The sequence below is a fragment of the Pleurodeles waltl genome, chromosome 9 (assembly GCF_031143425.1).
Source record: "Pleurodeles waltl isolate 20211129_DDA chromosome 9, aPleWal1.hap1.20221129, whole genome shotgun sequence".
In the NCBI taxonomy this organism is placed as follows: Eukaryota; Metazoa; Chordata; class Amphibia; order Caudata; family Salamandridae; genus Pleurodeles; species Pleurodeles waltl.
Genome location: NC_090448.1, coordinates 630930899 through 631075077, shown reverse-complemented (window position 1 = coordinate 631075077; position 144179 = coordinate 630930899).

Below are 144179 nucleotides of genomic sequence, written 5' to 3'. Positions count from 1 at the left end.
AATTCGGGAACTTGGAGGAGCTGCAGCGGCAGGGGGAGCGACCTACCTAGGGTAGGTAAAATAAGACCAGAGTGACAACATTCCAATGTGTATAACTTGAGATATGAGTGAATAAAAAAATAAATGCAAAAAAGCACCTAGAGGTAAACAGCACTTTAGGCTTTACTTTAGGTTGCGCTGGACCAGGGCAAAGTCAAAGTTCAGGCTAACTGCAATGGAGCACAGGCTGGCTATAGGACCCACGCAGCCCCTGTGGAGCAAAGTGCCATTCCTGGTTGCAACAGCGAGATGCGTGTTGAGATTTGTCAATTGGGTCCTCGCTGGGATATCGATGCGTTGCTCTGTCCCACTCAGTGATGCAGATGTGTTCATTTTGGAGACAAGAGCTGGAGCTGAGATGCATTAGTTTCTAAGTGTGAAGCAACACGTTTCTACATGGATTCAAGGGACGGGTCGATCTCCATAGGCTGGAGAGGTGGCGAAGAGCAGTTCCGATGTGTCAAGCTTTCGAGACAATGCGTTGGTTCTCAGAGCAATGTGCTGATTCTCCTCCGGCAACCGGGTCAATTTGCCAGTTTTTCTACATGCAGACAGCATATGCGTTGATTTCCGTGATGCAAATATTTGGGTCCACTTCCAGTGAATCAGGCACAAGGTTACAGACTTTGATATCCCTGTGCCCCCCAACAGCAGGCGGCAAGCCAACAATCCCTTGGAGATCACCTATGGTGCAAGGCCAAACCCCCCAGCAAGGAGCTGCAAGCAGCAGGGCAGTATAGCGAAAAAGCAGTAAATCCAGGTCAGCATTCCAGCAGAGTAACAGTCATTGTTGCAGCACAGCAGTCCTTCTGACAGAGTCCAATTGTAGGTCCAGAAGTGTCTGATTTGGTGGGGACTGCAAACCAGTATTTATACCGAGCTGTGCCTTTGAAGTGGGGGAGACTTCAAAGAAAGGTCAGTGCTCAGAGGCCCTTTCTTACCAGCCCAGACTTCCAATAGGGGATAGTCAATTTTTTGTGGGAGGGCAGGCACTAACTATTCAGGTGTAAGTATAAGCTTCCTCTCTCACTTTCTGCCCACGAAGAGCTATCAAAATGCAGATGAGATTTCTGTCACACCCACCCCTCCTGTGTTTGTAGCTGTCTAGAGCGAATGCACAAAGTATAGTTGTCACCCACCCCAGACGTGTGTTGGAGGTAGGTTGCATGGCACACAGAATAGTAAGAGCAGATAAATGTCCACTTTCTAAAAGTAGCATTTTTAAAATAGTAATGCTAAATCCAACTTTTCCAGTAAAGAGGATTTAATATTACGATTCTAATAATATGCTGGCCTAAGAGAGGAGGCCTCACGGTTGTGAAAATAACTTTGGGAGTTTTTCACTACCAGGACTTGTAAAACTTAAAAGTACATTACCTACCTTCATTTTACGTGGCACCCTGCCCTATGGGCTACCTAGGGCCTATCTTAGGGGTGACATATGTAATAAACGGGAAGTTTAAAGCTTAGCAAGGGGTGCTTAAATGGCAGGTAAAAGTGGCAGAGAACAGCGCCCACAGGCCTTGCAAAGACAGGCCTCAGACAGGTTTGAAAGGCTACTTGTGTGGGTGGGACAATCAGCGATGCAAGCCCACAAGTAGCATTTAATTTTCAGGTCCTGGGTAACAAGTAAATTAAATTTGTCTGTTGGTTATGAGCCCTTATTACCATGTTTAGGATAGAGTGCACTAGCACTGTAGCACTGGTCAGCAATGGTGAAGTGCACAGAGTCCTAAAACCAGCACAAACAAGGTCAGAAAATTGAGGGGGGCAGGCAGTAAGTAGGCGGAAGACCACTCTAAGGCTGTCAGGTTGAACATGTATCATGAAATTAAAAAATATGCTAGAAAATGTTGGATTAAAGAGGAAGATATGGTAAGAGTGAAGTTACCCTTTAAGGTCTAAGAGCATTGGTGGCTGGATGAGTTATGGATGACTGTTAGTTGAGTTGAGTGAAGTAGCAGACAAACTGAGGGTTATCACCATGGTGAGACTGACAATCGAAATGATGAGTTGAGTGGGAATGAGAATACTACTCTGAGGGAAGCCGTACATCATGAGGATGATGCTGGTGGTGATGTTGTAGAAGGTAATGCTCACAATGCTCTAGTAGACTAGCATGTCGGGAAGAGGAATCCGACAACCTTCATACTTGCAAGATTATATCACTTGAAATGTTTCTGCATACTTACAAGATTATGGGGGCCATTATGACCCCTTCGGTAGGTGGTAATGTGGCGGTGGTACATACTGCCACATTATGACATTGGCGGGTTGGCTGAAGCCAACACATCAATGAACCACTCCGACCACCATGGTGGTAGCAACTGCCGGGCTGGAGATAAGAATCACCAGCCCGGCGGATGCTATTGTACCACCTCAGGCATTTTAATCCTGCCTAGTGTCATGGTTTTCGTGGCGTACGTAATGCCATGAAAACCATGGCGGCAGGCCCTATCAGTGACAGGGAATTCCTGTCATTGATAGGAGGACCCCTCCCGGCCAACAACTCCCCTGACCCACCCTCCATCCACGCTCCCCCCTCATCTCCCCCACACCCCTACACACATGCAGACACTTACCACGCATACACACACTCACACAGGCATACACGCCTGCACCTATTCATTCATGCACACATGCACACCACATTCACGCAGACACGCATTCACATATCCATACTTACGCGCAGTCTCACACATGGATGCATGCACGCAAACAACACTACACATACATTTGCATTCATGCACACACTCACACACTCATGTACACACACCCCCACAACACCCGCCACCCCCTCCTCTGTTGGAAACCCGACTTACCTGGATCCAGGGGGTCTTCCAGCAGGGGACGGGACAGGGCACTGCTATCACCAGCAGCCCGCGCCAGCAGAACACCGTCAGGCCATATTATTTTTCATAATATGGCTGTCAGCGGTCTACTGGCATGGCGCTGCTGGTGGTAGAAGCGCCACCTTAACGCCATCTGCCAGCATGGCCATATCTGGATTTCCGCCCCTTTTGTCGTGGAAATCCAGCTGTGGTCATTATTAGGCGGATGGCTGTTAGCCGCGGCGACGGTCTTTTAGCGGCCGTCGCCGTGGCGGTAGGCAGTACCTACCGCCAATGTCATAATGTTGCCCTATATCTCTTGAAATATATTGTAATTATATTTTGTTCATTTCCTTATGTATTATTTTATGGGTGGTCTTGTGTTCTATATATATTTTGCATTTAGAGTTTTTAATTGTGTCTAAGAGGGAAGATATGATTGTTGTTTATTCTTAAATTTCTAAGCTGTGGTAATGGAATGTCATTAAAGTAGAGTAAAAGCTAGAATGTCATTCATGTAATAATTACAGTGAGAACCTGCATGTTCTACAGGATTTCAGTTGTTTCCTGGAAACTGTGGAGATTGGACATCTTGGCCCTTCCTTCTGGATGTACTTAAATAAAGATATAGGGTACTATGTATGAATGGATTTTGCATTTCCTAACAGTGCAAATCGCAATTTGGGGTCCCTAGAAAATGCAAAATGCCATTTTGCTATGTACGAAGTGTGTTTGCAGTGGTGCAAAATGTGATTCCTACCTTGTAGAAATCTAATTTTGGGAATGGCAAAATAGGAAATCACAAATAGGGATTTTCCAAATTGTGAATTGCTTACCTCATGTACAACACATTTTCGAATTTCGACTAGCCACAAAATGGGCATTTAGGAAATGTAAGTACCAGTGAATCAGATCAAGTGGTAACCAGGTGCAAAATATAAAAAGGCACCCAAAATGCATCAGACAACTTTGTTTGTCCTGGCGAGGAGACTGAGGAGATAGAAGAGATAAGAGGATTTTTAGAGGGAAGGACACCCTGTCTGAACAGACTGAAGAGGAAACTTATGAGACGTATAGACTCAGTGGTCAGGTAATTACTGATTTTATTGCTGAGGTACAACCTCAGCTACGGGCCCCAAAACTCAGAAGCAACGCAATCGCACCACATGTAAAGGTATTGTGTTGTGTTACTTACACCTCTTAGCTTCTTGAACGCCTGTATCTCTATATCTTCTAAATGGTTGAGCCACTGAGGCAAGACCCTTCTTCGCTGTCAGGTTGGGGCAGGACGTTGGGGATACAGATGTTGTTGCTCTGTATATTCTCCAGGGTTGTGGTGACCTGCACTAGCCCACATATAATATCCTGACAGCAGTGCTCCATGTCAGTTTGTCTGTTCACAGTCCGCCTTGCTAATGTGTTGGTGGCTAGTGCCAACTGGTTGATGGACTGTGAAGTACTCAAACCTTGCCAGGTACTGCCTGTGCCTCTGTTGCTCTACAGAGTGCTCCTTCTCCATTGCAGCTAGTCACTATTGCTGCTCTGCCACATCCTGGGTGTGATCTGTGGGAACGCATGTATATAGTTAGTGTAAATAAATGGTTTAGTTTTGTACACAATATTGTTGTAACCATGCCTCATGTGTTTGTGACATGTTTATGATGTACATATATTTTGGTCTAGTCTTCAGCACACAGTACAGCAAGGAACACATGTGTTCTGCAATTCCTATGCTGCATTGCCAGGTTAGGGCAAACATTTCAATTGAGCTATTTCTGCTGTGATGTTTTTGGGGGATTTGCTAACTTGTTATGTTAAGTACACAAAGGGAAGATGACTTCCCCTGGCTGGTGCCTGCTTTATTGGAGCTGTCAATATCAGATACTCCTCCCGCACTCTCTGGTTCCAGGGACTCCGTGATAAGTGTTTCCGTAGGAGTGGGAGGGGGATGTTTTGAGGGTCCACCACCTCTTCCACATCCCTCAGCCAGCCTTTTGGCCACCTACTGCTTCATGGGGGTCCTCAGGTCGTACCACCGTTGCCTGATCTCAGGTATGGTCCTCTGAGTCACCCCAAGGAAGTTAACCTTATCCAGAATGCTGTTCTATATCTTCGTCTTCTGTGATTCTGGAACAATCAATGATTCTTTTCCAAAAAGGTGGTCCATGTGTGCCACAAATTCCTCAATGAGAAGCTCCAACTACTTTTCAGAGAATTTGGCCGTATTCTTCCTGCTACCAGCATCTTTGTCCCCATCTTCCTTGGACATTGTGTTGTTGATGACTTACAAAAAACACTTTATTCTGTGAGCCAGGAGCACTCCTTCCTTCAGCCACTCTGCTAGGCTTCAGGGTAGTGGTCACACCCTATGTTTGTGAACTTCCTGGTCTGACATCAACATTTTGCATGCAAATGCAACTATTCCTAATTTGAAATTTCACGTTAGGAAATTGCTATTTTGTGATTTCCAAAACTGGGATTTCCTTATTGTGAATGCGGCTCCAATGAAATCACTATTAGGGGAATTGGCAGGTATGTCCTTACCATTTTGCGATTTCCAAATAGCGACTTCTATGAATTTGCAGTTTGGAAATTGCAAAACAGGAATTTTGTAAATGTGGCCCATACTTACCTGCCTGAACTCCAGTCTGGATTACTCAACAGGCATTTATGTGTGTTTATGTGGCATGTTTAAAAGCTATCTTGTTTTTATATACAGGACTTTAGTTATTCACTGACCATGTGTAAGAACGTTCACTTCAGTAAGATTGTTTAACTATATATTATTTGTAGCTACGGCTATCTAGGTCTTATTGCCCTGGTTACTTAACAGTAATCCTCATTACCCAGAGTTCATCTCATCCTCTTCATAGTCATTACTAATCAGGTGGCTGTCGCCTTACCACAGGGACAGAACAAAAGGATCCTGCAATACTAGTGTAGGAAACGTGTCTTTACTGTATAGTCCCTCAGGATTTTCATGTTCTGCCGGACCCTATTTTTTGGCTGGCTTTAAGACTCTGTGCACTTTACTCATGGTAACCAGTGGTAAACTACCTGTGCTTCCCCTTTCATCAGAACGGAACTGGCATATTACTAATTGGTACATTTACCTTATCTATAAGCCCATAGTTTATGGTACAGAAAGCACAAGGAGCCTGGAAGTGCATACACAGGGCCCGGTAGTTAAATGTCACTAGTGGACTATTGTGCATCCAATACAGTGGTTGTGTAAACGTGGCTTCAGACATACCCTATGTAGCCTGAGTATAGCAGTGTGAAATGCAGTTCATCTAGTCAAAATAAATGCTCCTGAGAGGTCAAAAGTTCACTTTAAGCTGTTAATAAGTCTCCTCCCTGGAGGCCTTGTCGCCCAAAAGCCAGGGTGCACAGTGATTAATAGTAGGACATATAGAAATTTAATATTAACGTGTCCTTACATTGACTAGCACCCAAAAGTAATTTTTTATTGTTGTAGGACTCACTGTTGGTATGTAGAAAAACAGAATACCGATTAAAATCCTAATAAAATCCTAATACTATATCTCTGGAATGGGAATAGCTAGAAAAATAATTAAACAACTATTATTGACACTTATTGAAAATCCAATTCAGTGGTGGTCTGTTTTTTTAATAAATATTAAGGAAAAGTAACTTTTAGAAAGCTACATTATCCCTGCCTAAAGTTTCTGGAGGCTAATTTGCATTTGTTCTCAAACTTCTTCCCGCCACTGATTAGCATTTGGGTAGGTGTGAAATGCCTCCCAAAAGCAAATAATAGGCTGAATAAATGGGCAGAGACGACACCTCTGAACCTTCCAGAATATGCAGAGTGGGGGCAGTGAGTATCATTTTTTACTTTAAAGTGTCAAATCCTACTGGAGTGTCAGAGCCGGATTGACAAGTCTGTGGGCTTACATATAACACTTTGGGGCGCCATGAAAGGACGGGAAACATAATTCTTGTATATCCACTATCTGGTTCCTGAAGGGTCTGTTTTTTCTGTCCCTGGGTTTTACATTTGATACTGGGGACGCACTTGAAAGGAAGAGAAATTGGATGCCAAAACAATTCTTGTGCATTCATTGTCTGGTCGCTAGACCCTGCTTTTGTTCTACCATAATTCTGTCTGTGGGTTTATTGTGATTGCAGTAGCTGCCCCAAAATGAGATTTTAGTGTTACATGTGGGAAGACACTAGAACTACCAGTGTAGACAACCCCCACACACCCTATGAGCCCAAGTTTAGTGTGGCCAAAGACTTTCACCATCATGAGAATGGCCAAGTGGGTAGGTGTGGTCCTAGGAACTTTACTGTATCAAGGTATGTTGAGGAGTCATTCTCACCATTTGCTGGTGTCAGGCATACATTTTGCATCTCCAGGCTCCCACTTGAACACACTTCTGTACCTGAGGAAAATCAGACGAGGACTGAACCAGTTATCTGCCACTGAGAAAAACCATGAAGGGCTGGCCTCATGTTTGAGCTACAGAGATAGTGCAAGCTACAAGAGGCCTTTCCTGCAACTGGCTCACTAACCAGTGGCTACTGGACCTTGACTGGGACCTCCTGTTGGCCTCTGCCTGACACCCTGTTAGTCTCTAAATGTGTTCCCTGAGACACTGGAGGGGAGGCTTAAGAAGTGTACTTGTGTGCGTGCGTGTGTGTGGGGGGGGTGATTGTGTGTTAAAGGACTAATGTCAGAAGGTAAAATCTTTGACCAGGACAAATCTGGTTCATGAATCTGACCCACTTCATCGTGGTCAGTGTCAAATTGTGCCTAGGTTTCGGTCTGCCATGAACACTATCATTGGCACTTTATGCTTCTTGGCACTATTCCTTCTTAAAACTTTCAAAATTCCTGTCATGTTGGTGTTATTTTGATTATTACATTTCAATCTATTTTTGAATTCCCTTTTCCATTTTTATTGTTCTGCAAGTCAGGTTTCACTGCAAAATCCCAGGTTCTTCAAACTCCTCAAGGAAAATCCACTATCATTACAGACAGGACAAAGGACGAATCAGGGACTACAGGGAGAGTTGGAGGGGTCCTGCAGCAAAGGGAGGTGGTCTTTAGTGTGCACCCATCCTCTGCCACCAAAATTTGTGGTAGCAAAACAGTACCCCAGACCTCAGACACCCCAACATTTTCCTTAATTAAACCTCCCACATTTACTGAACCGCAGATGGTGTTACCTCAGTTTCATGAGGCAATGTGTCCCCAAGTTAAAGCACCTTCTCAAACATCAAATAAGCAGATTCATAGAATTTATTAAGTAATGGGGTTCACTCTATAACTGAGTTCTAGATCAATGAAAAATCAAGGGGTTTTATTACAAAAATTCAAAATTTGGCCAATGCCATAAAGGCTTTCATATGCAAAGTCAGAAAATATTCTTTGGGTTACCACTCAAACATTACAGGGTACGGGGGGAGTGTGCCCCTGTAGTCACACAGTCATCAAGGGTAGTATGCCACAAAACCACTTAGTGATGTCCTGCTCGCACCCTGCTTGTGCCCACAGTGGGTACCACAGGCCAGCATTTTATCAGAGAAAGTGAGTTGATATACTCCTTACCTGCCAATTTTTAGAAGTGCATGTTCCATGTTTTCAACTTGACTGATTACACGTTGACATCGGGGCAACTTCAAACATAGATTCTCTGATGAAAGCCCGAAACCTTTTGAGGGCAAAGACAGGGGGGGGAAACATCCAGACAGCTTAAGTGAGGGTCTTCGGACCATAAAATCCTAGCAGTGCCCACAGAGTGATTTTAATTTGTACTGCGTTGTCCATGATTAAAGGGACACCTTTGGTCGACGTTTCTTTTTATCTTTCTAGTCCCCCTATAGGATCTATATCAGAGTGGTCCCTGGAATATAGTTAAGCCCACCCTTGCTTTTAGGGGCTTGGGTGCACCCTATGATGAAGCATGCCACTGCTATAGTGGATAAGGGTCATATAGAAAGTAAATAATTATTTTCTTTAGTTCCGTGTAATATGAAGGTATTGAGAGGCCAGAGGACGGCTGCTGTGATGCTGGACCTGGGCTCCACAATGCTACTCCTTTGGCAGTGAGCTGGGAGGCACAGAGCGACGCCTTTGGGAGTGAGGATGCCCACGAGGGGAAGAAGCAGGAAGAGGATGGAGAAGCAACTCCCGACCACCTCCCCCTCCCCTGGCTGGACCAGATCCTTGTGGGGTCCATGAATGCTGAATGGAGCCTGAGAGGATTCTGGAGCGGAAGTGCGGCTCCCCACCCCCATGATGAGGGTTTTGTGGCTGGACTGGGGAGTGTTAGTTGTCAGTGAGGGCCATACTGGGTTGCAGGTGAGGTGGTCGAAGGTGGAAATGCCCAATAAGGTACTGAGGGCCATGAACGGCGCTGCACAGTGGGAATAAAGTGCATGGCAGCAGTTACAGAGAGGCCGGCCTGGGGATGAGGTGCTAACCCAAGGAGGCGGGGTGGTTTCAGGCCAGGGAGTGACATGGGGGGCCCGACTGTGTGGTGTGTGACCCACTGACAGCGCCGCTAGCCGGAGCCCCCAGAGGAGGCATCTGACTGATACTTACAAGTGCAACGGTCCCCTGCGCCACCCTCCTGATGTTGGCATGTGGGGTGGATCTTTGGCCCCTCTTAATCTCAGATAGAAACTGCCTGTGTCGCTGTTGTGTAACTGTGGGATAGGAGTGAGACACAGGGAAATGGCTGGATGGCAAGCACACTTTGCCTTCCCTGCAAATAAGACACCCAAGAGACTCGGTTGTGTCCTGAAGATGGGCAAAGACAGGGTGACACGGGTCGTCCAACAAATAAAAATGGATCCGTTGGGGGAGGCCATCCAGTGGAACAGAAGGAGGGAATCCATGAGCCACAGGACCCCAGGGGGATGAAGATTCTGGTGGCGAATGAGGCCTCCATTGCTGATGTGCAAGCTAAGATAAGCTCTGTCTCTATGGATGTGAATTTGTTCTGGGTTGATCTTTGAAAGTGGCTGAGCGGTCCTTGGTGACTGAACAATAAGGGAATAAACTCTAGGAGAAGGTGGCTGTCCTCAAGACCTCTCTTGCAACTGTCATGGGACAAACGCAGAAACTAGAAGTGCGTGCTGAGGACGCAGTGTGCAGCTCCCAATGCTGCAATATTCACTTTGTTGGATTCCTGGAGACGATCCAGGGGGTCACTTCACAACTTTTCCTCGAGCAATGGGACTGAAAGAAAACATAGGAGGCCAGCTTATACATTGTTTTTGAGGTTGAACATGCTGATAGTGCACTGATGCCTCCTCTGCCGGTGACAGGGCCTTTGAGAACAGTATTTGCCAGATCCTTAACTATAGGGATAGGGACACTATCCTGCAGGCCATCCACCAGTAGGGTGATCCTGCTTTTGATGACCTAAGTATATTAATTTTTCCGAATCAATCGCAAGGAGTGCAGTAGCTGAGACAAACATTTGGCGGCATCAAACAGAAACTGAAGGCCATGGGCCCAAAAAACATGCTGCTTTACCCTGCAAAGCTAAACGTCCTACATGGAAGCGGTCCCATTTTTTCACAGGACCCGAGGATGTCTGGGACTGGCTGTAGATTCAGGAGGACTGCTGGCTTCCGGTGCTCATGTCTGAGGAGCCCCGAGCTTGGCCTCGTGGAAATGCTGCAATAGACCAGCAGAGAAACGGTGCAGCAAAGGTAGGAAGGCATTGCACTCAGCACGCCGAGTGGTGGTACATCACAATGGCACAATGGAGTCAGAGGTTGGAGCGAGAGGCGGCCAGTGCCCTGATGGAGGTGGGCCCATCCTCAAACTCCAGTGAGAGGTGGTCAGAGATAGCAGAGGACACACCAGAGTTAGCTGAGACTTAAACATTGCAGAGAGAAATGTATACTTGATGACAATGCCGGTCTGGTGGAACAGTGTGGACGTGCTGACACAGTAATGACCAACAAGGCTGCATCTGTAAGCATACGGAGAGTGATGTAGATGCTATGACCCCAGGAGGGTAATGTTAGGGGATGTATTAATATTAATGAAATGCCTCATTCCAATAATTTGCTATGGAATGCTGTGGAATGTGCATAGTGGTACACTGTAGTGGGATGGGTGTCCCCCACCCGGCCCTCACAGCCCCGGTCTTAGTTATTTTTGTGTGTAAGATGGCTATTGGGCTGTAGGAGGCACTAGTTCTAGGTGGTGTGAGGTGCACTGAGCATAGTTTAGGGTGTGGGAGCTTACTGCAGAGGGCAGTTAGGGGTCAGAGTGCACTTTGGACCCACCACTTGCTGATTGTCCCCAGGGCCCGGCTCACCCCTGTAACACAGTTTACATTAATCAAGGGACAAAGGAAGTGGCTCACTCTCATGCTGTGTGTTAGGCACACTATTAGGGGCATTTGCTAAGGAAAGGGAAGGTAATTTGTCATGTTTGGGGAGACACAGTTTTTGTTTGTGAGTGTTTACCCGGACGGAGGTGGGAGGAATGAGGACAGTTTTTGTTTTAATGCAGCATGATATTGGACAAAGCCCGAACTGGATGTATAGTGGCTGCACGACTCACTTGGGCTTCTGGGGTGTGAGATGGAGGGGGCACAGCCTGAGCTCAATGGAGGGAGGGGATCACAGTTAAAAGATTATGGTGGTCATTATGCTTTTGGCGGTGACCTGACCGCCATGGTGATGATGGTGGTCGGTCCGTCTCCAGGCCGGCGGTGATGATCGCCATATTACGAATTTGGTGGTTTGGCCGAAGCCAGACTGGCAAAATGCTGCCTGTACCGCCAGGACGGTCGGATGGTGGCACCTCCGGCCAGGTGGTAGCCACAGTACCGCCATTGGTATTACAACTCTGTAGACTGCCAGCATTTTCGCGGCAATCGACCCTGGGGTCATGCACCCGGTGACAGGAATCTCCATTCCTTTCGCCTGCGGACACACTCCCACAGGACCACACACCTACATACATGCACCCCCACTCACCCACTTACCGACACTCACTCGCTCCCAAATACTCGCTCAGATACACCCATTCATTCGCATGCACGCACTTAGACATACACATTCACTTGCATGCACGCACTCAGGCATACACCGCCTTCCCCCAGCATTCACACAAACATACACGCACTCACACACAGGCACCCCTTCCCCCCACATTCATACACACACGCAGATACCACTCACATTCACACAACAACGCCCCCTCCCTCCTTTCGGATGATCAACTTACCTTTTCCGGTGAGCTGGTCGTCCAGGAGTAGATGGGTCCTGGTGTTTTCCATCGCCAGTACTGCACCGCCAACAGGACTCCGCCACACCGTATCACGTATTGTAATACGGCAGGCGGAGTCTTATTGGCGTGGCAATGCTGGTGGTGGAACTGGCTCTCTTCCTCCATCAGCCAGGCCGGCGGGGTCGGATTTCCACCCATAAACAGTGGGAAGTCCTAAATAAGTCAAAATATGGCGGTCTTCGGACTGCCAGTACTGGTGGTCTGTTGGCAGCAGCGGCTTTGGCGGTCTTGAAAAAAGACCACCAAAGTCATAATGACCTCTATGTATGATCACGTGGAATGTGTGAGGCCTGAACAATTTTGTCAAGTACTGCAGAGTGAATGCCTACTTCGTATAATGTGTGTGCACATCGCAATTCTACAAAAAAAACACCTATTGGAGGAGGAAGCACAGAAACTGCAGAGGAAATAGAGGAGACAAATCTTCACCTCTACTCACTTGAGCTACGCAAGAGGGGTCTTTATTTGGATGGCACTGCAAATCCCCATTCAATTTCATAGTTTCAAGGCAAACATTGAGGGGCCCTTTGTTTTGATGTACAGTTCCCTGGATGGGATGGAACTATGTTTTCTTAATGTGTATGCACCTAATGTCTATGATCAGGCTTTTTTGGCACAGTGGATGGGGAGCTACTCCTGTACGTTGTGATGCCACTCATCTGGACAGCGGATTTCAAATGTGTATTAAATGGGCTGTTGGATAGACCCCCTAACTAAACTTACTATGACAGCGAAAGGAATAGATACAATGGAGCGTGTGAACTGCAGGGATATTTCGACGGAGCTCCACCTGGGCATTAGGGAGTTTCCCTGTTTCACCCAGCCCTGAGAGCATACACCAGACTAGACAGATTCCTGGTGGCAGAGGAAAGTGCGCCTTATGTACAGGATCTCTGTTATCAGGTGAAGTTCTTTCCTGATCATGCATCTTTGATACTGGAGTATGGGCTGAGGGGACAACGTCCTAGGGTTCCACTGTGGTCTGGCGCTGCAGGACCACATTTTTATGGAGGTGATCCATGGGGTGATGTCAGGGCACTTTGAGTCCAACTGAAGCTCAACAACATTCCTGAGTAGGGAGTGGAGTGCCCTGAAGGTGGTGGTAAGGGGCGAGTGCCTGTCAAGGGTGGGTGGCACTAGGCAACGATTAGAACAGGACCACCTGGAAGCACACTGACTCATACTGTCCTTATTTCGCCCGGACGGAACCCTTGTGGTGGGCCAATCTGGGGTAAACGCCTTGTTGAGGTAACACATGGCGGGAATGTATGGGGAGCCCACTGCCAACTCGCTAGGTGCAACTAGGGCCTTCCTGGACCGAGTTGCAGTTCCAAGGTTTACAGTTACCCAAAGGGAGTAATTGGAGGGGAAGGTAAGAGTTGAGGAAGTGTCGGATGGCATTCAGGATATGGCCCGCGGCAAATGCCCTGGCCGGGACGGACTCCTGGTTGAGTATTATCAGACCTACCCAGCTCTACTGGCCCCGCACCTGCTGGATTATACCTTGAGTGCTAAATGCTTTATTTGCATGATTTAATGCTTTGTTTAATTCATTCGCATTAGCCTAAAGGAGGTCTGTTAGGCCCTGTACTCGTGACTGTGCAGAAATTGTCACAGCATTAAATCATGCAAATAAAACATTTACCACTCAAGCTATAATCTCAACATGAATACATTTCTATTATCATTCATGTTACAGTAACTTTAAATGAAAAATAACTCTGTTACACTCTAAACTAAATTGAACTTTTCTTTCAGACTTCGTTCTCATGAGTATTCTAGCTTGGTAATAGATGTCGATTGTTTTACACATAGAGAGTTTGTGAATTTGTCCTTGAGAAAGGAACATTTAGGGCTGTGGATTGTCAAATTATACATTTGTTGCAATCCTGCATAAAAGAGTGCAGATGGAATCCGTTCTCATGGAAAACCTGAGAACCTTAGACCATGTTTCAAGTTTGAGTAGCAGGATCAATTTTTATTGGATGTTACACCCTCAACATCAAGGTGAACCAATGGGCTAACAAATCAACTTGCCCTATGAACTTTAAATTATTGATCCCCAGCTGGCCTTTGGTCAGAACCGAGAGAAAGAAACTACATTCCCCTGTGAGCACCCCTATGCTGAACCCCTTGGACTCTGAGAGGTATAATTCTCTTTTTCATTGCCTTTTGAAATGCTTTGCTGAGAATTAGAGATTTTTCCCCTGTCCCAAAGAAGAAGACTCTTGACCAAGCTTCTGAAATGCTGACACCTTCCCTTTTTAATGATTTCTTGCCCACTTTAGTTCGTGACCTGTTGTCCAAGATTTCCTTTTTCCTACTTCTTTTCACCCTTTTTGTGCTTTTTGTCTTTTGTCCACATGTGTTCCACCCAGCACATATTAATCCTTGATTGGCAAATCAATAGGGTTTCCCACTCCCAAGATATTTGGATTTAGATGATTTAAACAACAACTATTTTCTGTACAGCAAGTACTTGTGTCGATGTTCTATATGATATTTGTAGAGTGCTTAGTTCTCCGAATGTTAGTTTGCCTAAATCTTTTTCGTCATCTTGGTTACCCCTTGGTGAGTCTATATCTTTATTGCTTAGTCTTGCGAATTGTCTACATGACTTTGAGCTTGAGTTTGTAATAAACCCCCTTAAATTTATTCCCAACTCGAGGTTTCTTTGTGTGGCCATATTGGTCATACTGTGTAATTGAACTGGCATGTATTGAATTGTTATGTTGTGTTCTCTGCGCCCGTATGCTGGGTCCAAAGATTCATTGACCTGGTCAAACCTTGATTTCTGTGAAGGAAGAAATGTGTCAACAGATCCCTTTGCTTTATTTGTGGGAGCAGCTCAAGTACAGTGATCAGTGGAAAGGTTGATTGGCGACCTCAATTAAAGCACTAATATGCATTGGCAAAAAGCATTGATTAGCAAAATTACAAAGCAATATGCTAGAGCCTATCAAATTTAAACTTTTAAAATGCTACAACCTTCCTATTAAAATTGTGATTTTTGTATGCCATTTGTGTATTAAAATATTTAATAATTCATATATGTGTTTAATGTTTAATGTATACAGTTTATTTAATTTTGTGTATTATTTTGTGGCTCAAATCATATAGGTGGCGATCACCTTTGTTCAGTCGTTATACATCAGTGGTCCCCAGAAGTCAAAAGGTTAGGAATCTCTGCACTAGAGTATCTCTAGCGTCCCACAGCAACTGTCCTATCACCGACTGCCTTACACAAAATGGCATCCATGCCAAGAAGGACAGAAGCCTTGCACATTCAGAAAATTGTCATACAAAGCCAGCCCTTCTTCGCTCATGAAGATCCCTTCCAGATACAATAGTAGACAAAGTGCACCATGGAAAAACCAATGTAAATCCATGGGAATGCTGTCAACCACCAAGAAGTTAACAGTTAAAGTGAAACTGTTCTGGTTAAAGTTCTAAAACTGTTAAGTAACATCGCACCTATCACATCACCGTCCTGGATGTGTCTCAGCAAACTGATCCAGCCAAGACCGAGTAACAAAGGATCTAGACAGCCAAGTCACAAGCATAACTAAATTGGTGACACCATCTTGCCAGTTCAATTGTACATCACCGTCACCATTTGTAGAGCAGCTAAAACCTGAGTGGAGTAAGATCTTCAGTGCCATGTGGAAAATTAATGAAGCAACTTTGGCTCTCCCAATCAATAGCTGACCAGCGACGTCCTGTGTGCTCATCCCTTCGGTATCCTGGTGCAGTCTTCAGCACACCTCAGGCATGACACCCCTCTCTCAAAATATTCCTCAGTAGACATAACAGTACCTCATTGGAGGTTTTCAACAGTACACACACGCAGTCCCAACACTGCCTAAACACAGTCCCTTAACTATATGTCCAGGTTGTCTTGCCACCTGAGAGATGAACTCTGCGCACCTCCACTCAATGATACCTGATTCAGCGGTGGTGCTTTGGAAGTTTGTATTCTAAGTAACACTTCCTCTGTGATGTGTTGCTTAATCTGTTGAACCGTGACCTTACAGTAGCGAGAACTTCAGCGAGATGGATCAATAGTGAACCCTTGAGGCAACATCCTTGAGGCAACATCCTGTCACATAAGTCCTCAAACATTATGGACCTATCTATTCTGCATTATTGTTTGTGGGATGACTCACCAGCACGTTAAACTATGGTTGTGAGTAACAACATTATTTGCAGTTAACATCTTTTGTCCAGTTTCCCTCCACTGCCATGCTGAAAGACAGAAAGACTGATAGACTTACTGTTGTATCCTGTTTTATTCGTTTTGTTTCTGTTAGCAATTGAGTCTCTAGTTGGCAGAGGTGTGCACCCTGTCCAAGTAGGGACCACAATCCTAGTCAGGACGAGTCAATAACCTGACATAAATTAGCCTGTGCTCACCATCTGGTAGTTTGGCACAGATCAGGCAGGCTTAACTTAGGAGGCAAGTTTGTAAAGTACTCGTGCAACACACACACAATAACCTCAGGAGATATACTACAGAAAAATACTTCACACAGATGTAGAAAAATAAAGCTTTTTTTGATCTGCTTAATTAGCAAATATTATTATTCTGGTTAATTTGCGAAGTATTGGCTTTGCAGACTCAAACATAAAGCAAGTAGTTCTAGTCTCGGCGTTGGCCCAACATCCAGTAATTCCAGGCAAAACACCTAGGGGGTGATTCTGACCGCGGCGGACGGCAGTCGCCGCCCGCCACGCGGTTCCCGCCGAAAGACCGCGGCGGTCATTCTGGCTTTCCCACTGGGCTGGCGGGCGACCGCCGAAAGTCCGCCCGCCAGCCCAGCGGGAAACACCCTTCCTCACGAGGACGCCGGCTCAGAATTGAGCCGGCGGTGTGGGAAGGTGCGACGGGTGCAGTTGCACCCGTCGCGAATTTCAGTGTCTGCTAGGCAGACACTGAAATTCTTTTTGGGGCCCTCTTACGGGGGCCCCTGCAGTGCCCATGCCATTGGCATGGGCACTGCAGGGGCCCCCAAGGGCCCCGCGGCACCCCCTACCGCCATCCTGTTCCCGGCGGGAGAACCGCCAGGAACTGGATGGCGGTAGGGGGTGTCAGAATCCCCATGGCGGCGGAGGATTCTCAAGGGCAGCGGAAAGTCGGCGGGACACCGCCGACTTTCCGTTTCTGGCCGCGGCTGAACCGCCGCGGTCAGAATGCCCAGCGGTGCACCGCCAGCCTGTTGGTGGTGCTACCGCCGACCTCCGCCATGGCGGTAATTACCGCCAGGGTCAGAATGACCCCCCTAATCTCTAAAAAAAAAAAAGTGTCCAGTTACATTACACTGGTGCTCACGTAAAGCTCTCAAATACCTTGGGGTCGAGTTTGCGCTATGTAAAACTGCGGAAAAAAAGTGGTGGTGCGGAGAAGAGGGCAAAGGGCACAAGGAAGACCACAGGAAAAGCTACTCAGGACTCCTAATGAACACCACATCATGCAACCACTGGAATTCTGAATGTTGCAGGCACTGCTCTATCAAAGCACTCTTAACTGATTACTACTCTCATGGCAAGGTTTTTTTAATGCACCATTATATTCCATGAGACCGGAATAGCTCTTGCTTTTTGACTAGGGTAAAGTATCAGTTAAAGTCTGATTGAAAAGAGATGCAATTTGTAGACATTGCCTGCCAAAGTAATTCCCAATTTCTCGTTAGTATCAGGACAAAGAGCCCACTGGACCGAAGAAGAGCAGTGGACTTCTTTTTAACGGTGGACCTTTAACCGAGACCTTTATTAAAAACCTTCCCGTTTACTATACTATATAGGACACAGACACCCCCTGTTGATTTGCATACTTTTGACAGTCTAGTACTTTTTAATTATGCATATACTGTATACTCGATAACTTGAAATCTGTTTTAAAACACACCAAACTGTTCATAACTGAAGTAAATATATTCCAAAATGCTAACTTGTCGGTTCACACAGTGTCATAGTGCTATTAAACGTGAACGCTGACATATTACTGGAGTCAGAAGGAAATAAAATTATTAATAATACGGAGAGCACCCCAAAAGGCAGATCATATTCATAACATGGAAGAGCCTTTCAAGCACCAATTCAGTAATGAACTGAAGAGACCCCAAGACGTTGAATGTGGTGTGTGGTTGCTTGTGCTCCAGTTATAATGGGATCTATCCTGGAAGCTTGGGTTGGAATGTTTCCCTTGGAGCAGGACCAAGCCTGTGTTACATATGGCCCCATACTCTCATTAGGGGCTCAGATGTAAAAAAAAGAAATGCACTGGCCCACGTGTTTGCTGGTGTCTGAGACTATTTCAAGCATTCCACTAATCACCTTGTATTGTTTTAATATGATGGCCTAAGTGTGAGCAGTATGCCCTGACCAGGGATCATGTATTTGCTGTGCCATGGGATCCAAGCTGCCTCTCTCTCATATAGGCCAGTAAGGGTAACATTGGTGTTTGGTTTCATGTATTTCCATTCAGACGTCCAGTTGTGGCTTGGCAGTTTACCTGGACTAGACACGTTGGAGAAGGACAAAACGTTTGACGATATATCTTGATGATCTTCACCCACGAACTGTTTATTCTTCAGTGAAGCGGATATTAAATACTATGAGAGTGAATTCCATATACATTGACATATGTGCCTGTAAAGATTGATACTTAACTGGACTTTGATGAGCCAGATTGATGAGTTAGTGTATTCTTTGTTGTGTACCCCTTGGTAATGTGTACAGAAAGTAGATCTGTTTTCATAATTTAATCATTGCATACTCCTGGAGCAAAGGTCAGCCTGACAGACACTCATCATTTTCAGATCAGGCAGCCAGGAGTGAGACATGCGCATTTTGCGCAGACTCCCAGCTGCCTGAGCTGAACATTGCGGGCTGAAGAGGTCACAGCTCCTATGGGCGTGACCTCCTCAGCTCAGCAAAGGTGCCTCCAGGCCCTTCCCCTCGGTGGCGAGGGGAAGCGTCACCCATTGACTTCGACCTGGTAGATTCAGGTTTATGCCCTGAAGCACCCAGGGCGAGTGTCAATCAGTGTGTCACTGACCCCATGCCACTCTGTGGCGAAGTTGGGACTGCTGCCTTCACTCATTGGCTGACCTAAGGTCAGCCAGAGAGGGAAGGTAGCAGTCCCAACCCTCCTGGGACCTCCGAACTGAAGCTAAGTGTGTGTGTGTTTTTTAAATGAATGTTTGGTGCTTGCGTGTATGTTTGAATGTTGTGAATGGATATGCATGCGTGTGTGAATGAATGAGTGTGAGCGTGCTTCCCGCCCGCCCCCTCATAAAATTACTTGCCGCAACAGGTGCCAAACTATGCATTTTACCCGACTTTCCCTGAGAAGTTACCTATTAAAAGATTGATTTTGCAGGTAGTTTCGGAAGTGTACTCATGAAATATTCCAATAATTCATGACGTCTGAGGAGCTGTGCGTTTCCAAGGGTTGTTTTGAAGGAGTGATTAAACTTCCCACAAAATATGTGGAAAATAGATTATTTATATCATCATAGACAGGCATAGTGTTTGTTGTCACCTGCCAGTCATCATAGATTGACTTCACATGGAATGTAAAATATGGGTTTTTCTGAAAATAGATTTCCTCATACAGACAATTACGTTTTATTTGACTTACACATTTTATTGCAAACATGTGTCCATATATGTCGATAAAGAACAAAATATGAATTGCAGTGTATGGTTCCCAGCTGTCCTATATTTCTGAAAAATCCACAGGCTTTGTCTTTTTTTGTGATCTGTGCCACCGTGCAGCAATGGCCTAGACCAACTGGTTCCTAACCTTTTGACTTCTGTGGACCCCCATCTAATCATTACTGGCATCCCGAATGAATCATTATTGGTATCTGGGAACCCCCACTGAGTCCTTACTGGAAGCCTGGCCCCCGGTCTAAAAATTTCCGAACATTTGAACCACAAAACAATACACAAAAAACTATAGAAACAAGCATTCATCAAACTAGTACACAATGAAATGTTTTATTTATTTCACACGCACGTTTTAGAAAAATCTACATTTTTATTTTAATGGGAAGTTTAGCTTTTCTAAATTCAATTGAGGTCACTCATTGCTCATACTATTGTCTGTTTGATGCATTCACACTGCTCCCAAAAGTCTATCTGAGGATACAAACTTAATGTTTAGCCTCCAATTTCAAATTCCTTAACATTTACGGAATTTCTTAAAATTTACAGTTTTACATTTTGCTACTTTATTTATAAACACTTTATTCATCTGTTAATATTATATTTTCTAAGCCGTAGTGGATCCCCTGAGTAGGCTTTGTGGACCCCTAGGAGTCCCTGAGCCACAGGTTAAGAACCACTGGCCTAACTATTCAACATTTATGATTGGGTTACTGAGAACCAAAACCAGCAAAAAACCATTGAGTTGGCAGCAGTGCCTGCAGTTGTACGTGCAGTGACCTCCTCAACGGACAGCAACACCAGAGGCTGGCCTTCTGTTTCCTTCTCATTTCTGCTGCAGATCTTCTTGCTCCTTCTCACTTCTCTGTTCCTATCACTTCATTCTTGCACTTCAACTCATTCTACTGCCTCTGACTATTCCTCAGACAGAGGTTTGGAGCAAAAGGATGAGTTCAGAAGGACTTTGGATAAAGCACAAAACATGTCTTGCTGTCACTGGAATCCACCTGGGTCATGGGGACTGCGCCTTGAAACCTGTCTTCACTCTTTATAACGCTCTGTGAACCCCTGATTAATGCTTGTCTACTGCTTATTCCTGTCTAGTTCACGGGCCTGCCCAAATGACAGTAAATATGTTGCAACAGTTACACAGCTGCTGGACGCACCCAGCCTAAGCCGTCTGCCAGCTGGAGTCGAAATAACAGTTACCTGGCACAAGAGATTTAATACATGCAAACAAACTTTCACAGAGGAAGACACCATGCCAAATCTGGGTCAGGAGTGAGGGTGCACAGGCCTCAGTGGCACTAATTCAGGGGAGAGCAAGATCAGAGATTGGCCGAAACATGCCGCTAGAACAAAGTTCACATCCACATCCACATCTCGGTATATATTCGACCTGGCACTTCTGCAGGTCAGTGTACAAACTAGGGGGCATATTTACAAGGCTCAGATGCGCCAGTTTCCTTGTGTCACCCTGCTCCAATCTAATGACACCTTGGAAGCTTTAGCCCCTCCTAACGACACCATGCTTGCACCTTGGCACACATTAGGAAAATAGCGTCAGAATTTTTGATGCTATTATTGTGCTTTGTTGGACTAGCGCTAAAAATGTTGGCGTTACTTCAGCAAAGCACAGGGAGGCCCATAGGCTAATACACTAGTGTCACTTTAACCCCTTCCCTGTTTCTTTTTCACGAACCCGGAATGAAATAGCAAGCAAACTAGTAATTATTTTGCAAGTTTAGAGTGCTACTTCCTTCTAACCTGGTGTATGACACTGCAATTCATTTCAATAGGCGGCCCTTTTATTTTGGTTACACTTTCATTTTGATTACATATGATGCTGTTCATTTTTCTTTTCTCGTACATGAGAGGGGTTTCTCTCCTTAGACTGTTGATGTGAGCCCTTACAAATAAAGTGAACTGCATGCAGGAAGTTTTTGAGGAGTCCCATGTCAGAGAGGGGTTAATGAACTCAGACTGTGACACTTTGGGGCATATTTAAGAAAAGTGTCACTGCTCACAGTGCTGTGCCACTTTTCTTTCACCCATTAGCGTTCCCCTAACACCACCATGTGTGCATATGGCACACCATGGCAGTAGTTAGGAGAATTATCATCAGCGTATTCGCAAAAAAAAAATGATGCAAAGAAATCTCTGAGATTTTTTTGCGCCATTCTTTCGGTCCCAATAATGGGAAACATCCCCTTTGCAGGCTATCCAGAGTCACATAGTGGACCTTTTGAGATGTATATTAGGTGGTGGCTTTGTGCCTTTAAGTAATGCTAGGATTCTTTATTTTGAAAGCTCTTAGGAGAAGGTTATACCTAAACATCAGAGTCAGTTAAGAGACTGATGTATTAGAATAGGTGCAAAAAAGCTTCAATCTCACCTGTGTGGCATCTTTTGTTTTTGGAGGCCTGGACTTCACTACATTGGCGATGCACAGGCAAATCAGAAGAGTTAGGTACAGCATGACAAAATCTCTATATTGAATGAGGTAATCATATGTGAAAGATTGCTTAGACTGCAAGAGTCTGATAAGGGGTTGAAGGAAGGACAAATGCTGTAAGTGAGAAGAAAATTGCCAAATTATCTATGAGAGGAAGTGACACTAGCTCTAGTTGGTCCAATAAGAGAGGAACATTCCAACCTTATGCCTTACTGTATAGTTGGTTTTGTATTTAAGGTGGGTTAAATCCTCTTGTGTAAACGTTAATTTTATGCTGGTTATAATTAAATCTTTAGAGAACATATTCAATGAGAGATCTATCCACAAAGCATTTGATTGGACAATGGTGTTCAGTTTTGTTTGGATGTTATGGAGAAGGATTTGAAGGAGTGTGACATCATTGAAAAATGGAGTTTTGTGTATCATCTGAAGACTAATGGTACAGTTGAACCCATAAACAAGACCCTAATGGAAAATATTCAGTTGGCACAAATTGTCTAGACTGGAGGAAAGAATTGCAAAGTCGTATAATGGTGTATCACATGCCCTCACATGGTTCTATGGGCAAATGGTGTTTTGAACTGTTCAAGGAATGTGCACAATTTACTAGGATCAGTGATGTGGAATAAAATGTTGCATGATGATGGGTTGGCGTAAAAAGGAAGGTAACCCAGCAGGCCATGAATAAAGCAAATTATGATCTGAGAAGCAAATCGAGGTCTCTAAGGCTGCGATCGATGACTGTCTGTAGAATATAGTGACTAGGGTGTCTGGACATTACGTTTCTTAATTTTGGCAGGGGTAGTTTGCTGAGACACATACTGGGCAGGGATTTGATGGGTGAGATAGGTTGCAAAACTTAACCGGAACAGTTTTAAGTTCCGCTTGTAACTTCTTGGCTGTTAATGGCATTTCCATGTTTTTCAGGTGGTTCTTCCATGGTGATAATGGATTATGTGTCATGGATTATGACATCATGTATTATAGAGATGTGTTAATTTCAGATGAAGCTCATATTCAACAGAACAGGTACAAATAGTTTCTGTGTGCAAAAATTTGAATATTTTGCTACCCGCTCTTATGGTGTGATCAATGTGTTATAACTGTTGATTGGGACATTTATGCTCAAGCATGGGACCTGTACACACCGTGTCACTGGAACCAAGCTATACCTGGCTGATGAGCTCTAAGTAGGGCAAAACCTTCCTGGGTTGCTTGTATTCAAGTTCAGGGAGGACCTGACAGGGCAGTTCGGGCTGAACTGTTCCTACTGGAGCCGGGTCAAGACTAATTTGCATATAGCCGGGTCTACACTGAGGTGGCATGGTGTGCAAACTGGCAATGATTGGGATGTGGCCTGGGCAATTACCAGTGGCTGAGATTATTTAAAGTATTCCACCCTTTACTTTTTGTATACTTTTTGGAGCTAAAATTAGATCACTTTTACTATGATTTCAAGATATCTTCCTCAGCCATATGAGACAAAAGCCTGATGTTCTGAGTAAAACGGTTTTCCAACAGCAGCAGCAGTCTGTCAGCTGATTCCCTGGTTTTCCACTGCAGCTTCCCACTGTGAACAACTAGAGCACTAACATTCGTTAGAAATGTTAACAACTTTATACTTTCGTTTTGGAATGAGATAGGAACTAATGTTAATGTTAAAAAGCCTAAAAAGCACAGAAATATGCTAGTTATATTGTAGTGAGCTAACTATAACTTGCACCCCCATCATGCACTACTTATGATCTCACATATTACATCATTCATGGCATGTTAAATGAAATAAATTATATCATTTTTCATGACATCTTAGTCATAGCTTCCATCCAGACCCTGCATCCAATCCGTATCAGGACATTGAACCAGTGTCTAGGCTCTGTCAAGGCCTTGCACCCAACCCTCTGCAAACATCAAACCTTCACTACACATAATCTTCATCCATACAAGAGAGAAGTTTGATACAGCCTGTGGCCAGTGTATGTATTCACCCCTTCACATGCGGCTACCCGTCACTATGCACGGATTTTGGACTTACACAGTGGAGGTTGTCTGTAAGGCCTGGTGTCAGACCAGACCCTGCATCCAACATACAATAGAGGTTGATCAATAGGTTTACCCTGTGCCCATCTATCCATGACCACCTAACACCATACTTGCTCAGCTTTCACCCGTTCATAGCAATGGTTGACCAAAGGGTCTGTTTTTTAATGATGTTCAGCAGACTGCTCTTGGCAAGTGACCTACGCCACCGCGCACCCATCCTTTGTGTGAATAAATGTAAAAAGAAAATGACATTCATTAAAAGTGCTTCACTTTTCAAATATCCAATTGCTTTTGCATCTCTTAAAGACTTATAGACAAACTTAGAAATCAAACTATTGATTTAGGTTGTTGAGTTACTCCTTGTTAACAAGGTCTGCAGCATACTGTCCGAATCATTAGTTGGTATTTAAATATAATCACTGATGCCACCAATGATGTAATTTGACGTGTCATGAGTGATGTAATTTGTGAAGTCATACCAGTGCATAAAGAGACCGCAAGTTACAGTTTGTTAATTTTTAACTGGTGTATTTTAGTGGTTTCTGAGTTTTTTATGTTTGTGTCTCATTCCAGCACCTAACTATACCTTCGCTAGGTGACTGGTAATTCCGGTACTGTTTACTCCCCATTAATTCCTAATTTTGCCTAATATTTTACACAGAGAAGCCACCTGTGTGTTTTTTTTTTCAGGCGGCCTCTCCGTGTTATACACCATATAACCGTGGTATTACTGTGGATCTCGTAATTAAGATTCGTCAATGGAACTAACTCACAGGCCTAATAAAAAAAAAATACTTTAGTGGTCAAATTGGGATTTCGTGGAACCGCCTAATAAGGCCCAGAGAATTTTCCTACAGCTGTTGTCCCAGTTGCTGTGCTCTGTCCACCTGCACCCTGTAATACATAAAATATATTTTTAAAAGCTGGTTTCCATTATATAGGAAACTGCAATTAGATATCATAGCCCAGCATAGCTGATGTAACATACCCTGGGAGTGAACGCAGGTTGGAAAGACGGAATGGAAACGTGGCCTGCGTGTTACACGGAGGGCGGGGCCCAGATTAGCAAACTATTGGATTAAGAGTTGCCAAACAGGTGTGACGCCTTCTGGCTGCTGGTCTCCTCCTGTTTAAAAGGTCAGCTCAGACCTCTTCAAGACACCTGACTCGGGTGGGTTTCTGTCAAACCGTACAGGTACCAGAGAGGTCTGAAAAACAAGGACACTTCAAAGGCTGTCACCAAAAAACATAGGGGCCTTTTCTGATAAAATTAAATATACAAGAGTAAAACACGCAAAGAGTAATTTACAGCTACGTGTTTGTGTTTAGTTTGTGGGTATACATGTATGTTAATTTGTAACTCGGGTAAATAACCACATCATTCTATTTAAGTACAATGATGATTTACGAAAATTTCCCTGAGCCTAGATGTATGTGATTGAACGCATCGCATGCAGTTTGTAAACCGTGGGTTTGGAGTTTTGTAGTAATATGTTTTACTTTGGCAGTGTTTTCCTACGTTGCAAATATGCATCTTTTCCCAGCCTTTCATTGGAAAGATGTAATGATTAGTGCACTTTGCAACACTTTGCCTCTTAATACGCCACTTTCGCGTTATCAATGTTGAGATGAATTTGTGACTATACAAGTGTTGTGAATATATTTCAAAACGTTTATGAATGTCCATAGTATACTACTTCTGGGTGATGACCGAGTTAGCATTGAATTCATTTTCAGAAAAAAAGAAGCAAAGGGGTTACTATGGTTCGTTTGAAAAGTTGTACATTTGTAAAAGCCTCTTCACAATTTTCCAAAACAAGAACCATTCAAGGAAAGAAATTCAAAACTGGGGTTTGCGAGTCCACCCGCACACAAATCATTCGAATCATACAGGTAAGTAAGGCATTTCACAATACCGAAACGTGATAAATTCAAACGGTTTGGATCAAAGTGCGAACTGGTTTCGAGATTCTTCCCTGCTCACACTTCACACATCATAATGTTCATTGGTAATTCCACACAAATCGAAATCGAGGTGTTTATTATTTTTCCGAGCGTGCATGGAAGAAGTTAAAAATGGAAGAAGTTAAAAACCTGAAACCGAACTGCCCAGGTCTGCATGGGATAACGTTTGTTTTCAATTGTGCACCGTCTTTAGATGGAGGTCAGGCACTGCAGGACTTGGTGTACATGCTATTTATAGCTGAAGCTCATTCTCCACTGCAAATATATTGCATAGGTTCTACCACCATGTTTTACCAGATTGACGCTGTCATGAGCACAGCAACAACATCAGTTAAATCAATTTCCTAAAATTGTCTTAATGAAAATTCGATCTGGGGCCTGTTTACCCCAGCAAGACAACCAAGAGATTCAATGGAACCACAGGTCCTCTCACCTTTTTATTTAACTCTGGGATCTCCATACTAGGGCTGGGTGAATTCTCCTTCTTCGCAAAAATATGAAAGTGAAAAAAAATGGAAATAACCATATTTTTTGCAATTTCTACCTTGACAAAAATCATCTTGATTTGTTCATTCTCATGAATTGTGGCACTGATGCAAATTATGTGAATACTGTAAAATTTGCCAAATTCCACTCGGTGAATAAAGCTTGGGAAAATTCTAACAGTGATACAGGCCAACTCACACCACGCCCTACATAGGATCACTTCATATTATCCAACCCTGAATCAACTGATTAGCCTCTTCCATACCAAACCTGGCTGATAGTTGCAAATTGAAAGAGCCCTGTGCATTTGGACCCACTGTTACAAAACAAGCGGGAGCATCTTCCAAGACAATAAGAGAGTAATACATGCAAAATGTGAGAACATGTTTTACAAACTTCTAGAATATGCATTTGGGGAAACAGTCGTGAATGGTGGCCTACCTGGGAACCATCATAAGATTAGAATGAAAAATAGCATATGGTAGTTTAGATCAGTTACAAAATGGATCATTTTATGACAAGACTGGAGGCTCCTATCGTGCGTTTCTTCTCTTGCTTTATTAATACAGCAGCAGTCAAGAAGAAATACAAATCACATAAGGCTAACACAGACAGCCAATGGGATAGAAAAAGTAGTATAAGAATATCACAACCAATAGAAATGACCCCATGCCATTGTGATGTCACTTGACTGCAAGCAGTCCTCTTTTCTTGCTGCTGCAGTCAAGATAAGTTAAAAAAAAAATTCCTCTCATGACGCTACTTTATTTCAAACTGTTTATTTATAACTATTAATTTAAATGTGTTCCGCTTTCATATTTTGTTGTCGGCATGCTGCCGCATTGATTTGACAGCGCGCCTCTCTCGCGTTCCCGTCTCGGAAGCCAGGTAGCAACGGCGGTTGCTCCTGGGCGAGACTCTGAACAGTTTGGTGCACGCCTCGCGCGCAGCATTCTAAACGCGCTTCCTCGCGTCTGGGAAATAACCGCTATTCGTTTTTTTTCCTGATGCGAGGAATCAACTCCTCATTGCAGCTCCTACCTTTACTCTCCAGTTTTATCTGACGACCGCTTCAACTATTCCCCAGCTTCTGTCGGTCCCGAGTGGCTCGTTCCTCGGCCCCGCCCAAGGGGAGGAGGAGTTTTTTCTGCTCCAACGTTGGTTTATTCCCCTATTAACCCTCGGTTGCCTGGGTTTTAACCCTATTTGTTATTTAGGCATATTTCCTACCTATTGCTTGAGATTTTTCCATATATTTAAATAATATATATTTTTTCTTTATAATGGAGCCTAATACCTCTCCAATGGAACAGAGTGCTCCCACTGTATAGGAAATAAGGAACGAACTTCGTAATTTTATTAAAAGTTCTGTTCAGCAGGCAATGGCGTCATCGATTCAAAAACTTTCAAAAAACTTGGAATAAAATTTTTCTAACTTATTAGCTAAATCTCCGGCCCAGACTGCGGGGGAAAGCAGTCAACGCCTGCCAGTCAACCCCTCGGGTTTGACTCAAAAGGAGAGTGAGTTTAACTCACACATGACAGAGGACGCGGTTCCTCCTACGGCTCCTGCCAAGGAGTATAATAATATGGCTTCCAGACCCTCTCTAAAAAGAAAATCCAAACAGCATAATATACCCCCTTCTATTCCCACGGCCTCTGCTCCAGATACGGACGAGGACATGCCAGACGCTGATTCAGACTACTACGTTTCTGATAAAGACGATGATGATTCTTTTAAGGCTCCCCCTCCAAAGAAACCTAAAGTTCCCTCTGCCTCCCCCCTCTTGGATGCAGAAGGTTTTCTTATGTTCGATCCCTCCCACATTCTACATCCCAACTCTACAGAATGGTTCCCAGCTGAACCTGTTGGCTGTTATGTGGCTCAAAAGTTATTCTCCCCCCTTGATAAACAAACCAGAGCCAAACTAAAATCAGAATGTCCACGTCCAGTGCTTCCGCATAAGGCTACTACTACTCCAGCCATTGACCAGCAGATGTTAACCTTTTTTACTAAGCAAGGCAAGGACCCTCACAAAGGGGTAGATAAATGTGGTCGTCCTGCCAGGACAAGTTTCTCGATGTAATTGGCTCATTAACAAGAATCTTTGACATGGTGGAGGCGGCCAGACTGGATGGTACCTTTATAGACCCAAAGGAGCTTTCCTTGTGGGTCCAACGTTGTTTTTGCCTTATAGGGAATGCTAATTCCGCTTTCATTCACGAGAGACGTAAAGGCCTCCTGATCAAATTAGACCCAAGATTAATTAATTTGGCGACTGTACATCCTCAGATCCATACTGAGGGACAACTGTTCGGGGATTCCTTCATAAAGGACCTCAGCAAGTATGTAGCCACTTTTACCTCCTTGGATAAAGCACAACAATCCATGAGGAAGATGTTCAACCAACGGGTATTTGTCAGGGCCGGTAGAGGCAGGGGCCGCTTTACCGGCCGTGGTTTTTCCAATCAAGGCTCCAGAGCATACTATAATTCCTACCAACAAGACTTCAGACCTCAATTCTACCCCCAGCGTGGCAGAGGTTATCGTGCCAGGTCCTTCAGACACCCTAGAGCCTCCATCCCTACAGATAAGCCCTCAAGTTGGTCTCCTTCCAACAGGGGGTCGTTTTTTTCATTTTCTTTCAAATTGGTTAACAATTACAACAGATGTGTGGGTTCTAAACACGGTACAGGGTTACAACATAGAGCTTTACTCTACTCCGGTGCAAAAATTTTTTCCCCCCTTCCCCATTTTTCTGCAGAAATGAATGAGTTGATATCTGCCGAGGTAAGCTCTCTCTTGCAAAAACAAGCGATTTCAATCACTCGTCCTCATCCCTTGGGTTTTACCAGCCCAATTTTCCTAGTTCAAAAGAAAAACAAAAAGATGCGTCCGGTCATCAACCTAAAACATTTCAATCGGTTTGTGGTATACCGACATTTCAAAATGGAGACAATTCTTCATCTCAGAGATATACTTCTCAAAAACGACTGGATGGTCAAACTGGATCTTCAGGACGCTTACTTAGTGGTTCCTGTACATCCGGATTCCAGAAAATTTCTTCAGTTCCTATGGTTAGATCAAATGTATCACTTTACCTCTCTACCCTTCGGTCTATCGTCTGCCCCTTGGTGTTTCACCCAGCTTCTCAAGCCCGTAGTTGCTTATCTAAGGGCTCAGGGGATAAGGCTCCTAATCTACTTAGACGACATCCTCATTTTGAATCAGTCTCCTCAAACTCTGCTACTCCATTTGCAGACGGCTTGCTCTCTCTTATAGGACCTAGGTTTCATAATAAACAGAGAAAAATCTCTCCTAACTCCCTCCCAAGTCCTAGAATTCTTGGGTTTCCAGATCAATTCCATTTTGGCTACTCTTCTTCTTTCCACAACAAAAATAAAATCCATAAAGTCGGAAATTCTACAGATTCTTCGCACCTCTCTCATCTCGCTCAGAACGTTAGATCGAATAGTAGGTGTGCTTTCCTCTTCCATCCAAGCAATTTTCCCAGGTCTCCTTCATTACCGCTCACTTCAAAGGCTAAAGATCCAACACTTGAGGAAAGGTCTGTCTTATTCCGATCTCGTTCCCTTAGATCTCGAATCTCGCACGGAGCTTCAGTGGTGGATAGACCATTTAGACGCTTGGAACGGGAAGAGTATATTTCCGTCAGCCCCAGATCTTGTGTTAGAATCCGATGCAAGTCATCTAGGCTGGGGGGCCCGGTGTGGTCCCATCTCGACTGGGGATACATGGTCTATCGAGGAGTCCAAATTGCACATCAATTGTTTAGAGATGCTTGCCGGCTCCTTTGCAATCAGAAGCCTGGCAAAACACAAGGTACATTGTGCAATTCTTCTCAGAATGGACAATATATCCGCAGTCAGGTACATAAATCATCTCGGAGGTACAAGGTCCAAACCTCTGGCAGATTTGGCCAAGAGTTTTTGGGAATTTTGCCTTTCAAACCATCTTTCGGTTCATGCAGAATACCTTCCAGGGGTCCTCAATTCAGTGGCAGACTGGCATTCTCGTCATCTTCGAAATTCCAGCGATTGGAAACTTCATCCTTCAATTTTCCACAGGATACAATCATTATGGGGTCCGCTCTCCATGGACCTATTTGCTTCCCGACTCAACACACAGCTTCCTCGATTTTACAGCGGGCGTCCAGATCCATTAGCCTTAGCATCGGATGCTTTCTTACAAGATTGGTCTCATTCGCTCAATTACGCCTTCCCCCCTTTTATCATGATCAACAGAGTCTTAGCACAAGCCAGACGTCAACAGGCATCTCTTATTCTCATAGTTCCGTTTTGGCAATCCCAGGTATGGTTCCCTATCTTACTGGAACTCTCAGTGGATTTTCCCCTGCTAATTCAGCCCTTCCCAGACTTACTTCTAGACCCTCTTCATCGTCCTCACCCCCTCATTACGGACAATATCCTCATTCTATCCGCCTGGAAGATTTCAGGAATTCCCAACCTGCCCCTCTCATTTCGTCAGAAGCTTCTCAATACATCGCAAATTCCTGGGCCCCTGGCACCAAGAAAGCCTACAAGGCAGCCTGGTCTTTATGGGACGGCTGGTGTTTGGGAAGGCACATTAATCCCTTTTCAACAGATATCATATTTATAGTCAATTTCTTGGCCGCAGAAGCCAGCAAAGGCAAAGCTTTCCGTACTATCAACCTTTACAGGTCAGCTATTTCCTCTAACCATACACATGTCAATGGGAAACCGGTCAGCGGACACCCGCTGATATGCCGATTACTAAAGGGAGTAAAATTTTCCAAACCTCCTCTACCGAAGTACAATAAATTGTGGGATGTTAATGTTGTTCTAAAATATTTGAACTCTTTGCCAGACAACTCAATTTTATCACTGAAAATGTTATCTGCCAAACTAACAATATTATTATGTTTAATTTCTATTAAACGTCTATCGGATGTTAAAGCATTGGACGTCTCCAACTGCCAATTCACTCCTTTGGGGGTGTTGTTCTCGGTTGTTCGACGTACCAAGACCAACTTATCGTCAGTTTTTTATCCTTACTTCCCTCAACATCCGAAATTATGTGTAGGTCAATGTCTCAAAGTTTATGAACAAAAAACTGCAGAGTTGAGAACATCCTCTTCCCAACTTCTTATTTCTTTCAGGAAACCTCATAACCCAGTGTCATCTGCTACTTTAGCGCGTTGGGTTAGATGGATCATGTCTTTAGCGGGCTTAGATATTTCCAGATTTGGAGCTCAGTCTGCCAGAGGGGCTATGGCTTCCAAGGCCTTCTGGGCAGGCTCTCGTTTGGAGGATATTCTCAAATCTGCAGACTGGTCCAATGATAATACCTTTCGAGTTTTTTATTGCAAACCTGTTGATAATGTTTCTTTGAATGTAATTAATATGCTTTAAACTCGCATAATAGGAGCCTCCGGTCTTGTCATAAAATGTAGATTTTCCTAGTTTATGACGGAAAGTCTTAATTTGATTAAAGACACGGGGGCGAGTATTATCCCACCTCTGGATTAAACCTTGTTTTTGTCTCCCTCCCATTCTTCCAGCACCAGTTTCGGCTACGCAACCAACATCCTAATTGGACCTCCTGGCTTCATGTGGAGTTCCCACTCACTTCAAGTTTGGAATCGAATCCCTCGGATTTAATTAAACATCCCTTCCTTTTCAGGATACTTGACTTTTGTTCTGACGTTTTTGCTTTTCTTATGGCATTGTTTATCCTTTGTTCTCTATTCCCGTTATTCTTCAATGATTGACTCTATTCGCAAGAAAAGAGGGCTGCTTGCAGTCAAGTGACATCACAATGGCATGGGGTCATTTCTATTGGTTGTGATATTCTTATACTACTTTTTCTATCCCATTGGCTGTCTGTGTTAGCCTTATGGGATTTGTAGTTCTTCTTGACTGCTGCTGTATTAATAAAGCAAGAGAAGAAACGCATAATACTCGCCTCCGTGTCTTTAATAAAATTAAGACTTTCCATCATAAACTAGGAAAATCTACATTACGTGCCAAAGAACTGCGTTTTAGAAATGACTAGTTTGAAAAATATCACAATAGTTTCCCCCTTCATTTACATGTCACCTTTGAAAAATATCACAATAGTTTCCCCCTTCATTTACATGTCACCTTTCTTCTAAGCTGGGAAGCAGGAATTAACAAAGTACAAAGTGGTGTGTTAACAATGAAAGCTTTCCTTCGTACTCCATCCATAATTTAGCAGGGACAGCATGGCGTATTTCAGTTGATACTATCAAATGCGCCTCTCAGTGACTAAAAAGTATCTTTATGCCATCTCTACAGCAGCAGTAAAGTCTGAGAAAATGGAGAGGTTGGCACCTTAATGCTCTGATTACTTTTCACTGGCCGGGCACAGCATCACAAGACTACCTCTAGAATTAAGAAGACTGCTCGGTATAAGAGGAGGCTACTCATGACCAGACCTTGGGGCCAGTGATGGTTGGGCCGTTTCTACGACAAATAGATTTGAAAAGGCCTCCCTGCTGAATAATGCCACTGGCGGAGTTTCATGAACTGCTCCATGCTGGCAGGAGCGTAGTCTTTGGAGGTCCCAAAATGTGCACTTTCTTTTATCTTGACCTCCCTTGCAGATCCCTTTTCTTTTCCAATGTCAGTTCAAACACCCTTTACACCTTTCAAAAGTTGTCATTGCTACCTGGCTGAGATATGCTGAAACTGGTCCTAGAATGCTTGTTTCTGGTCCAGGGAAGACCTAGCCTTCAGGGTGAAGACTGATTTGCATATGGCTGGGTCCAAACTGGGGTGACGTGGTGAGCAAAAAAACGATGCATTAAACCCAGATCTTTGTGACTGGGGGTGAATGTTTACATTGTTCAGAATTCCATCCATTATCTGTTCTTTTTGCATTTGTCGCCCCAAATGGGAAGGGTATGCCCAGACGTGGGTCCCATGCTCACTGCACCACTGGATTCAAGCTAACCTAGCTGATGAAGCGTAATACCCTGAAACTGGTCCTAGGATGCTTGTTTCAGGTCCAGAGAGGACCTGGCCTGGCAGTTTTGGCTGAACTGTTCCCAAGGGGAACAGGGTCAAGACTGATTTACATATGGCCTGGTACAAAGCGGGTAGTGTGGTGAGCAAAAAAACGATGGATTAAACCCAGATCTTTGTGACTGGGGGTGAATGTTTGCATTGTTCAGCATTCCGTCCATCATCTGTTCTTTTTTAATTTGGCAGTAATGTCTTAGCCTGGTGCCTACCTCTTCAGGGGTATACTGAGTCAGCATCAATTTTTAATCAGATCTTGAAACAGAATTTTGATTCCCTGAAGATGCCCTATCACTCAGTCCTAGTCCAATACTTAGATGATTTATTGGTCGCACCAAAGAAGCGAGAAGAATGTAGGAGAGATATAATTGCACTCCTGAATCATTTGGGAAAAAATTTACATAAGATTTCCCCAACCAAATTGCAGTATTGCAAGAGAGAAGTTTTGTATCTAGGTCAGCACATTACAACGGGTGCGACAAAAGGGTCCCAAGAAGGAATCTCAGTAATCATGAAAATGAATCTCCCTACAACTCAAAAATAAATCTGAATGTTCTTGGGAATGGACGGTTACTGTTGTCAGAGGGTATCAAACAAGGATGTGTCCAATCCTGTACCACTGGATAATGATTGTATACATGCTTTCACTGAGCTGAGAGAAGGCTTATGCCAAGTCCCAGCTCTGGGAATACCTGATTATGACAAATGTTTTTTCATTATTTTGCTGCAAAAGGGATGGAAGTGCACTTTCAGTTTTGACACAAATGCATGTAAATGCATTCAAGCCTGTGACTTATTTTTCTGCCACTCTCGATCCTTTGGCTTCAGTGCTGCCTGGTTGTTTGAAGGCAGTCACATCTCTGAGCATCAACATAGAGCAGTATGAAGGCATTATTATGGGTCATCCATTGAATGTTTATGTCCCTCATTCCATCAAAATTTTATTGACCTGCACCAAAACTCAGTTCCGGATGAGTGCCCGACTGACCCAATATGAGCAGGTCATTTTGGCATCTCCAAATATCACGCTCAAGAGATGTACCATTTTAAACCCAGCCACTCTTTTGCGTAACCCTGTTGAAAGTGATAGAATCCACGAGGATGAGGTTGAACATGACTACCTTGATGTGAATGAGTTGTGCACCAAACCCAGAACTGACATCCTAGATGTTCCCCTTGATACAAATTATTATGTTATGTTTGTTGATGGCTACTGTCTAAAAGATAATGATGGTACCCTGAGAGGAGGTTATGCACAGCCTCAGGTGTGATAGAAGCTTCCTGGCTTTGAGGAGTCTTTTCTGCCCAAGTAGCTGAACTGGTAGCTTTTACCAGAACACGCTGTGTCTATGACCAGCTCAAAATTACCATATTTACTGACTGCCTATATGGGTTTGGTGTTGTTCATGATTTCGGACAGTTATGGTCCCAGTGAGGCTTTATGACCTCTTCTGGTACTACAATCTGGAATAGTGACAGAGTTTACTAATTGTTGAATAGATTATAAAAACCTGCTGAGATTGCTGTGTCCAAATGTAACGCCCATTCGGAAGTCTCCTGACTACATTAGCTTAGGTAATGAGTATGCCAATGAAGTGGCGAGGTACTGTGTCATGAGTCGTACATCTTTTAATGGAGAATGGATTGGTGATACAGATGATGAGACAAGTCAAAAGTTCTTGTTGAATGCTGTTGATAGATGGGAGGAAGTTATTAGATTGCAAGATGAAGTGTCTTAAGAAGAACAACAAAGTTGGGTTAGAGGAGGATGTGTTTAAAAGGTTGAAGACAATGTTTGGGTCTCAAATGATGGGAGAGCAGTATTGCCAATTTGTCTTTTGTCACCCATGGTCAGGTTTTATCATGGACAATCACACATAGACAGAGATGCAATCATGAGAACATTTGAACAGACATGGTTCATTCCCAGATTTAGATTAGTTTCAGAAGCCGTGTGTCACAGATGTGTCACAAGCCAGCAGATGAACTTAGGGAAACACACAGTTGTCACACCATGTCACATTGTCAGATAAGGAGTCTATTCAACAAAATGCAGGTAGATGTTATAGAATTGCTAGCATGCAATGGGTTGAAGTATATTTTGCTCATTGTTTGCATTTTTTCTTATTTGGTGGAAACCTACCCAACCAGGAGAAACGATAGTCTCAAAGTAGTAAAGCTGTTAATTAGAGAGTTGATCCTGAGGTTTGGGGTCCTAACTTTTCTAGAATCGGCCTGAGGAACTAATTTCAATAGTGAGGTCCTGAAAATGTTATGTGTGGGATTACAAGTTGAGGCACTGCAGTTACAGACCAGAAGCTTCAGGACTTATAAAACCGATTAATGAAACCCTGAAGCCTTGATTGAAAAGGTTTATGCATCCATAACTCTGAAACGGCCAGATGCATTGCAGCTTGTTTTGATGAGTATGCCCAGCACACCAGACAGAAAAACTGAGTTGTCCTCTCATGAGATTCTCATGGGGTGGGTCATGAGATTGCTAGCAGTGCCTGCAGATGCGCTTGTGAACATTACAGATGACTTTGTACTGGATTATTGCAACAGACTGGCTGATGTGGTTCGTTCTTTGTCTCATCAGGTTGGAAAAGCTACAGCCCAGGCTCAGCATGAGTTTTGCCATGACCTACGTCCCAGGGACTGGGTAATAGTTAAAAAGCACATGAGGAAAAATGTTTGGAATCACATTTGAGAGGGCCATTTCAAGTGGTACTTGTAACCACTACCGCAGTAAAGTGTGCAGGTCTCCCGAATTGGGTTGGGTTAATACGAGCCACACTCGCAAAGTTCTCGGTTCCCTGAATGATATGCACTCGCTTACGAAGGATCGATTACAGTGAACAAGAGGAATCAGGTCAGCCAAACTGTGGAGACTGGACAAGTGGCACTTACAGTACATGCTCAGCCTGAAGGATTTCTGTTTGAGTCAATACCAGTGGTTGGTACAGAAGGATCGAGCCAGAAGCAATTTGCTCATGCCATGAAATACGAGCTGCAGTAAATAAAATTGCAGTGCCCGGAGACAGTTGGCCCAAACGGCATTCAGTACCAGATATTCAAGTGCCTCCGACTATTTTTGAGGAAACTGAAAAGTCGAATCAGAGTGATGATGTTGCTAAGAGCTGAGTGAGCAGGAGGTCAAAGAGAATAAGAGTGCCAAGTTGAAAATACTAATCTCCTGAATGACCATACTTTGCAGTAAATGACTGGAGGAGAGAATTTGCAACCTTTTGCGTTAAGTATCCAGATTCAATTCAACATTCTGGAGTTTGAAATCGCTTTTATGTTGAACTTTATGGTTTTGTTGCCAATCGATGAAGAAAGGCATTATATCTTGGAAGTGATTATAAGTAACTATGAGATGCTCCTTTATTAAAGACATTTGAACTGCTGTAAATTTCTGCTTTTAGTACAATTATGGTTCATGAACTTTCTAAAAGATCAAGAAACTTTGTAAATCCATTTGACATTTTTAAAAGACTATTTTTGATTATTGCTTTGCTCACAAATAAAAAGGACTGAAAAGAGACAGTGATATAATAAAAGCCGCTTTACATGTTTGATTTTTGTATTTTAAAATTTTTGAGTTTCGACTTTTTGGTCTGGAGTTAGAGAACTCATGGAGTCCAATCAGAACAAAGGAAGTAAGTGTAATTATGTATGTATAGGTTTAGCAATAGTGACAGTTATTAAGATTACTGTAATGTTTATTCGCCTAAGTTTGCCAATAGCCAGTGATTCAGACTGCACCAATTTTATTACAGCAGGACACATTATTTCAGGATGAGAGACATTTACGCACCAACAGTTCAAAAGGTGATTTGACATCAAAGTTCTATTATTGTTTACTCTATGTATATGTAGAAACTATGGATGCTAAAAATTGCTATGTTTGTACAAAATTGCCTCCTTCACTGAGTGAGGAATTACCTATCACAGCTTGCTCCTAAACTATGGAATTTCTTGCAGTCTATTATTAACCCAGTTGTATATTCAGGAATATTATCAATACGTCTAATGAAATTATGATTTAGTCCTTTCTTTTGTTCTTATCATAAAGCTCATGGGTAGCAAAAGCTAAAATCACTGACACAGTGGGAGGGTTCTTTGGACCAACCTTGTCATCTGGTACCATTTATGCACATAAAAACAATCAGACTTGCATACTTAGTCCCGTAGAAAAGGATTTTTTTGGACAAGTTGAGGAACGAAGGAGGGCAATGAAAGCCAACATTAAAAAGGGAGTAGTTTTGCAAAGTTGGGAAACAGATGCATCACACACAGTTACAAGGAATCACGGACACTTTGCTATAGATTGAAAACATGTAGGGAACCTGTGTATATAGGCCAAAATCAAAGACTGATACATATTTTGTAGGAAACTAGTGAATGCAGACATATTTTTCTTGAAAGGTGTTTGACTTTCATGCTGAATGGACAGGATCCCACCACACCAGGTGTTTATTTAATGTGTGGAAAGAATGTCTATTACAAGCTGCTGAAAGGCTGGTATTGTACATGCTATTTAAGAGTAGTTTTCCTGAAAATCTACCATGTAGACCATTTCAATGATCCAGTGTGGATAGACAAATCACATGAGAGAGGAGCTAGTACATCAGAGATTACAATAGACATTTGTGGTGCCATAATTCCACCAGTAGGTGTCACTATCAATATTAGAAAGCTGTCAACAATTGTAGAGAAATCATGTACAGACACTGACAGTGCCATTTTATTAATGGACACGGAAATGGTTGCTATGAGATCAATGGTTTTGCAAAATCATCTTGCATTAGACATCCTATTCGCAAAGGAAGGTGGAGTTTGCAAAACATTACATGCGCAACATTGTTGCAATTACATATTTGACAATAGTAAAGGAATAAGGAAGTACATTGCAAACATGACAAACCTGAAACAGGGCCTGAAAGACCTGACAGTGACATGTGCATGCAAAATCTGTAGGACATGGATTTTTTTTTGGATCAGATCTGTTTATTATTTCAAGTTATAAACGTTACAATTACAGCTCTTCGAAATAAGACAATCACAATGCAGTAGTACTTGTCTGGAGGTGTGGAGGTAGGCCATAACAGTCCACTCCTGGACCACCATGTCCCAATGGGCCACCCTCCACCTTCCTCTACTTGCTCACCCCCTCAAGAGGGTCGCCCTCTATCATATGCTGCAATGTGAAGCGTACTTCATGTGTAATAATATAAAACATGAAAATACAAAATAAAACATTAACATTGTTTCCCCGGCACTGGCTCGCCATACAGCAATCTCTCAATTCCCGGCCATACACCTACATGATCCTGGATTTCCAGAAAGTCTCCTCCGCTTACACACTCCCACTAGCTCAAGTCAACCCCAGCACTCTCAAATAAGCCGGACATGTCTGTTCCGTGAACTCTGTGGATAAGATCTGTAAAAATGGTTGCGAAAGGTCCCTGAAATCGTCGCTGCGCTGCTGTGAGGTCAAAGTAAGCTTCTCCATAGCGAGAATTAACCAAAGCTTATGAAGCTATGATATAAACGTCGGGATCTTGTTCGTACCCCACATCGCTAATATCAGCTGCAGTGCCGCATTGAGGGCCAAGGCCATCTGCCGCCCTTTCAGTGATCTCAGGGGGAAGGTGAGCGGATTGGGCAGGCCCAACAAAGTATACGCAGGGAATCTGGGGATCTGAGTGTCAAACGCCGCATCAATAGTATCTATAATATTCTCCCAATATCGATGAAGCTTTGGGCAATGCCATAGTAAGTGCACAAGCGAACCCCCACCCCCACGCCCCCTCCAAAAGAGGCTAGACTTAGTGGGATCCCAAGCATGAATCCTTGCTGGGGTAAAGTACCAATAGGAGGCCACCTTATAGGCTGTCTATGTGCCTGCCGCGTTGTATGCCGTATGGTGTGACCTGTAAAAGATGCTATCCCACTCTTCTTCAGACATTTCCCTTTCCAGTTCCCTCTCCCACCGCTACTGACCCTTAGTCTTAGGCGGGCGACCCTCCACTCGTAACAGGCCGTAAAGCTCTGAGATCACCCGCTTATCATCCTTTTTCACTAGGATCCATTTTTCAAACGGGGTTAACGGCCTATCAATTAATGCTCTATTAGCTGGCTGCAAGGCCCAATGCCGTATTTGATAGTACATCATCCTGTCTGCCTCTGTTAAGCCGTATGTCTCCCTCATCTGGTCAAAGGAGATCACCCCCTGTTCGTCAAAGAAATATCCCACCTTTTACAGCCCCCTTCATACCATCGGCAAAGCGCTTCCAGTTGCAGACCCGGACCAAAGTCAGGGTTCGCACCCAGGGGAGTCATTGGGGATGGGAACGTCGTCAGCCCCAGTCTACTAGCCACCACATCCCATACACGCATCATTACTTCCGTGATCGGAGATGCATACAGACCACTCGCTCTATGACAGCATCTAAGCCAGGGCTCCTTCCATATATGGGAGCCCGCCACCGCTTGGTCCATAAAGCACCAATGCTTCTCGGTAGACGGGCGACTCCATTCTAGTAAAAAACACAACTGCGCTGCCTGAAAGTATCGTAAGAGGCAGGGAACCGCTAATCCTCCCATCCCCTTGGGGCGGTACAAGACCCGACGTGGAAGACGCGTCGCTCTGCCCTCCCAAATGAATCTCAGAACCGACGTCTGTAGGGTTGCAATCATTCGGGGCAGGGGCGTCACGGGAAGTGCCTGGGATACAAACAGAACACGTGGCAAAATGGTCATCTTCACCGCCGCCACCCTGCCCAACTAAGACAGCTTAAGTCTCCCCCAGGTCTCTAGATCACGCTGCACCTCCCGAGTCAACTTTGTGTAGTTCAGCGCCGCTGTTCGAGCGACAGAAGGCGCTAAATCCATCCCCAAGTAAGGAAGCTTCGAGGAGACCATATAAAATGGAATCGGGCCTTCAGATCCCTCTCATGCTCGGCGATAATAAACCTGCTCATGGCCTGCGACTTTAGCATGTTCATCCGGAATCCCGAGACCCGGCCAAATTCATCTAGTATCCCCATTAGTGCGGGCAGTGAGGTCGCGGGCTCCGCCAGAGTAAGAATCACGTCATCCGCATACAGAGAAATGATATGCTCCTCGCCCCCGAACTTCACACCTGCAATCTGAGGGTTATCCCGTAGCCGCTGCGCCATGAGCTCCATATAGAGCGCAAACAAGAGAGGTGAAAGTGGGCACCCCTGCCTGGTCCCACGTTGGATTGAGAAGGGCAACGAAAGCATCCCATTGACCCGTAGGCGCCTGGTAGATACACCGGATCAATGCCAAAAAACCTGGGCTCAACCCAAAGCTCTCTAGCACCCTAAACAGGTATAGCTAGTGTACTCTATCGAACGCCTTTTCGGCATCAATAGAAAGGAAAAGCGCCTCCCTGCGTGAACGCTTTATTTTATCCAGTAGATGAAGCTATCGCTTGGTATTATCACTACACTGCCTGTGCGGTATAAAGCCTGCTTGATCGGGATCCACAAGGCCTGGCATGCAATAATTAATACGGTGTGCCAATATTCCAGTAAATAATTTGGCATCAATATTCAAGAGGGAGATCGGCCTATAGGAGGCGCATTCCTCAGGATCTTTCCCCGGCTTAGGAATAACCACAATAGTGGCATCCAACATACTGGCCGTTAGAACTCCCGACGCTCGAAAGGAATTAAAGAGCTGCACTAATATCGGTACAAGTTCCACACAGAAGGTCTTATAAAAAAGTGCAGTGAAGCCGTCCGGACCAGGGGACTTCCCCACCTGCAAAAGTGAGTTTGCTGATATGACCTCTTCTGCCCTTATAGGTTGATCTAATGAAGCCGCCTCTCTCTCGCCCAAAGAAGTAATTGCTATACCCTCTAGGAAGGCCTCAGGAGCTGCACTACCAGGATCCTCCACCCCATACAGTCCCTGATAGAACTCCGCAAACTCCGCCGCAATCTGATCGCTCATGCGCGCTTCCGCTCCCGAGGGAGAACGAACCAGTTTTATCGCTGACGCCGCGCGCTGCGCACGTAACCGGTGTGCCAAAAGCTTCCCACATCTATTACTTCCAATATAATACTTGTGCTTAAGGCGAGCCACTGCTTACTCTGCCCTGTCCCAATCTAGCCGTTTCAGCTGCTTCCTTACCTTCTCAAGCTGTCGCCATACTCTAGGAGCACCCGTATGTTTATGGGAGCGCTCCTGTACCGCCACCCTCTGTTCTAGATCCTCTCTCATCAATCTCCTTGCTTTATTATCCCTGGCGGACAGCGACATCACCTCACCTCTCACCACTGCCTTCAATGCCTCCCACAGCGTCGCCAAACAGGTGCTCCCGTTGTCATTCAAACTAAGGTAGTCTACTATTGCTCTACGGATCGCCTCCACTGTTGCACCATTCTGAAGCATTGAGTCCCTGAATCGCCACCCCGACGCCCCCACCCGCTCCATACTCATAACAACCTCCACGGTAACAGGAGAATGATCCGAGGCTCGATCGCTGACTCCCTGATTCGGGAAAGAAACTCTTGCGAGGCCAAGAAAAGGTCAAGCCTAGCGTATGTCTTGGTCGCTGCTGAGTAAAAGGAATAATCCCTTAGCGTGGGGTGTGCCCTCCTCCACACATCCTCCAGGCCACACTCACCCAGCCACTGAGCCACTGACGGCCAGCCGCTGTCAAGGACCCTTTCTGCCCATGACGGTGACCGGAGCGGTCAAAATCACCATCCATCACCAGGTTAAAATCGCCCCCCACCAAGATGGTACCATCCGGCGTGTGCAGCAGCGGGGTCAGAGCCTGCTTTAGGAAGACTTCTTGCTGGGTATTAGGCATGTATAAAGAAGCAATAGTAAAAGAGAAGGCCCCCAACCTCATCCTCATGGCTAAAAGCCTACCTTGCACCTCATGCAGTTTTGTCACCACTTCCCCAGGAAATGAGCGCGCTAATAGTATCGCAACCCCTGCATGCTTCGATGAAGCCAAAGACCAAAACTGCCTAGGGAACCACTTAGAACGCATGAAATAGATGTCCTTCTGCACTAGGTGTGTCTCCTGCAACAGGCAAATGTGACTCCCTGTCCTCTCTAGGGCGAACTGGATGGCTAACCTCTTTGTTGGATTATTAAGCCCACGGACATTCAAGCTTATGCATTTATTGGTCATACCCTAAAATGAAAGCGGTGATCAAGAAGGGAGAGGCCTCACGGGAAGACCACCCTCCAGGCCACAGCATCAGCCACCTCAAACACCCGGGCCCGGGAACATCTCCACACGAAGGCCAGCATCGCAGGGAAACACACCAACATTCAACCAATACGCACAACAGGTGCTCACAACCAAGAAATCCTCGCACATCCATCTCCATGAGGGAAAAGTCTCCACAGGGCTGTAGAACTATTCATGTTCAACGAACCAGGTCCATCGCCCCCGCCGCCCCGGCCCTCTTCAGCGGCCACGAGCATTGCGACCATCCGCAATTCAGTTCTCTCCGGTCACCTCTCGCCTAGGCATTAGTTCCAGTGGCCACGCTGCTCAAGACGCATTCCCGCTCCGACCTCAGCTCTGAAGCCGTAGGGCACTGTAGTTTCCTCCTTTTCTCCTTCCACCGCCAACGCGGGCGATCCCCGCCAGCTGAGCTCGCTTTGTCGCTCGCATCCTGGCTATGCTCCTCCAAGCCCAGGATCCGATTCGCTTCCAATATAGACCTCACCTGCCAGAGCTGATCCTCCCACCGGAAGACAAGGCGGAATGGGTGGCCCCAGGAGTAAGACACCTCATGTGCCCGCAGGTGCTCCGTAATGGGTTTAAATTCTCTCCGCCTCTGCAAGGTCCGGACAGAGAGCTCCTGGAATAATTGGAGCTCGTGTCCTCTAAAAAGAACCTGCGGAAGATTGCAGGCTCGCTGTAAAATATTCTCTTTAAGCCCAAAGTTGTGAACACAAGCTAGAATGTCCGGAGGACGGTCTCCAGGGCCACCCGCCCGGCCCACACGGTGAACTCTATCCAAGATCACCTCCTGGGTCACATCCGGGCCAAGCAATGAGCGAAACAGGCCCACCACGAAGCCCCCAATGTCCTCCTTCTCAGCCCCCATCGGGGCCCCTCTGATGCGAATATTATGTCTCCTCTACCGATTTTCCAAATCCTCAACTGCTATCTGGAGGAGGTCCTGCTGCTCCCGGAGACAGACGACCTCCTGTTGCAGGCCCGCCACCTCCTCACCACTAGAAATCTCGCCGTCTTCCATCTGCGCTACTCGCTCGCCCAGGGACGCAACCTCTCCTCGCAGCTCTTTCGCCTCTTGAGAAATGTCCCTACAAAGATCCTGGATATCACTCCAGAGCGAGTCAAACAAGGAGGTTAAAAAGGACCTTCGTAACCGGGGAACACTCATCCGGCTCCACCTCCGTCCGCCTCTCTAGGGGTTTCGACGTCAGTGGGTCCTCAGCCACACCACCCGTTGCCAGGCGGGCCCCAGTCAACATTTCTCTAACTCATCGCTCCCGTTTGGATTTGGACGCCGCCATGGAACGTGCGTGTATTCCCGGTCCGATAGGTCGTCCTCCTGGGCCCCTCTGCCGGCTCCGTCTCTGGCCAACCACCAGAAGCCCCCTATGTTTAAGATTGCACGCTTTTGAGCCTCCTCTTGCCAATCGTCGCAGCTCTGTCTTGGGGACCTCAGGGCATCCCCCTGCTGGGCCGCGCAACGATATTCTGGGCCAGGGTGGCGGAGCTCGGACGGACACGTCCTCTCACGCCGCCATCTTAGCCACGCCCCTAGGACATGGATTTTATGCCATTGGTAAATGGTTTGAAAGCATAGGTAGTGGTATCGTGGGAAGCATTTTGAGAACTCTGTTAGGTATATTCTTGTGTGCCCTGATAACGTTTGGTCTTTACAGACTTTACAAGAAACTGAAGGACAAAAGAGCTAGAAATAAACATAGACGAGAGGAGTTTGAAATGAAAATGGAAGGAGCATTCACTACAGTAATGTAAAGTTAGACAGCCCCATCAAAACAGATGACTGAACTTTTGAATGATCTCATTTTTAGGGTCGAGCCTGCGTTGCACGCGCTCACGCATGCGTATCGCTGCAAGACGCTTTAGGGTTTAGAAAAGGGCTCGCAGCCTTGTCGACATCACGTCAGTGTTTTTCATTGGTTAGTGGACTTGCCTATTAACATCTGTTTGCTTTCATTAGTCAAAGGCATGCATACGTCATGCCTTTTCCAGTGACTAGCCATTCTCAAGCGCATCGACCAAGTACAGAAAACATGCAAGGCTCGCTGTTTTCTGTCCGGCTCGTGGACTTCTTTTTCCCTAATTTACTAGTGCGATTTCGCATGGCAGAAGTCGAGCGCTTTACATAGTTAAATGCACTTTTTTGGCTTACGTACATAAATGCAGTTTTGCCGATAGGTGAAAAGTCGGGTTAGGAGTTTACAACGCTATCAGCTCGAACATGAGCAAACGCGAGACCCGTTGCTTTGCAAATGCTTGTTATGATTGCATACTAGCCATCAAGGGAGCGAATGATAAAGCTGAAACGTTGGAGTGTCCCTCATACTATAGTATTCATTTAACATGTTAGAAAATGCATCAAGTTAACAAAGAATTTTCCAATGTGCTTCTCACAGAGGCGGAAGGCAAAGTCCACCTGGCTTCCTGCTAATGTGCTCTTCTGACTCATCCTCCTCGTATCCCTTGCCGGCATTGGTGTAGCCGGGCTGCTCGAGTGGCGGCGGCTTAATGGTGGACTGGTGGCTTGGAGGTGTGTCGGAGGTTCGAGCTTTCAAGAGGCTTTCTTTCACACAGATGTTGCGGGTGACTGATTGTTAGACGATTTGAAAGTTCTGGTTGGTGCGGATTGTTCGAAGGGCTGCGTGAGTAATAAAGAAGTATGAGAAGAGCCACTGCACGCATTGCATGCACTAACGAGAGCTGGCTGTATAGGGCTGCTAAACTGACCATTCTGGGTCTACTTTCGGTGTCCCCAAGGTAAGCGGACAATAGCTCTGAGGAGTCGCGGCGTGGAGCTCCTTGCTAGGGGGCCTGCGGTAGGCCCTTTCTGGTGCGCTAGGTGCAGGGAAAGAAAATAGACCTGATGAGGCACATGCACTCTAAGGTTTCAGGCCCAGGAGCAGCGGCCGGGACCTTTCATAGGGGTCCAGTGAACCAGTGGCTCAAGCGACATATGGCACAGGGTCAGGGACAGCTAAACACGACGACCCGCAAAAGTGCTACCACCTGGACAATGTCTAAGAGAGACATCTCATCCAGTACAGAGGGCCAGATAATTTATACAGTCGGTGTGAACACCCCATCCGAGGTCCCTGTTGTTAGTCCCTTGGCAATTCAGCCTACACAGCAACAGCAAGGCACTGTTAATGGTGGTCTCTCAATACAATCACTGACAAGCGGGACTGGAAGGCTATGTGCTAACACCGCCACCGGTGCCAATGCTAATACTGCTGTCAAATCTAAGGAGTAGCCTATCTTCCATAAATCAGTGGCTAATCGATCTGATAACCAGGCAAAACCAATTCAGAAGTGATGGGTCAGGAAGACAACATAACTATCACAAAGCTACAAGATATGAGTACATCTATGAGGGAAACTCTAGCGCATGTTCTGGTGGATTATACTTCGTCGACTCAAATAGGTATCTTAGAGCTATACCAGAGTATTGAGGGGTTCATAAATCTGGTAAACTCCCCCCCACCCCAGATCCAAACTTAGTTGTTGGTAGCAAAGAAAGTGACAATTGGGTCTCTTCAATCCAGTCTGGGACTTAAAAATACATATTTGAGACAATCTTGTTGGAAATTAGCGATCTGAAGCAACAGTAAAAATGAAATACAGTTATTAGAACAAGAACTGTCTAAAATTGAAGAGAGCTTGCTTCAATTACTGTAGAGCTTGTTCGATGCAGAACAAAGAGTCTCTGATTTGGAGGACAGGTTGTCATCTATGTATAAGCAAGCTATAACTAATTAAAAAAAGGACACAGCAACTAGAAAATAAAGTAGATGAAATGGAGAATATGCAAGACATTCCAGTCTTAGATTCACTGGCATTCCGGAAGGGTGTGAGGGTCAGGGGGCGCTCAGAATGTAGTACTCTTTGGTACGTGAGCATATTTTTCCTGACGCTCCAGCTGATTTGGCGATTATGAGGGCAGATAGAATCCTGGGACATTGCCCTCCACATATGCAAAATCCTTAGACAATTATTGTCAATTTTTCTGACTACAGACTGAAAGAACGAGTATTGACTGCAACAATTAAAAAAACGTTTAGGCTCTCAGGCAACAACCAGATGCAAGTCTTTTCAGTTATGTCTATTGCAGCGCCTCATGGGCGCAAAACTTTCAGAGGGATGATCCAGGAATTCAAAATGATAGGGGCGCATGCCTCTCTGGTTCAGCAATCAAGGCTTAAGGTCCTCACCAACGGCCATGTATATACGATTAAGACAGTGGAGAAGGAGCAGGCCCTCTTTGCACAAATTACTAAAGAAAAAGCATCAGGCATCAACATGTGATACTTGTGTAACAAATGTTGTTTATTCAATTCTTCTTCCTTTTGAATTTCTCTTCTTCATCACAGGGAGTGTTCAAGAGGGACCTACATGAGAGACACAGGGGTGAAAAGAGATGGCACCCTGTGATGGTGGGGCTACCTTGGGGGAATGATAGGCAATCCAAGAACCAAGGTTTGAGGGGGAGGATTCAGGTTAGGCAGGTGAGGGAGGGAGATTTGGGAAGGGTTGAGGGACCAGGATCAAGGGGAAAGAGGTGCAGCAAAAAGAAGATGAATGTAGGATTGCCTGTGTCGTTGAGATTCCATGGTCACAACAAGTTTAAAGGTATAGATTATATGAAGTCTGGTTTAGATTAAAAGGGAGAGGATTGTCTTAACATGGGAATTAATAGATAACAGTGCAATTGCAGGCAGTTCCTGTAACGATTTCTGGCTAAGCAATAAGTCAACATATCCAAATAATAACATGCAATGTCAATGGGTTGTCAACTATGTCTAAGGCCAGCGGATTACTGAACTGGCTTTCTTCATTTAATTCAGAGGTAATTTAATTTGAAGAAAGAAATCTTCAAGGTAATGCCCCTAAACTTCCTATTCCTGACAGATTCACATTGGCTTTTTGCCCTTCAGCTGGTACAGCGGTGCTCAGGGTAGCTATTTTCTTCTCTAGTTCTTTTGACAGGGAAATAAAGGCTGCCTCACGAGATTATAAGGGCAGGCGGTTATTGGTGAAGGTGAGTGTGCAGGGCAAAGTGATACATTTTTTAAATTATTATGGCCCTACTGTTAATGATACTGAGACATTAGAGAAAATGTACAACTTGGCATTACAGACTGATGGGTCTTTGGTACTTGGAGGGGGAGTAATTTTAAACTGAATTTTTCTTATGACACCTCCAATTGGGATAGGAGACAAATAAAGACCAAAACTGCTAAAATTATGGACATCAATAAACAGGATCTAGTTTGGAAGATCCAAGGCAGGAGGCCTATCCCTAAAAATAAAATTTTTACACAGAACTATGCGCTTGAAATGTAGAATTGAAAATACGTAGTCATTTTAAATTGTGCACATGTTTAACCCAATATTAGAAAGCTTGGTGGTATTTGAGTTTTATTGAATGTCAATCGAACTAAAGTGACGTAATCATTTAATTTACACTCTGCATTAACAGAATATATGAATTGATATTGAATTTCTAATGATTTATATTTTATTTTAAATATGTATGCAAAATTATAAAAATCTAGTAGCGCACCACACTTATTGAAATGTGTCAGCAAAACTAATACGTTTTGAATTAATGTAACAGGAACACTAATGAACTGCATTTATGTTGAAAACTCTAATTTGCATAATTAAATAAATGCTTTATTTGAAGATAAACATGCAGTTTTTTTCTTGTGTTAGCTTAATAGAGGCCCAGTTTACTTTCATTACTGTGCAGAAATTGCAGTGTCATTCTGTTCAACGTGAACTTACTTTCAGATTTCTTTCCCACAAAAAAGCTACTTGGTAATGGAATAATGCATTGTTTAGGACATAATGACTTGTGCTGACTCATCCTTGAAAAGAGGAACATCCTGGACTACGACCTAAAAGTTTGACCATTGGTTGCAACCTTGTGTGGGATTGGATGGAGATGTGATGTTCTCATGACATACATGGGAAAAGATGACAGTGTAAATTTTGGAGCCGTGTGATTGATTTATTTTGGGTGGCAACCCTATCAACGTAACGTGGACTGATTGCTTTGATGAATCAGATTAATGTGGCCCTTTTGATATACTGATGAACATTCTGATTTAGAAGAGTTTTGAGTCAGTTCTGAGACAGTCCAGAAGTAGTCTTGAGCATGCCCTGACAGAAGCAGATAGAGAACCCCATAAGTTGAGCCCCTTGAAGAGGTACATTCCTCTCTACCGTTTCCCCTCTGAGATGTCCCACTAGTGCTTAGAGATTTCCCCTTGTGCCCTATCAGAAGACTATTGACCGAGCTTCTGACATGCTGATCCTCTCACTTTTTCTCTACCTTTTGCCCACCTTAGTTAGTTATTTTATGACTAAGCTCAATCTTTTCCAATTTTTTTGTGCCTTTTTTTTGCTTTTTATCTTTTGCCCGCATGTGTTCGGCCCCACACATGTATTTCCCTAATTTGGTTAGTAGTAGCTTTACCCTTTATTGCTCAGCTCTTTGACTCTGTAACTTGAACTGAACTAATGCTATTTAGAAATGGGAAACATTGTCTTTTTAACTTGTAGATTCTGTTGCTTATGGTGTGAATGATCTTAATTGAGAGCTTTGTAATTCTGATGGTGTTTTGTTTGCATTCATTTCGGTGCCTAGGTCAACCCTTGGTGATTCTTTATTTTTATAATCTTGCCCTTAGAATTCTCTACATGACTTTGAGATTGAGTTTGTAATAAATCCCGTAACCCGATTCCCAACCGGAGTTTCCCTTGTATGGCTACATTGGTCATACTGTGAAATGTATTCAGTTTGTATCTGAAATTGTGTAATGATTCCACCACACACTTTACTAGGCCCAAAGACCCATAGATCTCAGTGAGCATTTGATTCCTCCGAAGAATGGAAAGTACTCCACCACAAGTACCACCTGATAGCTTACCTGCAAGGCTTGTGACTACCTAGATCCCCACAGGATATAGTTCCTGCAAACTAGTACAGATGCCAAATGGAAGCTCCAGCTTCCAGATCCAAGAAATCTCTGCAACAAGCAGAATGACTACACACCAGGGTATTAAGGAAGGCCTCTGTCACTCACTGCTAGCATTCAAACATGCAGTCCAGAGCTCAAGGTGCGAAATATTGAAACAGACACTGGAGCTGTGCCGTTATGTATCCATTTTGCTGCACACCACACAAGCAACCCATTCAAAGTCACAGCCATAACTAATGGGAATCCTCAGTTGTTATGCAAAGCAGGTGCAGTCTCAGAAGCTGCAACAGGTTCTTGGATCTTCAACTTCCCCATCATGGCTGATCTCTTTAGTACGTTCTTGTCAGTTTCAGTTTCTGGTTGTTTACCATCTCGATTGACCTCAGTTATGTTTTAAATGTGATTCAGTTGATTTGTTTCAAATGTGATGAGCTGCAAAGCACCATGTGTGGAAATCTTGACAGAAAATTACTCTTTGCACTATTTGTTCTGACAACCAGGCGATCTCGAACCAATACCATGTTCTAGAACTACATGTAGGAAACATGATTCATTAGGTATATTGGGGTCATGCAACAAAATGACGATCTTGTGAGATTCATTTTGAACACTTTATTCTCCCATCTCCTCAGTCAAAATCGTATTGTTGTGTGAGTGCATGTATGATATTTGAAGTTTCAGTGATGTTTATTAAACTAGATTTCAGACTTTCCAATTTAAGTAAACATTTCACCGTGTGAGGAGGGGACATAATGGAAAAAAGTATCAGGCCTGGTGCCAAGAACTGGTTTTGTGAGAGGTACTTCTACCTCTTCCACCCTCGATTGTCCACTACTAACAACAAAAGTACAAAATCTTGCCAAGGCTGCAGCCCTGGGGTGTTTTCACACTTCTTAATTGACATTGGTTTCTTAGACCCTCCAAACTCAGCTGAAAAGACACTTTTGTGCAGCCATCTTCACCACGGACCTAACAAAGGCTCCCGGAGCTCTCATGGTGCTGCAGGTGGACCTGAGCGCCAGAGGGGCCCCCTCAGCACAGTACCTTGGCCTGAGAGCTCCTGAGTGAGTCTGGAGGAGCCCCACCATGTGCTTTGAAGGGGGCCCCCATCACGTTTTGTTGAGCCACTTGTTTTCCCTTTCACCCTGTCATATCGGGTCCTCACCGGGTGACCGTGTGAGGAGAGCCAATATCTTGTGAGACACGGTGTCACCGTGTGAGTTGTCAGGTATGAGCCCTATTCATTGTAATACCAGCAACATTTTGAAACAACTTCGGCTCACCCAGCCTTGTGAAGAGTGTCTTCCGTATTATTAAAACGCAGATTATTATCAACAATACAAAATATAAGAAATACACAAAATACAACCTTGTGCTCCATACCATTTACATGGAGCTCTCATTAATAGTGTTTATGTGGCATTTTGTGTGATAAAGTTCCCATAAACTGGGCATATACGGGGAAAAGTGTAGCACTCCTGACCTAAGCGTTCTTTTAAGAAACGTTTACTAAGAACATCCTGTTAATCTTGGAGTAATTAGCCCTTTTCCATTTAGAGCCCTAGTTGTAAGTAACATTTTCTGCAGCGCCAAGATCTTGAGGTTCTTGTGGTTTTTGTATCATGTGTCTATGACTTGCTCCCTTCCTTGTCCTGATGTCACGTCTTGTCCTGGTGTTGTGTATGATGTTTTGTGGTTCCTCAGGATTCTGTATGTGTCCGTTAAACCAAGAGAAGCCACTCAGAGCCTGTACCAATAACATCACGCTCCTTGTGGAGTACTGACTCGTATACCGGACTACCTAACGTTTGTACTGATTTACACAGTAATGCATATTTCATACTATGCACCTGCGTGCCTCCATTGATCTGCACCTACACCCACCAGGTGTTTAAAAGTGAGTGGATAGAAGTCAGGCTACAGAAGTTACTCTCAAGAGGCATAATGCCGAGGATGCTTTGTTATCTGTTCCTGACATCATGCATTGCCATGCTGCAGTTTTCAAGAAAATTAGAGCAGCAGTTATGCTGTGATCACTGGGAAAAGCCCTAGAAATGTATCTGTGTTATGTTCCTCTCCGACATAGGGCGCAGTTTTGCTGCCGGTTAGAGTAATCGTGGGAGAGCGGAGCAATTGGGAGAATTAACATACAGGGGAGTGCATACCACGAGATAACGCGCAGATATGTGTTCCTCAGTCTAAAAATGCAGGAGATGGGAGGCCTTTTTAACCCTATCTGCTGGGGAGCAGCAATGACTCACATTTATGTGTGCGATTCTTTTTTAATGGAATCTACATTTTTTGATCTAGTCCTCTTCTGGGTTAGTGATCTTTTGTCATCTTAATGGGAAGATTTTACAGTTTATGATTAATGATTGCAATATTTTATTAATGTTACTGACAAAGTATTCCAGGTGGTGCACACTCCTAAAGAGCAAATGTGGCGATTGATCCAGTTCCTGTTTATGTAGCAAGTGTCTGCAGCTGCCCTCATTGTTTGGCATGTGGGGAGTCTTATGCACATTCTCCCTCATGTGCAAGGTGGCGCTCGGAGAGTGGCCTGGAGATGGTAGTTTTTTCACAATTGCATGCGTGCCTGCTGGGCATTATGTACTACCTTATAAACCATAAGAGCAACCCATTATGCCACCGGGAAGCTGGGTTAATGCGAACATAAAAAACAGCGGTTCACAAGAGACCAGCGGTCCCATATAAATTTGTTGGTCAATGTCATTTCAGTGAAGCTATGGACAAGACTACTGTTTGTCCCCTTTAAGACCACTGCAGATTTTTGCATTATCTGCCTTCTTTGTGCTGGCTTGTCTGAATATGAATTGCTATGAGATTGCTTTCCTCCAATATACTCCATTGTGAGTCCACACAATAGTCAATAGATTTGTTCCTTGATTATTTCATAATGTTCCTTTGGCAGGAGGTGGTCCACATTATTTTAGTCCTGATGCAACCTCCCAAATGATTCCAGAGGTCAAAGTGTCCTCGACACTATCACACTCAGACTATGGCCCTCATTATGACGCCAAGCCGGTGATGGAGGTAACTCCGTCGCCAGGCTGGGGGTGAAGACTGCCAAAATATGACCATGGCACTGATCCCTCCCATTTACAGTCAATGTACCACCCAAACCGCCAGTGTCGTCTGTCCACTGACCACAGCGGTTGCCATCTTCAGGCTGGTGGAAGACAACACCCCGCCCCCCATATTTTGACATAGCAGATTGCCAGGATTTCTGGGCTAGGACCAGAAACCTGGCAGAAACGAATCATATAAAAGGAGACACCCAACTCCAGGGACACAGAGGAGTCAGCGGCCGCAATGGAACCCAAACTGGAAACCCTGCCAATGCTGTACCATGCAATGGCAGTCCAGGAGCAGCAACGCCGATGAAGACGATGACAGTGAGTACAGCCGCCTAGCACACAATGGAGGGATGGGCGCGTGACACACCCACATGCACAACACACATCATACACACATACCACACACCGAGAACTATCTGCAGAGAAATCCAGCAACATAAGCCAGGAGCAAAGAAAGCCAGGACACTTACCTTTGGCCAACCACTGTAGTTCGGTGGGAACAGCAACCTCAATAAAAAAATAACATGTACAGAAAGGGCCATTAGCCTGTCCAATGTCTACAGAAACCCACAGGGCAATGTCCAATGCCCAGCTTGACTCCTGACAGCCCAAGTCACTCCACTGGGAAGGGGCATCATGGTGATGGTAGCCAGGCACCTCCGGAAGGCAGAGGGAGGTGGGAGGGGTGAGGTGGGATTTTTCTTGGGATGGGTGGTCCTTGGACTTGGGTTTGGGAGGGGACGTGTCCTTGCTCCGTTGCTTAGGGGGCCGAAGTGTCTGTTTGGCATGGGGGACCAGAGTGCCACCCTTGTGCCCGTTAGTGACAGTTTTATCTGCAGGGGGAGGGTCATGAATAGGCTGGAAGCTGGAGGTACTGGGCTGGGGGAGAGGGAGCTTCCTCTTAGGGCCAGGACGAGGGGGAGGAGGAGGGAATAGGTCAAGGCGGGAAAGGAAACATTTCTTAGGTCCAATGGGGCCGGTTGTGACAGGAGGTTTGGGATTGGAGGTAGAGGTAGTGGTTGTAGGTGGAGTGGATGTGCGGCCTGGATTGCAGGTCCATGGACTGTGTGCGTGTGTGAGGTGGATGGCTGTTGAGTGTCTGAGTGGGAGCGTTTATGTGTTTTTGGTGTGGGGCAGACAGGGTGGGAGAGGACAAACAGGACTTGTGTATGTATGTTGTGGTGGTATCTGTAAAGTGAGGTGGGTGTTCTGCATGAGGTTGTGATGGTGGTGGTGACTGCATGTGGTGAATGGGGTGCTAGTCTGCATGTCTACTGTTGTGGTGACTGTGGGCAAGGCTGTACAGGTGGCAGGATCTGGGACTGAAGATGTAGTGTTTGCAGGTGTGTGTTGATGTGACTGTGCTTCTGGATGTTGGCTGTGTGTGTGCTTGTGGAGTGAGGTACGTTGCCTGTGCTTGTCAGTGCGAGTCCTGTCTGTTGTCTTGGGTGCATGCTGCTCTGATTGTGAGCGTGGGATGGGTGGGGAGAGAGGGCTTTGGGACTGGGAACAGGTAGTTGGAGAGGGGACGGAAGAACCAGGGACACTGGTTGCCGTCAAAGCGGAGGCCAGAGCCTAAAATGATCTCTGTAGGGCAGCCAAGCCACCGTGAGTGCCCTCCAGGTAGGCATTGCATTGCTGCATCTGGGATGTCAGACCCTGGATGGCATTCACTATGGTTGACTGTACTACAGAGATGGATCTCAGGAGGTCAATAGCCTCCTCAGTGAGGGCAGCAGGGCTGACTGGGGCAGGGCCTGAGATGCCTGGGGCGAAGGAGACACCCACCCTCATGGGTGAGCAGGCACGGGCAACTGGGTGGGAGCTACTGGGAGGGCAGTACTCGTACAGTGGCATAAGACGATGTAGCTGGAGTGGTCCCAGAGGGGTCCGCCACCACCAGGAAGCTTCCATTGGAGGAGAAATCTGAGGCAGATGTCGTAGCTCCTGTCTCCCCCGTGGTGCCCTCCAACCCACTGGTCCCTTTGGTGTTGGTAGACTCTGCCTCCTGGGTCCCGTGGGCTGCAGCATCCCCACTCGCCGGTGCTCCTCCTCCTTCACCAGATGATGCTAATGCACACAAGGACAGGATGAGAAAAGGAGAGAGGGTGGGGGACAAAGAAAGGGAGCACAGGGTCAATTACAGCAACTAAAACACATATGGCATACACATCACAACACTCACTGGGACTAACACTGTGCAGGATGAACCACAATGACAAACCATTACCTGGGAATAACAGCAGAAATGAACCCAAACACTAACACCTGCACACCGACTGGGACTCACTAAGCCATGTCTTCCATGGTATGCCAGCTACTTGACAATACCAAATTAACATACCACCATACATAGCTAAGCAGGATTCCACAAGAGTAGCTATACCGGCATGTTGGGGCATCCACTGATTAGAACCTTGCACCCAAACACCAAGGCAGGCAACAAAAAAGAATACCACACAGGTTGTACTCACCTACTTGTGGCTGCTGTACTGCCTTCAAGTGGCCATCCAACTCAGGATTGGGCACCGCCAGTATGCAGTCCATTAGGGGGGTCAGGGCCTGACAGGCACCCCTCCCTCGTTTGAAGGCCGTCCCCAGATGGGCCTCCATGTTTTTTTGGGTCAAGCGTCTCAGGTCCTCCCACTGTTTCCTGCAGTGGGTGCTCCGCCAGCTATGGACCCCCAGTGTCAGCACGTCCTTGGCGATGGCACGCCACAGCCCTTTCTTATGATGGGCGCTGACCTGCATAGGGAACACAGACAGAACGAAACCATGAACTCAACACTCCATTCTGTAACAGAAATGGCTTACATACTGCATAGATCCCACATAAAGCCCACACAGGACCCGTACTTCTGCATACACATTGCACACAGCAAAAATACACTTTCCAAATGATACACTGCCAGCACACACATACATCTTCATAGAGCCAGGTCGCATCCAATGTACCCATAAGGTACTCACCTGTTGGACTGGAGGCCCATAAAGCTGCCCATACAAGGGTAGGACCTCATCCACAAGCTTCTCCAACTCCTCCGATATGAAGGCTGGGACCCTTTCCCCTGTAGCATGGGTCATCACGGGTTCCAGACACAGGACACAGCAGCACACGCAGTGGAGGTGTTGATCTCTAGAGGGTCAGGAATCAAGTGAAGTGGGACAGAGAAAATGGTGGTCACGTCCGCGGCGGTGAACACCGTCACCACCAGCGTTGATCATCATTGGTTTCTGTGCTCCATAGACCTCCATGTTAAATAATGAGGAGGTGCATGGTGGTGCAGACCGCATACGGGCATGACGCTATATGCTGGCGGAGTGAGGTCACTTTCACCTGTCGGTTGTCAATTCCCAATGGTGGTACTCATGGCAGACAATTTAATGTGCGTCATAGGTACAGATGGTACACACCACGACAATCCCAGTGTGCTACATACATACATACTCAGTGTACTGCTTTATTGTGTGTCCATCCTTCCTGTAGTCACACACATCTCATGGTTGGTTAACGTAGATCCCTACCACTACGGAGGAAGAGGCAAGCACCCGTGTACCGACCCCTAGTGGGCTTGGGTACACTGGAGGAACGGGATCATTATTACCTATCGTCTGGACAGGGCCACAATTACTGATTTGTGTCAACAATTGGACCCAGATCTGATTCCTGCTAGCCGTAGCACTACAACAATACCACCTGCACTACAGGTACTGTCAGTGCTCCACTTCTTGGCAAGTGGTTCCTTCCAGGTGACTGTGGGCTTGGCTGCAGGAATGTCACAGCCAATGTTTTCGATTGCACATGGAAGAGCTTTGGCTGCCTTGCTAATACTCATGGGCAGCTACATCCCATTCCCCCAGAGTGGAGATTTGCCCACGTCGAAGGCTGGATTTTACGCCATGGAACACATACCACATGTGATTGGGGCCATTAACGTGGCTCATATTGCCTTGATCCCTCCCAGGACAAATGAGCAGGTCTACAGGAGTAGGAAGAGTTACCATTCTATAAATGTCCAGATGGTGTGCCTAGCTGATCAATACATCAATCACTGCCAAGTTTCCTGGATCTGTGCATGATGCCTATGTGTTGAGGAATAGCAGCATCCCACAGGTGATGGCACAACTGCAGAGGAAGAGAGTGTGGCTCATAGGTGAGCTTGAGTCTTCACCCAATGTATGTTAATGTATGCCACCTGAAGTTGCACTCTGTGCCATTGTACATCTGTAATGTGTGCCCCTCACTACTTCCAGGTAACTCTGGCTACCCAAACCTGTCCTGGCTGTTGACACCAGTCAGGAATCCGAGGACAGGGGCAGAAATTCGTTACAATGAGGCACATGGGCGTACCAGGAGGGTTATTGAATGTACATTTGGGCTACTGAAAGCCAGTTTCCGCTGCCTTCATGTAACTGGTGGATCCCTAGACTACACCCCTAAGAAAGTCTGCCAGATAGTAGTGACTTATGCATGCTGCAGAATTTGACTCTCAGACGCCATGCACCCTACCTGCAGGGGGAGGGGGAAGACAATGTACCTGTGGCAGCAGAGGACACTGAAGACAGTGAGGAGGAGGAGGAGGAGTAGGAGGAGGAGGAGGAAGAGGAGGATATGGACAAGACACATATGATACAGCAGTACTTCCACTGACACTCAGGTAAGATTGTACTACTGTTCATTCCTCCATTTTAATTAAGTGCTGTGTGGCTGCTGTGTTGTGCCAAGCACTACCTTTACTCCTCAATTAACGGTCAGTTATGCTTTTCCTTTTTGCAGATATTGGTTTGGTCACAACTGTGTACTGATGTGATGACTACAGACTGATTACACACATTTGTTGGATGAATTGCACAGGATAATACAGTTTGAAACATTGCATATTGCATGATAAAGCACAGAAACTTCAGTTGTGTTAAAGGGTGTTTATTGTAGTGACAAAAAGGATGGGATAGTGCAATAGGGTGGGGTGATGGTGGATGAAAACGTCTGTGTAGTGGCCCAGTTGGTTTGTTGCACAGGTCCAATATCCATGGGTCCATAGGAAAAGGAGCAATGGCATTCCAAAGTGACCAAGGTGTCTCAGTGGAACACAAGTGAGCCATTCAGGAGGGGCTCACTTCCTGCTGGTGGTTTGGGTCTTTGCAACAGTCTCTGGTGGCTGTCTGGGTCGCAGGGAACGTTTGTGGGGTGGTTCTTTTACTGCAGAGGGAGGGGTGCTGGTGGCCTGTGAGTCCTGTGGCGTGTCTTCCTGTTCACTAGCTGCAGCAGAGGTGGAGGGCTGGCCAGTATACTGGCTAGTGGAAGGGGTCCGCTGTTGTGTTGTGTACTCATGCATGATGGTAGCCCTGTCACCCAGCACCCCTGCAATGGTAGCCATGTTGGCATTTAAGGCCTACAACTGCTGCATGACCTTCTGGTGGTGTACCCCCTGCAGCTGCTGGTTCTCCTGCAAGATGGTAAGTATCTGGCCCATCCTGTCCTGGGATTGTTGGTAGGCCCCCAGGACATGTGAGTGCCTCCTGGGCAGTTGGTTCCCTGGGCTGGGCCTCCCCTGGCGCATAGCTAACCTTCCACTGGCCCTGGCCCCCTGAATGGTGTTCCCTGAATGGTGTGCCCACTCCCACTTACACCAGGACTTTCATCATGTTGCCTGTGTGGTGTTGACTCGGGTCCCTATACAGGTGGGCACACAAGTGACCGACGTGTCTTGGGGACAGAGGTTTGAGGACCTTGGGTGGCTGCTGTGGTGTTGGAGTCGGATGGGGGGGCTGTGGTGTACTGACTGTGTGATGTGGAAGCCGACTGACCAGTGGTGCCGGATGGGCCAGGGAGATCATCAGGGTTGGGACATCCGGAGTTGCTGTCATCACTAAGGGCATCTTCTAGTGGGGGAATGGGTTGCCGTGGCCATGCTCACCTCTGACATTGGCTGGGGTACCTGTGGACATGTGAAAGATTTGTTACAGTCATTGTCTCACATATTCAGCATCTCTTGCTTTCCCTGTGAGTTGGGTGTTGTCCTCCCACCTTTAGTTGGTATTTGCAGCTGGATTGTGGGATTGGTAGTACTACATGCTGGTCATGCATTACTGTTATGTGTGCATGCTGAGTTGGGAGGGGTGTGCTTGCAGAGGGTAGCGCATGCAGGGGTACACAATTGAGGGTGGTTATGGGGGTTGGTCACTGTATGGGATGGAGTGGGGTGAAGGGAGTCAGGGTGAGGGGGTGACATGCCATGCAGGTATCGGTGGTGGTAGGGTAGTAATGGTGACTTACCAGTGTCCAGCCCTCCAGTGATTTCAGTGAGGCTTTCAGGATGCAGGATTACCAATTCTTTCTCCTCTCATACTCTGAACTGTGGGGGATGAGGTGGGGATCAACCACCAGTCTTCATTATGGTAATTTGGTGCCAGGAGGCCACAGCACGCACCTTCCCCTGTAGGTCGTTCCACCTCTTGTGAATGTCCCCACTTGTGCTTGGATATGTTCCCACAGGGTTCACCCTTTCCACGATCCTCTTCCACAGAACCTTCTTCCTGGCAATGGATATCTGCTGGACCTGTGAATCGAACAGCTACTGCTCTACCCTGACAATTTCCTCCCCATCACCCGCAACTCCTCATCTGTAAACGAGGATTCTTCTGTGGGGACATGCCGATTGTGTGGTGGGTATAGTGTGTGTGTGTTGTGCAGAGTGTGATAGGTGTTGGGGTATAGTGTGTGGTGTGTGATGCGTGAAAGGTAAATAGGTGGCTGTGGTTTGTGTGTGCAGTTCTTGTATGATCTCTTGCTGGCAAGGTGTAGCTAGATTTTCATGTTTGCAAAGGCTTGTGGGTTGTGTGGGAGTGTGTTTTATAGTGCTGTTGGTGGGTGTGTACTGTGTGTGCATATGAGTCAAGTGTGGGTTTTTCAAACTGGCCAATGTTGGCTTCTTTTGGTGCTGGGTGCCCAATTCTACCGCAGCGGTGTGCACCGCCAATGGCTGACTGCCGTTGAGTGTCCGCTGTGGTGATTCGTGATCCATAATTTAGAGGGCAGTGTATTGATGGCGTAGCGGGGAGGGTGGTGGGTCTGACAGTTTTTCCTTCCGTTGGGTCTGGTGGAATTGTTGTTGTGGCTGGTTTCTGTCAGTTTTGTGTTTGTGTGCCATAATCTGGCGGGCGGATTGCTGCCACCGCTGCGGTCTGTTGATGGCCGTCACCAAGGTGGTCTTCGAAAAAGACCGCCAATGTCAGTTAGGCAGTGCTGAGAAACTGTGATAATTGCTTTATCCAGTTCCTTTATATGGACTGGTATTGTCTGTCTTTTGTAACTACACATATGTATTTATGGTCACAATGTGTTTCTGTTTGGTGTGATCACTAGGGACACAGAACTTTCTTTACGTCTTTTACCTATGTTTTTATGTTAGTTTTCTATGATTTTAAACAATTAAATAGGACTTTCTCCAAATGGAAAGGCTAGTTATTGAATGTCCTCTAAACATTGATAGTTTAAAGTAATTGTATTGATAACTGTAGTCACTTAAAAAAAAAGGTTAAAGTGACATAATTTGGTACAGTAATATCTTACTTTGCATTAGAAAAAAACTAAGAAATTCACTGAAATAACAAATATTAAAGGAATGTTTAGGTAGCTGAAAATGTCAGTTGAGCCATACTGTTTTAAATGAACAAATCCAATGAAATTCACCAGTTAAAGTTATCTCAAGGAACTATCACTCACGCCCTAAAGTAACTATAATTTGTGCTCCTGTCATGAATGGGTTGTCGTTAATTATGTCATTTCAGTGTTGCAGTGATGTTGTTAATGTTGTCATTGAAACATGTAGTGAGTGATGTAATATGTAAAGTCGTAAGCTTATCTTTTTTTAAAACTTTTGTTCTAGGACTCGGAACTGAGTCTCCAGTTTTAAGATGTATGCCACCTCATTGTTGTTCATGTGGTGGCAGCCAATCAGATCTCATCTTATGATCTGTCGGCTCCGGGGATCCTTCAGGGCAGGAAATATACAAATGTTTGTGGCTTAATTTCTCAAAAATTACTGAACCAATTTACACCAAATCACAAAAAGCACTCTTTCCGGACCAATGTTTAGCGTTATGCCAAACTTGGTGTAATTCCTTTTACCACTTTTAGGTATCTCTGTTCAATTTCCCTATCGAAAAATGAATGGGGAAAGCACATTTTTGGACCCCTTCTTTTTCCCAGCTCCCGCTTCACGTATCACCCCAAAACTTTCCACATAGGAGATGAGGTGGATGACACTTTAAAAGAAATGTTTTGTCAAGATTCATCAAATGGCTCCAAGGAAATAAGCAAGTATACAAAAAGTGACGGATGGATTTCTTGATTGAGTCAAATTCACTGGTAATTAATCAGGGCCACATCCCAATCCTTGCTATTTTGCACACCATGCCACCTCAGTTTGGACCTGACTACACTCAAATCACTCTTGACCCTGCTCTAATGTTAACTGTCCTGCCTGAATTGCCAAGCTGGGTCCTTCCTGAACCAGAACACAAGCAACCTAGGACCGTTTTCACTCTTGTTATGGCCTCATCAGCTGGGTATAGCTTGGTTCACGAGCATACCCATTCCGCTTGGGCAACAATTTAAAGTAAACAAAAAAGTGATGGACGGAATGCTTGAATTTATCTCAGCCATTGGTAATTGCTGGGGCCACATCACAATCCATTATTATTTTGAACACCATGCCATTTCAGTTTGGACCCAGCTGTGCGCAAACCTGTCTTGACCCTGCTCCAATGTGAACAGTCCAGCCTGAACTGCCAGTCCTAGAATTGTATTCTACTCAGCTACTTCTTATGAACCTTTACCTCACTTTTCTTACCAGCTCTTTCCACTCAGACTTTTCTGTGGTCATGACGGGTCCTGTTAACAAATTAATCAAAAACTAATGTTCACATGGAGGCTGACCAATATAGGTATGTTTTGGGGATAGTTTAGGCTTAGGGAGAGTACATCAACAGAAAAAGTAGCTATTTTAATGGAAATGTTCTAATATCTACAAGTGCTTGAATGCAAGTAAACACTGTGATCTCTGTTTTTGGGTTGTTTTTTTTAGCAATGTGGTTGTTTCATCACTTTACTGTTTAGCACAAGAGACTTCTAAATTATGGCGATATGGAGAAATGTGCTTAAATTTCAGAGGAGAAATAAACACGCCTTTTAGTGTTCTGCTGGTGTAGAAGAACAAGTTCATCATATATTTAAAGGAAGAAATCATAGAATTATGTGTTTAGTTTGTATTGTGATGATTTTTACTTGCTGCAATGTTAGGAATTGACAACCACAGTTATATAAGGTCAATGTGAAGAAAGAAAGTGTGAATTTTGTTTTGAGAAGTGTAATGCCAGTAGTGGGGAGGTGAACTAATCTGTATGTTTTTCATGGGAAAAGTTGTTTATTGGGAGTGTCTTGTTGTATAATTTCTAAGAATTATATGAAGTTGTTTAGTGAAGTTAATATAGATGAGTACTGCTAATGAGTCCCCTGCCGAGGTTTTTTTTATGCATCTTCATTGTGTAGAATGTTCCTATGTTGATGCATTAGGTATTTTTTTTAGTACCTACATATTTACAAGTCATTTTTAAATGTTTTGTTGGTTATAGGATTTCATTGTGTTTTGCATTGTTTCTTATTCCTATGCGTTCTTACTATTGATTTACGTCTGCCAAGTGTGTTCTTATGGTAGATTGTGAATATATGCTTCCGGTAGGTGCGTTTCTGCGTGCATATGACTTGGCAACAGATTAGGAAGGTGTTTTGGTTGTCAATGCTTGTGTTTTTTCCCTCACATGCAGAGGATGAGTTTGAGGCTCTGTGTTGTGTGTGCAAGATATAAGCTTAGGTTAATATGTTAAGTTGTTCATATGCAGGGCTCAGGTGAATGTGTTTGATTGATTTGCAGGCAGTGAAAAGCACAACGGGGCAGTGCAGCAGCCCCCATGGGGCCCCTGGCTCCCCGTCTCCACCAGCCTTTGCATGGCGTTGGAACCACAATGCAAAGGCTGGCAGACATAGGGGTCGTAATTCCAAGGGCAGCGCTGCCTGCAGCGCTGCCCTGGTGGATAAAGACCATCAGCACCGCCAGGCTGTCGACCAGCGGCAACCTGGCAGTGCCGGCGGGTGGACCGAGGCGCTTTCGCCATGGTCAAAACGGGGAGGCGGATTGTAGCGCTTTATGTTTTTAGATAGGAGTGCTTTGTTCTTTTTGTTGTTTGTTAAAGGAATGAGATGTCTTTTATACTGTCTCTGTCTCCGGTCCCTTTCTTGTCTGGATGCCATTGTCTTTGTTCTGGTTCCCTGTGTAATTTCATGTAGCTACTTGAGAGTCTGTCTGTCATTTGGAACGCATAAAAGTTACCCAGTACTGGAGTGATAACATCACACTCCTTGAGGGGCACCAACTCATATGCTTGACTGCCTTACTTTTGTACTGACATACATGGCAATCCATATTTGAAAATCTGTCTCCCTCCAGTGATCTGAACCTGTGGCCTTCCGCCTTCATATGTAACATAGGCTCAATCAATGCATTGGAATGCTTTTTGTGTGTCAATGATAAACCAGACGAGGCAAACCAACTTGACTCTAGAGCCTTCAGTTGTAATAATTAATTTTGTGACATTACCCTGGGATTTCTGCCACTGATAAACACAGTCTGGTTGGCATTACTAAGAAGGGGTAAGACAGCCAATGAGGAGAGCACCATCCTGAATCAATACTAAGCTTGATTGATGTGTGAGGCAATCCTCTAGACTTTTCTCAGGTTTAGGTATGTGTGGGGATGGACATGATCATTGATGCATTAGTTTGAGCTTGTCTTCAAAAGAACGAAGCGTATAAGGTTATGCACCTGAAGGCATCTCCAAGAATCTTTTATAAACAAGGCAAAAAGCCATCCAGATTCATTGCCTTACCATTAAAGTACAGCTTAGTAATAGCTCTGACAATCACCTTTGGGGTGAAAAGGCTCACACGTTTTCTAGCCACTGTAGGCTAAATTAATGGGAGATTTAGACCTCTAGCTTATAACTCAAAATCATAGCTCCAACTTTGGAGATGCAGTGCCTAGTTTGATTAATTTTAAATTTATCTGCAAGTGCTCTATTAACTCAATCCCTTTTATAGTAGTGTAACAAACGTCTTTGAATATTCATCTATCAATGCTTCAAGATTATTCATGATTTTATAGAATTGTTTAAATATTGAAACAGACTCAGTTCTTTTGCTTCTTATGCATTCACACAAATGTGAACTCCACGTTAAGCATTTTGGTATTCTACGTTTCCTACAAGGAAGAGCTAAATGCCATAAATGTGACAGTGTTTGGCATGGTTTCCTATGGTGCATTTTCTGGCAGGTTATCCTGATCATTAAGTAAGATAGTTTTTTTCAACTTCCCGAGCAGAATTATTTTTTAATTAAGTGACAGGACCTACCTAACTGGGGCATGATCAGGGTGTTTTGTGAAATGCATCTGAGTTTGTGATATTCCAGTAGGATAATGTCTCAGATATAGAATCAGCATGAGTAGCTTTTATACATAAAGACATAGAATGAGCAACCACTTTATTTTTTTGTGCTAATAATGTAAGATGTAAATCAACTTCAGATATAGCCCATACATTGGGGATTTCTTTACTGGAATGGCAGCTGTGATTATCAGATGCAACCTGACTGTTAGGCCAAGAGTCAAAGATATATTTCATTTCCCGTCTGACACTAACTTCCCCCTGGTTACTTCTGCCAGTAGATTAAAGAGGGTTGAAAAAACATAATATGTAGCTTCATTAGGGCCCTACACAGAACATCTCACATCTATCCTTATGGGTTAAATGAGACCTGTAACCCACAACATGACCACAGTAAGCGTGGTGTGTAGCTTCTTAAAGTGGATGTTTACTTTGCTAGCAAATTTAATTCAGGTACACAACCGTGATCAGAGGTATAATAACACTGATGCTGGGCATCCTCTCAAAGTAATAAAGTTGGCAAATGACTGAATGCCCGCCCATCACCCTGCCACGCAGCCATGAACAGAACCTCCCAATCTTAAGCATGAACCACACATTAGTTGAGCATCATTTTTTTCTCATTTTAACTGTTCTTTCTCCTCACTTTCCACTTCTTCCTGCTAGCAACCCTCTCTCCCCCAACGCGTTTCCCCAGGTAAACTCCAGTGCCCAAATCTTCTCCCTTAACAACTTCCGTGTCCGACTGAGAGCTCAGCAACAACGCCCCCACGTCTCTCCCTTCCTGCAGGGAGTAAGGTCAGAAATAATGCATCAGAAACCCGAGGACTCTGCTAATAGTAAGAGCACCTCAGCATCAATCGGCGTGATATATAACAAAGTATGCTTGTCATTCTATGGGAACGTTCAGCCAGCTTCATTTTTTTCTGCCACCTCTGCACATGATTTATATTTTCCCCTGACGCGCTTTTTCTGGGCGTACTAATCACAGACAGATAGATTCGTGAGTCATTCAAGTCATCTGGCAATTCGTTGTCATCCTGATCAGAGATGGCATGTTTGAGAATCTTCAAGGCTTCATTCTCTGAGGTCGCAGCACCATTTTTGTAATTAAACAAAGGAACTCTGATGGGAGACCATGTTCCAGATTGCATTTTGTAACTTCTACTTTCGTGCATTTGCTCCTCCTGTGGGGGAAGGTATTTGAGAGAGTTCTCTGAATGCAAAGTGAGAGTATTTATGTGACAATCATGCTGGCTTCTGGGGGTGTGTTGGAAGGAAAGCTGTATGATGGCATTTTTTAGCATGCAACAAAATTTAAATGTCTGTATATAAATTGCAGTTATTCCAGAATATATCTGTATTAGGAAAGCACACATGAAGCACGGTTTTGGTAATTCTGAATTGTGGTGGAAACAAAATTGTAATACCATATATAAAAATCAGTACACTAGGTGATGCCAGATCAACACGTTTGTTTTTGCGTTGTATACTTTTATCAGTAACACTGTATGTTTGTGCAAATGTAATGGTTATTTCAATTGGAAATATGTTGTCTGAAATGGCAGAGATCTACCTCACATGCATACACCGCTTTACCCCACTGCACTTTACTCTGCACCACTCCACACTGTGTCACTGCACTGTTCTCTGCAACACTCCACTCTGTGCCACTTCACTCCTCCTCACTACTCTACACTCTGCACCACTCTTCTGTATGCCAAAGCACTCTACTCCACTCTGCTCTACGATGCACCACTCCACTGTTCACCACTCCACTGTACACCACTCCACTGTACACCACTCCAGTTTAGGCCACTCCACTCTACTCTGCACCACTCTACTCTGCACCACTTCACTCTGCAACACTGCTGTGTTTGTCACTGCACTCTGTGCCAATACCCTCTACTCTGTACCACTCTGCTCTACAACAGTTTATTATATGCCAATACACTCTACGCCACACTAATCTCTCCTGCACCACTTCACTCAGCGCCACTGCCCTCTATGCCTCCCTACACCCCTGCACTTTACCCTGCACAACTCCCCTCAACCTCTCATCACTCCACTGTACTCGGAAACAATCTATTCTGCGCCACTGCAATCTACCCTGTACCACTCCACTCTGGCTACTCTGCTCTACGCCACTCTACTGTATGCCACTGCACTTTACTCTAACCATTGCACTCTACATCACTGCTCTTCACACCAGTGCACTCTAAACCACTTTACTCAAAACTAGTGCACTCTATGCCAGTCTACTCTGCACCACTGCAATCTGCGCCACTATACTCTACTGGCAATACTTTACTTTACAGCATTGCACTCTATGCCACTCTACACTACTGTACTCTACGTCACGGCACTCTACGCCACTCTATTCAACTCTCCACCACTGTACTCTATGCCACTGCTCTTTACGCCACTATACTCTGAACCACTGCATTCAATGCCAATGCACTGTATACAACTACACTTTACGCCACTACATTCTATGCCACCAAACTCTACACCGCTCTACTCTACTGTGCACCACTGTACTCTATGCCAATGCACTCTACCCCACTCTACAGTACTATGTACCACTGCACTCTTCACCACTGCACTCTACACCCTCTAGTCTAGGCCACTCCACTGTGTTCTACACCACTCCACTCTACGACACACCACTTTATGCCATTCCACTCTGCAACACTGCACTTTCTGCCACTGCACTCTGCAGCAATGCACTCTGTCCTGTACCACTCCACTCTACCTTGCATCAATCAAAGCCAATTTGATTTACTCAATCACACCATTGCACTCTTTGCTAATCTATCCACTCTACAACACTGCACTCTACTCTGCTTCACTCTACTCATTAATGCACCATTCTACTCTACACCACTGTGCTCTGTGCCTTTCAAGTCTAAGCCACAGCACTCCCCACCACTCAGTCTACACCTCTTTACTCAAAACCAAGGCACTCTTGCAAACTACTCTGCACAGCTGAACTCTATTCTGTTATACTCTACAACACTACTCTATCCCTCTCTACTCTACACTACTGCACACTACACTCTTCTCCATTACTCTCTGTGCCACTCTATTCTACTCTGCACTGCTGTAGTCTGCGCCATTGCTCTCTGCACCACTCTACTCTAAACCGCACTTTGTGCTCTGCGACACTCTACAAGACTGCGCTCTCTGCCACTGAACTCTATGCCAATCTACTCTGCACCACTGCACTCCACGCCACTCTACTCAGCTCTACACCACTCAACTCAAAGCCACTGTAGTGCACTCTGCACCAATTTACTCTACTCCACTATATTCTATCAACTCTACTCTGCACATTCTACGCAATCCTACTCTGCATCATTTCACTCACTCTAATCTATTCTGCACCACTGCACTCCATGCCACTCTACTCTACACCTCTGCACTCTAGCCTGCACCACTCCACTCTACCATGCACCACTCCACTGTATGCCACTTCACTGCAGTCGGACACAATCTGCTCTATGCCACTGCACTCTATACCACTGCACTCTATGCCGCTCTAATCCATCTATGCCACTGCACTCCACTCCACGCCAGTCCACTCTATGACACTCTACTCCACTCTACGCCACCTCACTCTAGGACACTCTATGCCAATCTGCCCTACCCACTACTCCCCTCTATGCCGCTCCACTCTACAACAATCTACTCTGCTCTGTGTCACTCTACTCTAGAACACTCTACTCCAGTCAAGAGCGTCAATGCCACTCCAGTATGTTCTACACCACTCCACTCTATGACACTCTACTCAACTCTATGACTCTTTACTCCACCCTAGAACCACTCAACTCTATGATACTCTACCCCACTCTACACCCTTCCACTCTATGACACTCTACTCCCTCCACAACACTATGCCACACCACACTACACAGCTCTATGACACTATGACACTCTGTGCCACTTCACTACACTCCATTGTACGCCACAACACTTCACTTTACAACACTCCACTCCATGCCACTCTCCTTTATGGGACTAACATTTAGCCATGCTGAACAACAGCCATGCTGGTGTTCACCACGGTTAAAACATACTGGCAAAGCCTATAGCTTTTGCATAGGCGAGACCTATTGCCTTTGTCAATGCTTCTATTGGTAGTCTATTCTCTTTTCCTCTCTCACACTCTCTTTTTTCTTTGCTACCACCACTGTGGGAGTAAGTGACTCAAGGGCTGCTTTCTTCTCCAAAATGCCAAAAAAATCGAGGACAGTCACCGTTTATTTACCGTTCAGTTGCTGGTCCCCCAAAGGTACTCCATGCTGGGAAATGGAGCCCCTGCATCTCCTGCCTCAACGTCCCCTCTTGAGGTAGCCGTGTGGCTCCTGCTACAGATCTTAAGGGGGGGGGATAGTGTGAGCAATAGTTTGAGATTTTGCCATTTTTTTGTAAAGGAGCACATTAATCAATAGAATACATTACGTCAAGGATACGCATTGTGTTAATTGGCACCAGGCATCTAACAAGATAGAATTTATGATTTTGGAAAAACAAAAAAATATAAGAATTTAAAAAACAATATGGAAGGCTACCAAAGAAGGTTGGGGAAAGATACATGCTGAAGTTTGTACCTTTAAACATCTATTTGCAGTACACCCTTTTTGGTTTGAGGACCATGAATGTAAATACAAATGGTTCCTTTTAGAACATTAGAGGAAGAGTTTTCCAGGGACTGAAGCAGACGGACACAAGAGGAATTGTATATTAATATGGATCGAGCAGACCAGCAACTGTGTACAAATTTAAAATAACTGGCTACTCCCCTGACTACTGGCAATAATGCAGTGGGAGATGGCAAACTAGCATTCCAGGTTGGTCAACAAGGAAACAGAACAGTTTTTGAACACAGAATGTTTACTGCAGGGTCTGGATGACCTGGGATCTGACAAGTTATCAGTTGTGCGATCTCTGACAGCAGGGATGTTGGAAAGCAACATGCAGGCTCATCAACCACAATACTCCATTCAAACTGGCAGGAGGATTGTGGAAAGAGACTGTAAATGTGCCTCTACCTTTCCCCCACAAAGTCATTATGCCCATTTGTAAGAAATCTCAAAAGTTCTGCCGAATGAATAAACCTGCTTGTAAATACTGTACTGTTGGGCTTTGGTCATGCAAAGTGTACTCACTGTTAACCCCAAATTCTGCAATTGGTATCCCCAAAAGTCAATAAAGTTGATTGTAAGGCACACACCTCATCATACCTCAGGCCTTCCACAATGCACACTCTGCGTAGCTGCGCACTTGAACTCAGTCAACCACTATTGTGATGATCACTGTAATGCGCTTGAACAGCATCTGTAAGGGGAATAAGCATAAGAAATGTATAGAAAAAGACGGACAGAGGACAAAGGAGTAAGTGACAATGGACACAAACTGAACAAGATAGAGAATGAGTGCAATGGAAGCGAAAAAATGACGAGAGACAAAATGGTATAAAAAAATTAAAAGTGCCCAAAGAACAAAATCTGGCTAGAAAAGAAAAAGAAAAGATACACTTTCTGTGGTGTCTCATTCCCAGGTTGGAGGATCTACAGTTGCATGATATTTGTGTATCACAAAAAAAATGTAGGGCCTAATTATGATATTGACAGAGTTTATTACTCCATCACAAACGTGACGGATATTCCGCCTGGCGTATTACAAGTTCGATTATATCCTAGGGAACTTGTAATAAGGCAGAGAGGATATCAGTCACATTTTTGACTGGGTAATCCTCTCCGGCAAGGTTGTCATCAGGCCCTTAAACTTTGTCACCTGATGACTGAGAAGTCAGGGTGCCAGAGTTGACTCCTCTGTAAATGTTGGCATGGGAATGTCCTGTGCATGGGGAACTGATATCTACCCCAGCTCTGACTGCCCAATCCAAGTGAAACTGGTAACCTGACTTTTTTTGTCACTGATGTCACACTAATCTAGAATGTGTGCAGTGGCCTATGCCTGTCCCTGACTATGCCAGCAGGGCTGTGACTTGGAGGAGCACACCGGACAGAGGCCTACTCACACTGGACAGAGGACTACTGTCCATTCCCTGGTTATAGGTCATAAAGTGGTAGTGGCAGCTTACTATGTTTTGTGATCTTATAACTGACCAGACATTTTTATTTGTGTCAGTGGGAGTTCAGTCTACTAACCCATCTTCTGTAATGATAAGCTATTGAGTAAAGCCCGTAATCCAATTGTGTATGTTGAGTGCATGTACATGTATAGTATGCATGTAGTACATATGCGGTAGTAAGACTCTGTGTATATATGAGGCTGAGTACTGAAGCCAGTGAGATCCATTTTGGATTCCCCTGGTTTTACATGGCATAGAAGATAAGGACAGCATCTCCAGACAGTAGAAGTTCATGGCATTCATTCCTGTGCCTCAAGGGTGGAGATCCAGGTGCTTATGTGAGGAGGGTGGAGCCAGGGCTACCTTTAGAACCCACACGAATATATTTTGTGAGTGAGGTTCTGCTGATTATATCTTCCTAAGCACTGCCATTTGGTTGATGGTAGAGGAGAGGAATCAGACTGAAGTTTCTGTTGTTCAAGGTGAGGAAGTATCTAGGTTAGGCATCCCTTTTGTCTGTCCTTGACTACTGCATTAGAAAGGCTAATGGCAGCCAGGTAAAGAAAACTCATTCTTCATGTACCCCTAATTGGATGTCCCTGCTTGAGACAGGCCTAGTGCTACTTGCTGAGAAAAACACCATTATACATATAGTATGTGCCTGGAGAGCATCTGAATAAGGACTCCGAAAAAAATAACTTTAACAAGACAGTTCTGAAGGTTGGGGCGGTGAGTTCACATTCCTTGTCTGGAACAAGTGTATAAAACTAGGATTCAAACCACCCCACTTTGGTGCAATTCCTATTTCTTAATGTCCGAGGAAAGGGGTGCTTCGTTTAGTATTTGAAGTATTTAAAGGAGTGGTGTTTGACAAAGGCTGCTTTCGCCTGCTTGCCAATCTCCCAGAGGTGAGGGGGCATCACCTAAAATTTGCACTGCCTGCTGCAGGGGCTGAGGCCCTGTCTACTGCCTAGATGCCATCTACCTGAAGAGAGGGGGAAGCAGTCTACCTGGACCTTCAGGAGGAGAGACTGTGCAGGAGGAAAAGGCCTAAGGGTTCCCGGTGTGAGCAACACCCGGAGAAAATAGACTCCCTTAGATAGCGAAGCCAGGAGTGACCTGTGCTGCGAGTGGGTCTCCCTGCCGCTCTCTCTCCTGTTTCCATTGATAACGGCACAAATACAATGCCGTAATTCCACAATCCAAGTAGTCGCCAAGGAGCCTCTGTGGGCTACGATTTAGTGTGCCCCCTACATGAAAAGCAGCAGCACTGCTGAGGGAGAGTCAGTCAGCCCTGTAGCAACAGCAATTACCTTGCCTAATAACTCGTCTGAAGTTTGCCAGTGGAGGGACGCAACTGCTAAAGACGCCATGATGGCTATGGCAAGACCAGTTGAGCTACCTGCGGAAGGTAACCCTGTCCCGAAGGGAGGCTGAGCACATATTGGAAGCCATAGTTTGAGCTTGTCCTTCCCCTTTAACCTCTACGGAACAAACTCGAGTACTGATGTCCTATGCTATCAGTACAAGGAATAGAAACTGTGAAGAGCTGGCGACTTGAGATTGTTTCTGCCCAGCGGTGGTAAGAACAAGTAAACACATTGGGTTCTGTACGTGTGAGAACATAGTATATGTCTGTGCCTAATTAATTATGCTCCCGAAGACTATTAGGGAGTGTAACTGGTAATGACAAGCCTGTGGAAGAGAGTACTGGATACAAAGGTGGTGTGGGGGCCATGTGGGATCGTTATCAGCAATAGCACTCTGTATTCATGGAGCGAATTGTGTAGCATTTAGTTCTGCTGTTTGATTATAAGCACTTTCTTTTACAAAAAGACTGGGACTGGGTCGGACATTGTTATTGTGCCTCTTGGTTGATTGTTGAGATCTGAGCTTTTGCCTCACACTCTACCTCCCTGAGAAGCCTGACACTGCCCACGGGCCCAAGTGCCTTCGAGGTGGGTCTGATAGTAAGTGAGTTTTGAATGTGCAGCTGGAGTTCAGATACTTTTCTGAAGATCAGTTTATTTTTATCATAGTTTCAATTAAAAAACATTTTTGATGACCTGTGTGGCTGCATAGAGCAGGTAGGTAATCTCAGTGTATTTTACTGTAACGTTGATATAGTGCTTACCATCCCTACAAGGGGCGCAGAAGGCAGGGCTTGTCTACATGGTTAGAACACCACACACATAAAATGAGCTGCTAACAGTTTTAGTAATGCTCAGAGTATTTTATAAACTCATAGACTAAGCACAATTAAAATATTGCTTTAAAACCAAGATCTATTCTGTGCAAAATGTGCGAAATAAGCACACAGGATAAGCAGGCTGGGAGAAGGGACGTTAAAGAGAGTTATTAAATAAATATGTTGTAATCTACCAAGTATAGCCGTTAACTGTCAAAAAAATATGTTTTCATTTTCCAGACATGAATGTTTAAATTGAAAGCCTGAAAACGTCCCTGGAAGAGCAGCTGTAAAAAACAGAAACATCCCTAGCCAGGCTTCCACAGCGCCCTAAATCCAGAAATTCACATAAAGACCAGGGACAAAGGCTTCTTGACGCAAACTTGACTGTCCTTTGGTTGCTCTGGATGAGCTCACCACATATAGGGCCTGATTTTAACCTTGGCGGACGGCGGAGGCCGTCCGCCAAGGTTCCGCCGCCAAATGACCGCACCGCGGTCACAAGACAGCGGCGGCCATTCTAACATTTCCTCTGGGCCGGCGGGCGCTCTCCAAAAGAGCGCCCGCCGGCCCAGAGGAAATGCCCCTGCAACGAGGACGCCGGCTCAGAATTGAGCCGGCGTAGTTGCAGGGGTGCGACGGGTGCAGTTTGCACCCGTCGCGTATTTCAGTGTCTGCATGGCAGACACTGAAATACTTTGCGGGGTCCTCTTACGGGGGCCCCTGCCGTGCCCATGCCATTGGCATGGGCATGGCAGGGGCCCCCAGGGGCCCCGCGGCACCCCCTACCGCCATCCTGTTCATGGCGGGTTTCCCGCCATGAACAGGATGGCGGTAGGGGCTGTCAGAATCCTCATGGCGGCGGAGCGCGCTCCGCCGCCATGAAGGATTCCCCCGAGCAGCGGTAAGTCGGCGGGAGCCCGCCGACTTGCCGCTTCTGACCGCGGCTGAACCGCCGCGGTCAGAATGCTCGTGGGAGCACCGCCAGCCTGTTGGCGGTGCTCCCGTGGTCGGTGGCCCTGGCGGCCACCGGCCGCCAGGGTCAGAATGACCCCCATAATTTGGCCAGAGGCGCAGAGTCAAAAGAAGAATCAATATTTTTAGGCCCTCATGACTGTAATTTACAGGATCATAACCTGTGAGGACTTTTTTGGGAGATTCTGGGTGGCAAAAATGTCTGCATATAATATCTGGAATTACCAGTTAAACCCCTTGGAATGGGGAATACAATGTGCAGAACCGGAATTACTAGCAAGGCCGGACTGGGAACTAAAAGCAGCCCTTGCACAAAATGCGCAAACCAGCCCTCCTGTTCTTCCCTGCTCGCCCTCCTCTCTCTCCCGAACCTCACCTCCCCTCTGCCTGCTGTAATTACCTGGGGAAGCTGGAGAAAGGGAGCGCCATCCTCCCCAATAACGGCCCCCAAAGGCTGCAGCTCACTAGGGGAATTTCCAGTGGAAAAACTGATCAGTTCGGGCCTAATTACTCGGCAGAATTCCACACAGAATTCCCTTTTCCAGAGCTTTTAATGCAGACATTCACCATCTGTGGAAAAACTGGATCTGGTGTTATTCCCCATTCAGAAATGTCTTTTAATGGCCTTCTTTATTCTAGTGGCCGCTAAATGGGATAGTGATACCATCCTTAATGGTTATAACAGGCCCACTACTACCCCCTTACCTCATTTCCCCCATCAACTTGTACTGAGGCCCTAAGTGCCACTGGGGTATTTATAGGAGTCGTTGAGTTTTTCTTGCGTTTTCAATAACATCCAACAAATAATACAAAAATTCTATAAAATGTACGAAACCCTCCTCCATGCTCCTGCACCCCGGAACAACCCAGTGCAGTGCATCACAAGAGTATACAATGAACAGAGGTGAATTGTTCCATGCAAAGCGGCATAGGTCTGTAGAGATCCTTTGTGTTTCCGCCCTGCATGCGTTCCTAATGTTTGACTTAAGTGCCCTCAACATCCTTGAAGTGCGTAGTCTCACATAATTCGTGAAAACATCCACAGTACACTCCAGTTATTCAAATTCCAGCCGTTTTCCTGCGATGTTTTGGGAAACATGCTTCATCGCCAAAACATGCCACATCCTGTGAAACCTTTCTAACCTTGTCAGAACCGCTTACTCTCTCCCAGGTTGAAATCTTGCCAAATTTGCTTGAAATGCTTTATAGCCGCCTTACTAAAACATATTGCAGCTTCAAGACCTGTTGGCTTTCATTGCTAGAATGGCTCCACGTGTGTGTGTGTGTTGCATGAGTGTGTGTGTGTGTGTGTGTTGCATTCTTGGAGTTGGTGCACCCCATATCGTGTGCCTGTCCACCATTCCTCTATGGCTTATAGCCTCATATTTAGTGTATTTTTTTGCAACTCTGGATTTTGTGTCTGCTTTTAAGTTTGATGTAGAATGACAATATTTTAGATGTAATCTTAACTCTGATAGTGTAGGAGTAATATGGTAGAATTCCCATCAGTTTCTCTCATGCTACCTTACTGCTCTTGGGGACCGTTTCTCATGTTGACTGTGAGAATCACTATAAAATCTGTCACTGCAGCTCTCTTCATGAAAGAGAAGCATTTTCGACATCTTTGGAACTTAGGACTTATTGTTTCCATCACTATGTTTTCTTACAAACAGACTTTGTCCTTGTTGGCACCTGCTGCCTGCCATAGACCTTCAGGTATGCAATAAATCTAATGCACCAATCACAATGGCAAACCTTTTAATGCTAATGATTATTTGCCAGGACTTAGATCCTGATTACGACCTTAGTGGGTGGGATACTCAAACGTGACGGATATCCCGTCTGCCTTATTACAAGTTCCATTATTCAAAAATTCTGATGCTCTTGCCCTGTACCCTGCACCATGGTGAGCCATATTTTAAATACAGTGCACACATGGTGGTGGTGGTGGTGGGGGGACGCTATGGGGCGCAAGGAAAGTGACACCGCACTGAGTGCAGCACCACTTTTCTTAAATCTGGCCATTAGTTTGAATAGGTCTAGTCCTGCTTAGGTTCCCTTTTTCACTTGATTGTCTCAAATGCTTTCTGGCAGATGTTCTAAGTATAGGACGAATAGTACCAGGAGGACAGGACAACCTGGCCACATCTCCCTTCCAGCCATTGCCCTCTGGGAATATAAGTTATTGATTCTCATCAGTGCAACAGGTGTTGCTTATCCTACCCATATCATGTGCCTGCAGACTCTCTTGTGCCTTCATCACTTCTTTGAAAGAGCTCCAACCTACACTACCCAATGATTTCCCAGCATCGAAGTGGAAAAGCAAGTTCTCCCGCCTGAGCCTGGAAGCTGCTTCAATTAAATGGACTTCCTTCTTTGTGTTATCAATGCCTCAACTGCTACTGACTAAGCCAGACTGTTCTGGGTGTACAAACTGTGGAAGAACATCATTCAGTCCCTCACTTAAAATTTCTTTTGTCTGCATTCAACAAAGATATGGTCTGTATGCAAGCATTGATCTCTGTCTTTCCCTGGTTTAGGCAACGTTGTGCTTCTCACCTATGCCGTAGATGGGGGCAACTCTCATGAAGTAAGTGAAGGAGCTGGAGAGACTTTTTAATAGGTATAGCATTTTGAGCCAAAGACTTTTGTAGAATAACTGTCTAAAACTGCTGGTCCTGGTGCTTTATTGAGTTTAAGGACTTTGATTGCCTTTAACATTTCTTCCCTTATTATAGCCTGATCTGTTGTCTCAATGTGCTTTGTGGATAATTTGTTCAGATTGGCCTTTCTGATGCTACGACTAACAAGGTTTCCCTGGTTCAGCCACATACAGCAATTACTAGAATTGGCTGAACTGTTCCACCTTTTCAGTACTCACCTCTTGCCTTGCTCGTTTTTCGCTTTTATGGTATTTATGCAAGCCTGAGTCTGCTTTGCTTGAATCTAGAGGCTGAAATCATCTTTTATATGTTGCCCTTTATTTATTTTTTTACTCACTCAATTCAATTTTCGATCCACAATAAAAGATCATAAAAGTCATCAGTAAAAAAGAGATACAATAAACATTTCAAAAACATACAAAGTTTAAAAGTGAATAGATTAAGAAAATCATAATCACAAAGTCAGAATAAAAAATATAAATAAAGGAATGTCCTAAAAAGTCATTAAAACATCATTGCTTTACGCAGATACAAGGCACTTTTTAAAAAACTACCAAGCCCATTGATTGTGGCAGGGTCACCTAGCTGCTGTAAAAAGAGTAAGGCCACTCTAAATTTGTATTTACGTGAAATTGGGAATAAATAACGCCTGGGCAGAGGGAAGTAATAACTGCAGAAGAACATAAAATGCAGACGAGTCTGGGGTGATTCCTCATCACAGGGACAAGAACAAATGTCTGTTTGAGAAAACTGGCCCTGCAGGAAACACAGTAACCATCTAATGGAACCAAACCTGAAACTGGTTAGTAACATTCTTTTGCACAAACCAGGGATGAGATTCAGGAAACAAGCCATTTCTGGGGAGATTTGAATCAGGCAATAATCCCTGACCGATGATTTCCCTAAGATCATTATCTTTTTAGACAAGAAGCGATTCTTCAACCAAATTGTGACCTCCTTTGTCATGCGGTCAGGATTGCCCATCAACTGGGAGCAGCCCAAATCTTCAAAAACCCTTATTATAAAACTCAGCCACTGGATGTTATGACCATTCTGACAGGAAAGATAATTGTTCAAATGGGTCTCTTTATTCAACCACACAGAGCACCATAACAACAGAGGGGTGAGTTTAATAGAATTCTCCATGTTGGCATCGCCTAACTCGTGGTGCGATGCATAATGAGAACGAGTCAGCAGAACTCCCAAAATACACCTACAAACTCGGTTTTCTTACAGTTGCATACTACTGACATTCCTATACCCCCACACTTCAGCCTCATAGGTCAGTATAGGAAGGCATTTTCGTCTGTCAATTTCTAGCAGAGAGGCAATAAGTTTCATCCCAAAAGAAGAGGCCAGTAGAAAGATAGTACCCACAGCCCACAATAACATTCAGTTCTGTTCCTGACACACAGGGTCCAATTGCAAGCATCATCAAACAGGATACCTAGGTAAAGAAACTGGTTAACCTTCCCCACGCCTCTACCCTTAATAGCTATATGGCAAGTCTTTGTGTTTTTTTGGGCCACATACCATAGTGAAAGTTTTAAAAAGATTTGTTTCTGAACTAAGTTTTTTCATGAAATCCACAAAACAACAAATTAATTCCTTAAGCCACTTTTCAGTCCTAGCAAGCAGCACTGCATCTTCTCGCGTAAAGAAGAGCGGAAAGCAATCAACCATTCATAGTGGGTACATCAGCAGCAATATTAGGTAAGGTAACAAGATCATTTATATGTAGCAAAAGTAGATTCAATGCTAAATTGCATCCTTGACGCACACCTGTATTAACTGGGAAGGATGAGGTGCACTCCCCATTATTCCCGCATCTCACAACCACGGATAAATCCCAATACAGGTGCCTTAGAAAAGCAACCAAACTTGCGTTGAGACCCAGGGAAGTAAAAATATCCTATAGTTTAGATCTTACTACACAATCAAAGGGGCTAGAGAGGTCAATAAAGGCCAACTGAAGGGATACACCCTTTGCAAATTTTTACTTTGACACAAGTAAGTGAAGATTCAAAACTCGTTCAATTGTGCCGAGGCCTTTCCGGAAACCATATTGAAAAGGTGACAGTATATTCCTCTCCGTGACCCAAGGTAGCAATCGGTCCAATATGGCTCTCCCCACGATCTTAATGGTAGTTTAGAAGCGAGATGGGGCGATAACATTTCAGGTCATCTAAACTGCCTCTCCGGAAGCCTGGAACAATTATCGACTGACGCCAAGAGGGAAGAACCCCTACTTTACCTGCAGAATTTATAAGGTTGGTCAAAATGGGAGCCCATAACTCAGGATTTTCTTCATAGAGATCCATGGGGATTCCATCGGGCCTGGGGGCCTTGTGTGAGGTACTAACAACAATTGCTTTGAGAACCTCCTCCACTGAAAAGCAGGTAAAAAGTAGCCCTCCAAATCAACCTCAGTTGCAGAACTACTGAGCTTGTAAATTAAGCTAAAGAGAGCTTGCCAGCTAAGCTGTGACTAATTACTGCCAGTTCTCATCTTTCAATTCCCTTTTCCTTCGATTCACAGGCAAGATGTAGGATTTCCTGAAAGCTCTAATGACCTCCCTGTCCTGTGGGACTTGCTTTAAAGCTTTGAGTAGATTTTCATTGCCAGACCTACATAGTTCATCAAACCAAGAGCTCCGTTCTAAATCAATATTCTTGATTGGCCTAAGGAGTAACTCCTTTATACAAACACTTAATTCTGTGAAGCTTCAAAACACTACATCTGGATCAGAATTTCAATAAGGTAGCAGCTGATCAGGGGCATGGCTTTAAAAAAAAATCATTTTAAGCATTTGTAGAGTGGATGGCTACCCTACGGGCTCCCAGCGCTCAGGTAACAAAGCTAGACACCAATTGCAGAGACGGAATACCTGAACTTAATTGAGAAAGAGCCAGGCCTTAAGTGATTTCCAGAACCAGGGCTCATTGTCCATAAATCTCAACTCTGTAGGGAGCGACTTTGAAAGTTTGGACACAAGGTACACAAATGATCTTCCTCCCCATCTGGCTCTATGAATCCTGGGAACCTTCAAAAGGTGGTCTGAGGTGGACCTTAGAGTTCCAGAGGGAGAGCAGGGAACCAGTAATTACCTTATCTTCTGAGGGCCTTTAGAATTGAGCACTTTTTAAGCCAGACATAATGCTTAAAATGTTATTCTGAAATGAATAGGGAGCCAGTGAAGACAGGCCATGGCTGCCTTTACTGAGGCAGATTTCGGGAGTTTAAAGAGAGTTCTAGCTGCAGCATGACCTGTAGCCTTTTTACAACATATTTTAGGGCACCAAGGTACAGTGAGTTATCTTAGTCCAGCCCTGAAGGAACCAACAATTGGACGACTGTTCTTTCAACCTGAAATTGGAATAAGGTTTAGGATTTTAATGAAGAGTTCTAGGAATCTCGAAAAAGGTGGCAGCAAACTTGTTAGCCTGTTTGTTCATGGACAGGGACTTATCCAGCCACATTCTCAGACTTTTTATGGGGGACATTGGGAGAGGTGGATTGCCGAGGCACTCCAGCCAACTGATCGTAGAATGACGGTCTGGCTTGTTCCCAAAGATCATAAGCTCAGTTTTACCACAGCTTAATTTCAAACGTGATTCGCCATCCATCCGGCCACTCTCTGTAGGCAGGGGGCTAACTCAGTAGTCCATAAGGAATTTGCAGGGGCCAGGGATACCACCAATTGGGTATCGTCAGCATAGGAGATTACTGCTAGTCCAAATTCCTGCATGATGTCCGCAAGGGGTGCATGTATACATTAAAGAGTTAAGGCAGAGCCCTGCTGGATGCCACACTTCAAAGGAAGGACATCGGAGAAGCAGGTCTTGTCTCAAATCTGAAAGGTTCTATCCTTCAGAAAGGAAGTAACCCATTTGTGTGCAAGATTCTGCAGTCCACCTTGTCTCAGTCTATTGGCTACAATGGAGTGGTCCAGTTGGAACCACATCTTTCTATCCTCAAAGAAGGTAGACCTATTGTACAAGGGGTAATAGGACACTTGGACAAGGCTCAACTGGTTTCCAGGGTGAGTATAAAAACGTCAAGTTCTTCTTCTTTCCTGGGAAGAGTGGGAGATCACCTCAGATTCATTTTACAGACCTTGAACTCGATTATACAGGATCCTTGGGTACTAGAGACTGTCCAAGTTTTCAAGATAGATTTCCAGAGGGAACCCTTCCAAAAGGTTCTGCAAAGAGATCTAAGTATGACCACAGTTCAGCAGAAAGTGGTAGCGGGAGAGATAAAATGCATGTTGCAAAAGGGTGCCATTATAGAACTTCCCTTTCAGCAGAGATATCTCATAAGCACACTGTTCCTTGCATACAGACATTTCAAGATGGAGGGAATCCATCTCTTAACGAATATGTTGTTAGAAAAGTACTGGCTGGTAAAGATGGACCAGAAAGATACCTACTTTAACATTCCGATGAACGAGGAACATCAGTGTTATTTTCAATTCACCTGGCATGGCTGACTTTACCAATTCCATGCACTCCCTTTTGGCCTTTACTCGGCACAATGGCGCTTTAGCAAGGTGATAAGAGCTTTAGCTTCCTTCGTCAGAGAGAGAGGCATACATATACTCGTCTATTTGGGGGATATTGTTATCATGTCTCAATGTCAATCACAGATTTTGAAGGATTTGCATATGGTTATATCCCTTCTGGAAAGTTTGGGCTTCATAATAAACAAAGAGAAATCTATTCTCACTCATTCCAGATCCCTCAAGTTGTACAGTAGATACAGTCCACATGGTTCTCTCTTTGCCCTTAAAGAAGATTACCAACATTCGAAAAGTGATGTATGTGTTGAAAGGCGAATCTTTAACCCTGAGGGAACTACCAAGGCATTTAGCACTTCTATCCTCTTCAAATCAAACTATTTTTCCAGGTCCCTTTCAAAACCCTGTTCTACAGAGAGTAAAAGCGAATGCAGTTTGTGAAGGTTTGTAGTCTGGAGACAAGATATCTCTAGATCAGGGGGCGAATTTGGAGTTGAATTGGTGGCTGGAGAACTTGGATACCTAGAATGGTAGAGCAACCTTTGGATGCATCCCATAATACATTCTGGAATTGGATGTGAGTTTACACGGCTGCGGTACACGCTTAGGTGCACTGGATACTGGGGGATTGTGGTCATATGCAGAAAAATCACATCACATACATTTTTGGGAGTTGATAGCAGGTCTCTGTGCTTTTATGAGTTTCAAAGATTGTTTGCAAGGCAGAGCGGTTTTGTTGAAGATGGACAAGGTTGCTTACATAAATTACTTAGGAGGAACGAGATCCTCTGACGTATCAGATTTATACAAGAAACTCTGGAAGTTTTGCTTGGCGCACAAGATCAGATTGAAAGCAAAATATTTACCTGAAAAAGCAAATGTGTCTTTAGATTAGAACCCAAGGCTTTTGAGGTATTTCAGCGACTTGAAATTGAACATAGCCTATTTCAGGAAGCTGTGTCAGTTTTGGGGGCCATTGAATTTAGACCTCTTTGCGAGCAGGTTGACATTTCAGCCAAATAAATACTTCATTTGGATACCAGACCTGGGTGCTTTAGCAGTGAACGCCATCCTTCAGACCCGGAAGGGATCAGCGCTTATGCAGTCCCCTTTTCGCAGTGGTTCCGAGGGTTCTTCAGAAGGTGAGGCAGGAGAAATGCTCACTTGTCCTAATAATTCTTTTTTAGGCATCACAGGCATGGTTTCCAATGACCTTGGAGTTAATTTACAACATTCCCTTTTTTGTTCCCGCTGTGGAAGGTCTACTGAAGGATGCAGTTTGAGAGGAACATCTCTCGTTTTTAGAGGGACTTTGAGTCTTCTTGCTTGGCGAATATCCGGAGATCTCGAGTAATTTCAGGGCTTTTGGGAAGAGCTGAGGAACTCCTCATGGAGTCCTGAGCTCCAGCAACTTGCTACAGGTATTATGGAGTATGGAAAACCTGGATACATTAGTGTTTGGAAAAGGACTTGGATCCTGTTGAGACTCCTATAGTTGAAGTGATCAATTTTATAAAAGAGCAAGTTGGTAGAGGTCTTAGCTATGGAACGCTAAACTGCTATAGGTCAGCGATTTCTGCAGGACACAATTTAGTCAATGGCAGGAGCGTAGGTAAAAATGTTCTGATCTTTAGAGTACTTAAGAGCATGAGATTAAGGAGACCTCCAGCTATGGGATGTAAATTGAGTTCTCAGTATGTTTTCTTTGTGGCCTACTAATAGATACTTTGTCCTGAAAAAACTTTAGATGAAATTAGCTTCCTTACTTTGTTTAACATCTTGCCATTGAGTCTCCTTGTTTAACATCTTGTCATCGAGTCTCGGATGTCAAAGCTTTGGAGGTACGTATATGATGCCTTTAGGGTAACTTTTGAGATCATCAGGAGAACAAAAACAATGTCTGAAACTATATTTTCATAGATGTTTGATTCTTGCAAAAAACTGTGTGTTGTGTGTTGCATGAAGGAATATGACTCTAGAGTGAGTGAGTTCTGTCCTGATGGCACTGACCAACTTCTGATTTAGTTTGTGAAACCCTTTAAAGTGGTTAGCTGTGCAACTATTGCAAGGTGGATAAAATGGACTTATTGACTTACAGACGTTTCAAGCTCACTCTATGAGGGGGGGCTATGTCTAGTCAGTGGTCTTGGAAAGGTGGTAGATTGGAGGATATCTTGAGAGCCGCTGATTGGTCTTATTCTTCTACCTTTGCAAAACATTACTGTAAATCAATTGAACGCATGTCTATTGTGGTACTGGAGGGCTACCAATATGTGTAATGGTAGCCTCTGGTCTTGTAATGAAATAGCAATTCTCCAAATGTTATGCACAGAGAATCTGAATTTCATTAAAGATATGGAAGCTTGCATTATCCCACCCTCCCTTCCTAGTTGTGGCAATTTGATTTCTGTTAGATGATGGTAAATAAATAAAGAAAAATATGAATAATAATATAAGATAAGAATTAATAATCAATGTGTATGGACTTTTATGTTTTGAGAGTTCTGTTCTGGAATGTTTTTCTTTATGAGGTATAAGATCTTTCAAATGCTGCATGGAGTCTGCGTGGAGTAGCATTAAAGGAATAATGCATAATATTTGCCTCCTTGTCTAATGAAATTCAGATTTTGTTCCCACAACATTTTAAAAAGCTCTATTCTATAGGCGAGTTTCAAGTGCTCTTAATGAGTCCTCCTCTATTTCTTCTCTAAATTCTTACATAGCTTTTTTAAAGATGCAAGATGAGCGTTAAAAGAGGGAGCAGACGTAACTCTTGATCCATATTTTAATGTTGTAACTGGGATACAAAATCCAGCACCTGTGTGAGCCATTCCTCCGTCAGCCCATAGGCAGTGTCTGGGGTATCACCTAGCAAGCATCGGAGTAGAGGAGGCAAGGGCTTCCATCCATTTTTTAGTTTGGAGTTGGGGCCATCTACGATCCATTCTGAAGAGACGTTTACTCCCAGCTCTCGGTGACTGATGGTGCAGTGTGGACGAAATGAGAAAGTGACATAGGACATGGCTTGTTCACCAGAATCGTAGGATCATTGCTAAAAATATGGTCTGACTGAGGCCTTTTTTCATGAGTTAGGCCAACTACCTGTTTAATTAACTGGATTGGCTCTAAATCGAGCAGTAGCCTACTGGAAGTTGTAGCGCTGGGATCTTCGAAGTGTAGGTTAAAGTCCTTCAGGACAGTGATATTGTTTTTTTCTGTGGCCAGACCATCCAGAAGGTCCCGGAGAGCTTCCACAAACGTAGCAGAATTTCTGAGGGATCTTCATAGCAACACCCTAGAAAACGTACATGACGGGGATATATGATGGTGAACTGAAAATTCTCACATTCAGGAATCAAAAGTGGACTGGTATGCAGGTATAGCTATCTTTTAAAATGATCGCAATACCCTCGTAGACCCTGCTTTCACGATCAAGTCTACATATGTAATAGCCAGCAGGCAAAGCTGCCACAGTCACTGGTGCAGTATGTCCGTGTAGCCACGCTCCAATAAGAAACAGAACATCTACCTTTTCATCCTCTAATAAAGAACCGATCTCCAAACGGTGTAGTGGGAGAGATCTGCAGTTGACTAAACCACCATCCATGGCTTGCAGGGGAAGAGTAGTATGGTGGCTCTCTAGAATTGCCTCGTGCTTCCCGATGGTAACTGCAGACTGTGCAGCGCCAATCGCCACTATCTAAATTTATAGGAGGGCAGCCCTGCAAGGGAGAGATCGGCCTCAAAGCAAGCAGGTGTTATGAGGAATATTTGTGTGGAAATGGGCAGGGTCTCTGGCCTCTGGACCTGGTCGGGCACAGACAGGCACTGGTGGGCTTGCCTTCAGTGTGCCATTGACATGCCAGTAAAATGTATGCTTTGCGCCTATGTCCCTGCCACCATTAAATAAGGGAGGCAGCAACCACTAGAATGCCGACCTTCAGGGCAACTCTTTGGTAGGGAGAGAAAATAAAATTCTCTGACTTGTCAAGCCCTCCCTTCACAGGGGAATAGCTTCAGGGGGGCTCTGGGGTGTTACACCCCCTAATAAATGTATTTTATGATAGATGGTGGGATGCAGGTGCTTTCAGTTGGGTATGGTGAGGTGTCTGTCAGATTTCACCAGCAATTTTTACACCCAGACAAAAATGCGCACACTCTCCCTCTCTCTGTTTGGAAAGACTTAAATTTTTTTTGTTATTTCTCTAAATAATGCGCTTTCTCTCACTTAGTTCAACTATCAATCCACATTCCACTCCCTTTCCACTGCCCCTTAAGCACCTCCTGTGCGCCCTGCTTCATGTACATTGTATTTTAACATTATGTGCCAGCGTGAATGTCGGGAAATCCGAAGCTAAGACCCCCCCATTCATACTGACCAAGATACACCCCTGCCCCTTCACTAGCAAAACACATTAGATAAAAAAATTGACAGACCATGTCAAAACAAACAGTTTTGAAATCGGCAGTAAGAACACCAGTTCAAGCACACCTAAAAAGGCTCCCAGCAGTTCACTCTGACTTTACCTGTGAGCCTGTGTCCCTGCCGCCATTAAATAAGGCAGACGGCAACCACTAGAGTGCCAAACTTCATGGCAGTTCTGTGGTAGGGAGAGAAAATTAAACTGTATGACTTCCCAAGTCCCCCTTCCCTAGCAAAACACATTAGATTAAAAAATTGTCAGACCATTTAAAAACAACTAGGTTTTGAAATTGTCAGTAAAAACAGCAGTTCACAAATACTTTGAAAGCACTTTGAAGGCTTCAAAAAACACTTTGAAATCTTCAAGCCCCTTTGGACTACTTTGGGAAGAGAGTATTCTGCTTTAATTAGGTGCAGCAAATTAAATTGACATTGTATGCACACAAACTTATGACACAAACCTTTTGATTGGGATTTTTTTAGTAAAGTCTCTGCAGCCTCTATTACTACCTGGTGTGAACCTCAGTCTTCCTTGATTGTCTTCATGCTATTGTTGGAGTGTATAATTGTTAGTAAAAATGTGTCACTAAAACGGCCTAACTGAAAACTGTGCACTTTGAAAATGTACCTACTTTGGTGTCAGCCACAATATAAATTTCGACATGAAAATAATAATGTCTAATACAAATATATTTTCTTTATAATCATGTTTAAATATACTGACAATAAGTAACAATGCTTTACTAAAGATTTATGGTTTAAACTTATTATGACATATTTCTTCTTCATGTTCTAGCACTAGTTTAAAGGCCTCATGTTTTAGTAATTTTTCAGAGGCACGTTGTTTTAAATAAAGAATGTTAGCTTTGCAAAAATAATGTTTCTCCAAGCATCCTTTGTGATTGGCACACTGTGTAAAGTTTCATTTTTGGCAGGAAGGAGTTTTATGTTTCCATGTAGTTTTAATGTAATTAATCACGGAAGGTGATGTCCAGAGAGAAAAGAGGAGGCATAGCGTTAATCTAATCCTTGCTGCAGAAAACGTGAAGAGATACATCTGATGCGTAGAAGATGATCATTGGTTGCAATAGAGGCGTTGTTAGTAACTTTTGAGACTTCCATATAGCAATGTTTTAGGTGATGTAAGTTAGTTCTTCATTCTCTGAGATTCCAGTTAGTCCCCCATGTTCTGAGCGTCTGGTCAGTTCTGTCAGATTTCGTTTAGCTTCAGATCTGTTCAGATGCTGCATAGTTCTTGCCTATGATTCTAACAGTTCAGTTATATTAGGCCCAACTTGCTGAACTGTTTCCCTCTAACGTCTTGATGCTGTCTCCTGAAGACCTGATGTTCCTGTGCTCTGCTGATGAAGTGTCTGCTGCTGTCTGATCCGTTTAGGAGAGGTGTAACCAATGTCAATTTGTTTTTCTTTGCAGGTTTTCTCTCTAGAAAATCCAACCGCTTATTTTAGTTAGTGCCATAGTTAAATGTTTTCCAAATTCATTTTTGTCTTATTTTTTTTTTTTGCATGAAGCCCACACTTGCTTTCTAATTAGAGTGCTAGTTAAGGATGCCTGACCTAATATCTCATTTTAAATGCATATTAACCAATTGTGTTATATTCAGTTACACAAACTAAATGTATGCCATTTCTATTTTCCATTTGATAATATTGTTGTTCTGCATTATTAGTTTGGAATGTCTTATGCCAAATGCTTTAATTAGATTACGATTTTTCAGGCTTTTGGACAGCCTGTGATGTTTCTGTATTTCTATCATTTGGACTTGCGCTTGATTTACGTGAACTTAGCATTGTTAATCCAAAGGGCAATAAATGTTTAAACTTTACTATACTGGTGTGGTGATTCATGGCCACGGGATGTTCAAATTACTGACTCTTATTGATTATGTTGATTATTTGATGTCTGTTAGTTTCACAGTGTCACACTCCTCTGAGGCAAAAGGTCTGAGTCGACCTCTGACGGTATTAGATGTTTTACCCTATTCATGTCACCTTATCATAACAATAATAAAGCAAATAAGGTCTGATACTCCCTCACTATCAAGTAACCTCTCACCACCACCTTGGGGGTATACCAGGATACCAGTAAATTGCTGTCTTTTCTGCCATTGAGGTGGATGTCATGTACCCATTTGCTCATTTGTGATAGGGTCTTGCAAGAGTGTATTTTTCAGCCTTCATATTCACTCTTGTGCTGCAGTGTAACCAGTCCAGTTCAGATGACATTATAACTGGGCATGATAAGAATGTGCGATAACCTATTGCTCCAGTTCTGTTGCTCTATGTGTGATCTAGAAAGACCATTTCAAGTCACACATACATTTTATCAGCAGCTAGTAGTGTGAGTAATCAACGTGATTAGGGTTACATCACTACCAGGTGTCTTTTAGTCCTATCGCTGAAAGCCATTGATTACCCTTTCTTGACAATACTATTGTCGCCTTAAATTGCATAAGGGGCGCTGTAGCTGGACAGAATAGTTTCTGGAATGTATCTCTGAGAAAGGGGTTCCTGGGCTTATTTGTATTCATAAGTATTTTGTATGCCCTCAGCCATTAATTACACATTGACTCGGCTACCCCTCCCACCCAAACTGTGCATCGTTCCAAAGGTTAACAAGGTTTGCTCTTATGGAGATTGCCGTCCAACTGAATTAACATACATAAAATACCCCACACCCCTAACGATTATTTCCTCTAGATTGAAGTAACTTTTGCAAAGGGGATATACTCAAACTTCCAAACATTTCCTTGAATTTGAAATAACCATATAGGACTGCTTTGTGGTAATTCAAGCTGTATAGAGAATTCTCTAACCCACTCATATGACCTCCATTTCTACTGGTCCCTACCTCACTGAAATGCCCCCTTTAATTCATCCAATCACCTCAAAGTCAATTCCGGCTGCTGATGATCAAGAGTCGGCTTGGTTCCCCCAGCTGAGGAGAGCTCTGAGGTGTTCACACACTCACTGAAATCAACATGGACCACCAATTTACCTCATGGGACTAGCTCATTGCCCAGGACACCACCACCATCATGAACTCTATTCACTCAGGAGCCACCGTTGGACCCATGCCCACACCACACTTTCAACATCGGAAGCCACAGGATCTGTAGTGAGCAACAGTAGCAAGCTCACCACACTCTTCAACTGCTCACTTCCCACGGCCATCATTCCCGAAAACTGCAACATGCAGAAGTCAAACCACTCCTCAAGAAACCATCTGCCGACCCGAGCAAAATCAAAACTACTGCCCCATCTCTCTTTTCTCTTTCCCCACCAAGATCCTGGAAAAAGCCATCAACCGACAACTCACAAAATATCTGGAGCAGAACCTCCCAATCTAGATTCTGTGCTAACCATTGTACCAAGACTGCCTTGATCACAGCTACCAATGACATCAGAGCCCTCCTCCACCAGGAAGAAAGAGCGGCTCTAATCCTTCTTGACCTCTCAGCAGCATTTGACACTGTATTTCATCACACCCTGATCAGAGGGCTGCATCAAGTCAGTATCCAAGGAAATGCCCTCAAGTGGATCACCTCCTTCCTCACCAAAAGAGCACACAAGGCCCGCTTACCTCCATTCACCTCTGAAACCAAGGACATCATCTGCTGTGTCCTTCAAGGATCTCGCTCAGTTCCACCATCTTCAACAACTACATGGCCCACTTGGCCAACATCATCAGATCCCGTGGAGTAAACATCATATCCTAAGCAGACTACACACAGCTTTTCCTTTCGCTCTCAGAAGATCCCACCAACACAAGAACTGACTTCCACAGGTCCATAACAAGTGTCGCCAACTGAAGAAAGAACTGCCTGAACACAGACAAAATGGAAGTGATGGTCTTCGGCAACAACACATCCCCTTGGAACGACTCGTGGTGGCCCTCGGAACCAGGACCATCACCCAAACCGAATGACCATGCCAGAAACCTTAGCGTAATACTGGGCACCAAACTGACCACAAAGTCCCAGATCAATGCAGTCGGCTCTGCCTCCTTTTGCACACGGCATGTTTCTCCCCCGAACACCAGATGTGCAGTCACTCAGGTAGTAATCATCAGCCGATTAGACTATGGCAACAGATTCTACACTGGGATCACCACACATCTTATGTAGAGACTCCAGACCATACAGAACTCCACTGCCAGACTTATCCTCGACCTCCTCAGATCGACTCACATCACCCCACCTCAGAAAACTCAACTGGCTTGCCATACAGAAGACATGCCAATTCAAGCTGATAATCCATGCCTACAAAGCACTGCACAATCAAGGACCAGCCTACATCAACCATCGCCTGAACTTCCACCACCCTACCAGACAACTTTGCACCGCCTCCCTTTCACTTACCTGCACCCCTCACATCCACTGAATCCACAGCGGAGCACATTCCTTCCCGACCTTGCGGCAAAATCCTAGAACGACCTCCCTCTGCAGCCTAGGTCCTCTCCTGGAATTCCAGAGAGCACTTAAGACCTGCTGTTTGACTGAGCCACCTGAACCATCATAACCCTCAAGCACCTAATTACCCTCTTGGGTGATTAGTTGTGCTATAGAATCCACTTGATTGATTGATTCACCTGATGGAACGTCACCTTTTGATCTCCAAGCTGGATTGTAGTTGAAAGTTTTAGACTTCTTTTTTTCAACTCTTTCTTACCTTTTCCTTCTCGCTAGTGAAGATTGAAATCGGTGCTGTCTTTCTGAGCAGCAACATTCTGGAGTTTATCTTTGATGCTCACTATTTTCTAAGCCTTCTTAAGTGGCTTGACTTAGAACAGCTTACAGTGTTCCGCTAAAATATGTTTCGGAATCATTCACCTAACCTGCATGACAACTTATTGGGCTTTGGAGATTGGGTAAAATAACCCTTGATAAGTAGTGATTCTGCAGCCCAGGTAGAAAGTCAGTTTTCCTAGCAGTTTGCAAGATCATTTCCCTTAGTTGAAAAAGGCAAACCCTTGTCAGCATGTCTTGTGCTCATTTCCCTTCTTGCCCCAGATCAGCTGCCTTGTGTGTCTTGTCCTGATCATTGTGTTTAGAGTAATCAGCACTCAGCAACATTTGAAATAAGCTGGTAGGCCTCAGTGGTTTGCCCTTTCTACCCCTAGCTACACTCCCAGTGCAGACATGGGTGTGCAGAGAGTTGTTAAGAAGGTCTTCAAGCATTTCCTTGAGGACTATTTTCTGGGCTCATTGGTTGTTTCCCTCCTGAAAAGTTCATTTTTCCATGAAGCAGATGCAAGTGGATTTTTCCAGGTGAGATACTCTTTCCTCCAGGTCCTTTCTTCATTTTAATGAGATCTGTGCACAATTCTGCATACAACAAGTTCAAGACCTCTTCATTCAGCCACCAGAATAATTTTTCTTTCATGACTGCAGAGGAGTTCTCCCAGATGGCTGAAGAGACTAGTGAGGTACTGCTCTGGGAGGCATTGACATCTACCCTGCGCTGTTGATCATTTTTGCTGACCATGTTGTTTTCTTGTTGACGTTTAAAGTGGGAACAGGGAAGGAAGTGCGTCTTCCATGAATGTCCCATTTCTGGTCTCAAGATGTATTCTCCCTCTTTCTTGGATGTATTGCACTGAGGCATTCTACAGGCGGAGTTTGCTTGCTCCTTTCTATAAAATTCTGCATAAGCATGTGTGGTCCAGTATTGCATGTTTGAGGTTTACATTATCGCTCATCAGCTCAAGGTTAGATCCTCCCTCCTGTCGAGAGCTAGCATACATGTGGCACCCTCCAAAGCATGCTTTCAAACATGGAAGGAAATACATTACACTTTGAAGGTCATACTTTAGTCACCTCTATCTGCTGGACTCCCTCTGCAAATGAGTCCATCTTCAGAGTGGGGCCCAACATCCTTCTCATTACATGGATGAGCAATGGAGACGAGTAGGGTGTGAAATGCTGCTTGTTACTCCAGATCTGTCTCCTACTGGGCGTGCCACACTGCCAACACACAGAGAACTTCCTGTGGGTTTTTCTTCCTATGCTTTAATCGTTGTGGGTGCTCCACTAACATCAGCCTTCCACCTGCATTGTCCACACCATTGCTGATGCCAGAGGACCTCCATATCGTTCCTTGGATACCCCGTGCCTGTATATAGAGCCTAGTTGTGACAACGGTACTCGGGAGAGCTCCAGACCTCAGTGGGACATGGAGCTCCATCTGATGAAAAGATCACATGCCACCTCAGTGACTCTCCCGCCTTTGTTCATGTGGCCTTCAGTGCTCGTGGCCATTGGGAGATTGGTATAGCTTCTACAACTTCTTCCCAGGCTTTGGTGGGCGAAGGAAGCATCAGTTCAGTAACATAGGGCCTGAAGACCAACAGGCCAAGGAAGAAGACACCCACACCATCTTGTTGGTGCATAGTGCCTGGAAGATTTTCTCCCCGCTTTGGGTTCAAAAAACAAGAACGCTCTGGTAAGACACCATTAAGATTCTCACCAAAACAGGTCGACTAGATCTTTGGACTTGGCGAAGAGTGTAGTAGTCAGAAACATTCAATCACAGATCGGTTACATAAACCATAAACAATTCTAAACACCATGAACAATTTAACACTGAATCAAAATCCAAACTATGTTAAGGTTCAAAGCTTTATTACAATCTCAAAATCAATTTCACGAATATGGTGCACAAAACTAAGTTATAAAAGTACATAAAAAACATAGGTTTACCAAAACGTCTGAAAAGATTTAACTTACAAAACATTAACACTGTTAAACACTTCCAAAAAATAATATAGATTAGCAACAACACAATATTCACATTGTTATCAGATTTCAAAACAGATGACGATGATATCAGTAAATCATCAAAAAAAGTTTAACATTTAGATTTCCGATTTCAGGGCTGGGCCATCTCTGTCACTAGCAAAAATTTAGACTGCGTGTGTGGGTACAGGCTAACACACATGGGCAAAAGCAAAAGATAAAAGAAAGACAAAAATAGTTTGGGAGAGTCATCTAACTAGGGCAACTCACTATGAAAATACGCTGGTGTAATTATCTAAACTGAAAAGGGAAACAAGACTCCACATTTAATTATTCCTTCCCTCATGGGACAGCAGACACCTATACTTCGCCAGCCAGAATGGTCACTATCTTCCGATGTCAGTTGACACGCAGCAACAGGACAGAGCAGAACACGGGCTCCACATACAGAAAAGCTCACATGAATGGGACAGTTAAGAGTACAACTTTATCCATTTGAAGATAGCTAAGGGCTAAAGGGATTCAAAAGAAGCAGAGAGAGCAGCTGGACATCTTCAGCACATCAGCACCTACTCAAACTCACACCAACATGGACTAGCTCTCAGTTTCCAAAACTCCTCACTAATTAGAAGTATGCACGATCCATTCATTAGTCCTTCAGGTGGGCTCACTTCAGGCGTCAGATTAAGAGTTCAATGGCTGTCGATGGCACCATCAAATTTGCAACTATTCTGGATTTTCTCAGCAAAAGTGCACTGCCATTTCAATAATTTCACATAGTTCTGATAAACTATTATATTATCTAAAAAATTGCAACATCAGGATCCTAACGGTGCACCAAATGAATTAATACATTTTACATGGAAACATACATTTTCTGTTTTGTTCAACAGCTAGAACAAATAAAGTAACATTGTTAATAACAAGCATGTTCTTGCCTTCAATACAATAGGACATTCAACTCCACATCAGCAACCTAGGAAAAGAATTTAGGTCAGAGAGAACAGAATAATCAAGTGATTATCCACTACTGCTGCAAAATAAATCTTTCAGACATCGTCAAGCTAAGAAAGCCTTAATACACATTAATACTCTTAATGCATTATTAAACCTATTGCACACCATACAATTCAAATGAAATATGCAAAGCAAATTATTTAATTGCATACATTATTTACATGTTAGAATAATTTTAAAAGTGCTTTTATTTTTCTGCAAACATGTAACTTGCATTAACAAAATTCATTTAATTCAATATAAGTATGGTTAAGTCACATTCGTTTAATACTTTAAATTTGTATTCTTCATCTTAAAAAAACACTCTTAACGTTAACTCATTTTAGTACTTCATTTAATAGGAATGTAAAATATCTCATGTTAAACGTGATGCTTAATACGAATGGTGGCCACATGGTCCACCATATTTCTAACGGGCACACTTTACAACTCAGTTTATTTTCTCTGTTAGATTTTAAATGTAAATCAATCACCATATGCTAACTTCTATACCACTAATATAATAATAACATTTGATCTCTATAAATCTCATTCCATGTCAACCCAGGCTACGACCCTTTGGGTCTTTCTGAGAACATGGAGATCAGCAAAGTAGACAGGCAAAGAGAGTAGGCCTTGTAAGCCTTGCAATAAAGGCTTGGCCCTCTGAAAAAGCCACATGGTCCACCATATTTCTAACGGGCACACTTTACAACTCAGTTTATTTTCTCTGTTAGATTTTAAATGTAAATAATCACCATATGCTAGCTTCTATACCACTAATATAATATTACAATTTGATCTCTATCAATCTCATTCCACGTCAACGCAGGCTACGACCCTTTGGGTCTTTCTGAGAACATGGAGATCAGTAAAGTAGACAGGCAAAGAGAGTAGGCCTTGTAAGCGTTGCAATAAAGGTTTGGCCCTCTGTAAAAGTTACCTTTACAGTCAGTAGATTTCTTGCTACTGACATTACTAAATCGAGATCTGGTTGCAATCGAAGATGATGGTTCAACAGCATGCTCAAGTCTTGATGGGAGAATGTTCAACAGATGAAAATTATCGAGAATCAGAGCAGATGCTTCTGAAGGTCAAAGAGGATCCAGCATCCAAACTGCACACCTCAGGTTTTACTTGCATATTTCTGTGTTCTGGTATTAATAAGGTAAAATCTGTCCCCTGACTGTTTACATTGTGTACAAATTACAAAGTAATGAAGTAATATTATAAAAGCTGTGCTGCATTATGTCACATAATTTGCCTTTTATTGCAGTATTATTTGGTGGACTGCAGCATAATTTGGCACTCTAATTCCGCATACTTTCAGTGGCTCTGTATATAGTATATTTTACTCCTACTAAAATATTGCCATCAAAACCAAAGTTCTGGAATGTTTTGCTAACTCTGCCAATATATCTACCTCATAACTTCAAGCATACATATGTATTGCACTACTAAAATATTGCCCATTCTCAATAAAGTGAAAAAACTCTTCTCTTTCCACCGGATGTTTGACTGCAGAAACAAATGCCAACAGCACTAAACAATTTGTGTGTATTGTTGTTTTACAGTATCATTCCTCAAACTCCAAGTTAAGCTGCTGCACCTGATTCCATCACCTAATTCTCTGACACTAAAACAAAGTTTCTGAGCCAGCAGATAAATTGTTCCATAGAGTCTGCATCCCAGGTCAGTCTCCTCTTTTACTGAGCTTTATTTTTTAATTCCCCTGAATGTTGGAGAGGGACTCCATGGGCCGAATTATATTTAGTGCCCCAAAGGTGCAACAGGTGTGTGTGCCTGCTTTTTGTGTCCCAGTGACTGTGGTCTTACAGAAGGACACCGTAGGCTTGTGCAGCCTTTTCTGTAATACTGATAGCTCTGACACACATGTGGCACCAGCGCTATCTTTATGGACCCCCCAGACACCACCTGCACCCTCTCATGCTTCTTTAAACTGCAGGCAGGTTGCCACCATCACAAAAACACACATAGCGACTTTGAAGCTGCCGCTTCGTAATTCACTGAATGAGCTGCCCCATGGGCAGCACTAGTTCACAGCTGCCCTGAGGGCAGTTCATTCAGTGTAATACGGAATACTGTCCCTACTTAAGGGTGTGCCGTGATGCAAACAAGGACAATACACCCCATATGTAATAATGGCCCAGGAACACTTCAAGCATTACTGCTAAATATGATGGAAATAAGCCATAAAAATTTAAGCTGCTGTGTACTGAGTTGAAGTAATAGGTAAATATTTACATCTACCTGCTCGTTTTGTTTGGTAAGAGACTAGAATGTTTACCCGGATACACCCAAATACAGTGCGCTTGCAACATTGAGAATTGTGATTGGAATCCTTTCTACGGTGCCCTGACCTTTAAACGTTGCAGCGCCCTTCAGTCAAAGGGCTTGGAAAGTCTTACTGGTTGAAGAAAGTTACAATCAATCACCCTTCCTAACATGCATAAATCAAGAGAAGGATTTTTTAACAAACCTTTTATTTTCCTTTTAATAGCTAACCTGTTGCTCTTGTTAAACCGAACTGGGTTTTCAGAGGTTCCACCTAGAAACCCCAAAACTCCAGACTCTGAGTTGGGTTTTGTATTGATTTATCCTTGTTCACCATGAAGCCTATATTTGACAACAGTTCCAAGGCATGTCTCTGGTGCTCTTCCTAAACGTTCAGCTTCAGCAGCGATAACAAAATTTCATCCTAATGAATCTTCGGTTGCACACCTTCTGTTCTCAAAAAGTGTCTTGAGGACTCCGTAGTTTCTAAAACACAAATGTGCTATGCCAAACCACAGTACGTCATGTGAACTTCCAATTACGGTTGTTCAATATGAACGGGAGATATAACTGGGCAAGAAGATGAATCAAAATTGTAAAATAAGCATGTCCAGCTGTCATTGCCTTAAGTCTTCAAATGGTGATACACCACTCATTTGATCAAAATGAAGTTTTGTTAAAGGTCTGATCCAATTCAACTTCTTCTTCATTACAAAAGGGTTACTTAATTATTCTGAAGAGTTAATAAAGCTTAACAATTCTACCCCTCTTCTAAACCGCTTTAAAACATTCTTTAAAATCTGTTTCCTTGCAGGAAACCCGATCTTGAGAAAAAGAAATGACATTTTGACCTGTTGCAAAACTCTGTCACATGTGGTTGATGTCTCCCTTCCTTTTATAAAACCTTACAGTTTTATCCTGTCACAAATTTCATGGGAAGAAAAGAAGTCAAATATTGCACAACCCAGCTGCAGTCTAGGGGCCAGATGTAGAACGCATTTTGCATGGCGCAAACTTTGAAAATCGCAGTTTGCGCCATGCAAAACGCGCATTGCGATGCACATTCCCATTTTGCGAGTCGCTACCGACTCGCAAAATGGGAATGCGACTCGCAAATAGGAAGGGGTGTTTCCTTCCTATTTGCTACTCGCACCGCGATGCAGAATTGCTTTGTGACCGCGAACGCGTGAATGTCGCTATTAATGTTTTTTCAGAGCAGGCAGTGGTACAACGGACCACTGCCTACTCTGAAAAAACAAAACCAAATGGTTTCGTTATTTTTTTGTATTGCAACTCGTTTTCCTTTAAGGCTGCAATAAAATTAAAAAAAAAAAAATATATTTTAAAAAATGCTTTATTGAAAAAGCAGTCACAGACATGGAGGTCTGCTGTCTCCAGCAGGCCACCATCCCTGTGAGTGCAGGGAATTTCAATGGGGTTATAAAATGCGACCCACCTCATTAACATTAATGAGGTGGGCTTTGCGACCCCCTTGAGATTCGCAGAAGGTGTCTGAGACACCATTCTGCATATGATTTTGCGAATCGGAAATTGCGAGTCGCACCTACTCGCAATTTCCGATTCACACTAATCGAGTTTTGCTACATCTGGCCCAAGGTTCTATTCAGATATGCTGAAATCTCTCAACATCTGCTGACTCTTCCCCACCGCCAGGAAAACATGTGGCAGCTGAGTCCATAAAAGTAGTACAAACCCTATTCTTTGTCAGTTTTTACATTCTTTCCAAAAGTAGAGTTTTTACATCAGAAATAGGCACCTTGGAAGACATTCCCAGCAACTTTAGATTGACCTTCATTTATGAAGACTAGCGCCTTTCCTCTAAGAGTACTAACAAAGGGCTTTCTGTAAATAATCTGTCAAAAGATCTAAATTTACCAATATCTCCCTTGCTATGGTCTCTTCAGCTTTATCAAAAGTAAGAACCAACAGTCCAATTTGGTCTAACAACTGATCCTCACAAATTTTCAGAGTTGTATCAAGACACTTCCTAGGATCTCAACCTAGCTAGCTATACTAATTCCTTGTCAATAGGAGTATATAATGTCTTAACTACTACATAAGAACGAGAGCAATTAGCTCTCATAATACTTCTTGTGTCTGTATCCGTGGTTTTCCCAGTAATCCTTTTTTTAATATATTTATCACTGTGTGCCATTCATTTTGTGACCTAGGTGATATTTTCCTTGCAAGTCGAACATGTTATTGCTTTGGGGATCTTCAACTTGCAGATCTGAATTAAACTGGACTTACTCTTCATTCCCTGTTAACTTTATAATCACCATTATTATCCCCCACACGACACCAGGACTGCCATCAATTATATAGGGTAAAATAAAATTGATCATCATGAAAGCCCTCTGACCATTAAAGTGAAATGTCTCTTGTGTGTCCACACTGGAACACATGGTCATTGAGTGCTGCCAAGCACAGTTTCTCCCCTTGTTTAACTAATACTGTGTGCTCCTTTTAAATGGGGGCCTTAACTACTTTACCCTCTGTGTTTTTAATAAAATCTGAAGTGGGCATATATTATAAAATGTAGCTGTCACTCTGCACTAAATAAATACACTCTAAGATTTACAAATCAAATGCCATACACTGTTTGAGGGGTCACAGGGTTGACGGGGTCTGTTGGATCCCAACCATGGTGGGTGAGGTTGTTTGCCAGTGGTGTCTTGGGGTCCATCTTACTGTGGGTCTGTAAACTGGGCCAAATTCAACCATTTCCATTCTTGACTCAGGATAGTGAGGGCGAGCAATCACAGGCCTTTTTGGGAGGTAGTGCTGGATTCAAGAGCTCAAAACTCAACAAACACAAAAACATAACGTCCAGCCCTCTGCTTATCTTTATGAAAAAAAGAAAGCACTTTTACTAAGTACTACATAAGTCAATTGATTTGCCATACATAATTTTAATTAGTTGCACTTTATTTGGGGGCACTACACTTTCCCTTCATTCCCAATAAGGAAGGATTAAGCTAAGGTACAGATCACTCAAAAGTTTTCACGAGTAAAGTGTGCAATTCATTCCAATGCCTTTAGCGTTTTATATACCAAAAAGACTCATGAGGTCATGGCAGATTTGACACAGTGCCAGTCTCTCTCTTGGGTATAACTAGGCCATGCGGCTGCCTGCCTGTGATTGGCAGATTTGGTGTACGAGGGAAATCCCGAAATCACTTGGGACCTGGGGTATACATTGTACTCTGGAAGAGTGTGGTCCCTAATAAACAATCAATCCATTAAGTTATTTCCAAATGGTATTTTAGTTGAAGGACAAAAAATGAAACCAGCATTAAAAACAGTGGCACAGTGGGTGCTTAGTAGAAAAACATGCTTGATGCTCTCTTATAAGTGCTACACAAAAGTGATAAATCGTGATCAAAGTCCAAAGGGTCTATAATTAAAGTCGATGATGTTTTGATCCGTGTGAGAATCTTGGGATGATCATCAGTACTCGATTTGATAGAGGAGCCAGCGAAAGGAATAATAATTTGAGGTCTCTTGCTCCCTTTATGTCATGTGCACATCTCAATAAGAGTGGGACCCGAGAGCCCAGAGCAAATAGTGCCAGGATGTGATGCTTAGAGGTCTATTACTCCCGAGAAAGCGGGTGCCAGTTAAACTCGTGTAGGAGAGGGGGACCTGAAGGCCATGGAGCAAATGGTGGCAAAAAAATAATCAATGGAGCGACCTGTAAAGTGACCACTGAGTATGCTGACAGGAATGATGCAAAGCATGGAAAGGTGGCAGTCATATGGGGAATAGGCGGTCCGCTCGACAAGTGACATGTTTTCTTGGATTCTAATCTGTCAGATGTTTGATACCAGGGAGTGAGTTATATATCAGATGACTCTTGTTCTGAGTTTGTGATGGAAAATAGGATATTGCATGCTGAATCAGCGATTACCTCACTGAACTCAGCATGCAACAGATTTTCTGATAGAGAATTTTAGCCTCAGGTTCCTTACCTTTTGAATATTCCCCATGCATCAGACTGGAACTGGAAACGTTTCAGCAGTACCTCAGCGTGCCATCGGCTGACACCGTGCGTCTCCACACTGATGCTGCTCGGATATGGAAATGACATGAAAAGCTTATACAGGTGTCACCCCTTTGCACCGTCATCAGCTTCTTTCTCTCTGCGCCAACAGACGCATATCCCGCATTACTTCCCTCTGTGTCTGAGACATTTACCAGAGTGCAAGGGATGTCACCCCTAAAACAACAGGTTTTAAACCCTGTATGGACTGTCACAAACAACTATTCGTGACAGACCTCTCCCAGCCATCCAGCCATCCTTGTGGTGCCTGTGGTCGTCCGAACTCCAAGACCTGCAGCAACAGTGCGTCAATGATTTCGAAGGTCAATAGGGACTACAAGTTGAAGCTTTACATTGCCAAGCATACAAAAACTCCTCGCCAAGCCTGCTACAAGTTGTGGTCCATGTCAAAAGTTAGATCCTGGCCCTGTTCCCGTTCCCGGAGTCGATGAAACTGCTCTGGAGGCTGGCCTTTGTTGCAGTCCAAACTGTCAGGTAAGTCAAAGAACACAAAATCGAATTGGGATTCCATCTCCTCCCACCACTCGCATTCACCTGAACAGGCACAAGGGTGGCACCACAACTCTTGATTTCGCTCCTGAAATCTGCTGACTTCAGAGCCGATCCTGCAGCTGGTTCCGGCACAACCCGAGTTTCCAGGGCTAACATCTCATCAGATAGAAGAATTCCCAACAGCTAAGCTCCTGCTCTGCGGATCCCTAGCAACTCCGTCTGGTGCGCCTTAAGACCCTTTCCGGGGTACTGTTGGCCAGTTTGTCTTCAGCACCAGTTGGACCCTTCAAGCCCATTCTCCATCGACGACAGAGAATTTCCCGATAGTTCTCTCTGATGCTGAAGTGATGCTTGTTTGATCGCTAACAAAATCGTGCCCAGTAGGGCCCTGGGCATAACTTCTCCAACTTGAATTATCTCCCTTACAAGGGGAGGGGACACACACATTCTATGTTCCCTTTTGACATTGACTCAACCAACAAATGTGACCTAGGTGATGAGTTCACTTAACCCTATGGGATGACAATTTGTCTAATGACTTACAAGAGGCTAGTGGTCTTCATACCTCCCCGGAAATGGGCCTACTCTCGTCCCTTGTACCAGCAGCAGAGGAATTTACTTCCTCAACCTTGGTAATGCATAGGGCGGCTTAAGTAATTTACCTCCAGCTTCCCACATTGGAGGTTAAGACCAATGTATTGATAGAACTCCTTCAACCGGAGAAAACCTCTTCTGAGCCCCGCTGTTCACTTAATGAGATTCTGACAAATACATTATGGGGGCTTATGCCAAACCTTGGTCTGGTCCCCCCAGTCAATCGATAACAAGGCCGTGCCACATCCTCCAGCTCCAGACGACCACTCTTTTCTCTTACAAAAAGTCTAATGGTGCAAGCATCTACGAGCAGGTCTAACACCAACACCTTTCCTGCCACTCCCCCTGACAGGCTACATAATCGAGTGGCTATGTTTGTGAAGTAAATGTTTTCCTCTACCAGTCTAGCACTCTGATAAGTTAACACCAGCTACCTGTTGGGACGCTATTCCCATGCCCTTTGGGAGACAGTGGCACAAGTCCTCCCTGATGTGCCTGAAGATCTCCAACCTGTTCTTGATCAGGGGATTCAAGACAGTTATGATGCAGCCAAGTTCACAATTTGTTTTGGCTTGGACACCACCGATTCCATTGGTCAGGCTATCGGCACCAGTGCTGCCAATCATCACCATTCACAGCTATGATCTACTTCGTTGTCAGGCAATGTCAAGGCCTCCCTGACAGACATGCCCTTCAATGGGACTTGCCAGTTTGGAAACAAGGCTGATTTGCTCTAGAGCTTTTAAAACAGAGCAGGGCTACTGCACTATCTTTGAACGTGTACACCCCACCTTGCCAACCACAACAGTTCTGCTGCTCCTTTCACCCACTGTTAGAGGTGCTCCATACCACCAGCTGGTCCAGTCTCAACAAGGAGCTTAGCAGTTTCGCGGGCAAGGCTGTGGTGCTCACCACCACTGCAGCACAGGTCTACCACTCGCCCTGCAGCCTCACCTACCAAATCTCTTTAACTTGCCCTTACAGTAGCACAGCCACCTGGTGGGAGGCAGAATCCATTGGTTCTTCCCAGGTTAGCAGGCTATAACATTGGGTAGGTGTGTTCTATAGACCGCTCCCAGGCGATATGCCTTACTGTTACTCACTTTCCTGCTGCACCTTCCACCATCCCCCCCATGAATTACGGAAGACTATCTATCTATTTTGTGGCCAAAGGGGCTATCAAGAGGTGCCAGTGCAATAATTTTGTTGTGGTTCCTATTACAACTACTTTCTGGTGCCCAAGAAAGATGGAAGCCTGCAGCCTCTTTTAGACCTGTGCTCTCTCAACACCTTCCTTCAGATCGATAGATTGAAATTGATCACCCTAGCTCATGTCTTATCTGCTCTTGACACTGAAAACTGGATGGTGGAGTTGGATCTGCATGGTGCCTATTTCCATATCCCTGTATTTCCAGCCCAGCAGCTCTACCTGCAGTTTGTGGTGGGACAGAAGCATTTTAGTTTCTGGTGCTCCCCTTTGGTCTCACCAGCCCTCCTCCGGGGTTCAGTACCCCTTCGGAGGTCAAGGGTGCCAGTCTTCCCCCTACTATGATGACTGGCTGTTGAAAATGGGCTCACCCCTGGCAGCTGTGAACCACCTCCAGACTGTTGTGGCGATGAGGGCAGTTTCCATGTTTTGGTAGGGTCTGAAACCAGGCTCAATTGGGGCAAGGAGTTGGTGGTCGTCGAGGTATTCTATGAAGTGTCTGCTGGTGATTTTCTCTAAGACCTTTGCCAGGAATGGTCTGTACTTGGCGAGCATTGAAGGGTCCACAAACAGTTTATCCAGTAATGGGAGGATAGTTGCATGTTTCCAAGCATCTGAAAAGGTTGCAGAAGAGATGGAGGCATTCAGAATGGTTGTGAGCATGATGCTGATGGGTTGCAGTCGTCTGGTGTAGGTGCGGTGGGGGAAGGGGTGCTGATGAAGGGTTCAGCCAGGTTTCCTGAGAAAAATCAGGGCACCGTTGTGCAGCACATCCCAGATCTCTGGCGTATTTGGTGAGTGTGCAGGTCCTGAAGAGCATGCAAGTGAGTGTGGAGTATTGTATGGGTGTTGCAGGACTGTGTGAGTGTGAGAGAGCGGGTGTTAGATGCTGTTGGTGCAGTGAATTTCGGGTAAATGCATGAAGACTTGCAGAAAGTGCAAGAGAATGGTCCCTCAGAGATGTGTGGAGTGGAGTATTTCAGCATGTTAGCGACAGGAAAGGGACATCAGGGGTGAGGACCAGGGTTCTAGGTCTGCACAGGCGCAGACAGGCTTGCCTTTGGTGAATCACTGACGTGCTCACTGTAGATCCACTTTGACAGCCATTAACTAGGCCCTGGGAGAGGAGTGATGTCTCTTCCTGTGCAGATGGATGATGGATGACCAGGGCCTTAGAGAAAATCATCAACAGACACCTCACTGAATACCACAATGACCACCAACTCCTCAACACTCTGGTTTGTGTCCCAGCCACAGCATGGAAACTGTCCTGATAGCTGCTACTCTCGTAGTTTGGACTCTTGCTCTGAGCAAGACTGCTGGTCTCAGGATGACAGTACTTTCGTTTGTAGGTGACTAAGTTTTTCCTACAACTAGTTGTATCTGTTGTCCAAACCTTACCGGCTTACTAGCAGTACCTCACCAGAAACACAATAGTAAAAGGTGATTTGTAGCAGTCGCTTACGCATGGATTCAAAGTAAGATTTCTCAGGGTTGTCGTGGTTAAACGGAAATTACCCTTTTCTCACAGATTTATTATGTCTCATACAAAGGCAATAACACAGATGCAGTGAAGTTATAATAGTTTTTATTCAACATAACTGCGATTTGTGATAAGTTGCATGAACTGCAATGATTAGGATAATGAATATACCAAGCAACAGTTTTGTAAATAAGAGAGTCATTTTTATAAAGACCCCCACCATTGTGCAATATATGAAAGAAATATATGTATAGGTATAAGATGGAATAAGCCCTAGTACCCTAAGGAGAATAGGTCTAACCTCCTACCTAAAAGGAGAGCTGGGTTCATTAAACCTAATCTGCCAAAGCCGTGTCCATGGGAGGAGCCCCCAACCCTCGTTACTTTGGAATGAGGTCTCTATCTCAGACTCCGTAGGGACACGAAGACTGGGTCAGCGTCAAGATGACTGCAGCATTGGTATCAGCGATGGTGGCAATGCCCTCTGGTCGGAATCCCTCTGATTATCTGTCTAAAGTGTGATGTATTTATACAGATCTACAAGGTCCCCTGATGTAAGTGTAATTCAAAACAATAGATAACAGGCATGCTTGGGACGGCAATTAATATCAACAATCCCTCGAAAGTATAGAGAGGGAAAATCCCTAAGTGTGAACACCTACTGTATGTTTGTCTTTCGTGCTTGATCTTGACGCCTTGGCGCAGTGACACTGATAATAGAACCCATAACAAGTGGCCTAACTATAAACAAGGCCGCCATCTTAATGGAAATAAATAATTAAATGGACTAAGACAGAGCAAGCTAAGTAGGTTAAAAGTCACTAGGTGACAGGGCACGAGTTTACAAGCCTACGGCTAAGCTAACTGCTGTTATCCCGGTAAAACAAACTAGGATTCACTACACCCTCCCCATTGCCGTAACAGGTATGATGAAGGTACAGGAACCCAAACACTAAAAAAGCTGCTTCTGAACTAAAAGCCAAAAAATAAAAACGAAGACACAAGCTAATAAATGTAGCCAATGATAAAAATAATTGCTGTGTGTTAAAATACGTTTAAAAAACATACAGAGATGTTGATATCATCTACGACAAGTACAGCAAACGTTTAGCATAATCGCATATTTTGGAACCGGGAAATGGTAAGCAAATTCATCAAATCACGTGCTATATGCAGGATCTTGAAGAATGTCATCGAAGTCACCATTCAAGGATCTCAATGAGTCGACATCGTCTGAAGTGAAATCTATCGCTGTACGGACAAACGGATCCACAGAGCAGAAGTGAGCCACATTCACTGGTGTCTCGATACTCGCTGCAGCGTCCTCATCCATGTTAGATCTTATAACAGAAGGCTCATAAGTGGCCTCGCGGAGCAACCTCAGTCTCAAGGGGCATGACCGTGTATGAACCCTCATCGGGGACATCAGCAGTTTGTGGTCCACAGAAGAGGTTGGTGCAACAGCAAGACAGACCATAGGCAGATGTTCAAAGAAACACCATATGCAGCGGAAGACCGGTTGTACACACCAGAGTAGAAGCCGGAATGACAATAACCAGTCAAACTCCAGTTCCACCAGCAAAGGTGTACCGAAGATCTGAACCATGCGTTCACAGCACAGCGGGGTTGACAGGAGCGGCTCCATTGCTCTGTGTCGCTGGAAAGAAACAACCACCGCGAATCAGAAGAAAATAGCAGTAGTAGTCCGCCAATTAAAGCCAAAATAATTGAAAAGCCACCAAACACACTGGAAAAGAGAGAATGGATGGCTGATGGGATGACTCCGAAGACAGTCTGGAAGACTGACACGAAACCAGACCCAACAGCCTTAAAGAAATGTGCAATCCCAGTTGTGCTTGAAGCATTGAATATTCTGGATACCAGCTGTCCAAAGTGTTTGGGGAAATCGGTATTTAAAAGGGATTGTATCTCGGCTGATGATCTTGCAATCTGGAGAGCATACATCTCTTTTGCGGATGTCAAGGCGACCTGTTTCTGAAACAATAGTCTACTCAACTTGTCATAGTTCACATTAATAGTATCTATGTGGGGCCACATTTCAGAATCTTGTATCTCTCGTGTGGGGGGAAACAAAACATGGCCACAACACGTAACGACCTTTGTGACTGAGATTGCGTAGGCAATTCCAGGTCGCAAGCCGCAACAGCTTTCATCGTTCAGTAGAACATAACTTCCATTAGAAAGTACATGAAACACTGGACGAATCAAAGAGACGGGAGTACCCCTCAGAAAACAGGCCAAATTCGCGACCCCCGCATTGCAAAGACCGTGAAGAGACACCTGTTTGCATATCATAGAATGACGAACAGCAGTCTCACATTCACTTCCGCTAAGAAAGACCTCCTGTTCACCGTTCAGACATTGATAGTCAAAGGGCAACTCCTACTCTTCCTTAATAAAGCTATCTCCTAGCCGTTCATATCGTCCCACTGCAAGATGTTTCATGCAGCTCGAGAAACAAAAGGTCGAAAACGGTAAATTAATAATGCCGTGTAAGAGCCAGATAGTTGAAGGACTCTCTGCTACCGTGAAGGGCAACTTATCTAACTTCTCTACTTGAAGCAGGGTGAAACAAGCCTCCTTTTTAGCCATTATTTCTTGTTCCCTGGAAAAATTAAAAGCAGTGAATAGTTCACTCCCATTAATGTACTTCCATGGAATGTGGCCACTTTTCAGTGTCTGTAATGTCCAACCCAGCTGCATGATAGAACGTAGCTGTGTTTGCCCATGATATAACCAGGACAAGTCAGTCTGAGTGATATCAATAGCAGACAACACTATATTTGACAGTGAGTAAATCCTGTTGGACAGCGTGTTCATGCCATTGTCGACAACAGCCAATGTTTTTTCCAAATTCTCCTTATCAAGTTGTCTTAAACGTGCAGCAGCCTCAATTTGGGAAAGATTCAAAATTTCATTATACATAGCATATAAAAACCGTTTCGAGCGTTGTTTCCTAGGACCTAATAGATAATCCTGTAAGTCTATACTGTCAGAAAGAGTGTTCAGGTGTTGTTTAACCGCTGTTAAAGTGTTTGTCTGCACCCACTGCTGGCACAGCTTACCCACACTGTATGTAGTAATTATACCTGTATGTTGACCTGATAGAAAGCGAGGGTGAGGCTTGTGAATGGAAAAAACCCCTGAAGAGTTCAAAAAACGCTTTTGACACTCATCAGTGTCGGTGGGCAATACCAACCATCCGCCGGGACGGGAAAGTGAAGAATTATAAGCACCAGCCTTAACCATAGCATCTAGCCTGTCCTCCAAGACATTAAGAAAGTGTTGCCAATCTCTAAATTTTGTCAGAGTAGGGATACTGGGCGTGTTTAGATCTTTAATTTTTGCTAACCCTAGACATGATGTCTGCTTAATAGTGTCATTTAAGAAAATCATTTGCACAGGAATCAGGCATGCTCGAAACAAAGCCTCCCTACCCTGTATCTGCCAATCTTGTGTCCCCCATACACTTTTCAAATCAATAGTGTCTTTCCCATATTCGTAACCCTCAATCGAGAGCCGGGAAAGGAAGGGATCCGAATAAATCAGTTTCGTATCTGTTAGCAAATTTTTTCTAATTTGTGCCGGAGGTATTTTAAAATAATACGATTCTTCTTTCTTTATATCATGGCCAGAAAAGTATGTAAATTTGTCACTGTAATACTTTGGACTCCCCACCTGCGGTGTTGAACAGTACTCCCATTGTGTGTAGTTCAAGATAGGCCTATTTCTAGTTGCACGGTGTAGGTAGTGATGTCCCTAATTGTTATAGCAGAACATTTCCCCATAATTCATTGTATAATCATATACATCATCACTTCCAAAAGCGGAATAGTCCTTCATTTTAGTTAGCATTGAATCAACTGTTTGGACATCCCAATCATCAGAGACAACATTAGGTGTAATAACATCAGACATTGAAATTTTGAACACGTATGGTATTTGAATTATCTCTGTAGGCCCGTATATATCGAACAGAACTTTGTCCCACACAATCCCATCAGTAATTGGAATAGCTATAATATTGACAGGGGACAAATCACGTCGGACCTTATGTGAAGAATGATGTGGTGTTAACATTTCATCAACAGGCTCCACAGCGGAGCGATCAGCAATATAGTGACCATTAATGAGTAAAAAGAAAACAGTCACAAAACCAATCCATAAAAATAATGCAATAAATGTCAAACAGAACCATATATAGTTCCATGGGTATATCAAATAGTTATTTTTCAGCCATTGATACAGTTTGCTACTTCTCGAAATTTTGTCAGTCTCAGTTGAGGATGAATCTGAAGAAAAATCATCAATGTCAACGAAATAGCCAGAGGAAGTCTCTGCAAACACAGGACCCGGTGAATTCTGATCCACCGCTCGTGGAGGTACTTGATAGACAACGTTATTAGCCGTGCAAGTGTTCGTGTAAAATACAGCCAAATCCTGAAGCAGGGTGGTCACCGAAGTTGTTACTGGAACCAACAAAAGTTCATTTTCTGCCCTCCCCATGGTCGAGGAAGTGTCTGCAACAGCAGTTGACATAGTTGCATAGTCAGTAGTAGTGATATTTATCCTACTATGTAGATGGATGTCCTGTTGGGTAGTGAGAGGGGATCGGGAACTACCCAAGGGACCTCCTGGTCTACTGTGAAGAATCGGCCACATGGTGTCATTTGATGTCATCAATTGAGATGAATCTGTTTGATTTAGAACCAGACAATGATGGAAGGATGACAGTCCTGGTGCCTTTTATCCCCAAGACCGGTACAGGTGCTCTGTATGATGGACCAAATTCTTTTTTCACAGCGATCTTCTCACAAACCAGATCCCCAACGTTAGGAATCCAGCCAGTTGAAGTTTTCGCCAATTCCCTTATTCCCAAGGTGGCAGCACTGGCAGATGATTTATCATCACAAAATTGTTGAAGCTCCTGTAAAACAGTGAGACGTTCTTTTACGTCAAATGGTGTTTCCGCTGCCACCATACCAGGGGCATCAAGATCTGGGACATACATAGGTGTCCCAAAGAGAACCTCATATGGAGACTTTCCCCCCAAGGACCGTCTTGGCAGATTATTCAGTGCTCTCTGGACCCCATATAGGTGATGTAACCAACTGCGGCCTGAACCTAATACTCGAGCTGTTAAGGACTGCTTTAGATCACGATTCCGCCTCTCCACGACCGAATTTCCCTCGGGATGGTATGGTGAGGAGTAATGGAGTTCAACACCCATCGTTCTCATGGTGTCCCTGAAAGCCTTAGAGGCAAATGCAGGGCCTTGTCCGAATGGAATGCTGCAACCGCATATGTACCGATAAAGATCAGCAAATCTTTTATAACAGTCCGGGCGTCAGCCGACTGCTGTGGCCATACCCACAGGAATCTAGAACAGGAATCCACAGCCCCTAAAATGTATTTGTATGCACAATCAGGCTGTAAGGGACCACAATGGTCCAGGTACACACATTGGAGTGGCTTGTCTGACACTAAGAGGGATGTCTGTGGAGTGCGTTTGATATTCGAGCCCTTAATCTGCTGACAAATGTCACAGCAAAGGACATACTGTTTAGTCCGTCTGGATAGACCAGGCCACCAGTATCGTTGTTGTAGAATTGTTATAGTGGCCTGTATACCAGCATGTGCAGAAGCGACACCTTCGTGTGCGGCCGTAATCAGCTCTAACCTCTGATCTTCATTGGGGATTACTCGATCACCAACTCCAGGAATTGTGGCATTGTGGCATTAGTGCACTGATATGGTAAGTATAGTTTGTAGGGTATCCTTTCAGAAGGGTCTTGCCTGCAGCCGAAGCTTTAACGGCAATCAGTATTTCATTATCCAACCTCGTCCGAGAACGAGTCACTGCAGACACAGAAGCCGTAGCTACTGATGCTTTGGCCGCTTCATCAGCCAATGTATTGCCGGCAACGTGTATTCTTACACGTTGGTGTCCTAATGTATGAACTACATGGACACATGGTAGCTTATCCTTAAGATCAGCCACCCTTCCCCACAACATTTTGGGCCTGATTTTAACCTTGGCGGACGGCGGAGGCCGTCCGCCAAGGTTCCGCCGCCAAATGACCGCACCGCGGTCACAAGACCGCGGCGGCCATTCTAACATTTCCTCTGGGCCGGCGGGCGCTCTCCAAAAGAGCGCCCGCCGGCCCAGAGGAAATGCCCCTGCAACGAGGACGCCGGCTCAGAATTGAGCCGGCGTAGTTGCAGGGGTGCGACGGGTGCAGTTTGCACCCGTCGCGTATTTCAGTGTCTGCATGGCAGACACTGAAATACTTTGCGGGGCCCTCTTACGGGGGCCCCTGCCGTGCCCATGCCATTGGCATGGGCACGGCATGGGGCCCCAGGGGCCACGCGGCACCCCCTACCGCCATCCTGTTCATGGCGGGTTTCCCGCCATGAACAGGATGGCGGTAGGGGCTGTCAGAATCCTCATGGCGGCGGAGCGCGCTCCGCCGCCATGAAGGATTCCCCCGAGCAGCGGTAAGTCGGCGGGAGCCCGCCGACTTGCCGCTTCTGACCGCGGCTGAACCGCCGCGGTCAGAATGCTCGTGGGAGCACCGCCAGCCTGTTGGCGGTGCTCCCGTGGTCGGTGGCCCTGGCGGCCACCGGCCGCCAGGGTCAGAATGACCCCCTTTGTGTTTAATGGTGTTCCCTTTAGAATCTCTAAACCCGTTCAGTTTCCAATGATTGAGCTATTCATTGTATGACTGGACGCAGTAATATGAATCACAGACGATCAAAGTCTGTGTTCCTGGCTCAGAACGTTTGAGCGCTAGAAGAAGAGCCTTAAGCTCGGCCATCTGGGCAGTGCAGTCCCCTAAGGTCTGAGTGTAGGTATTGTGAGGATGGAAAACTCCGTCTTCCATAACCCCGCACACGGCTGCGCAAGCTGCCGAGTATTGATGTTTAGTACCTACAGCCGGTTGTGCCGATCCATCAGGATAAATGATGGTCTTATAACTGTGTATTGGCAATATATGTAGAGCAGCGGGGTACTCCTGTTTGTACTGGAGAAATTCTTGTGTCTGAAGTCTTGGGTCAAACACATAATCAACATCAGTGGCGGTCAGAGACGTTGCCCATTGAATCCAGCGTGGATGTAATGCCTTAGCGTTTGGAACGTGCGCTTTAGTGACAGCCTCTAAGGCCGGTACCGGGGTGACAACAATAATGCGTTTCCCCTGGGCAAGTGGCCTCTCCTTTATGACGGCCATCTGAACTGCTGTCAGAATCTTTTCTGTGGGTGCAAAGCGTTTTTCAGCATTTGAGTATAAGTGTGATTTGTATGCAATCGGCACTGTGTTACCCTCATTAAAGGTGACGTAATTAAATCCAAGGGCACCAGCAATTATTCTGATGACCAAATTTGTTTTATTGTCACGTGTATATAAGTGTCTAGCTTCTAGCATGTCCCGTTGTATGTCCCTAAGGATGTGTGTGTGTTCAATCGTCCATCGTCTGCCAGAAAAGTTGGGCTGAATTAAGTCATATAGTGGTTTGATGCGTTCTGCATAATCTGGAATGTATGTTCTGCCAAAATTAAAGAAACCCAGTAATGACTGTAATTTCTTAAGTGTGTTCGGGGGCTGCAGTTGTGCACACTTCTCTAGGAAGTGCGGGGCCAGGCTCTTCCCCTCATTCGAAAGCTCATACCCCAGGAACAATACACTAAGAAAGGCTATCTTGCTTTTTTTTTTTTTTTTCCCTTTTTTTTTTTTTTTTTTTTAGTCCTCATTTCGCCACCCTCGCTTTGGCTAAGAGAAAAAAGGCAAAGGCCGAGGCCCTTAAAGTATGTTTCCAAGTGCGCGGTCCACAGCACTACTGGGCCACCCCACCTGTTCTACATACTGCAATTATTCCCCCTCGACTGCCATCGACCATGTCTTACTATGTTCTTCAAAACATGATCATAACCAATGCGGTACCCAATTAGGTGAGGGGGGTTTTAATCATTGGACTTAACTACCAGGAGGAGGAGCCAGAAAAACAAGACAAAATTTACACATCTAAACATATTCCAATCTTATAAACTACTGGTATGCATTTTCCCAATCCACCCAAAAATTATCTCTTCTAGTATGAGGACCACATTGTTCCATTTTACACAGCCGATTTACTGATAGTTGCCAATCCTGAACACGGGGGGGATGGATCCACCCATTTACAACATATTTCCCGCCTGGCCAAAAGCATTAGTACAAACAACAAATGCTCTTGTTGCACCGACATTTTCTGATACTTTATGCCCAGTTCATAAACCCCAAACACCACCTTAAGAAGATTTATTCTTAAATTTCCATCAAAAATTACCCTAAGAATGCTTTCTATATCTTCCCAATACTTACTCAAAATTGAGCATTGCCAAAACATATGAACATCATCTGCATTGGTTTCCCCACATCGTGGTCAGCTTTTATTGGATTTCCCGATAGCCGTTAATCTAGCTGGTGACCAATATACCCTGTGTAGTGTAAACAAATGATTTTTCTTCAAACCTGCAGATTTAATAGTGAACCATAACTCTAAACATGACTTTTGCCGCAAAGATATGACTTCTAGGGTTGGGAAAATCCTCCCCCATTTCAACAAAGGGAGGGAAAAAGCATCTTCTGTTGTTTCCAACTGTGCATGATACCAACAAGCAATTTCTTTTCTAATACATGTCTGATCTAATTTCCCCTCCCATGAGCTCCTCCCTATTTCTCCTGCTCGTCGAGACTTAACCCAACTAGATATCTGAAGATACTTAAACTTACAAATTGTCCCTCCAGCACAATCCTGTAATGCAAGCCAAGATAATAATTCAGAACCTTCCATGATCTGCCCCCATCTTACCATCCCGCTGGTTCTCAAAGGAGTTGATAATTTATCCATAAGACAATCAGGCGTACCAGGTGAGTCCCAGATGGGAGCAGAACTGCAATAATAAGCTATCCCTAGCACCTTCCGAAAATTTATCCAAACCTTACAAGCATGTCTGGGAAGCTTCAAGCGCACCTTCTTAAAGTACTTTGGATGACCAAATTTATATAAGAAATTATCTGCTCCTTCCTCAAGATGCACCATCAAAGCCCTCCAGACCAGTGAGTACTCTTATTCAATAACATTCTAATAATTTTTAGTTGAAAAGCCAGATAGTACCTAAAGAAATCTGGAGATGCAATGCCCCCCCACTCCTTCTTTCTACTCAACTTTTTCCATGATATCCTTACTCCCTTGGAGGCCCAAACAAATGAGGATAGTTCACCCTGTAGTTTTTTAAACCAGCTCCCCTTAAACTCTAAAGGAATAGTATTAAATAAGAAAGTGAACTTTGGAAGGATACACATCTTCAATATATTGGATCTTCCAATTATAGAGAGTGGGAGAGCAGCCCACGCCTTTAACAATTTTTAGTTTCCCTATAAGCTGTATCAAAATTTACCTTAGCTACATCATTAAGATCAGTTGTGAACCGAATTCCCAAGTATTTAATCTCCTGTTTAACTAAGGGAGAAACATAAGCCATATTCCAACACATGATTTCCGTCTTTTCTGTATTTATACTATAACCTGAGAATCTACCAAATTGCTCCATCAATGTATTGATATTAGGTAAAGTAGTCATCACATCACTAGTGTATAGCATAAGGTCGTCCGCATATAACGCTACTTTCTTTTCCCAACCCCCATTCCGAAACGGGGGAATGTCCTTGCAAACCCGTAATGAAATTGCCAAAGGTTCAATATATAAATTAAAAAGCAAGGGAGACAAAGGACAACCCTGTCGAGTACCCCGACTAATCCTAAATTCCTGCGATAACTGACCATTAACCAAAATTCTTGCAGAAGGGCATCTATACAGTTCCCTAACAGCCCTGATAAAAGGAATTCCCAAACCACCTATTTCCATCGCAACCCCCAAGAAGGACTAGTTGACACGATCAAAAGCTTTTGCTGCATCGAAAGTCAGAACCGCTAATGGAGCCTTTTCTTGTTCCACCAAATCTACTGCAGCAAATAACTCGTGAGTTAACTCATGAAGTTGTCTACCCTTCATAAAGCCCTTTTGACCTAAATGAACCAAATTGTCCATAACTTTCCCCAATCTCCTAGATAAAATCCCTGTATACAGTTTATAATCCGAATTCAACAAAGAAATGGGTCTATACGATGAACAAGACATTGAATCCTTGCCTGGTTTTAACAATAAACAAATTATAGCTTCTCTCCAGGATTCAGGTACCTGTGCCCCTTCTAAAAGCATAGAATTGAATAATTCCAATAAAATCGGAGTAAGTTCCTCCCCCAGTACCTTATATAACTCATTTGGTAAATTATCTGGCCCAACTGCCTTCCCTTTTTTCAAGGCTTTTATAACTTCAGCAAGCTCTGCCCCACTTATCTCACAACCCAATGACTGCTTTGCTGATTCATCCAAAACTGGGAGATGCGCTTTTTCCAAAAATGCCCTAATCGACTCCTCTGAATTTACCAGACTCTCTGAATACATTTCTTGAAAAAAAGATACAAATGCCCCCTCAATCTCAGCTTGCTCACACAAATCTGATTCGTAAGGTCTGATTTAACCGATAAAATATGCCTTTTAGAAAAATCTGACTGAACCTTCCAAGCTAGCAGTTTGCTACAACCTTCTCCGTATTCATAATGCGCATATCGACTACTTTCCCACTTTAACCTATTGCGATTCTCCAAAAAGAAATCTAAGTCGATCCGAACCTTTTCCTCTTGACGTACCAGCTCCTTCCCTTCTCTTCGTGCATTATGAATTAAAACTTGAAAAGTATTTAAAGATGATTCCATACCCCCCAACTTCTCCCTTTCTTCGCGATGCTTGTATATTGCCAGGCTCACAAGCCTCCCTCTAATATAGGCCTTATAGGCATCCCAGACACACCATAAACTTGCTGTTCCTCGATTTAAGTAAAAAAAATCTCTTGTATCTTTCTTTAACATCTTTACTATTGAATCATCTAAGAGTAAAGAGCGATTGATTGTACTCCTAATACCCAGACTTACGACCTTGATATCCAAATGTAGTTTTACAGCTGAGTGATCCGAAAGGTGTGCTGGGTTGTGGGCTGCCTTTATCACATCTGAACATAAACTCTTATGTATTAAAAATAAATCTATTCTAGATTTATGTCCATATTTTTCATTGTGGAATGTATATCTGTCTCCTTCACCCCCTTTCCAGTGCCAAATATCTATCAGTCCTAAATCCCGCATGGCTTGCTTCACCTGTGCCCTAGTTTTAGGTGAGTTAACCGTACCCCGGGGGGTTGATTTATCAAGGGCAGGATCTAACAATATATTAAAGTCCCCACCTAGCACCACTGGGTACCTAGCTAGAAGTAAGATATTAAATAGTTCTTGAAATGGCGTCGGGTCATCTACATTTGAACCGTAGTAACCTGCAACTGTGACCCAGTAGCCATATACACACACTTCTACCACTACCCATCTACCCCTGGAGTCTACTTGCACCTTTCCTATCTTAAACCCTATAGACATTTTAATCAGAATTGCCACACCTTTGATTGCGCCAGATTGAGTAGAGCATGCACTAAATAAAACCCAATTCATTTGTTTAAGCCAATTCTCCCACTCCTCTCGTTGAAGATGAGTTTCCTGCAGTATAATAATATCCTCCTCAACCAATCTTAAATACTCAAAAATCTTCCTCCTCCTATGTATCACCCTTAGGCCATTAACATTCCAAGAAATAAATTTTTATCGTAAATTAGCATACTTAGTCATTTCCAGAAAGAAAAAAAAAGGCTTGAACACAAACTTCCCCCCTCCTATCTAAGCAAGTTATGAGGACTCTCCTATTTTTGTCTTTTTCTACCCGCCTACCCCAACCCCTACACCCAGTGCCACCCCAACCCTCCACCAACACCAACACACACCCAAAACCACCCCCCAAGGGAACCCTCCCTTTTCTTAAAATTTAATTTATAACCGAAGGCTGCAAATCCCAAAATGATCTGATCGACCCTCGCAAGATGAATGTCGAGGGCGTCGTCAGTGAGATAGATATCATCCACATAGGACAATGCATCGGAATCAAGCTCGTGCAAAATTGATGTCACATGGGCTGAAAACAGTCCTGGGCTATTTTTATAGCCTTGGGGTAAACGACAAAAGCGTCTCTGAGAGCCAAAGGAAAATGCACTTAGGTCCCTACTTTCATGTGCTAAATTCTGGCAGAAAAACCCATTAGATATTTCCAATGTAGTTTTATATTTTTTACGCACTATATTGTTTATCAGTGCTGTGCTGTGTGAATTTTGTATAGCATATGTGCGAGTATGACTGTTTAAGTGTCTATAATCAACCACTATTCTATATGAATGATCTGGTTTTGCAACGGGAAATAATGGATTATTCATTGCCGATGTAGAGGGTTCAATCACTCCCTGGTACTCAAGTTGTGACAGTATTTCCGTCACCGGAGCTTTTGTTTCATGCTTAACAGGGTATTGTGGTTGCGGGTGCGGTGTTTACCTAACGGGAATACCATGACAAGGAGAGTCCTTGTCCCGACCTACATGATTAAGGTATAATGCAGGTGCCTGCGCCAAAGCCCATTCAGCAGCATAGGCTTTTTTGTCTGCCTCTGGAACAAGATCGGAGAAAGAAGGCAAAATGACATCTTCCCCATATGGGAGCTTGCAGACATGTTCAGGTGGGCAGTCTCTCTCGGCCAACAAGATATCACTAGTAAGTTCATCCCAAAATATCACACTAATAATGCGTTCCACGTCTCCCTCTATCTGAATTGCTAAATCATAAACCCGATCGGGTGGGAGAACGCGGCCATCCGCTGTCTCAACCGCGATGTAATCGCTAGTTGCTGTCGCAACCAGATGATCTTTGGACTCTGGCGACATATCGTGACCTCTCCTGCGCAGTCCAACAGAGTTACGGCCCACCTCTTGTTCCTCAACAGTGTTCTCAATACTACTGGCATTTTTAACAGTCAGTGCTGCCACTTTCTTCTTTTTAAATTGTGTTTTTTGCTGAGGAGTCTTTTCTTCTTTTTTAATGATAGACTGTGTCGAGTCTTTTTTTTCTTTCACGTATTCCGGACGTCGATCTTGACGGCCCCCTCTCTCGCTACGTTTTTCCGGGGCGCCCTGAAAGGAACGAGAAGGACGTGAATCAGTATATCTGTCTGGAGTTCTAATGTTATCCATATTCCTGAGATTATACCTCCTCTCGGAGTACTCCGGATGTGGAGAATCAGCTCTTTTATTTCTCCTGTCTTTGAAATCTTTTTGTTTGTCCCAGCGCTTTTTAGAGCCCTCTTGTGCCTGTTTTATACCTTCCTTATGGGTGGTACTCAGTAATTCAAATTTTTTCGGTTTGGCTCCCAAACTATCCCGTCCTATATTAGTATAGGTATCGGAAATTATTTTCGGTAGCTGTCTCTCTTGTTCCATATTTGGAGTTTCCCGGAGACGCTGGCGTATTGCCAGTGTCACCGCTTCCCCTTTAATATTACTTAGTATTATCGAGGAGACGGCGTCAAAGTTACGCATCAATTTCATCCCCAGATCCAGGGCCGGTGCAGCCCCATGCTCATTTTGTATTTGTTTTAATACTTCCGGTAAATTGGCAAGTGTAGGGGTACCATGTGTGGTAGTATAAACGGCAGCGAAGACTGTACCCCAAGTGGCACATTCATCCACTAAGGGAACCATCACAAACGGCAAGCACATAATGAGCAATCTATGTTTTTCCTGCGGCCCCGTATGGGGGAACACAGCTTCCAGCTGATTTGTTTTCTGGGCAATCCAGAACGGTATTTTTTCCCGTTCCGCGGGCACTTTACCCATAATAGTATGCACTGTTTGTGGATTAATCCCAGTAGCCAATTGATATCCACCAGCTACTGGTGGTGCTGGAAGCGCTGGTGTAGTGTTCAATGTTCGCATTACAAACTGAACCAATCGTCTATATAATGCCATTAATTCATTATATAATATTCGTAAATCTGCGATCGGCATATTCTGTATGCCCGGGTGAGGTGTATATGTGGCAAACATAGGCCATCTAGGCCCTTCCTTACTTAAAGGACCTAGCCTCACCCGTCTTAGTACATGCGGTAGGGCGCCTTCAAACCAGTTCTGATGCTCTTGATATGTGAGCGATATTTCATGATACTGGTATGCTTCGTATCTTACGGGTACGTTCGCAATGTCATATGTGTGAAATGTGTGCGTTCGTTGGTCAGCCTCAGGAAAGGTAACCCAACAGTAAAACATTTCTGTTTGGTAGGCTTCAGTCGCTTCTATAATCAGAGTAACATCCCCGCCCTCTTCTGTAAGGCCATGCGCTATTAAATGCTGTGTAAGTGCATGTCTAGCATTTGCAGGAATGTCTATGGTATTAGCCATAGTTGTTTAGAGAAACGGAACACCAAAAATAGGGGAAGCTTTTCCTTTTGATGAGTTCGAGCTCGAACAACCTACAGCTTAATTAGGTATCACCTGTTCAGCTGAGGAGGATTCTCCCAAAGACCACGGACGTCTCCGTATAATGGTACTAAGGGTACCTGTTGTCTGTGAGACAGTGATAGTCAGGGTAACCGTAAATTAGTGCCTAAACACCATTGTTGGTGGCGCCATGTCGTAGTTTGGACTCTTGCTCTGAGCAAGACTGCTGGTCTCAGGATGACAGTACTTTCGTTTGTAGGTGACTAAGTTTTTCCTACAACTAGTTGTAACTGTTGTCCAAACCTTACCGGCTTACTAGCAGTACCTCACCAGAAACAATATAGTAAAAGGTGATTTGTAGCAGTCGCTTACGCATGGATTCAAAGTAAGATTTCTCAGGGTTGTCGTGGTTAAACGGAAATTACCCTTTTCTCACAGATTTATTATGTCTCATACAAACAAAGGCAATAACACAGATGCAGTGAAGTTATAATAGTTTTTATTCAACATAACTGCAATTTGTGATAAGTTGCATGAACTGCAATGATTAGGATAATGAATATACCAAGCAACAGTATTGTAAATAAGAGAGTCATTGTTATAAAGACCCCCACCATTGTGCAATATATGAAAGAAATATATGTATAGGTATAAGATGGAATAAGCCCTAGTACCCTAAGGAGAATAGGTCTAATCTCCTACCTAAAAGGAGAGCTGGGTTCGTTAAACCTAATCTGCCAAAGCCGTGTCCATGAGAGGAGCCCCCAACCCTCGTTACCTTGGAATGAGGTCTCTATCTCAGACTCCGCAGGGACACGAAGACTGGGTCAGCGTCAAGATGACTGCAGCATTGGTATCAGCGAAGGTGGCGATGCCCTCTGGTCGGAATCCCTCTGATTATCTGTCTAAAGTGTGATGTATTTATACAGATCTACAAGGTCCCCTGACGTAAGTGTAATTCAAAACAATAGATAACAGGCATGCTTGGGACAGCAATTAATATCAACAATCCCTCGAAAGTATAGAGAGGGAAAATCCCTAAGTGTGAACACCTACTGTATGTTTGTCTTTCGTGCTTGATCTTGACGCCTTGGAACAGTGACACTGATAATAGAACCCATAACAAGTGGCCTAACTATAAACAAGGCCGCCATCTTAAAGGAAATAAATAATTAAATGGACTAAGACAAAGCAAGCTAAGTAGGTTAAAAGTCACTAGGTGACGGGGGCACAAGTTTACAAGCCTACGGCTAAGCTAACTCCTGTTATCCCGTTAAAACAAACTAGGATTCACTACACTACAGATGACTCTGCATTACCCTCGACAGAAGAGACATGGAGGCTGTCATCCTCCTGGTTCTTCTTGCGTAAATGACACAGTCACCCACCCCATCGTCATCCAACGCTTACAGAGTACAAGGACACACTCCGATGAACCTGCTACTTTCTGACTGGAAGGATCTAAGCAGTCAGCCTGGCACCATACACGTCAGACGTCTGTGACCTCATCTGCTGATTCTGCCAGGATCCTCCCTGAGCCCAACCCTCTTCAAAGCATACATGATCCATATAGTTATTATAATCCGCTCTCACAATATCAATGTCCTCCCCTTTGCAGGTGACACGACAGGGGCACATGGGCATATGCAGCACCACAAACCACCAATCACCTATGATACACGGGACAGATCAAAATTGTAAAGAAGATGTAATGGGCCTGGCGGCGAAGTGACGAGGTGGTGCATAAGATGGAGGAGGCGGTTTACAGGTTAAAACAACAGGTACTGCTGACGTCTATATCTCTTGCATGCTAAAATACACCAGCGAGAACTGCCTAATTTCGCTTTAGATGGTGGCTGAACAGAAGGGCAATGAATTTACCTTAGGGAAATTTGATTTTTGGTGTGATACACTTTTGTACAGTTGTTTCTGGTTTATTGAAAAAAAGTCTCTAAGAACACATTGTATAAGATATGTGCTTGCAACATTTAAAGTTAAATCAGTGGGTTGAGCTCCTTCGTCTGTGAAGAGATCTGATCCTAGTGTCTAACTCTGGTAGGGCCACCACAGTTGTTCATTCATCCAAGGTTCATATAAGTAAGTATCTATTTTGACTTGGTAGTTATTATTTTTAATTGTACACATGTTTGATGTATTACATGCTGGAGAAATGTGACACATAAATAACACAAATATGTAAAAACATATTCTACCTCTGTATTTACAATTATAAATGGGATTTTTGTAGCTGCTAAATGAGATATCTTACAGTATAAGCATGCAATATGAGGGATAAAAGGTAATGCAGGGACAGTATTTACAGCCCAAATAGGAAGCTGAATGCAGTGCTGGAAAGAACACAGAGGCAACAACTGAATTCTATGTCAGGACCGGAGGTGAGGATTATGCTTTACTTTCTTTCTTTTAATCAACAGCAGCAGGAGTTAGAAACAAAAACAACACTTCCCAGAACCCATAGCATGGAACTACAATTTCAACAGCCAAACCACATCGAGCAAGTCCATATACATGATGCCCCTCTTTTGCCTGCACCTGGACCTGAGGGGAAGGAGGAGGCGGCGGCAGGAATCACCAGAGGGCAGGAGCCCTTTAAATAACTCATAGCGCTCCCGCATCGCGGGACGCGCTTTGCCTGCACCTGGACCTGTGGGGAAGGAGAAGGCGGTGGCAGGAATCACCAGATGGCAGGAGCCCTTTAAATAACTCATAGCGCTCCCGCCTCGCGGGCCGTGCTTTGCCTGCACCTGGACCTGTGGGGAAGGAGGAGGCGGCGGCAGGAATCACCAGAGGGCAGGAGCTCTTTAAATAACTCATAGCGCTCCCGCCTCGCGGGACGCGCTTTGCCTGCACCTGGACCTGTGGGGAAGGAGGAGGCGGCGGCAGGAATCACCAGAGGGCAGGAGCCCTTTAAATAACACATAGCGCTCCTGCCTCGCGGGATGCACGTGGGCGGCGCCCGGGCAAAGCCCGGGCCAAGGGCGGGCCTGTCCTTCACCAGCAATCGACCGGAAGAGGCTGGGCTGGGCCCCCCCTCTAACGTCTATTTCTCCCACCTGCGGTAATTTCATCCGGAAGCTGTGACAGGTACTGTGTGAGACCATTATCCATAATGGGAAAAAGAAAGATCAATGTGCAAAAAGGGGAAGGCGGGCCCAGCTCCCTTCAGTCCTCCATTACTAGTTATTTATCTTCTGTGATGGGGCCATTGAATCTGAACTTGAACAAGTAGAAGAAAGGATTGGGGCTGTCCAAAGCACTGTACAACACCCCCCTTTGGAACCTATTGTTCACATCTCCACCATTCCAAGAACCGGTCCTTCACTACCGATCCTGCCTTTGAATACCAGACAGTTGGCGACGATATACTCCCTCCCACTGATCAAATTAATTCTTCTACCCTATTAGTTATTCCTCCTCTTGAAAGCTCTTGTTCTCAGGCCGATTCTCCTCCTTTGAAGAAGAGGAGAGCTGGGAAAAAGTCCAAAAATACAAAAAAGGTCTTGGGCTCCAAAAAGAGATTACCCACCCTCCCGGCTTTAAGTGACAAAGCCCCAATCTCCTTGGTTTCCTCCCCTGAATGTCTTCTGAGCAAGGATGCCCCTGAAGACTTTTCTAGTATTATTGACTTGACACTCAAATCTTTTTGTGCAACTTTAGAGGCGAAACTTATCACTTTGATTACTAGGAAGCTTGATTGCTTTTGTAATGATGTGACCAGTACTCTATCTAATTTTTTTAAACCAGGATCATTAAGTATTGGAATACATCATAGCCCAGAACCGGCTTATCAAACCATCACTCCTTCTACCTTGGTACCTCAAGGAGCAAGTAATCCTTTTTGGCTCTTAATCATCTTGACGAGAACGATTGACTAACAGCTTTGGTCCACCCCTGTTCCTCTAACATGGAGAGACCAAAAGCTAGGAATGTTCATATTGAATGTACTTGGGACACAGAAAAGCCTGCATTGGATTTGCCAATTCCTATAAATACTAAAGTTTTAACTTCATGTCCTGGTTCTAGATCACTAACCCTGCTTAGCTGGAATATAGCAGGGCTGCGATCCAAAATTGACAATTCGGATTGGAGGAGCTTTATTTCTTCTTATGACATAATTTGCCTACAGGAGACCTGGTCTAAAGATACGTTCCTTCTGAACGGTTCTACCTCTCTGTGTCAGCCGGCAATCACCTCCCAAATGGGGAGAGCTCGTGGTGGCCTTTTAGTTCTTGCTTCCTTACATCTCCCGCTTTTAAATGTGTCCTTAATCTGGTCTTCCCCTTATTTCATTGTCGTTTTAGTTTCTATTAGCGGACAAAAAGATATCTTAATTTTACATTTTTACCATAATATTCCTCGGGGCCTCCGTATGGGTCACTTGGAGGAGATAACGGACCTCATAGATTCATCAAATGTCTTGCAGAATAGTGACCTAATTACCCTATGGGTGGGCGATTTCAATACTCCTCTGTGTAGCAAGGAACACATGGACCTGTGTGCCTTCCCTGTTGAGGGTAGAGAGTCATTAATCCATTTCAATCATACTACTGAAGGTGATGCCCTAAACCTTTTTATTTGTAAGTTTGATTTGGTTCACGTTATAGAGAAATTGCCTCCTGACGCCTGTAATATACCAACCTTCACAGGGAATTTGAAGGGGAGTATTATCGACTTCATACTTATTGGCTCCTCAGATTTTTATTTAATTCAAGAATTTAAGATCACGCCTCATTGTGCCAGGGACCATAATCCCCTTAGTATTAACTTGGATCTAAAAATTAACCAGGTTCCTAAGAATAAAAGCTTGAGAGCTACTACTGTTTATAATCCAAACTGTGGTCTACGTTTAAAATGGGACAAAATAGATCCTAAAACTTTCAACCACGAAATTGTATGAAGTAGGTCTGACTCTATTCATCTGTGTTTGTCCCAGCAGCTAGATCCTGACCGTATAGTTCGTAAATTTGAATCTTTAAGTACTGACATCTCACGTGCCTTGGTGGTGGACAGGCCCTTGAAGGGGCCAGTGGCCCACAGATGGTTTGACTCTGTGTGCTCATCCGCCCATAAAAAAACTCAAAGATGCTCTTAAAGCAGCTCCCCTCTCCCATCAACTAGTTAAATTAGCCAGAGCCGACTACAAGGCCGCCCTTGAAAAACGGAAATCAGAAATTAGGTCTAAGGCCTGGGATGAACTTTTGGCTGCGTCTGAGCTGAAGGATACTTCTAAATTCTGGAAAGTGATAAATCACTCCTACTTCTCAGAAAACAACACCAAGGCCAATGACTGTCTTATCGCAGAGGACGTCTGGGTAACTCATTTTAGGAAAGTTTTTTGTCCAGGAAACAACGAGAACCTGCATATAGTAGATAATCCTACTGCACATTCCATTTTAGACCCTAATATTAAGGCCCCAAATATTACTTTTAATCTCCATGAGATCTTAAGCGCCATCAATCGATCAAGGCAGGGAAAGGCTCCTGGCCCTGATGGGGTTCCCGCTGATCTTTTCAAATCGGAAACTGACCTTTGGGGTCCGCTAGTTACAAATGTGTTGAATAGCGTGGCAAATAGTAATGTGCCCATCTCATGGAAATCGGCTATTATTGTTCCCATCTTCAAAATAGGAAACAGATAAGATCCTTCTTGTTACAGACCAATTTCTCTCATCGATTCGACGGCAAACATTTTACGAAGTGTGATCTTGTCCCATTTAGAAGATTGGGTGACCGAGGCCCAGATTTTATCCCCTATTCAATTTTGTTTTAGACCCGGTGTAGGCACAGTTGAGCAACTTTTAAACCTGCATCTGATACTCAGTAAATATGTGATAGTCAAAAAAGAGTCCATTCATATGGCTTTTATTGATCTAACTAGTGCCTTTGATATGGTCAATAGGTCAAAGCTATGGCAAATTTTGGGAGCTTTAGGCTGTGATTCGTCCCTTTTGGAGCTTATTAAACACCTACACTCAGACTTAACGGTTTCTGTTCAGGCTGGTTTACATGGGCAGAGAACCTCTCCCATTCCGTCGACAAGGGGCGTAAAACAGGGATGTATCTTAACGCCTTTTCTTTTTTTAATATACATAAATGGCTCTATGATTCACTGGTAAAACATGCAAAGGATGTACTGAAGATGGGCCAGAGACCACTTCCAGTTTTATTATATGCTGATGATGCAGTTTTAAAATTTTATGTCGAACCTTGATTTGAAAGTAAATTACCCCAAGACTTTTGCTATGACATGTGGCCCACGTAACACAAAGTCTAAACAATTTATTATGGGAGGACATATTTTAAACAAGGTGAATAATTTCTGTTATTTATGCATGCATATGAGTTCCTCTCTGTCCTGGAAGACACACATTAACTTTAAGCTCCAACAGTTGACAAGGAATAACGAAGCGATTTTTCGCTTTTCTAATAAATTAGGCCACAGACCCCCTGCACAGATGAAAACTCTTTATAACTCTAAGAGCGCTGCAGCAGCCCTTTACGGGGCAGGTGTTTGGGGCTTCAATAAAATACCCTCTCTCCAGAGCGCTGAAAATAAATTCCCGCGTAGACTACTGTTGGTTCCAAAATGCATAGCAAAAATCATCTGCCATGAAGAACTTGGCTAGCGCTTCTTGGAGGACAGGGTCTCTATGGCTCCTCTACTGCTCTGGATTAGATGCTGGTTAAACCCTGCTGCAAAACTTGTTCAAGACTGTATTTCTGATTGTCTACAATTGGATAATTCAAATAGGATTCCCTGGCTTATGTTTCTGCGAAACTCTTTTGAGAAGCTAGGGCTTAGGTACATGTTTGATGAACCCCATTTGTTAACCACAAACTCTAGGTCTGTTTTGAAGTCTACTTATTCTGAGCATGTATCAGAGCTGAGATTTTATAGTTCCCTGAAATTGAAATCCTTCGATCCCTACACTCGGATTGCGACTGCTCCATGCCTTGAACCCTATTTGACCTGGTTTTCAAGTTTTTAGAATAATTTCTCTTTTAACACTTTTTAGACTTAATCTAATTCACTTTAAGGTAGCCTTTCCCGAACCATGTTTTTGGAAAAAGGATCTACCACTTTGTCCCTGTGATTCCAAATCAATTCAGAGTACCTCGCATTTTCTTCTTTTTTGCCCTCTATATGCTGCTCCCAGAGGGGCTTTTATCCTACCCTTTTTACGTCACCTTAGACCTATTCACTACAAGGAAGCTCTATTATATCTCCAGAGATTGCCAGATATCCAAACTTGTCATCATGTACTAGATTTTGTTACAGCTTCTTTAAGTATTAGGAAAAGGCCTACTCTATTTTAAATTCTTATATGTTTGTATAGTTTACTATTTTGAGATAATATCTGTATTTTTCTGATCTTGTGATTGTAATCATGTTTAGTTTACCTATCTGCTTATGTCAAGGGGTTTCAGATTGGATGCTTATGTGGTGTTTTTAGAAATTGTTTTATAAGTTCTAATTGTGTTTTATATTATTTATAGATCGGTAAAATGTGTTCTGGTTCGCACTTTTATGGCAATTGCTGAATAAAGTTATTTGACTGACTGACTGATGCCCCTCTTCAGGCACTTCCTCTTTCTTTCCTGCTAGCAGACGAAGATAAGTGCTTTTCATTTTCTCCGATAATTTCTTGCTGATGTTTGTTCAGTATAATGCGCACGTAGATTAAAAACAAAAAACAAAGCGGCACACTAATTTGGGGTTTTTTCTTCTCACAGGGAGCTGCGGGTTGCTAAACGCATTCCCCCCGACAGGCGTTGCGGGGTTCCAGTGCGCCTGAGGAGGGCAGAGTGGTGTTTTCCGATGTGCATTGCTCGTCTCAGTGGTTCCCACTCGGCTCCGCTCCAGCCGCAGCATGAGCACGCAGAATTGCACCCAGGACACTGCACACCATGGAAGCCCTGACGCCCTCGCGGGTTCGTAATTACAGTGTGTAACACTGTGCATCTATTTTCGGCAGTGGCAGACGCCCGGAGTTCTGGGTCTTTATCGGGCCTCAGTGATCCTCAGTAGAGAACACAAGTAAGCGTTTCTCCACTCCGCTGCTTTGGGGCCGGGCCTGTGCGTTTCGTCTCCCATAGATCAAAGGGAGGTTGGCCCAAGGGGTTACCCCAAACAGCCCTTTAAGGCCTCCTAAAGTGTTTTTTGTAGGGGTTTTGCCCCTGTTAAATTGCACGCTGTGCCTGCTATCTCTGGACTCTGTCCAGTGGACATTAACCACACGCTGTGCCTGCTATTGCTGGGCTCTGCCCAGCGGAAAACATGAGCGACGCTCAGTTTCCGGTTCTACAGGCATAATTCAAGAGCCAGTAGAACGGCATTGCTAACGACCAATATGCAAGAAGATGGTTATGTGGAGGAAGAGACCATCTTGGTTCTTCCCAGTGATAATGAGTTTTGTGATGCAGTGGATGCGTCCATCCATCCAAGCCCCCCTTAAATCTGTCTCTCCAAGGTCCTTCAGACTGGGGGCAATCAGTGCAACGTCCCCCTAAGCGCAAGATGGGCGGTGGCCTGGACATGGCTGCCTTTGATAAGGTGAAGCAAGATTTTGCTGAGCAACCCCCTCAAGATGGCGATCCTCTCTACCTGTTGCCGTCAGCTGATCCGGAGGAGGATGACTCACATTAATCTAATGATGAGTCGGGCCCCTCTAGGGCTTGGTGACCAGCTCAAACTCCCTCAGAGCTTCATTTGCCTACGGGGTCGTCGGACATGTTAGACCCTGAGGACTTAGTCCATCCCCGCTCCTCCAAGTGGGTTCCCTTCGATAAGGTCACCTCATTTGTTGCTGCCAGGTTGCGCAAGCCTCTGGAGAAGGAGATCTGAGTGTGGCTGAGGGTGGAGTGTCCTGGCCCATCTCTTCTGGGAAAGGTCTCCTATACCCTAGACATAGACCCCAGAACGGCCACTTCTCTGCAAAAGTTTATTAAGGATCCCAAAAAAGGGATCGACAGGTCGTGGCGGGCCTGTCAGGACAAGCTGCTTGATACTTCTGGTCATCTTACAAATATTTTGTAGCTAGCGAAACAGGCCAAGGCGACGGACACTCCCTTGTCTCCTGAGGTAATCTCTGGTTGGGCCCAGAGGGCTATAATCTTCTTAGGGAACGCCAATTGTGGCCTCTCGGCTGAGAGGTGTAGGTCACTCCTGATTAAGGTGGATCCAAAGTTAGGGGACCTGGCTTCCGTGGAGGTGGGGCCAGAGGCTCAGGGAAATCTCTTTTCGAAGATCCTTTCATAAAGGAGTTGTCCAAGTTTGATGCTATCTTTACATCACTCGACAAGGCGCAATCATCAATAAAGAAGATTTTTCAACCGTGCATTTTTCTCTCGGGCAGTCGTGGGAGAGGGTACTCAGCCGGCCGTTTCTACATTCAAGACCCCTTCAGAAGTCACACCCCACGCAGAGCGGTCGAGCAACCGTGGTATGGAGAGTTCTTCCCCACTAGAAGGGGTCAACGTGACAGAGGAGCCAAAGGACCCTTACGGGGGAATTTGCAAGGAACCTAATCTGATAAGTGTTATGTCAGGGGTATTGCTTCCAACTGGGGGAGGCTGGTGCTTTTCACGCAGAAATGGGAGTCCCTTACATCGACCCTTGGGTTCTTCAGACAATCACAGGGTTTCAGCTGGAATTTTTCAGATCTCCTGTTTAGGTCTCCCACCCACGTCCTTTAATGTTCACCCATTCACAGGAGCTGTTGGTGGACCAGGAGGTGAGGGAGTTGCGCCACAAAGCGGCTATAATTCCAACTTCCCTTCCTCCTCGGGGGTTTCCTAAGCAACATCTTTTTGGTGGACAAATGGGATGGAGGCCAATGGGCGGTAATCAACCTGAGGGAGCTCAACAGCTGGCTTTTGTACAGGCACTTCAAGGTGGAAGGCATCCATCTCTTGCGTGACCTTTTGCATCCTGATTGGATGGTGCACCTGGATCTTTAGGACGCATACCTTGCAGTGGCCATTTTTTTTCCCCTCATCGTCAGTTTCTTCAGTTTCAATGGAAAGGGCAGGTCTACGAATTCACAACTCTGCCGTTCTGCCTATCTTCGACCCCCCGGTGCTTCACCAATGTCTTGAAGCCGGTATTGGAGCATCTCAGGGCAAGGGGAATGCATCTATCATCTACCTGGATGATTTTTTGCTGATGAACTAATGTCCCCTCAGGCTGCAGGAGCAACTACAATACCCCATCTCTCTTCTCGAGGGTTCGGGTTTCCTGATAAATGTCAAGAAGTCAGCTCTGATTCCTTCCAGGCAGACTACCTTTCTGGGGTTTGTCATAGACTCGGTAAACAAGACTCTCAGCCTGCCGTCTGGCAAAATCACGAAGATTCGCATGGAGTTAAGGAAGATAATATCAAGGCCCTCAACATCCCTGCGCCAGATTGCTCGGATAGTGGGACTTTTGGTCTCGTCCAAACAGGCAATTGTTCCAGGTCCCCTACACTACAGAGCTCTGCAACGCTCAAAGACCTCTTACTTGCGTGAGGGCCTCTCTTACTCAGCTCAGGTGACTCTGGCGAAGGAAGCTTGGAACGAGATGAGATGGTGGCTTTCCCATATGGAGGCCTGGAATGGCCGAGCGATTTTCGTCTCAGGTCAGGACATAATTATAGAATCCGACGCCAGTGGCTCGAGTTGGGGAGCTCGCTGTGGGGAATCCTTCACTGGGGAAAGGTGGTCTTCTGCCGAGCAAACTCTCCACATCAATTGCCTGGAGCTTCTCGCAGGTTCTTTTGCTATTCAATGCTGGACCAAGGACAGGGCAAACTGTGCGGTCTTGCTCAAAATGGACAATCGCTCAGCAGTCCGCTGCATCAATCACCTGGGGAGAAGGAGGAGGGGCCAGCCGCCACACGCCAGGGCAAGGAGCCCTTTAAAAACATTGACGTGCTCCCGCTGCCGCGGGTAGCGCTTTGTGGAGAAGGAGGAGGGGCCAGCCGCCACACGCCAGGGCAAGGAGCCCTTTAAAAACATTGACGCGCTCCCGCTGCCGCGGGTAGCGCTTTGTGGAGAAGGAGGAGGGGCCAGCCGCCACACGCCAGGGCAAGGAGCCCTTTAAAAACATTGACGCGCTCCCGCTGCGCGGGGCGCGCGTGGGCGGCGCCCGGGCGAAGCCCGGGCCAAGGGCAGGCCCGTCCTTGCCCGTCATTGCCAGGAAGAGCCAGGGCAGGGCCACCCCCCTAATGTTCTGAACTAGGTAGGCTCAAATGTGATGCCCCTTAAAAGTAGTGCGCCTGGGTTTATTTAAGTATAAACAACCTTACCTATATCGCGCTACCTTTCAATTAGGGCCTATCGGTTTCTGGAATATATTACTCAAGGTATTCATAACTTCCCCTTCGCGCTTTAGCTATAACGTCCTTGAGGTTAATAGCTTATCAAGATGGGGAAAAGAAAAGCTACCAGCAATCCTACTGAGCAGGGAAGGGCAAAAAGAGCACCCCGACACGCGGCCGAAAATTGTACGCTCACCCAAATCGATGACCTTATAGAGGAAGTGGAGAGTTTGCTAGCCACCAAACCTTCAAAATCTTGTAGAAAAGATGCTCCCTCCTCCTCCAATGTCATAAAATCTTTCTTCGCTCCTGTGCACAGAGACTCGCAGAGATCTATACTTCAAGGCACCAGCACAAAACTTAGGAAGCTAGAAATTCTAAAGAATCCAACAGAGAGCCCTAAATTAAATCTGTCTAACCAGCAAGATGACGCACCCCCCCTGCCAAACTGCAATAATCGCTTCTTACCCCTTGTTTTACCATCACCAGCTGAATTAGAGAGAACTATCTCAAGGGAAATTGAGGAGCCAGTTCCAGCCATACCCACTCAGGAAGACCATTTAGCTGACTTTCAGTTAGCGCAGCTAAGAGATGAAATTTTAGGTCTTAGAGAACATCTTACATCTTTTACCCATATGATATATGAGAAGCTGGATAGCATATCTGCAGTAATTGGGGATATAAGGAAGACACCACAAAAATCAGGTCCTAATATTCTGCCAAAGTTAGTTGAAACATCAGAAGCATCTATCCCACAAAGGTGTAGGGGCCAAAGGGTCGAAATGGTAACACAGACTACCCAGGGGGGCAATAACGCACCTCCTGTAGCGCGTGTTCGTAATAACTATAACCCACCCTTGGATACAGGGAACAATTGGAAGATGTACAGAGAAGGACATCTAGATAAAAGCCCCAAACACCCCTTGGGAAATAACTTCCAAAGTCAGCCTAGACATAATATTTATGATATTTATATAACAAACGTCCCCAAGTTAAGTAAAGATCAAATTGAGCAAGGGGATTCTCTTAAAAACAAAGTTATACATTGGATAAGAAAGACAAAGAAATGTAGATCCATTATAAGGGACGATATAGTCATCGCACAGAGACTCACAAAAATAGGCTCAACATCAGATCTCATAGGGATAAAATTGATGAGTCAGAATCTAGCTAAGGGTCTTTTGGCACTTGAGGAAAGAATGAGACCGGGTACCTTCTCCCAAATGACATTTGTCCACAAACTTCCCCAACTAAACCGGTTCCCACAAGAGAGAAACAACACTATAATGGCCCAGTATCCTTGCCCGCAGAGTAGGGATCGAAAGCAAAGCCATATCTCTGACATAGATTGACGTGAAGCCTTTGCCGCTGAAGCTTCAGCCGCTGAAGTTGGGAGTGATGGCATAACCCAGCCTGACTCCTATAACACAAAAAATGACCTATCTAATATTCTGGGAGCAGAGCCCAAAATATATTCCAGTGGCTCGCCAAAGGAGAAGCCCCAGCAAGAAATAATTTGTATATATGAGAATAGGGAAAATCTATCAGAAAATGGGCAAGACCATGACTTACCGATCAAGATCCTATCCTGGAATGTGGCAGGCCTGACTCAGAAAATAGATAATCCTGACTGGTGCAGATTTATAGATCAACATCACATTATTTTACTGCAGGAGACATGGGCGTCATCTGTAGTAAATAGAGAAGGCTACTGGACCTTTCAGAAGGCGGCATTACCATTGCCATCAGGTAGGGCTTCAGGCGGCCTGATAATTTGGTTAAAACACGACCTGTTCCCAAAAGTCAAAGAGATAGTATCCCCTACGAGGGATCTACTAGCTGTTGCGATTGAAATCAGTACCGTTAAAGGTCCAGTTAATATAATAATTGTAAGTTTATATATCAGACCTGGCACTCAAAGGACCCAGACCATTCAGATGAGTTCAATAGTAGATTTCTTTAACTGCCTACCTAATGGGCGGGCTATAATGGCCGCGGGTGACTTCAATATGCAATTGAATTGCAGCTATGGTAATCAGCAAGAGGGAACCCAGCTCACAGATTCATGGGATAGATCAGGGCCGGTGCAAATTACATCTAAGAAAGAAGGAGGAGTATCAGAACTATTGGAAGACCTAATAAAAATAAAGGGATTAAGAATAGTCAATGGGAATACCAGATCAGATAACCCGGCGTCACCTACATATAGGAGAGGCGTATACACTAGTCATCTGGACTATGTTTTAGTAAATGACGCCCTCTGGAAATCCCTAACTGACATGATAGTTCTCCCATGTATGGACAGTGACCATCTAGCCTTAAGCACCTCCTTTTCCACTATTTTATTTAGTTCCAAGACACTGTCAACGTGGACTTCAAATAGTGTCCTCACTAGGACCAACGATCGTAAAAATGTGAAATGGGATCGGGTTGAAAGTGATGCGAATTTTCAGCTAGCGATCTATAGATCGCTCGCAACAACACTCTCTCCCTTGAAACATACAAACATCAAATTGGTAGACTTGGTCTATCTTCATAACACCTTGGTCACCCGACTAAAACCACACTTCCAGACGGTAAGGAGGCGGACAGAGACTGTGATTAAAACCTCTAGGTGGTTCTCCAATCCCTGCCGCCAAGCTAAGACGCAGTTATTGGTAGCACTTAAGGAAGGGAACCCAAGAGAGATAAGGAAGAATAGGCCTGGCGCTCCAGGAGAAGGATCTTAACCTATTCTGGAAGCTAGTGTCAGATAAGAGTAGCCCCCAAGAAATGGGAAGCTACCCTGTTATCCAGCCAGAAATTTGGATGACGCACTTTTCAAATATATATAGGAAACCACATATCAACAGTACAATTACACCCCTACTAAAACCTAATGATTCTGTTGGCAATATCTTAACGTGGGGGAGTATAATACCACCCAAATTTGATCTGGACCTATTTTCCTTAAAAGAAACAACAGAGGCTCTCAAATCTACACGCAAGGGAAAGGCCCCTGGTCTTGATGGCATCCCAGGAGATCTATATCTTTCTCGTCTGACAACGTGGTCATTGTATCTAAATGCACTTAGTAATGAGATATTGAGGGGGGGAGGACTCCCTATCACATGGCAAGGAGCAGTCATAGTCCCTATCTATAAGAAAGGGCCAAGGGATCAACCTGACAATTATAGGCCTATCAGCCTTATTGATGTTAGTCAAAAAATCTTCGCTAAGCAAGTGCTTAACAGACTACAGACATGGATAGAGGATTCCCAAATTCTCTCCGAATTCCAGGGAGGCTTCAGAAGAGGAGTGAGTACAATAGACCAGGCATTTAGGTTCAACCTCCTTTGCTGGAAATACCTGTCACTCAATAAAAGCCAATTGTATGTAGCTTTTATCGATTTAAAAGCTGCTTTTGACACGGTCCCTCGGGATACACTATGGGAAGTTATGGAGAGTTATCACCCCAATAGCGAACTACTAAGACTGATTAGATACCTCCATGAAGGGACTTATGCCCATGTTCGTTGGTCAGATAGTGGTGACCTAACGGAAGCCATACCCGTCAATAGAGGGGTTAGGCAGGGTTGCATCTTGGCACCAACACTATTTAATCTTTATATAAATGGTGCTGTGGACCAATTGCTACACTGTAATCATGATGCCCCTAGACTAGCTGGAACTCCGGTCCCTATTTTAATGTTTGCCGATGACACCTTATTAATTTCAAGAACACCTATGGGTTTGCAAAACGAACTGGATACCTTTTATAATTTTTGCTCCAACAGAGGACTTGAAATTAATCTAACAAAATCTAAGTTCATGGCCTTTAACCCACACAAATTATTTAGGGGAAAAATGACGATAGCAGGCCAATTAGTGGAGAGAGTCAGACAATTTGACTACTTGGGGATCAGGCTAAGCGACGACCAACGTTGGTCGGCACAGATCAAGAAGAGTCTGACAATACTTAGGCAAAGGGCTATAGTGATAGCCAAAAAAATAGCTAATACCTATGAGGGGGAGATAACACCTGCCATCACCGTTTATAAAGCAGTGGCAGTAGCGGCCTCAATTTATGGTGCCGAGCTTTGGGGCCATACTAATTCTAGATGTCTGACCACTGTAGAAAACCGGTTTATTCGAAACTTCCTAAAGTTGCCGATGAGCACCCCTCTCACTCCGCTCAGATTTGATTTAGCCCTAAATGAAATACACAATGAAATTGCACTAAGACCCCTAATGTATTGGATTAATCTTTGGACCTCAGAGGACCGGCATACTCTCCATGCAGCACTAGATGAATTTCTCGCAAATAACAGTGTAATAAAGATCCCTTGGTTTAGATACATCAGAGACACGTGTAAATTTCTCAAAATGGAGGAGGTGTGGAGTGCTCCCCACAAGTTGGTAAAGGAAATAAAGGAACGTTGAAAAAAGTGCTACTGGGAGAACATTTTGACCCAAACTTGGTTAAAAAACCATGGCAGTCTGACTTTGCACTTCTTAGACCACAAATGCAGTCCCAAGTTTGAGGCTTACATGGATAATGTAAATCCTCCATATACCAAAACACTATTTATTAAGTTTAGACTAGGGACTCTTCCGCTTAAGTCATTTACAGCGCAATGGAGATCGGAGGACTGCAATTCAATATACTGCCATCACTGTCAAAAGACAAAAGAGTCACTTGCGCACTTTATGTTTTTCTGCCCTAGATATCTGGTACCCAGGAAAAAGTGGATTGCTCCCTTATGTAGGGAAATTGGAATAAGGGAATGGAATACGGCATTACGACTCCTAACAACTGATACAAGTGATAAAATAGTTTTCTCTGTGGTGGGATACCTACGAAGTGCATGGTCAATAAGAACAAAAGAACTATTATAAATGTGTAATCCCAACACATTGGTTTTAGACCATATTCATTTAATATATCAGTTTTCAATTGGATGAAGCTATAGCCTTAATGGTCTGGACTTTTAGTTAAAGAATAATGATGATTTGCAAGTTTTATAAATTTGTGACCATAACTTTATTTAGGGGTTTTATAAAAAAAAAAAAAAAAAAAAAAAAAAAAGAGATAAATGAAAAATTGCTCCTCCAGCGGCGAGGGTTTTTGAACTAAAACTTTGATAATTACGTGCTTTTAATAATTTGGTTTTAGATTATAATTAATTAGTCTGATACATTTTAATTGATTGAACCCAAATTCTAACGATCTAATATTTTTATATGTCTTGAGATTTTGTAAAAACAAAAATGTTTAAAAACAATATTATCTACACATTTTTAAAAATCTTAAAGTGCTATGTTTCTTAATCATGTTATGTTTTGTTTTGTCTACTTTTATGGCTTACAGCCGAAATAAAGAAAGATTGATGAACCTGGGGGGTCCCAAATCCAAGGCTCTGGCAGATCTGGCCATGGATCTTTGGGCATATTGTCTCACATACAATATCTCCATTACGGTGGAATATCTTCCTGGGTCCTCTAATAAGATAGCAGACTGGTGTTCAAGGGAGTGGCCAGACACAAGTTTGTGGCGCTTTGATCATGGGGTTTTCGCGACTCTCAATGCATTGTGGGTTCCTTTCATGATAGACCTTTTTGCGTCATGGCTGGATCATCAAGTTCCCTGCTTTGTCAGCTGGAGGCCGGATCCATTGGCAGTGGCGACGGATGTGTTTCTCCAGGACTGGTCAAAGGAGGATGGTTACACCTTTTCCCCTTTCGCCATGATAACACGTCTGGCGGCGCATGTGCGCAGACAGGAGACACAGGTGGTGGTGATCACTCCGGTTTGGAGATCTCAAGTGTGGTTTCCAGTTCTTCTGGAACTTTCTTGATATTTTCCAATCCCTCTTCCCAAAGGATCCGGATATTCTGAAAGATCCCATGGGCCAGAATCACCCGTTGGTTCTCCAAGGCTGCCTTCCTCTCATGGCCTGGAGGATTTCAGGGAAAGATGGGAAGTCCCAGGCCTTTTACCGGAAGCTGAAAGACTGCTGGCCGCAGCCTGGGCAGACAGCACTTCTAAGAGATACAAATCTGCATGGACAAAGTGGATACGTTGGTGTCTCAACGCGAAGAGGATCCCATGGGGTGCGGCGTTGTTCCAATCTTGAATTTCTTGGCTTCCTTGGCTTCCAGGGGCATGGCTTATTGTACTGTTAATGATTATCGCTCGGCTATTTCGGCAGGTCATCTTCCTGTTCACGGTATACTTATAGGGAAACATCCTCTGGTGTGCAAAATGTTATGGGGCATTCTACTAGCTCTCCCTCCACAACCCAGATACTCAAGTTTGTGGGATGTCAATTTGGTTCTTAATTTTTTCCAATCCTGGCAATCAAACGAGTACCTTTCCAGGAAAGAAATATCGACCAAGCTTGTGATGCTTTTGTGCCTTGTTTACTGCAGAAGGGTCTCGAATGTTAGAGCCCTGGACCTTTCCAGTAGGGTTTTTTATGCCAGAAGGGGTTATCTTTCATTTTTCCAGGAGGACTAAGATGGATACTAGGATGATTTCTTACCCTGCTTTTCATACTTCCCCTAAGTTGTGTGTGGTGCGATGCCTCAAGGCATATGAGAATGCGACTGAGGACATTCAGCCCCCGGGGGAGCAACAGTTGCTTATTTCCATACAAAAGCCTTTTAAAGCTGTCTTTTCACCAACCATAGCCAGATGGATAAGGTGGGCTATGCAAGAGGCAGGCATCAACGTGGTGCATTTTTGGGCGCATTCCGTCAGGGGTGCTATGGCATCTAAGGCTTTTTCTCTGGGTGCTAGACCGGAGGATATTATCAATGCTGCAGACTGGTCATCTGATTCCATGTTCAAGATGTTCTATTTCAAGCCCGTTTTGGACATGGCATCATTGGTGGTGGATAAGCTTTTGAAAAAGCATAATCCTCGCCTCCGGTCCTGACATAGAATGAAAAATTTCCTAGCTATCGTAACGGAAACTTTCAATTCTATTAAGGACACGGAGGCAAGGATTATTCCCACCCGGATGCGTCTTGTTTTCCCCACCCAATGGATGATGTTACCCTGTACGGAACACTCTACTTAATAGTAAGCAAGGTTTTTCAGAATCCTTATACTACAGCAGATGTCGATGGAATGCTATGCTGAGATATTGTTTTCTGATGTTAATGGCTTTTTTTCTTGCAGCGGATATTAACATAGTTGTGGTCCAGATTTCTACTCAGATATGGTGGTTTTCTTTTTCTTGTAGGTGTTGAGGCAAGCAAAGGGGAATGATTCTTCTGTTATCTTCATCTCGCGTCAAGAAAGCGGAAGTGCCTAAGGAGGGGCATCAAGGATATGGACTTGCTCGATTTTGATTGGCTGTTGAAATTGTAGTTCCATCCCAGGGTGTTCCGGGAAGTGTTGTTTTTGCTTCTAACTTCTGCTGTTGTTGATCAAAGGAAGGAAAGTAGAGCATAATCCTCGCCTCTGTATCCTTAATAGAATTGAAACTTTCTGTTACGATAGCTAGGCAATTTTTCATCTCATTAGCTTTTCTTTAGTCTGAGCAAGGTTGCCACTTCAAATTGTAGCAATTGAGTTGCAATGCTGCACACTTTCACTGTTCTCCCTAGTGAGGAGCAGCAGAGGGCTTAACTATTTTCCAGTAGTCTATGCATCACTTCATAAACAATATAATTCTTATTGTGTGAAAGTGGTGCCCTGGTGGGGAGCAGTTGCAAGCTGGTATCTCTCACTTGGCTGCCAAGCAAAGCAGCCCAATAAAGGTTGAAGCCCGTTCTTTAACTCACACATTGAAACCGCAAAACTACCCTGCTTGAGATATTTCTCCTTGCCTCATGACAAAAGTTCAGCCTTGGTGTGGCTCAGACAGCCGAGTTGGTGCATTTTTCAGAGCTATGAGTGAAAGCCCTTACGTGTAGCTTTGTTTTTTTCAGCTGTTTATTTTTATTTTTTAATGTTCTTTGTTTTCAGAAATACACAGGCAGGAGAATTGGTATGTGGTGGGTTCTACTTCAATTGCTTCCAGTTTGTTCTACAGACACAGCCTTTGTGTGAGGTGATGCTCCTCGCAATAGGGTAGTCTCCAGCCTGGAGCACTCGCAACAAAGGTACAAAGAGGTGTGAGCAGGAAGGAGACAATAGTGTGTTTTGTCCTTAAACACACCTTCTCACTCTAAACAACAGAGACTGCAGCCCTCTCCAACTCCACCATTCACCAAGTGGCATTGCTACAGGAAGACTAATCAGCATCTCCTCCCAGCCAAAGGACTTAATCGAGCTTCTGTAGTTGCCTGGTATCCTTTGCCCTCACTCCACTGTCTTGGCCTCCTCCCTCTTGCATCGCTTGTGATACACCACTCTGCTTTGCTTACAGTACAATGAATATATTAAAATGGTCACATACACAAACACACACATTTGGTTGAGATTAGATAACAGGGTAAGAATATGACTGCGCATTAGCGAGATGCTCTCAGCCAGTGCCAAAGCAACGAATTATTGTGAATGAGGGAACCAACATTTAATTATAGAATAGTGAGAGAAGATCTTTAAATGAGACCTCTTCCTGTTTGGCACCAACTAGTCTTGTTCGCCGTACAGACCCTGTACCTAGGTTGGAATAATATGTTTAAAAGGGCTGTCTAGGTTTGGTACACAACAGACTAGGGCTCTTAATATTTACACTCGGAATTAAATATTTAAGCTGTCTGACCTGAGTATGGCGCACTATGTGTAGTGTTCTTTCTTTCTATAGTTTACATCTCCTGATTTCTTGCTAACTTAGCAAGCCGTCTCCCACTCTCCCACTATACAGTACTCCTAAAATCCTGCATGAAAAAATTTACCCTGACTTACTTCTGCTTGATTCCTTCCTTTCTTTTTTTAGAGGGACCCTCTTCTTAACACTACCTAATTTACACCAGACTATCTATCTCACCAATCATTCCCCTGAAACCACAAACCCCGACTAATGATCACACCTTACCAGTATTACTATATTCTATCACAAAGTAACTGGAGTAAATGCAGGCAATCTTTTCTTGACTAATCCCAATACCATGATGGCCTGCTGCTACAAATAAGCAGCTCCTCTACACTTCTTGATTTCCACCAGAATTTTCGAATTTAGATGTGTTTAGACATACAAATGCTCAATGCCATGATACTCTCCCGGGTGATAGTGCGCATTAGAAATCTGCATAACATAACGCAGCATAATGGAACTTGAGGTTCACAATCAATGTCCCGAAGTCACACCTGACTCCTAGATAGATGTTTCATAGATGCTGCCTTTTATCTGAGCCATTCTAAACATGGTTTGAATTTATGCCTTTCCCACAGGAAAGAGAGTCCAAGACATTCAGGCTATGATCCCGATCTTTCAGCCGCATCCCAGATTTCAGAGAGGTTGACTACTACCTCTTACATCCTGCTGGTCGAGCCTGCCTGGTGGCATATGCAGGTTCTGCAGTTGAATCTAAAGACCCAGTGGGCCCAACATCAAAGAGACCCCTCCGACCGCATTCAAAGTTTAAAGGCGACTGTTAAATGCCTGCAGTGGGGGTTGCTGGACTGCAGTTGGGTCAACGTCAGATCCCACTCTCTACCCCACCTAGAGCCAGTGGTGTCTGATATATTGTTTCTGGGTTGGAGCGACCATCTAGGAGAGGTGCAGATCAGAGGCCACTGGTCTCTGGTGGAGTCCCACCTCAGCATCAACCTTCTTGAGCTCAGGGCCACCCGCTTGCCACTGAAAGCCTTCAAGATGAAGCCGTTTCAGGTGCCCCCCAGATAATACCACTGCCATGTGGCATTGCAACAACCAAGTGGGTGGGGATTTGGACCCTGTGCAAGGAGGCGTTGTGCCGCTTAGGGAATTTTCCTGGTGACAAACCATCTGGCAGGTTCTTTATATGCTTGGGAAGACAAACTCTGCTGCCAGTGCCTAGCGGATCACGAGTGGCAGTTACAACTAGTGGTGGTGCAAGGTCTCTTCCACAAATAGGGAGGACCTTGGCTTGATCTATCGAGAACATTAGTGCTCACTCAGAGACACGTTCCGCCTTCAGTGGAACTCAGGACTCCAGTATGCCTTTCTGGTGACCTCACTCCTGCCCTGAGCTTACAAGAAGATCACGACAAACAGGGCCCAAGTCATCCTAGTGCCTCCTGGTAGGGTATAGAGAGTATAATATCCAGAATGCTTAAGCTTATGTCCTCCTATCAGGCTGTTTCTTCAGGAGGACCTTCTGTCGCAGCGATAGAACAGTGTTCCCTTCCCAGACCATCGCAATCTCCACCTTCATGTTTGGAGATTGAGCGGTGACAGTTAAACACCTTCGACCTTCCTCCGGTGGTGGGTGATGTCATCTTGGCAGCCAGGTGTCCCTTGATGAAAACTGTATAAATCTTTGGTTGGGAAAAATCTGTGGTTTGGTGCGCCACATGCCAGATCAACCTCTTCCAAGCCAAGTTGTCTGATGGATTCTTTTTTGTTTTGTCTCTTGCCTGATAAGGCTTTGCTTTTGGCACGGTTCAGTATTAACTTTCAGCCTTTTTGACCTTCTTACAGTTGCCTAATCAGCCTTTGTTGTTTAAAACACCAGTTGTGATGCAAGTTTTGAAAGGGCTACAGCATGTTTCCCCCTTCTCCCTTAATAATTTCCCAGTGGGATCTTAATCTTATCCTCACTTATTTGACGTGCACTCCATTTGATCCACATCACAGCTGTCCCTTATGGCTCCTTACTATTAAGATGGCATTCTTCATTGCCATCACCTTGGCATGGCGAGGGAGTGCACGTTAGGCTCTTTTTTGGCCCTCATTATGAACATGGCGGTCCATTCCGCTCCGCTGGCGGTGGGAGTGGAAACTGCCAACAGAGGAGCGGGCCGGACTGCCAAATAATGAACCAAGCAAAAGTCAGGCATCCCGTGAACCACCCACCGCCAGCAGAGGAGTGCCGACGACGACAGCAGATTCCACCCACAGGCCGTCAGAAAGCCACAACCCGCCCATCAAATTATGAACCACCATTCCGCCGTCAGTTCCGGGGCGGGAACCACTGCCACACAAAGCCAGGCGGAAATGAACAAAATATAAGGAAACACTCACCGGAGTCCTGCAGAACGCGCCGCGGCAGACATCGATAGAGAGCTGCAGATCATGCTAGCCCTGCTCCTTGCCATATACCTCCACAACCAAGACCGCTGACGAAGACGACGACGGTTAGTACCGCAACCTTCTGAGCAAGGGAAGAAAAGGCGCAGTCACATACCCACCCACTCCACCCACCCTGCAACGCTCCCCCAACCCTTCACAGCAGCACAACCCATACCCCCCACAGCAAGAGGTACTTACCCGACACAAGGCTAATCCAACATACCATAGTAAATACAAATGCCCCACACCCATAACAAATGAAACGAAAGACCAGGGTTCAACGGGGTGCAGCCCAAACACAGGCCACACAGAAACTTTAATATGAAGCTCACTGGGCCAAGCAGTCTAAACAGGACCAATGGCCAGTCCGTATGGCGACAATTGCCATGGGCCACAACGGGCCCAACCTGACTCCCACAAGTGCATTGTACTCCACGTCATGGGGCACCATATGGGCATCCAGGCACCTCACGGAAGGGGGATAGGGGGATGGGGTGGGGATTTTCGATGGGGTGGGCCTTTGACTTTCGTTTGGAAGGTGGGGGGGTGGAATTGTCCTTTGAAGGGGGTGGGGGCTGTTTGGATCGGGTGGGGCTAGATGGCCTAGGCTCAGTCCGGGCCTTTTTCTTATCTGGGGAAGGGGCATGGGAATGTGAATGGCGGACAGGGGTGGGCTGTGATGTGGAAGGAGCGGAAAGGACAAGGGGGTGAGCACGTTTGGGGACAAGACGGGGTGGGCCAGTGGGATGGAAGAGGTCAGCACGGGAGAGGAAAAGTTTCTTCGGAGCAATTGGGGTGGGCGTGGATGAGGACGTGGGAGTGGAGGCAGAAGGTGTGGATATATGTGGTGTAGGGGTGCATGTAGTGGGTGCAGGTGACTGCTCAGTATGCTGTGAAGTGGTGGATGTCTGATGGGTGGGTGTCTTGATGTGTTTGTGTGTTTTGAGAGGAGAGGGGTGGACACAGTGGGAGAAGACAGACAGCTAGTGTGGATGTATGTTGTGTGGGTGTCATCAAGTCTGGCGAGTGTGCTGAATGTGTCAACTACAGTAGTGGTGGTGAGTGCAGGTGTGGTGTATGGGGTGCATATATGGCTGTCTGCTATTGTGGCGAGTGCAGGAAGAGGAGCAGCAACAGTGAGTGAAGGTGCAGTGCATGAGGGTGTGGATGTAGAGGGGACAGACAGGGAGGCAGAAGAGGTGGGCACACTGGGGGAAGTGGACGTTGTTGTGTGTGCAGGTGTCTTTTGGCGGTGTGAAAGCTTGTGGTGGGAGGTGTGGTGCTTGTGTTTTGATGTGTGTTTCTTGTGTGTTGATGTGCTTGACTGGGTGTCTGAATGTGTGCCTTGAACGGGTGAAGGGAGTGGGGTGCTGGAAGGGGTAGAGGAGGTTCGAGGGGGGACGGAATGGCCAGGGAAACTGGCTGCCGTCCGAGAGGAGGCCAGAGCCTGAATAGATCTCTGTAGGGCAGACACGGCACTGTGAATGCCATCCAGATAGGCATTAGTCTGCTGCACCTCTGATGCTAGCCCCTGGATGGCATTGATGATGGTTGTCTGCCCTACAGAGATGGTTCTCAGGAGGTCAATAGCCTCCTCTGTGAGGGCAGCACGGCTGACTGGGGCAGGGGAGGAGGTGCCTGGGGCGAAGGAGACGCCCACCTTTCTGGGTGGGTGGGCATGGGCAACTCGGTGGGGAGCAGAAGGGAGGGCGGTGATGGAATGAGGGGTGTCGGAAGATGTCACAGTAGTGGTGTGTGCACTAGGGTCCGCCACCGCTGGGGAGCCCCCATCGGAGGTGGTCTCAGAGTCACTACTTCCTGTGGTAGTAGCCTCCCTCGTGGAACTCCCCTCGCCCTCCCACTCACTGGTCCCCTGGGCGTCGGCTGTCTCTGCCTTGGAGGATCCGTGGGCCGCTGCCTCCCCACTTGCGGGTGCCTCAGCTCCCTCGCCTGATATTGATGCTGTACCAATCCAACACAAGAGAACAGGGATGGGGAGACAAAACAGGAGAGACACTTATAAATAGCTGAATGCAGGCACATAATAGCCAGACTTTCACCCACCCAGAAGACACACCCAACAGGCAGCACCGTTCACTATGCCCATGGCCATGCCCCTGACTACTGACCAGAATAGTGCTCTACACCCATCCCCTGGACTACCTAAGGAGGTGACATAGGGGAGACCTGACAAAGACACCCCTACACCCTTTGGGGACCATAAAGTAGATGGACACCAGTCAAAGTGCCTGCCTCTAAGCAGCATGAACCCTAATGCACACCCAGACATCCTTCCAGACTGAAGTATGTGAAATGAGTACTCACCCCCTTGTAACTGCTGTGCAGCCTTCAAGCGCCCATTCAGGTCTGGGTACGCCACCGCCAGGCTCCGTCGCATGAGGGGGGTCAGTGCCTGACCGGCACCTCTTCCACGTTGGGAGGACTTCCTCAGCTGGGCTTCACTGATCTTTCGCGCCCAGCGCCGGAGGTCCTCCCACCTCTTTTTACAGTGGGTGCTCCGCCGGTTGTAGACCCGCACATCTTTGGGGATGGCATTCCAATGTGCCCTCTTCTGGTGGGCGCTGACCTATAAGGGCGACACAGAAATGGAACAGAGAGGTCAGGCACTTGCACTATAAGAACAGCCGGCTAAACGTCCACTATGGGACGGACAGTACTCTCAGACGTACAGGACAGTCGCACGCAGCATGCCATGCACCATGGCCCATGCAGGCTCAGAGATACACACATATGTGCAATCAACACCATCCATTACACACACACAGTGCCTCCCAAGCCAGACTCACCTGTACCTCCGGCCGTCCGTACAGTTTCGCGTACAGGGGCAGGACCACGTCAACTAGCTTCTCTAGTTCCTCCTGGGTGAAGGCCGGGGCCCTTTCCCCTGCAACACGTGGCACACCCATAGCACGAGGCAGGCCACAGTAGTACACAGAGTGGAGTACCTGTCCGCACAAGATCAGGGAGTCAAGTGATGAAACGATGATGAATGCGCGTACTTTTTGGGGCGTAATGCACAGTCAACGCCGGCGGCGATCATGATATGCCAGGATTCCCCATTCGCATCCATGTTAGCCAATGAGGGTGCAAACAGCGGTAAACACCGCCTTACGCTGTGACGTCAACTGCTAGCAGTATGAGGTCACTTCCACAACGAAAGGGCAGAGCTACAGTGGGCAGACATTTTGCCATCACCTATGCACCACAAATTAATTACTACTCACAATGCAGGCCATACTAGCCACATGAAGCACCTAGGCCCCTGTCCATTCAGTATTGTAGCACACATGACATACTCTGTACCCTCCTTGTGATGTACATGTATATCTGTCAGGTGGCAGTTATTGTAGAGACACTACAATGAACAATGCAGTGCACAAATGATGGCAAGTGTGCCTATGTATGTGTCTTCATCACTCCTTTTTGTAACCCCTCGTAGGTACCGACCCTTGTGGCGAGGAAGGGCACCATCGGTGTACAGACCACTTGTGGATATGGGACCATGGTGGAGTGTCAGATCATAATCACTTACTGACTCACACGTGCAACTATTCAGGACCTTTGTGCATTACTGGATCCTGCACTAACTCCAGGAAATCGTAATCAGCATGCCATTCCAACTGAAGTGCAGGTGCTCTCTGCACTCCATTTCCTGGCCACGGGCACATTTCAAGTGACAGTGGGCATGGGTGCTGGTTTTTCACAGCCAATGTTCAGCCAGGTACTGACAAGATTTCTGAATGCATTTGTCTG